General features: G+C 40.7%; 5 protein-coding genes across 10 annotated transcripts; 1 reads left to right on the forward strand and 4 right to left on the reverse strand.

Annotated features, from left to right (window-relative positions):
• Positions 1–26,525: 26,525 nt before the first annotated feature.
• Positions 26,526–37,653, reverse strand: PSMA6 (proteasome subunit alpha 6). Its single transcript, XM_027638017.1, has 7 exons — positions 37,497–37,653; positions 33,451–33,545; positions 32,608–32,689; positions 32,194–32,349; positions 29,166–29,344; positions 28,433–28,527; positions 26,526–26,732 (listed from the first exon to the last, which is right to left on the reverse strand). Exons 1-7 carry the CDS (start codon positions 37,570–37,572, stop codon positions 26,675–26,677), a joined length of 741 nt encoding a protein of 246 aa, XP_027493818.1. The 5' UTR covers positions 37,573–37,653; the 3' UTR covers positions 26,526–26,674.
• A 4,350-nt stretch (positions 37,654–42,003) lies between these two features.
• On the reverse strand, positions 42,004–89,080 carry KIAA0391 (KIAA0391 ortholog). Of its 3 annotated transcripts, none has more exons than XM_027638026.1 (8): positions 88,961–89,076; positions 87,233–88,639; positions 86,129–86,176; positions 83,619–83,751; positions 67,344–67,451; positions 44,719–44,867; positions 43,899–44,094; positions 42,004–42,403 (listed from the first exon to the last, which is right to left on the reverse strand). In XM_027638026.1, exons 2-8 carry the CDS (start codon positions 88,231–88,233, stop codon positions 42,275–42,277), a joined length of 1,764 nt encoding a protein of 587 aa, XP_027493827.1. In that variant the 5' UTR covers positions 88,234–88,639; positions 88,961–89,076; the 3' UTR covers positions 42,004–42,274. The 3 variants fall into 3 exon arrangements, with proteins under 3 accessions (XP_027493827.1, XP_027493828.1, XP_027493830.1); XM_027638027.1 differs by lacking the exon at positions 88,961–89,076 and adding an exon at positions 88,735–88,814; XM_027638029.1 differs by lacking the exons at positions 42,004–42,403; positions 43,899–44,094 and adding an exon at positions 64,016–64,166 and having other exon boundaries at positions 44,757–44,867; positions 88,961–89,080.
• A 218-nt stretch (positions 89,081–89,298) lies between these two features.
• PPP2R3C (protein phosphatase 2 regulatory subunit B''gamma) lies at positions 89,299–103,884 on the forward strand. The gene is made up of 13 exons (XM_027638032.1): positions 89,299–89,407; positions 90,071–90,198; positions 91,324–91,428; positions 92,009–92,121; positions 92,924–93,021; positions 95,366–95,436; positions 96,166–96,298; positions 97,452–97,507; positions 97,581–97,656; positions 98,282–98,418; positions 100,047–100,184; positions 102,728–102,787; positions 103,443–103,884. The coding sequence occupies exons 1-13, from the start codon at positions 89,359–89,361 to the stop codon at positions 103,629–103,631; spliced, it is 1,353 nt and encodes a 450-aa protein (XP_027493833.1). The 5' UTR covers positions 89,299–89,358; the 3' UTR covers positions 103,632–103,884.
• Positions 103,885–105,619: 1,735 nt separating this feature from the next.
• On the reverse strand, positions 105,620–121,496 carry FAM177A1 (family with sequence similarity 177 member A1). 3 transcript variants are annotated; one of them, XM_027638036.1, is made up of 5 exons: positions 121,339–121,496; positions 117,195–117,371; positions 109,479–109,545; positions 107,704–107,801; positions 105,620–106,873 (listed from the first exon to the last, which is right to left on the reverse strand). In XM_027638036.1, the coding sequence occupies exons 1-5, from the start codon at positions 121,423–121,425 to the stop codon at positions 106,661–106,663; spliced, it is 642 nt and encodes a 213-aa protein (XP_027493837.1). In that variant the 5' UTR covers positions 121,426–121,496; the 3' UTR covers positions 105,620–106,660. The 3 variants fall into 3 exon arrangements, with proteins under 3 accessions (XP_027493837.1, XP_027493839.1, XP_027493840.1); XM_027638038.1 differs by lacking the exon at positions 121,339–121,496 and adding an exon at positions 120,953–121,067; XM_027638039.1 differs by lacking the exon at positions 121,339–121,496 and adding an exon at positions 118,764–118,782.
• Positions 121,497–125,018: 3,522 nt separating this feature from the next.
• On the reverse strand, positions 125,019–140,911 carry SRP54 (signal recognition particle 54). 2 transcript variants are annotated; one of them, XM_027638030.1, is made up of 16 exons: positions 140,835–140,911; positions 137,910–138,018; positions 136,500–136,591; positions 135,832–135,916; positions 134,812–134,916; positions 132,116–132,182; positions 131,972–132,029; positions 131,130–131,280; positions 130,101–130,249; positions 128,658–128,758; positions 128,463–128,549; positions 127,974–128,047; positions 127,618–127,726; positions 126,708–126,878; positions 126,117–126,212; positions 125,019–125,482 (listed from the first exon to the last, which is right to left on the reverse strand). In XM_027638030.1, the coding sequence occupies exons 2-16, from the start codon at positions 137,985–137,987 to the stop codon at positions 125,391–125,393; spliced, it is 1,515 nt and encodes a 504-aa protein (XP_027493831.1). In that variant the 5' UTR covers positions 137,988–138,018; positions 140,835–140,911; the 3' UTR covers positions 125,019–125,390. The 2 variants fall into 2 exon arrangements, with proteins under 2 accessions (XP_027493831.1, XP_027493832.1); XM_027638031.1 differs by lacking the exon at positions 140,835–140,911 and adding an exon at positions 140,342–140,784 and having other exon boundaries at positions 125,375–125,482.
• Positions 140,912–140,968: the final 57 nt, after the last annotated feature.

Below are 140,968 nucleotides of genomic sequence, written 5' to 3' on the forward strand. Positions count from 1 at the left end.
ATCTTCTGAGAGTGTTTCTGGTGATAACCTGCCTTCGTGAGGTCTTCTCGGCATTCTGGCAGATATGTTGCATGGTCCCATTTGTTGGGCATGGAGCAAGAACTCCATATGCATTTATTCTTCCAGCATCACTTTTTCCTTATTCAGACAGCACAGCTGCTATTTGCAGAGCACATTAGCTTGTTCTTGCTTCTACTGCCAGTGCCTTCCCATACTGGTCCAGTGTTCAAAATTCTCTCACGAGCACCTTTGCCAACGGCCTTGTGTGTGTCTGCAAGCTTCAAGAGCAGCCATGCTGCTGTAGATCAACGTCCTGTGAAGTTCAGATTTAGTTTCATAACTGACATGTCTGTGTCCTCTGCTCTTACTGCCCTTGGCACTCATATCTGCCTCTGCTTGTTCTTTTCTCCTTTCCTCCCTTTTCACAGGTCCCCCCTCCCTCTTCACCTGCAACACCAGTCATTCACCTGTCATTACACAGCATGAGGTTACTTTTTTTTTTTCCCCAGCCTTTCCCTGCTGCCCACTCTTGTAAATCTCTGAAAATCCTGCAAGGATATTCCCATACTTCCTTATATTGCACACAAAGAACAGAACTCCCCATTTCCTCCCACACCCTCCTCTTCCTGCTTTCATTCCAGCTCACTGCAGACCTTTCTCAACATAATCACAAGCAAGGGGCCACCTTCAGTCTCTGCTCTCCTGCATTTCACCCTTCTTAGCATCAGTCCTGGACTTCTCAAGAACCTTATGGTGGTGACAGATAAAATACAGATCTCTAGGGAGGTGACACTGGACAGCAGAGCCCATGGCCTGATTTTTCCCCCAATAATTTGGAACCCATCTCTTCCATTCACTGCAGCTTTGTAAAGTGTAAAAAGCAATCCCAAAAGGCAACCCTGCACAGGGAAGCTGCTTCTCCTACTGGCTACAGTATCAGCATGACCTCTACAGTCATGAGCAGAAACCTTTCACCATCCTCCCCATCTGCTTGTTCTGCTGCTCTTAGGTTATGTTCCTCCTTGCACACACTTTGGTCTGTGTGACCTGTTTGACACATGGATGTAGGTGTCTCCGCTCCCTCAACAAAGAGAGGTGGGATGGGCAGCCCAAGGAGCTGCCTGCCCGTCTGATTGTTGATGGGCTTGGACATCACAAGGGGCCACAGTCCGAACTTAGAGGCCTTAACTTTTACTACCTTCCTCCTCCTCTTTCAGCCTTTTGACATTAGGAAGGGGCTCTCTATTTGAGTATTTAGCATTTTACACTGCAAGAGAAACTATAGACCCAGGCAGGGGCCAACAGACAGCGTTTACCAACCACATGTCCTGTATCCAGCTCTGGTGGACACATGTACCTGCCTGCCCCAGCAGGACTTGATGCAGAAGAAGGCAGTAAGGCCACCAGGCCACCAGAATGGCAGCCCCACTGCTGCTGGCTTTGCTTCACAGCTTCAGTTCCGATCCGGATGAGCAAGATGGTTGAGTGAGGAAAGAAAAAAGTGAAACCAGCAACAAAACCCAAGGGAAGACACCATGATCTCCAAGGATGAGGACAAGTGGCATTTGTGACTTGTTTTAATGGGAAATTTTCAATGGTGGTGGACTCTGGGCCAGGCAGAGGCCCAGTACAGATAGTTTTTCTGTAGAAAATGAGCTTTGAAAATAATTAAGCATCTGGTTGTTCCTAGAAGAAAGAATTGCAAAACAGAGTGCAGAGGTGGCAGAGAAGAATCTCTCCCTGGACGAAAGGCTGCCCTCACTTCAGGTGACAGGAGGAAGGGATTTTTCCAGAATTTCTGTGCTCCCAGTGCCAGTGCTTTGCTGGAGAATGAGAACTGCACAGTATGCCAAGGGATGAGGGAGCAGGAAGGCCCTGTCCCCTCATGCCAGTCAGAACAGCACATGCCACCAGACAGCCTCTCCCCTTCTGGAGCAACTGCCTATCACAGCTCTGGCATTGTTCACCTCCCTGTCGCTTCAGATAGCTCTCTGAAGCATTGTCAAGACCAAAAGGCTCCCTTTAAATGCTGACACATTTATCAGGCCATAATGCAAGAAGTCCAGAGAGGCTGAAACAGGAACTCACTCTGACACCCTGGAGGTTTGACTGCCTGCCCTCACCTTGCTCCAGCCCTCAAATTTTCCCAGGACTGTCTCCTTGTTCAATTTTCCAAACAGGACTTTCCAGTCCTGTCAGAAGTGAACTGGGGTTTTCCCTGCTCACTCCTTTCTGCAGTTTCACCCTATTACAGCTGCCATGAGCCATGGCACCAAGCTACATTGCCTCTCCAGCTGCAGGAATGTAGCCTCCTGCCTGTCCACTACCAGCCCCGGGGGCTTCCTTGCTCTAAGGAATAGGCCTGCACTCTTTTAATTTAAATCCTTTTTCCATTTGCAGTTTTAGCTAATTCAGGTTACTTTTCCTGTGCATCTTTCAAGGTAAAATTTTCATCCCTCCAGCTGAAAGCAAAATGTGAGCAAATGTATGCTTCAAGAAAGAGCCTTAAAACACAAATATTTTTAACATACATGCACCCCTTGAAGGGCACTCAGCTACAATCAGAGTGCAACACTTAGCATGGTTAATTATTGCCCCTGGGTTTCAGTAGCTTGAAGGAGGGAATTTCCCAAGGCCCTACAGAAGGTCTCTGTGAATGCTGCTGCTCCGTTTCAGCGACGCTCTTTGTTCTCACTGGGGAGTGCCCAGGGGTCAAGTGAGAGGCAGCTCCCGCGGAGGAGCATGGACCAGTGTTAATAGAGAGCCGGTCCGTGGGGTTTGCTCCTGCAGTGTGGGAGGACCCGTGCTGTGTTGCGTGGGAAAAGGACACACTATGTGTCAATCAAATCTCTGAAAGTACTGAGCTGAGGAGGACTAAGAGTCTGTAAGGATGCTTGTCCAGCCTGTGCAGCACACAGAATGAAACCACCCTCTTCTTTCCATTTTTTTGAAGTGGATGGGTTTCCATTCCAGCATGCGTCAAGGCTGGTGTTTCTGGATTTCATCCAAAAACTTAGATGTGACCCCTGGAAGCATCTTCTCTGAGAAGTTTTGCCCCGGCAAACAAACAAACAAGCCCTCCCCCAAGCTGCGAGGAGGCTCCTTACTCCAGGCTGTGCCAAGCATAGCTTGGGGAAAACAATCCCAAGGAGAGGGATTCAAACCACTTACTGACCCTCAATTACACTTGACCTCCATCTGCTCTCTAACAGCCTATGAAGTAGGCTGTTGGAGTAAAAAAAAAAATTAGTGAAACATCCAACATCTTCTGTTTGTCCATCCATCCTAGACCTCTCCATGCTCCCATCCTTGCACCCTTGACCTCTGGTAAGCTGAAATGTCTGGTGCTGAATGGCTGGACTACCCCACCATAGCAAGGGAAAGCTCCCAAACCACCATGTCTCCTGCCTTAACAATCACTCTTGCAGGACAGCATTCAAATATGTGTAAACTGAAATAATGAGGTGGAAACAGAGTTAACTCCACAGTGGTGTGGGAGGCTGGTAGGCTTCAGCTGCAGTTGGCAAGGTTCAAACAGAACAAGGGCATGTTCAGCAACTGAAATGGTAAGAAGGCAGCAGTGCCACCAGGATGCAAAAGCTAGGTGGGACACCAGCAGCAGCAGCAGCCAAAGGTCCAGTAGGTTCTGTAGGTCCACTGCTGAGGTTATCTCATCCCTCTCACAGCCCAGCCATAGCACTTTTCAAACAGAAATGCTTAAGCTTTCCCCACAGCATCCTCTCTCCTCTGTTGTCATACACTGAAATGCTGTTAATGCCTTAAACATTGTCAAAATCATAGAAAGATTTTTGTCAAACTGAAAAGAAGCAACTGCCTGTCTGGGACCATCGAAGCATCCCCCCCTCTTGAATATGCTTCTAGACTGGAATTTGGACTGTGACAGGAACTTGAGATAAGACTCAGGTCTGAGGAAAAGTAAACAAGGCTCAGGGAAGGAGAATATATCTGTGTTAAGAATCAGTTCTAGCTGGGCTCAGTGGGTGGTGGAGAAGGGGAGGTTTGGATGTGTGATGGTGAAATCTCTCCACACCAAACAGGAGGAGTAAACCCCCCCTCCAGAAAGACCATGTACACATGGGACATTCCCATAAGAGGCAGCTGAGAAGGGGTCATAAACCATCAAAGTCCCTCAAAACCCCCTTCAGACTCATTCCTTAGGCCTTCCACCACCAGGGGACTGCACATGATCCAACTGATGCAACAAATCCAGAGCCTGTTACAAGGGATTGCAAAGCTTCACCCCCCAGGGGAGATGCTGGGCATCTCCTGAATGTATATTAATCCACTGAACTCTATGTTTTGTGGGACCCTCACCACCAAGAAGACCAGAAGAACAGGACCCATGGGACATCTCTGGGTTCCACGGTGTGGTGATACATTTTCTATTTAATCTCTCTCTGTCACTCTTTCCTTCCCCCCTCCCACCCCTCCTTTTCCCTATTTCTTTTTCTCTCTCTTTCTGCCTCACATTTACTGTTAAAAAAATACTATTGACTTTGGCACATGGTCTTGTTTGCACCTTAATTCGAGCAGAGGCATTTCTAATAATTTTAACAACTAACCCATAACACTCAGTCTCTACACCAGAGAAAGGGAGGAAAGCAGGTCCAGGGAAGGTAAGGACTTCAGGACATGTGCCTTCTCTCCCTAGGTTATGGCACACAAAGCCAGTTTCTCTTCTCCATACAGCTGACTGCCAAGGTGATCCAACCACCCACTTCCCTCCATGAGCAACTCCTTTATCTGAGGGGCTCGTAGAGTAAGGGACTGATAACTCAGTTACATTTTCCAGAGAAGTCCAGGCAAAGGAGAAAAGGGAAACTGTGCAGGTTACTCAGCAGTTGGTTTTCTTCCATGAGCAGTTCCAGGTACTTGGTGGTATGATCAAGCAAGCCTTCCTAGGCATGGTGCTCTGAGAAGCCTCTCTCTAAAAACAGCTGTACTGAGGGGCAGAAGACAAAAGGAGAGAGCTGCATCCATGCACTGCACAAAAATAGAACATCTCTTTAGAGCACATGGCAGCTCCATGCCACAAGTAGGACCACAGATATTTCTCCCAAAGATGTGTATGTGTGTGTAAAACATGTGAGCTCAACTGCATTGCAGTATCCTGGGAATGAGTGCCAATATCTCCAAATTTTCTGCTTCAAGTTTAAGAACAAGTAGAATAATTCAGAGTAGCCAATTTTTTCCATTTTGCAAAGGACATATTTTGCTGTTCTTTATTTTAGTTAGAAACAATGCATTTTTTAAAAAATTCATATGATTAAAATCATACTGAGGATTTCCCAGCTGAAATAGATTACTTCTTTAGACTCAGAAAAAAAGAATTTATGTGGGTTTTTTCTTACCCATTGGAAACTTCGGGTATCTGTTTTCTCACTCACCCAAAAAATGTTTTCTCCTAAATGTTTGTGATTGTGACATAGCAGAATTTTCTCTTCCACTCTTCTCCTGAGTCATGTGAACTGGGCACACCTCTGTCCTGAGGTTTACCATGCCATCTCTGAAAAGCCAATCCTCTAATTTGTATCCAATTACCATCTGTATAATAGCTATTAAACTCCTCATGCTTGGGTAGGGGCAGGACTTCATTTCTCCTTAGAGCTAGCAGCTTTCCATCAGGTCTGCTTGTCTGTCTCTCACCCTCACATCATCCAGCCCCCTTCACACATGTATACCCTGTTCCCTCTACCCTCTATTCCATATTTTGGCTGCTCTAAATATACCCTGGTATCGTAAGCACATTCACCATGAAACACCACCACACATGGCTTCTCAACATTGCCATAAGAAAAATGTTATCTCTGCAGCTATTCCGCTTCACTGAATTTACAGCTGGGCCCTTGAATGTTGTCAATAGAAATTGTATGTTCCTTGTAAGCACAGGATACAGGCAGCTCCGTGTAGACATTAATCATTTTGCTTAATGGCACATGAAATATCATTTTCACCTCCAATCCCCAGAGGTTCTGAGTCCTGTCTCTGGGGACACAACTTGGGAGCAGCCTCCCCCTAGGCGGTGGCCAGGCTCCTGCCTGAGCTGAGGTGCACAGGTGAATGTGGTACCAGTGAAGATGCTGCTGCTGCGCAGGGTGCTGGCAATGGCACAAATCCTGCCTCTTGGTGTCCCCTCCTTCCCCCATGCCTGCCTATTGCTGCTGCAGGGAGATGGAGAGCATTTGCCCCAGGCTGGGTGTGACCCTGGCCCAGTCAGAGGTGAAGAAGGATGCACACTGTTGTGGCCCATCACAAAGGGGCCTTTTCAGGGTGAACTAAAAAGCAAGCATGCCCTAATGACAGGGAGGAATTTTTTATCATGTTTCATCATTACTTAGCCCAAAGAGCAGTTCTGTGAGACATGCAAAGCAGTTGCTGTTTGCTTCTGGTGGCACCTCAGTCCCCATCCAGAGCTGATCACTGGGTACAAGTGCTCCTGACATCAGAGCCTGTAGTCAGAGCAGAAAGTGCCCTCATCACTGAAACACTCCAGTACCTGGCACTCTAAGCCCTATCCCATTAGCTGTCAAGGACCAGCTTCAGTAAACCACAGTAGGAAGTAAAAGACAAGATGTGTGAGATCACTGAAATGTGCAGAGCATGGTCTCACTTAACCTCATTAGTCTGTCACCAGAGTGTGGAAATCCAGAGTTTATGGCACAAAGCACCTACAGTGGATGTAAACAGTCATGACATTCAGAAGAAAGCAAGCCTTAAAATGAGAGCAAGCACTGCAAAATGTCCCACTTTAAAGGGTTAAAGCAGAGAGGCACCTTGTGCTTTTAACCTCCACTGAATGGAGCAGCTCACCTCCTCTGAACTGAGCCTCCAGGAGCTATTCGGAAAGGAAAGTTCAAGCTGGTGTAGAGTGATGGAGCTGCTTTGCACGGGATTGCATTTTACCTTTTTTTATGAAGCAGTGGTGAGAAAAAGAGGCAGTGGTGACACATGCAAATATCTGCAAGGCATCAAAGCCTCAGCAGGGAACCCTGTGGTCCCTGAGCTGCATGGTTGTGACTTATGATTAATGTGGATCTTGCTGCAATGACTGACTGCTCTCCTGGCTGTGAAGTAAGGGCCTTTATCCCATCAATACCAGTTGGGGTTTTTTGACTCCTACTCAGGTAGGATTGAAATATGTATTGAAGATCTGCCCTTAAAAGTGAGAGCTTAACACACATGGCTGCTTTACAAGAAATGTAGAAGAAAGAGGAAATTGTTTGAAGTATATGCATGTGGCATGAGTTGCATCAAGCTGCAGATAGGATGAGTCTTCTCATATGTAGCGCAGCAGCTACATTGGTGTCTCTCTCTCTCTCTCTTACAGCTGCCAGCTAAATTATTTCCTGTAGAACTGTGATCATACACCTAATGAACTTGCTCCTGCATAAACTCAGAGCATCTCCCTTTTGCTGACTGGCAATCTGCTGGGTCCTCTGTCCATACACACACCTCATAGATCTCATGTGCAATGTCAGATACACTGCTGGCACAGTTTTGAGAGTCCCCAGAATGGACCTCCATGAGAGCTGTGTTCTTCCAGCATCTGTCAACCGGGGCTGCAGATGTTCTGAGAGAAAACTCCCTGCTAGAAGCCAGGAGAGAACAGGCAGGTCAATACTAAAGGAATGAGGGAGAGTGAAAGAAATGCTTTTGCTAGTGAACAGCCAGTAATTAAAATTAGGAATTGCAATAACAACAGTGAGTCTGACCAAATGTGGTGTTAGCCTCTCAAAGCACTCATAGTACAAATGCTGAAAGTTCTCAATGGGAAAACTGAGGTACAGATAGCCAGCAGTTTATGCTGCAGCATAGGAGGGCTCAGCCTGCTCCTTAACAGCACTGAGAACAGCAAGAAAGTAAAACATCACCTCTCCTTAAAAGCAGTTTCTAGTAACAAGTGGCACAAACTGGCAAAGGCCAGGTCTGGCTCCATCTCTGCTGTTCATCACGTGTGTGACTGGGGCAAAGCCACTGCCACTCCATGCAGCTCTTTTGCTCCTCACCCAGGCAGGCTACATGCGCACCTTAGGGCACCACAAACCAGCAGACAGAAAATGTTGCTGTAGGACATGGAGTCATAGCCTGCACCAAGCTTCTGGCCCACAGCTTCTTTGCCCCAGCTTAGGGCTGTAAACTTCCCAGGACAGGGAATGCCTTTAAATAGGTGTTTGCAGAGCTTCCTGGAGCATATGAGCTGCCAGTTCTCTCCTCTGCAGACCCACAAGGAACATGAAATGGTGAAGCCAACAGCTACAGTGTTAAAGCAGCTGCAAACATACCCGCTTTGATGTCTGCTGGGACAGGCAAGATTAGGGCTGTCATCTGTGCATTGGGCCTCTCTCGGGTGCTGTAGGTTCTACTAAATTAGCAGACTTCTGCCAGTGGTGTGAAATAAGGTAAGGTAAAAGGCTGTGGACTCCAGTAACCAGAGCTATGCAGAAATTCAGGAGGATTTCTTGCTGGGCAGAGGCCCTGCAGTGCGACAGGTTTCACCTTTGCTCAGCTCTGCTGCCAGAGGCACCCTATGCAAATGCTGTTCTCTAAGCTTTCACACATGGGACTTTCAAATGGTTCATGCTTGTCAAAAAAAAATGTATAGGATCAGATTTTCCTATGGCGCCCCAAGTAATTTTATTAATCACTGGGAACAATATCAAACATCTTTCAACATTGAGAAATTCCACTTAATCACAGTCTGCCCTGCTACGACCTTCTCAGCATCAGATGGAGAAAGAAATGATGCAGCGAGAACCTTAGTCACACTAACGCTTCTTTAAGGCTGAGCTGGGGAATGGGATGTGAATCATCTTTGATTTCTTACTTCTAAGGGAAGTTCAGAAGATGACTGCTGCTCTGAGATTAAAACACATAAACCAGTGACAGGTTTTCTTTCCACCTCAAGTCCCTGCTGTGTGCTCCTTCCCTGCACTGAGCTGTATCTACTGAAAAAGCCCATCTCTCTTTCAAGTTACTCCTTGGAGATGTGTTTACCACATCTTAGCAAGTGGAGAGCCACACAGAGCTGTTTTCCAGGGCCAGCTGGCAGAGTGAATTGCAGGGTATTTTCTGGACAATCCAGTTGCTCCTTACAGAGAACCTCTCTTTGTGTACAGATGCATAAGGGCACTGGGATGTGATGTCAAAAGATAAAAGACCAGCTCCTTGGAAAGGTGTAAGCATGGCAGGGGTAGGCACTGCATCACCTCATTTTTGTGTGCCTGCCAGCTTGCAGGAGTCCACTGAGCACATCTGGTGCCCAGAACATGGACCAAGGGGATGCCTACACAAGCAAAGGAGAATGTCAAGGCCAGAGGTACACATCCAGCCTCAGACTGGCCAGCATGGAGGGAAGGAAGTGACTCAGGATCAGAGGTCATGACGCAGCTGTTCTGTGAAAAATGTTCTCCATGGCCTCTGCTTTTGCCCCCCTTGACCTGAGGCGTGCAGAAAGGAGTGCACCCCGTGACAGCAATGGGGCTCTGCAGACTGTCCCTCTCTCAGGGATAACTGAGCAAGGCTTGCTCCAAGGCACTATAATATGGGTAGCAGAAACCCTTGCTGCATAGGACAGAGGGCAGGGGGAAACAACCAGAATATTTCGCCCCTCTCTCATCCACTGGAAAATGCATATCCACAACTCCCCATGGGTACAGCCACTCAGGAAAGGAATTAATATCTTCCTAGAAGAATCCAGCATTTTTAATCTAGATATGCTTTGAGCAAGGTTTACGTAACACTTAGATAAAGAACTGGAGCTGAAATCTAACACTCCCCCCACAGCTTCAGCCTGCTGCTGCCTGACTAAACGTTAAGATCTGGGACAGGCTGCCCAGTACGTCAGTCATGGTTCCCAGCCAAAGCATCAGGGAGCTGCAGCCCTTGCCCCTGCAGCTGGCAGCCAGGCATGCTGCTGTGCCTGCCTCTGCAGGCTGTTTGAAACGGCCGGGTCCAAGTACAAGGCTTGGGCTCTGTGGCCAGGAAAAATACGTGACTTGTTGCAAGCAAGCTGGATTGTGGTTTGCTGCAAAAAAAATGCAGTGCATTGCTAGGGAGAAATCCCAGCAAGCTGCTTGGACAGGCAGAGGTTGCCCTATTTCTATTTGGGGTTTCCTAGTCTGAAATAAAGGTTCCTGTGCTGAGAGAAGCTGCATGCATGTGGTAAGCCTGGTTGGTTACGCTCTTGGGAAATCTGGCACCTGAGGGGATAGTCTGCTCCATACAGCCAGGGCACTTCTGCTGCACTTCTGCTACAAGAGTCCAGGATTTCCAGACATTCCGGTGACTGATCACAGCTGCTGTTTTGCTGGGGTTGCTCAATGTCAGCCCAGGGTAACTGGTGTGCTCAGGGATCTCCTCCACGGAAAAGGTCAGAGGACTTCCCCTACAGATTGTTTGCTAAGGATGGACCCATGCACTGCCCCTTTGGCCCCTTCCATGTGTCCACACAGGTGTGCCAGTAGGCTGTCACTGTTCTTGGCTGGACAGAGCCCTGGTTTGGACAGAAATTTGCCACTAATTCGGCAGTGAGGTCTGCACGTGAAATAGCTTGTCGTTAATCTTGGTAGAGCTTTCTTTTTTCTTGCCACAAGTTTGCAGCCTTCCAAACTCAAATGACATGAAAAGCTGGAAATCCCCCTGTCCCCAGACCTTTCTATCACCTGAATAAAGTCACCTCCCTAAGCCATCAACCTAGTTACTGCTCTTGGAAGGACACCTGTAGGGATACATTCCAGCCACATAGTAATGCCAGTGCTTGGAGATAGGCATCCACCCAGCCTGCAGTTACCTACAGGAAGACAGAGCTTTAGCTGTTTCAATACCAGTGCTCTCTTTCTTTCTCCCAGCCCACTACCACCCTAGAGGTTGCCAGCCATGGCCAGTCCTGGCTTGTGACAGCTGCAAGTCTGATCACACAAGTTCCTGTGCAAAGTAGGTTTCTCAGTTCATTGAATTCTTGTGTTTCATTTGGTTAGATTTAACAGCTTAGAGGGGATAAATCAGTCTGTTCCTAGAAGCCTTGCCGCGCGAGCTGGCAACCTCTATTGGCCACCAGAGGTGGCTCTGCAGGAAGGGCCTGCCAAAAGTTACACAAGCAGGAAAGCCCCTGGCAGAGATTTTCCAACAACATCCTCAGCATCCAGGACGTGGTGACAGGTTCCAAGGTCGCTCACCTCTGTCAGCCCCAGCATGTTTACCTAGCAGGTGCTGCAGTAGCTGCACGTGCTCTCTGAGCACTTGCACAATGTGACAATCAAAGATGTGCTTGGGGCCATCTGACTCATGTTTGATTATACTTACACTGCAAAACAGAGGCCTCGTCCTCAGAGTTGAGCAAACCCATAATTAATGCCAAAGATGATCAACTTTGGGCACATGTGGAGGCACTGAGGGAGCTGCTCACATTGCCTGTAGTGCTGCAATTGATTTGCCAGCCAGGCTATTGCAAGCTGTGTCAGGGATACTGGGTTACATGAAAAAAACAGCTTGTTGAGCAACAGGCTGAGTTTGACACTTAATAAGGCCACCACAGTCACCAGCCCAGAGGTCTTTTCAGTCTGGTGTGTTGTCCAGCCATGACCAATGCTGGAAAGGCTGGGATATAAATAACCTCACCATCACTTGGGCTTAGGCAACTAGTAGTTCAGGCCTGTGCAAAGAGATGCTTCTGCCCATGCTGGGGACTATCTTAACTACCCAACAGCAGGAGAACTAAGAGCAGTATAATCTGATCCCAACTAGGGCTTATGCAGCAGGGCCTACAGAAATGCATTCTAAAATGCCACAGTAATACAGCAGCTCTTTCATTTTTCTTTTCACCAGCTTCAGGAAAAAATACTTTCTCTCCAGTAGCATAGTGCAAATCAGCCTTTGAGCATGGATCCCAAAAGAGATTTTAAGACCCTAAATCAGAATGCTGGTAGGCTGTAAAAGCCTCTATCCAAATTTGGCATCTGAAAAGGCTGTGCTCAGCAGCTCCATACCTCCTGCAATGTGTACAGCTCACTAGTGGCTTCTCCCTGTTTGGCTTGGAAGCCTTCGAACAGCTGGGGGTCTGCATGGGTGCATGCCTCATCCAAAGACCCCTCAGTGGGCCCACTCAAAAACTCCCACCACCTCCCTTCCTGAGAGGAAGGACTCTTAGATCTTCCCTCCTTCCCAGCCAAGCAACCTAATCCCACACTCCTGCACACTCTGCTCCTGACCCTACACCTTCACCCTGAAACTCTGGAATTAGGGAAGAAAAGGAGATAGTGTGTCCCTTCTTCTTACTTTTAACTTCTACCTAGGGGTCAGGCCTCATTTTCCATGGAGATGTGCCTGACTGCCCTTGGGCTGAAGGGCAAGAAATCCATTTCTCAGGTGGATGCCCTAGCTGGAAGTTTATTGTGTTCACCTGGGAGACTGTTACCTTTGGCATATTTCAGGAGGAAAGGAGGAAGGCTGTGAAAGGGCAGCACTGTTCACAGCAGACCTGAGGAAACAGCCAGCTCCAGTTGAGTCAAGAGTCTGGATGTTAGGAAAGGCAGATCTTCAGGTAGAACCTGTGCTCAGTGCTTCCAGCTAATGAACAGCTCCATTTAGCACAGAGCTAGTTTATTGGGTTTGGCCCCTAGTGGAGAAGTGCAACACTAGGACAGGGCTTGCTTCAGCCCTAGATTTGTGGGCGGATGACCCTGGTCTGCCTGGCTGCTAGCAGTGCAGCTGGCAGAGAGGGCTGCATGAGCTTTCCCTTAGTTCAAGCAGACAGAACCAGCCAGGGTGCCCTAGACTAGTTTAAATGAAACTGTATAAATTTGACCAAAGCAAACACAGGAAACTGCTCTCAATTACTCCACCAGCCATCTGAGGGGGAGCAACTGCCATTGGGAGGGTGAGAGCAGGGAGACTGAAAACCTCTTCCAGAGGTATCATTCCAGAGGAATAAAAGTCCTTGTGGCCCAATTCATGAAGGAAACCCCTCCTGGAAATCCACCAAATTACCAGGACAGGCAGCAGCAGCATCTCTTTCTAGCAGCAGGCAAAAAGGCTTGTGCTGAGCCCAGAGGAATGGAGAGGTGGAGTTTGTGCACTTTCCATATAAAAAGTCAGAGAGAGCCCTGACAACTTATCATGGGAATGAGTAAGAGAAGCCAGTAGGACTACTTGGGAGCACAGAGAAAGCTGGACATGGGAGAGAGCCCCCTCAGGGGAGCAATCAAGGTCAGGAGGACACCAGGGAAATAGATGTTGGACATGCTGGGAGATTGGGCTGCCATGAGAAACTGCCAGGCAAAATGGCAACTTGCATGACCAAGAGTTTGCTCTACTGAAAATAGAGAAAATTGAGAAAACTGGGAGAAGATTCTGCTGGCTCTCAGTGCTTCACCATGGCAACTGGCAGCATCAGTCTTCAGCTCCCTGCAGGCCCTAGGGCCACCCGGCATCAGGGAGGAGAGGAGACGAGTAGCACAGCTGTCCCAGTGAACAGGAGTTGTCCCTGCTCACATACAAGGGCTCACCTTGAAAAGCAGGCCTGGCATCAGGCAGACAGGCACTGAGCTCCAGCGCTGGCTGTGAGCCAGAGGAGCTGCAGCCTTCCTCAGCCTTTGAGGAGGCTGGAGAAGTGGAGGTGGGGCACTGAAAAGGATGCCAGATGCTGGATGTAAATGCAATCACTTAAACCTGCTGCTCACACCTTGGGAAATTCCGAGTTCCTTCCACAAGTGAAATGTTCCGTTTTTCAAGCTTGTTTTGGTGGGGTTACTGCCTACACTCAGGCTGTATGAACAAAACCAGTGCTGAACATAAAAGTATCCATCCTGCACTATATGCAGGCTTCCCTTCTTATGTTAACCATGGTGTGACAGCTACCCTCTATTTCCTCAGTTAACATGCTCAGTTTAAATCTTTGCGATGTGATCAGCATGTGCCATCAAATGTGTGGGTCCTCTGAGAGAAGGCTGACATTTCCCAGATCAACTGCTGACAGGTAGGTGTCCCGATGACTCAGCTCTCATGACCTGTTGCCGCTCATCAAGGAGGGTTTCACCACTTCCACTCTAATTATCTAAGCCAGCATGTGTTTGAGCTGATCTTTCTTCTCCGCTTCATGGATGCTTTATGTCATAGCTGAGCTGACAGTGCCCTTCTTTATACCATTTTCTTAGAGGGTAGAGGTGAATTTGCCTTGAAGTCACTGTAACTGGTGACATGCTGCACTGAGCATGGCCACTGCAGAAGGGCTGTGAAAGGAAAGGTCCAAATCCTGAAGTGGGAAAGGATTCAGCTCTGGAGGATCAAAAAGCAGATACCAGTGTGCAGTTGCCATGGAGCAGTCAGACAATCCCTGGTTTTGAAGGTAACTATATGACATGTTTCGCAATAGCTGTGAGAACCCAGGACAACTTCTTGGTGAGGATCAGGGTTGGGGGCAGAAATACAGAAACTTGCAGAAATTGAGCACTGGGGGAAGGCCATTGTCAGGCAACCAAAGGAGACCAGGGCGCAGGGGTTCAAATGAAGACATTTGCTATCATCAGAGCAAAATTACCCTGGGATCAAGCTGATGCAATTTCTAGCTGAATGTACTGGATTTCAGTGCAAATGGGTATGCCACGCAGATAATTTTTTTAAAAAGTTGGGTTTTTTTCCCAGAAAGCAGAGTGTTTCCTGTGGTAACTTGCGAAGAAAAACTCCTGTTCTCTAGTTTGGAAGGAAAAGACTTTTTCCCAGGGAGAGTCCCCAGTGGGACAGGCTGGGATGAAGGTTTTCTGTTGAGCTTGGGAGTAGCCAGGAGGATCATCTTTCTGTCCTCATGCTCTTTTTCTTTTTTTTGCTTTACATGTGCCTGGCTGCTGCAGAAGCTGGGAGAGAGGCTGCTGTTGCAGCTCCCATGGAAGGCTGCAGCAGCGGAGCTGTTTCAGTGCCGGCACCAAGCCACCCATCCAGCCTGGACTGTGGTTTTCTGGGGAATTACCCAGACCAAAATAAACACAGCACACACCTGATGGGTATTACTAAACCCTTTCTTACTTCCCTAATGCAGGCAGGCAGTGTCCTCTTCTGCTCTCAAGTCCAAGCCGAGACCAAGCCACCGGCCATGAGGAGGGTGCTCCCATGGCCCACCAAGGTGGCTCCAGGCAGCTGAGGGGAAAATTACTCACAGTACAATAAGGCACATAAGGTGCCTTATGCCATTTTCTGGTTAATACCAACTTCCCTGAGGTTCTTCTCATCCACTTTCATAGTGATTCAAGTGGAAAACACTGTCAGGACCTGATTTCCACTGAGTGTACAGCCTTGGAGGGCCATGCGCTGATTGGAAGGTCAGTGACAAACAGTCGTATTCCCCATCCTAGTCCCATTTAACCCCCCTGTAGCACTCTGCTGCTCTGAAGCAGCAGAAGGTTCAGACCGTAAGCTGAGCTGAGATGCCCTCCCCTAGTCCAAGTGTCACTTGGAATCTCCCCCATTCCTGCTGATCATTTGTCTAGAGGAGGAAACACCTGAGGATGTTCCCAGCAAGCCTGTAGGACTTGGGTGGAAAACACGCACATCTAAAAGTAAGATTGGTTAGTCAGGAAAAAAGGATAAAAAACAATCCCATAGGAACTGCAGGATGGATGCACTGCAGTCCTTATGTGAAAACAAGGCACATTCCTCCTATTTTTTTCAGCCAATTTTGCCTTGCAGCTGAACACAGCAAGAGACCTTGGTGACATAACATTTCCCTGGGCACACTTCCCCTCCCTTGCTTTTTTCCATATTTTTCTGTTTGGTTGTTTGCCTTTTTTGTCCTTTTTTTGTTCTGCTTGGTTGTATGTGACAACAGTGGCTTTAGGAGGAAAGCATCACTGTGGCCTTGGTATCCACTGGTTCAGCTTACTCAGCTTCTCCTCAGGGGGATTTCTAGAAGAAAATAATCGGCACTGTGACTAAAGCACCTTCCCTTCAGCAGCAAGTAAATAATCTCTGACCTCCAGAAGAGAAGCAAATTAACTTTGCCAGGAGGAACTATTTCACACAGTCCATGGTAATGCCTGGTCCTTGTTCTGCTGAGAGCAGGGGGAGGAGAACCAAGGCTTGCAGTCAGATGTGTTCATAGCCCCTAATTCTCCAGACCCTGTAGCCAATGAATCAGGCTTGAGGGATTTGAAGGGATTTTCCTCTTTGTGAAAAATACATTTCTACCAAAGTTAAAAACTCTGTTGGTGCTGGTTGTACAGCATCTCTTCGCCTCTGTTTACATGCTGAGTCTGTTTTCCCTTGTGCCTTATCTGCTTAAATTCAAGAACATTTTGGCCAAAAAAAGTTAGAAAATTTATGGGGTTTAAAAGCTGCCTGTGCCCAGAGGCACTGTCTGTTCTCCTGACAAAATGATGGAGGATAAAAGGAGAATCCATCCCTTCTCCTCATACCAGAAGGGTCTCCCAGTGACTCTGCAGAGACTGTTATGAATGGAGCACCACTGAGTGCTCTCTCTTCTTCTTGCTCAGAGGACACTCTGTGGCTGTGTAATGACAAAGGCACTGCGTTACAGAAGAAGAAAAGCGGAAGGAAACCGTGCAAGACAGGGGTTTCCCAGAGAGTGACACTGTCTTTAAACACAGTACTTTTGAATGGAGGAGAAGTCTGAGAACAGGAAAACCAGGAGGGGGTTTTGGTGCCTTTACTTCTCCTTGCTGAGCCAGTAACTCAGATCCCAGTCAAGCTTGTGGCAGTTTCCCCATGCAGGCAGGCCCTCGCAAGCCAGGCAGGACCCTGTAAGCTGCACGATGCACACAAAACACATGAAGAATCTCCTGCCTCATTTACTCATGGACCTTCTGACACTACAAAACACTTCTGGCAGGTTTAGGACTGACATATGACTCCAGGGAAGATGGGACTGACCCATGAGTTCCATCCACACCCAAGCCCTGCCAGCCTGCAGTGGCTCCCCAGTAGCAAGCATTGCACCCACCAGTCCTTCCCAGCATCTCTTATCCCACCATGCTGCTGGGATCACCCCACATCTCTGCAGGGTAGTGGGAGTATGACACGCTCCATGGCACAGAGAGGGGTGTCAGGTGGCTGGTGTACCTGCCTGGGCTCAGATAAGCGGCACCATCCCCACACAGCCTGCAACACCCCCTGCTCACACCATCTGCAGACCTTTTTACAAAACTTGTTCAAGAGACCAAACCCCAAGTTTAAGTACCCATCTTAGATACAGCAGCTAACTTAGCAGGAAATTTTGCTGCAAAGCCATTATCTGTGTTGTAGTATTTGAAACACAATTAGGTTTGAGCTACAGGTGGAAAGATGTCACTGCCCATCTGACCACAAGAGATAAAAGCATAGACCAGAGCACTCTAGTTATCACAGGAAACCCTATTATTCAGTTTGTCATCAGAAAAAAAAAAGGAAACCTACATAGTCCCAGTCAGCTGCAAAGGCAATGACAGCTCTCTGTGCTGAGCAGATACAGCTTATCTGGACTGCAGGAGAGTAACAGGCACTAGCACAGAAAATCTTCAGAGGGGGAAGGACTCCAAAAAGGCCGTGCACATTCATGAAGATTTCTACTTTATTTACAGGATCTGCAATCAAACTCGATCCCGAGCTTGTTCGATGTTTACCAGCATGCTGGGGTGCAATTACCAAGCGTGGGAATTCCCTCCAGGGTGGAGCCCAGTGTTGAGGGTGTGGTACCAACAAAAAACAAGCCCAGATTTTCCGTGCTTCTTTCAGGGTGGGCCTTGGAGCAGCTGGCATGGGGAAAATTACCTTGAAATGTTTCTCCCCAGTATGGTCGAGGAGTAATTAACTGCTGAGCATATGGAAGTTGGAGGAGACAGGATTAGGACAAGCACTGATTTAACAAATTTCTAACTATCTTTACCCTGATATCCAGAACTTCTCATCATTTTTGTCTCAAAAAAAAAAAAATAAAAATCACTGATCCCTTCTCTCAGATCCAAAAGTACGCCTGTGACTGGCCATGAGAGGTTTTTAAAGACACCTGAAAATGAAAGCAGTTCATAGAAGCTGGTTAGTCAGCAGAGACCACTCTATAAACATGCTAAAAATAATCATAATTTATAATTAAAAGAGGAAAGAAGGTAGGGTGGCAATATTTCTTCCTGTTAACAGTGGCAGAAGACTGCTTGGGAGCCACCCAAGATGGGACGCTGTAGCTGTAGGGGAGTTAGCAAACCACCAAGTCCTGTGGCCCCGCCTGCCACAGGGTGAGCAGGCAGGACTCAAGGGATGGTGGAGATGTGTCCATCCTGCTATCATTGGCGAGACTGCACCACGCACGGACATATTTAATGAAAATTTTAAAGCACAGATCCAGAAGAAACCAGCCAGGCAGGTTCTGCTGCAACTATATTTAATACTGTTCTGAATACTCTTCCACAGCCTATGGCACAAGGCTCCCGAGAGAACAGCAGTGCTTGGGTTGGCTTCCTTTCTAGCTCAGCTATCCTCACATGACCCTGCTTACTGAGGACAGTGCTGTTTTCTTCCCCGGCTCTAAAAATCAATGGATGTGCAAAACCAAGTGCTCAGGTTTTGTTCACAGTTATTGCAAATTCAAGTTGTGTTAAATGCCTATCTTTCAGCATAGATGTACTTTAAGAGTTTTGCTGTATTTTATTTTTTTTTTTTTTTAAAGACCTGAAGGTAAATCAGAGGCAGAACTTTGTGGGAGAGTAGACAACAACATACTAACGAGCACAACTAACCTGTCTCAGCAGCTCCACAATATTTGTCAAGAGCAGAGGGAGGGAGCTGGAGCTTTTCACCAGCTGGAGCGATTCCAGGCAGCAACCACAGTTCCTAAATCCAGCCCTTTCAAACACCCGTTTTGCATTTTGCAGAAGCTCAAAGAAGCACATGCATAAAGAGTTTCACGCTCTTTTGTATGGCTGTGAATGAGGAGGTACCTGCAGAGTCCACTGAAGTACCATCTGGAGGATTGTACTTTACTGCTGGAGAGTGCTTGAGACAAAGATGTTGGCAAAAAGCAATAGTTTATTCTCCAAGGAAACGACCCATTTCAAAATGTTTAAAATACCAACACAATATAACCGTGGCAACCCACAGTATGTGATACAACCAAATCGAGGGGTGTGCTTTTTGCACTCTGACACAATGATAAAACAGGAGCCTGTGCTAACTGGGTCCTACCCTCCCTGTTTCCACAAGATCTTATCCCTCTCCCTTCTACAAGCACTGGAGCTCATGCAACTGTGCAGTGAGCCAGTGAGCTGAGCCAGGCAAAAGTTAATCCTGCAGTGAAGAAGGGATGAGTACTGGCCCAGATGGGTTCCCTGAACAGTGTCAGCTTGCAATCACATGGATGCCAGTGCTGGCACAAGGGCAGTGTGGGACCAAGCAGCAACTGAAGGCAAAGTGGGAAAGTATCGCACACTTGTTATTTTCTGTATTTCAAATAAGGGCTGTAACATCATTTTGCAAATATGTACTTCATCAAAAGAAGCAGTTTTTCAATCATCCTGCTGACTGCACATGCTTTCATTTGTCAATATGTCTAGCATCAGTGAGTAGAAAAATCCATTTTATTCTCTTTTTCTCTATTAGTAACTAAATTTCCCTCTTGAAACTGACCTTTGCTACTTCATTCCTGTAATAATGACCACTTGTAATGCTATTTATCACTAATTTGCTTTGTTCTCTTCCATTTCTGGACAACCTTGTGCTCTTTTTTAGACCATTGAAATCCTTACCTGGATATCAGGACGTTCACTCCACCTGGGTTTGTTTTTTGTCTTCCCCCTCCAGACTTATTTTGCAGCCCATCTCTTAACTCTGAATTTATGGACTATTGCTGCACTTTAGGCAGATGTCCCCGGATGAACTACCTACAAGAGGCCAGGTCTGTTTTCTGCGTTGGAGTGAGAAAGATGTAGGTGTCAGAGCAAGTACTCAAAGTAGGAAAAAAAGTTTAAAAAATTACTTCGTGGGTGAGTATTGTTGTAACCCATGGGATATAACTATTTTTGCACTTACAATGCTACCTTTACACTATTTTATACCTTATTTACTTGGTTTGTTACTAGGCAAGAGACCGTTAGTAATGGAAACTTCTCCTGGAGATAAGAATGGGGAACATCATCACCTAATCTTCTAACAAGTATTCAACAAACATTTCATGTGCGCAGACACCCACAAGGCACAGCAACTAGGAGCTACAGGCTGGAAAATCCAGTGGAGACTGACGGTTCAGGCAACTTGCCACTACCTTGCGGCAAGTCAGGCAGCCTTCCTGGTCATCGCTGAAAATCCTCCGTTCTCTCCCATCCTTTCTGCTAACAGCCTCGACAACCCTCAGCCCGCTTCCTGGTACCTTCAGGGGCAGTGAGTAACTAAGCTAACCTGGTAGCCTATTTTCAAGGTTCACCACATCCTTAGATGAGAAACGTTTTCTGTCAGCCAGGCATTTCCAAGCACTGTTAACTGAAACTAGGCTAATATTCAATGCAAATAAATTTCTTCACAACACCCAAAAAATATGCAAGGCTAGAAGTGGTTTAAGGGATGCAGACAGAAAAGGAAAAGAAAGAAATGCTGCCCATCCTACCTGTGCTGCTGCTGCAGGGCAGCTGCTGTCCCCTTTGGCAGCCAGCTTCTGCAGGTTTTCTTGATATGTTGTTGGAAGTTCTACCTTCCTAAATGACCTTAAGGTACACTGCCCAGAGAGACCCCCTGCCTAGCCAGCCATGCCAGTTAAATTCCATAAAGGAGGTTTCTATGGATTCTGAGAGCTAATATCCCCTCTTTCCCAGAGGAAAATATTTACTTACAAGGGAGCATTGTGACTGTTGCTCCTACCGGGTGTGCCGCTAGTTTAACCAGACCTGGCTCATGGATCCTGTGCTGCACTGCCCCCTGTGCTAATATTACTATTGCAGGACCAAGATCAAGGTTAAACCAGTGTCCAAACTCAGCTACTTCTCTGGCTGGATTTTTTTTTTTTTTTTAAACATAAGTTTGTTTCCAATTCAGGTTCCCGGGATAGTTCTGGAAATTGCTAAGCTACACAATGGGTACAGGAGCAGAGAAACTGAGAAGGAGCTGCTGTAAGAGCACTGTCGCCAAAGAAATGTTCAGAGTAGATGGGGGTCATCTTGATGCTGCCTGAGTGAAGACTTGAATCACCTGCTGACACAGGCAAATACCACTTTGGTGAACCAGGTGTCACCATGTAGGTTTAAGTCAAACAGTAGCCAAGGAGATAATGAGTTATGGATACTCCTGTTCCTTTGGTGATCCATGCTGTGGTTTCCACAGCAGCTTAAACCAGACGCAGTGCAATCTCATTTCCCTCTTCCCTCCTCTACACCAGCATTACAGCCAATTTGATCCCCAAGTGAGCTGATTCAGGTCACTAATGGAACAGAGAACTGAACCAAACAAAACAATGTTTCCCACTAATTAAGTAAAGAGAATGGTTCATTACAAATGTAAGTGAGCAGTGCTGGCTCAAGGAAGAGAGCAGACATAGCTGGGAACAAAACAGGGAGATTAAACACAGCAACATCCCATGCCACTGAAAGGCATCCCTGTTCCTGATTGTGCAATCCCAGTCCATGCACTTTCATGCCATCCACAATTAGTAAGTTTGACTCTCTAACTTGAGAGAGGGTTGCTTTCTAGTCTAAGGAATCCCATGAAGGATTAAATACCTTATGTTCACAATTCTCTATTAAAGCAGGTGTCACAAGACTCCATTTTCTGGAAGAGAAAACATACAATCTGCTGGCAAAAAAAATTAGAGCTTGGCCTGTGTGTACTAATCTGCACTGCACACTATGCTGCTAAAGGCTTAGATAGGAAACTTCGTTCCAGATGCTTGTGGTTCAACGAACGACTAAGTCACAGTGAGCTGTAGAGGATGGACAAGTAGTGCATCTGCAGCGCCAGAAAGCTCAGCTATGGATGGCAGATTCTTAAAAGGATCAGGAGAAAAACACTATCCCCAAAAAGTGGAAGCACACTCTACTTTGCAGATGACTCAATTCTGCAAGCAGTTAGCTGGATTTTGATTTAGTGATATGCTGGCTCTATTTATTCACCATGTTTATAGTAAAGAACATTAGAGTTCCTGTATTTAACATTGCAGCACAGAATTTTCATAGATGATGGTGACACAGCTAAGACCACTACTAGAGAAAAGATTACTATGCTATGAAAAGCTTGGTGAACAGCAGCAAATACTGCTAATAACTGAGGGTTTTGACAGTCACTTAAAAATGCAAGTCTATCTGTACAAATATACTACAAAGGACAGGCTAAAGTGTTTAATGGAGTTTTTTTTTTAAATATGAGAACCATGATAAATAAACAACATCCAGACACTATTTTAAACAGTTTTGCATAAGCATGTGATGGTCCTTGTTTTAGTTTAGGCATGAGAGGTTTAAGTTCACTGTTGCAACAGATCCTCAGCTACAGGATGTCTTGCATTGTTTCCAAGTAGTTTAGGTTACAGCAAAACAAGAGAACAGAACAAACTGTTACTAGCAAGAACTGGCTGGAACAAGCTATGACAATTTAAAAATTTCCACCTGAAAAAAACCCCAAGATCGCTGATTACAAAATGAAAAGCAGTGCCCCTACCGTTACTACCCTGGTAGTGTAGGGTTTTTTCTGGAAGAAAACATGAACACTGTCACGGGATACGCTTCACAAAACTTGATCTCATGACCCAATAAGGCTGCTGTTTTACAGATCTCAGAATAGCAGCCTTTGCTGCTGTGTCAGGCTAAAAAATGGGAAAGTTAAATACTTTTTTAATTCAGATGCCAGCAAGATACAGATCTAGTTCTTTCATCTTACTTCCAACAATGTGCACTGAGCCAAAAGATTTATTTAGTAAACCTGGACATTGACTTAATGAAAAACAGGACAAAGAAGGTAGAGAAGTATGCCACATATTATTCCATGTCATTAAAACTGCTGTAATATATCTCTATGTACTCACTGCACCTAAACTCCCCATCTACCACTCTGTCCTTAGACTGTCATCAGCTTTACAGTGAAAAATATATGGCCAAATATTACGCATTACAAGTTGATTCAGTACCACGTTGCTCTTAAGAAGTATCTGAAATCCTAGAGAGGTTCACTACTGCCTGCCTTATAACATGATTGTTGCTTGTTAAGGGAGAGTCTCACAAGTGAAGTGGTGATTGGTGACCTTCTTGGCCACAGTGACTACAAAGCAATTGAGTTTAAAATCTCTTTTGACAGGAGGAAAAGTGCTAGCAAAACCTCAACTCCGGACATGAGGAGAGCAGAATTCAGGCTTCTCGGGAACTACTGATTACTTTTTTCTTTTACCCTGAGATTAGCTCAGTTGGTCACAGCATGGTGCTAATAACACCAAGGTTGTGTGTTTGATCCTCATATGGGCCATTTATTTAAGAGTTGGACCTGATGATCCTTGTGGGTCCCTTCCAACTCAGAATATTCTGTTATACTAAGCGTATAGGAGCAGGCAATTCCAAAATGTCGGAAGTCAAGCAGATGAGGCAGAAGACCAGCTTGGCTGAACAGGAATCTTCTCTTGGAGTTAAGGCAAAAAAGGAAGGTGTATGCCCAGTGGAAGCAAGGTCAAGTGACATGAGAGAAACAAAGATGCTGTTTGCCACTGTAGGGAGAATATTTGTGCACCCAAAGCTCAACTGGAGTTGAAGCTGGTCAGAAATGTAGGGGACAATAAAAAGTTTTTAAAAATACACTAACAGGAAAAGACAGCACAGAAATAACATCAGGCCATTAGAGGATAAGAATGACCACCTCACAAACAGGGACACAGAAAAAGCAGAAATGTTTAATACCTTCTTTACCTCTGTCTTCAACACCAAAGACAGGCTAAGAGGGTCCCAGTGTCCTGAGCTGGAGGACCATGGCTGTGAGAATTAGAAACTCCCAGTCTACCCTGAACTTGTGCGGGATCTGCCACTTCAGCTGGATTGCTCTAAGTCTGTGGAGCCTGATGGGATGTGACAATACTCATAAAGACATCTGATGTCTTTATGAGCCCTCTTTGGATGATTTTTGAATAGTCTAGGAATCTGGAGACATTCCAGTTGACTGAAAGCTGCCTAATGCATTTACATCCTTACACTACAACACAGATAAAGAACACTGGTAAAGAGCCAGTCCAAATTTAGTATAGGCAACACTGATCTAGGTCTAGTATGCAAATAAAACTTGATCCTATTCCTGTTTAACTACTCATGCATTCACACTGTAACTAGATCTGTAAGTTTTCAGCACTAGCACAACAAACCACAAAGATGTGGAGCTATCCCAAGACTGGTATCACTCTTGCTAAGCCCCACCCGAACTAGAAGTGTTAGGATTGTACCACGCATACTCTAGTTTCTTTGCAAGTGCCAGGTTTGGAATAGAAGGTGATAACAGGTACAGCTCAACACCAGCTATGGCTGGTAGTTTGGTTGCAGGTGCTATCTGCTCCAGGGTGTGAAAAATGTAATTATGTGTTATGCATAACACATGGGGGTTTCCCACTTGGTCAGGTATCCCCACCTGCACTACTGCCTTACCTTCAATAACAAAAAGCTTTGACTGAAAAAGAAAAATCCCCATTAGTATGAAAAGAGAACCATGAATTTTCACTACAGGGAAAACACTAGCAAAAATAACATTTCAGTTGCTGCAATTTTAACTTTGCTTATTAAAAAAAAGGCAACATTTGCAGCTAATATACTGTAGACAGCTTATTTCCTCATCTCTGAACACAAGATGGGTTGTTCTGCATTGCAAAACAGGCATGCAAAACAATGTATGAACAAACACCCACTCCTCTCAGAACCATCACCTGAGTTATACAATGCCATATAAGCTCCAAAATTTAGAATTAAAGGAGTTGCAGGGAGTTTTGATACTAAATACTATGCAAATGAGCTCTAGTCATATGGCTCCCTGATTGTCCTCTTCCTTTTAATTTTCAAGGAAGTTCAAAAAGCCATTAGTGAAGTTTTCTATAAGTTATTAAAGCTGATCAAGAACAAATTATCAGTGGATTATATTTTATGGCAGAATAAATGATGACCTAAATCTATTCAAATCCCAGGTTGTTATACAACTGGAGTATTACGAAGAAACATCCTACGGTGTTTCAGAAACTCAGCCATCGCTGACAGCTGAAACAACACACCTTTCTAAACATGCCATTAGTTGCACAAATGTGCCAACTGTTTCACAAACCCACACAGAATCCTCAGATAACCAACCCAAAACCAGAAGCAGGAGTGCTTAATTTTATCATCTGTACTACACTATCTGACATGAGGGAAGCACAGAGGAATGAATGAAAATTCAAAAAGCTTTGTGAAGTCAACAATTCACAGCATATCTGAATCTCCTCAACTGAGTTATCACATAAGGTTAGCATTGTCTTTTATTAAAATCACCAAACACAGAATTGCATCTTCTTTACTACAATGAACTTGAAAAATACACATTCAAGGGGCTTTAACTGTAAAGCACAAAGAAAAAAATTACACAATTCCAGTTTCTGATGACTTATGAGGCCTTCCCCAAAGGTCTTGAAAAAAAAATCAAAGAAAATTCTGGAATAATTAGAGCCAATGTGGGAAGAGCACAGCAGAGGAATGAAGGTAAGGAACTAAGTTGTATTAGCTTGGCACTCTTTCAAGAAGACTCAACATGTCTGTGCAACAGCTAAAACTGTCTGGTAATCTTCCCTTTCTCCTCAGTGTCTCCTTCCTCACCACTGCATTTTTGCTGCTGAGGCTGGAACTCCTTCAATTGAAGAAAAACAAAAATGCATTTTTCTTTACCTTCACTCAAGTTTTTGCTGTCTTCTCTCCTAACTCAGAACCTCCGAAGGAGCAAGAGCAATTGCTTCCCAGAGACACTCTCGTTGATGGATTTTGTCTGTTGGCCACATCCAGCCCCAGCATTGTTTCTGGCACTGCCCACTGAAGCCTCAAAACCTGGCAGGTGACTAACAGCCAAAATCTTAAAGTACACTGCATATAGAGTATGTTCCCTAAATAAATATTAGCTTCAGAGCTGTTTAATTACAGCAGATGTCTGTTCACTACCTGTACCCCAAATAAATTAGTGTAAAGGACTGGACTGGAACTCACAGCTCAAGCTTTTTCCTTCAGTTTTTGCCTTATATCCTCCTACAAATCTGAGCATATATTAAGATCTTCTTAATTTCCCCACAATTAAACCAGTAACGTTGTAGGCCTTTTAACATCAGGGCAAGGAGAGAATGAATGTGAATGTAAGAATTATCTCAGGGGACACACACCACAAAAACTGATATATAACTTTACACTAGGAGCCAAATAGCTCAGATGAAAAATACAGCTCAGAGTATAAAACTTCTCTTAAAATACAATTAAAAGGCAAGCAATCATCACAGAACACTCAAAATCATCAGGCATTTGGATAAGTTTCATAGAATCGAAAGTTGAAAAAATTGTATTAAAAGGAGATACAACACATTTCAAAAACCTCTGTTTTATTTGTACAGAGTAAAATACATCATATAGCGAACACTGTTTCCCACCCATAATCTAAAGCCATCAATAAGTGTTTTCTTTTCACCAAACATCCTGGCCAGAAGCACAGACAATGGAAATGGGAATGCTAATTAGTCTCTCTCTGCCAGAGCTACAAGGTGCACATCAATCTCTGCTTCTGTAAGGATCCTGAAAGAACAAAAAGAAATTTTAAATAGCTTAAATGATTCTTCCCCTTAAGTTCCAATATTACCACCTAATATCTCCACAATTAAGTTTTACAGCAATGCATGTTTCTACCCTTTAAAGTCTTGCTGCCAGGGCCACAGGCTGACATTTCAATTCTTTTTGAAAAATAAAGGAATAATCAAAGGCACTAGAGAAAAGGAGGTAACAAATGGTAGAAACAGACCAGGTAATTCTACACGAGTAATACATTTTCAAGTTAGGACCTGGTAAGAAGAATGGGTATGGCAATTAGTAGTATGATTACTCCATGTTTTCATAGCCTTCTCCCTCTGCTTGTTATCTGCCCTTTCTGAAAAGGACAGATGATCAATAAATAAAGTTTGGCAGAAAGCTAGCACTTGACACTTGAGCGGCAGTAGAAAAGTGGTAATACAGCTCGTGCATGCTTTCTGAAAGATGTTGAGGTATTCTGTTGTTCTAAGCACACACCACCAAATGGAAAACCACCCACCATCATTGTGTCAACTTCAAAAAACATTAGTAAGGAAACATTTAAAAGACTGCACCTGTAGGACCCAATGGTTTGAAGCCTCTCTCCAATCCCCAGTTACAAAGTAATTAGACTAAAGTAGCAGAGGACTTTATTCCCTATTTAGCTGTTCCTCTCTTTTTTTCTTCTTAAATAAATAAAAAAACCAATGACAGCTTAAGGCAGAAATAACTGAGCCACTATGCAGCAAGTCAAACTTATCAAAATTTTAGGTAAGCTGTATCTGGAGGGTCGTTTTGCATTACAAAAAATCCCCAAAGCTTTTTCTTTCACATTTCATTCATACTTCTGTATGCATTATACACATACTTCATTGTGTCTTCAGAAGGCTGTCCAGTACACTGTATCCGATGCGAAGTATTCCCGCCCTCAACAGGAAGACTTCCAGGTGTTGTCTTGACACACTGACCAAGTAATCTTGGTCCACACAGTGTGCTGCATTCACACTGAGGCAACACTCAGGGAGGGAGGAAATAACAGGTGCCTTGCTTTCATGGTGGATAGGAATTCAGTGTATTCAGGAAGTAAAAGTTCAGCCATTTCCAAATCACTACAGTGATTTTTTAAATCCAAGATCTTTTAATCTTGTCAAATTTAAATAGAATATTTCAAATCATACAAATTCATATTCTATTAACTATATACTGGAGATGTTAAAAACTGCTACATTTACAAGATGAGCAAGAATAATTTAAAGATTAAATTTAGAAAACGACTAAAAAAATAAGGAACTTGTAAATATTTCATAATGTACACCAGAACTTTACTGCATTAATTGGCACGACTATGATTTGGAAGTGGACTCCAGCTACCAGTATGAAGAAAGATTTTTATGCTTCTAACCATGAGAGCACAACTAGACCAGATGTAACTACATTTCAATCATCAGGTAAAGCAATACTCTTTTAAGAAATGAAAGAGAACACTTTACTGAATCCCTTAACCATGTCAAACGTTTTAAAAATGTATTATTTTTTTTAAACAATGTTTTCTACCCCTACATGTTTTGAAGAGTTACAAGTAAAAAAATCTCCAGAACGTCAACCTCTGGCATTTATCTCTTTTCTCGATTTATGATTACACAAGAAGGTAAAACTAATTGCAAATAACCAGAGAAACACACCAAGCTTTATCAACACTGATCACCTACCTGAATTTAGGATTTTCCACCGTGACTACACCAACTTCTATTTCTGAAGGTTTGAAATCAATGGACAGTACAGTAGATAGGCATGTTATTGCTGTCTGAAAGATGACAAAACCCCTCATCATTAAAAATAAAGCACTAAGGCTTTTCTTTTAAATAGACATAGCATTAACAACTACCCTTCCTTCTAGTTTAAAGTTATTTCCTTTCACTTCAAAACCTCAGCTTAGAAGTTCCAAATAGTTTTTCCCTGCTACAGAACACAGTGCCTCTCCACTCCTCTCCCTAAAAAGACCAATCTACAAAAAGCAAAAGACAAGTCATTTTCATAGTAAAAAAACCACACAACAAAACCAACCTTCTATCATGCAAAGATCCTGTTTGAAATGCCTTCTAATATGAAGATTGTTTTAAATGCGACTAAAAGTAAGTCATACTGGTATTCCCAAAACCAAGCACTGTAGTAACCAACCACCAGCTACAATGGGAGTGCTACAATTACAGAATCTTCTTCAGCTAACATAAAGCAGAAAAAGCAGAATAGATGACTATTTAAACATTTGCAGAATACCTTCAAAAGATTTTCTGGTTGGAATAGCTATTCTTGCTATGGCAGCAATACAGAACTGCAAGGAAAGCAGAAATGCCTACCTGCATTTCTTTATATTGCAAGCCTACATGCAGCACATTCATTAAAAATACTTTAACAAATCTTTATTTCCTTCCGCTGGCCTACCTCTACTGTCTGTTCATATGTCCAGTCAAATTTCTTCTTTACTTTCTTTTCAAGAAAACTGGTCGACTCTGTCTGTTTAACTCCTGCAGCTGTGGCCTTGAATCCACAATAGTAACCTGCTGGATCACACTTGTATACCTGAGGGCCGTGTTCTTCATCAATACCAATCAAAATCATACCTTGAAGACAAAATTTGTTAATCTTTTTATTTCCCAATTTTATCAATTCAATCCAAGAATAGAATGGATACTCCTGTGAAAAAACGTGCACGCACAGCAGTACATTTCTGGGAATCAGTCCATACCTGGAGCTGCGATTTCCTCTTTAATTTGCCATTTCTTATGAGCGTCTCATTACCAGGTGTGACTCAGTTTAGCACGAACCATATTTCTGTGATTCCCAAGGAAGGCTACTCATTAAAAACACATTTTTACCACGCTCAGTGTGTAAAGAACCACAAAGTCAGGAAACACAAAAGTTAACCTAGCCACAGCTCACATCCTGTGTTATATGACACAAAGTGTAAACAATAGTTCCATTACTATGTGCTTTTTATTAGAAAGCAACTTTACAAACACGTTGAAACTAATGGAAATATTAAAAGATCAAATTTAGATTTCTCGTTTGTAATCCTAAAAAGCACTGAAAAGCATTATATACCTTTTCCTCTTTTCTTTAAAGAAAAAAAGAATCTGAAATTAAATGGAGAAATCAGGACAAACTGAGTCTCTGAAGACCATTTGACCAAGTTTAAGCTGGATAGATTTCAAGTAACACAAACTGATCACATCACTGAAATGCATGTGTTCACTCTCACTTCTTGATTTACAACTGCATTGTCTCATTATGCATATTAAAAAATAAGTCAAAAGAAATACTTGCAATAAAAACTCAAAACAAGGTCAAGATTTTCAGTTATTTTCACTTTACACTTGTGTAACTTTTTACCAGTGGTTAGAGTTGATAAGCTTCTGAGCAGCAATACAGTAGAAAAAAAATCCCTTCATATTTTTAAAAAAATACTAAGGGAAGTGAAGAAAAATACTTTTTTTTCATGTATTTTAGAAAAGAAATTTCCAGTAGTATCAAGGCATGGGAAATGCCAAGGGAAGAAAGAAACAATCATTCCTGAAAATTACAAGCATAGGAAAATTGCCCCATCATGGAAACTGTGATGCAACCTTGAATGTTGCTTCTTTAGTGAGAAGCTGAAGTGCCTACTATGATTATGAGAAGTGATTCATCAATTCTGAAACTATTCTTCTTAAAAGAAAAAAAATCTGGCAAAACCCAACCAATCAAAAAAAAACCCAGACAGAATGGTTAATGAAAAAGTAGCCGAGGAAACCTTTAAAGTCTTTTACCTCAGTTCCTGAACACCCTATGAGCACAGTTATAATTTGCTTACAGTCAAACGTAAGAGAGAAAACAAGTCAAAACCAACCTCAGAACACACAGATGACCAGGAATATCTACAAAAATATGACTTTTCACACAACTTTTTTTTAATTTAAGCTGCATTTGCTTTTATAAAACAAGCTGTAGAAATATTTGCAAGGGAAATATTTTTAGCACTTCTTCTCTACATTATATACATGATGGCTAAGTTAAGACCAAAAATAATGCAGATCTGTCCTATACATACTACTCAGATAAAACTGCCAAAAAATCTGCACAAGCATAATTGCACTCTCCATCTGTCTGTTTTAACAGCCATGTTTACCCAGACACAATGTATTGGGCTTGCATGGCAAGGTTTTGGCAGAGAGGGGACTACAGAGGTGGCTTCTGTGAGAAGCTGCTAGAAGCTTCCCCCATGTCCAACAGAGCTAATGCCAGCCAGCTCCAAGATGGACCCACCACTGGCTAAGGCGGAGCCCATCAGCAACAGTGGCAGCATCTCTGGGATAATGTATTTAAGAAGGAAAAAAAAAAGTTATTTGTCAGAAGCAAAGAATCAAATGCAGACAGAATAGAGAGTGAGAATAGGAGAGAGGAACAGCTCTGAAGACACAGGTCAGTGAAGAAGGAAGGGGAGGAGCCACCAGAGCAGAGGTTCCCATGAAGACCATGGTGAGGCAGCTGTGCCCCTGCAGCCCACTGAGGTCCATGGTGGAGCAGAGATCCACCTGCAGCCCCTGGAGGACTCTGTGCTGGAGGAGGTAGATGCCTGAAGAAGGCTGTGGCCCCATGGGAACCCTGCACTGGGGCAGGACCTGTGGCCCTGCGGAGAGAGGAACTCATGCTGGAGCAGTCTATGAAGAACTGCAGCCTATGGGAAGGACTCGCTCTGGAGAAATTAATGGAGGACTATCTCCCTTGGAGAGGGAGCAGGGGAAGAGTGTGAGGAGTCCTCCCCCTGAGGAGGAAGCAGCAGCAGAAACAATGTGTGACAAACTGACCACTACCCACCTTCCTGTCCCCCTCTGCCTGAAGGAGAGGTAGAGAATCTGGAATAAAGTTAAACCTGGGAAGCAAAGTAGGGGGAAGGTGTTCTGAAGATTTGGTTTTACTTCTCAGTATTCTACTTTGATTTGCTCGGTAATAAATTAATTTTCCCAAGTTGAGTCTGTTTTGCCCATGATGGTAACTGGTGAGTGATCACTCCCTGCCCTTATCTTGCCTTTCATGGTATTTTTTCTCTCTCCTGTCCAGCTGAAGAGGAGAGTGATGGAGAAGCTTTGGTGAACAGCTGGCATACAGCCAAGGTCAAACCCCCACAAACAGACACCACTAAAAAGAGCATTTCACACTTACAGACCTCACTGTGCAGTGCAAACAGACTAGGCCCCAAAAACTGAGGTGAAACAGTATCACATATTTTAAAGAGGCCACATCATTTCAAATGCTGAGTCAATGGTAAAATCATGGCTCCAATTCAAGACTTCCAAAGCTGTTCTCTCATGTGGCTGTTCATGCCTCTTACACCTTCAGCTGCCCATTTGGAAAATGGGTGAGAATTTCTTATACAAGAAGTTGCAAGCTTAGACAAGAAACAGAAGAGATTAATTTCACACACTATACTTACAGCAACCAAGGGGCCTCATTTCAGCATTTTGCGTATAGACCTGAGAAATATCTGCAATCCTTTTACACAGCATATCCACGGGGATGTCATAGCCATACTTGTACTTCCAGTTAGCAGCCTCATAGCGGGCTCTCTGCACCTGGGATCTGCTGTCAGCTAGACAGAAAGAACGAATTTAATTTCACTGAGCATGTACCAAGTTTATTTCCAGCACTGCCTGAGAAAGCAAATTCCAGGTCCAACTTTACATTGTCTTTAAATATACCCATTAGAACTAGATAAGTTCTCCAAAACTAGACTGAGTGGAACAAATCTCCTAGAGCATTTATTGATATTATATGACGCAAAGCTAGCGAACTACATAAAAAACCCGACATGCTTTAAATATTTTAAAAAAGATGGTGAATTAAATACCTGTCATTCCTGTCATCACACAGCCAATATTTTCAGTGATTTTGAATAAATGAGTCACTGTGTTGGAATCCAGTAACTTGTCCTAAAGAGGAAATAAAAATAATCTAATAGAAAACACTGTCCTTGAAGTTTAAAAAAAAAGCAAAAAACAGACTCTGATGCTCTGCTATCTACAGAAGAGCCCAAAAGGACCCACTAACAGCCAAAAACTGTTTTTCAGGCCCTCCACCATTTACTGCTGTAGGTATGAAAAGGAAGAAATAGGAGAATAGGGAAGATTAAAACTGCAGTATCTGGAAAAGGATAACAGCAAGAACACGATCTACATCACAGTCCTTTTCCCTCTGAAGAAACTTTCAGAACCCACATACAAAAACTTGCTCTCTTATTACATGCTGTCCCACTTCAGACACAAAAGTTTGCCACTTTTGTCAACAATACATCATCACTGAGCCGAAAACACTCATGAAAACCTCTTCTGCACGCCATTGGTATAACATTTTCTCAGTAGCAATTAAAGAAATCAGGGAACTGATTATGGACAACTCAGCCCTTACAAGCCAGAGCCATGTATGCATGCTAAAGTACAGCAGAATCAACTTTATATTTTAGCTTTATCCCTTCAACAACTACAGAGGAAACCAATATTGCGGTATTTGGTGAGGAAATTCACAGTTGAGCACTAAATGGATCTAGAACTTGTAATAAGCAGGATAATTACATATTCAATTCAAGCAATGATATATGTCAGTGCTAATAAATATAATATCAATGTTGCGGAGTCTCACCCCCACCTTTTTTCTACTTTCCTTCCAGACCACCCCTCAAAATCAGACTACTTACAGGTACTTTCTTCTGTGTTACAATTACTGCAGAATCCTTCCCACGAACAGCTACAGATGTAAGTCCACCTTGGTTTATGGCCTTAAACGCATATTCTAGAAAAACATATAAGTGTTAATAAAAAACTTGCGTCAGAGATACTAGCACAACTAACTCTGACACATCTTCCCCCCGCCCAGGAATCTTGCCAAGTTGTGGCCTTTTTAATATTTTAATACTTGTGCAGCACTTTGTGTCCTTAAGGTCTTCAGTACAATGTGCACAAGAACTTTCTGACAGTTATTGGAAGTCATTGATTCTCTTCACGAAACCACTGTCACTGCTTCCTTCAAATATTTCTTATAATATGCTGTTTTGTTCTGTTCAAGTTTAACAGCAACAGAATATGTCTTAAAACAAAAAGGCTGTTCTGATAAATGGTTCCACCTTAACCTACAGTAACCATAAATTCTTATAGAAGAATTTTTGACATGAAGTTTAGTATTTTAAGCATTGCTACCACTGCAAGGATATAAATTTATTTTCTAGTTCTTAACTGATATAGATGAAAACTGATATGATTGACCAGGCACAGGAGATGGGTTTTAGCCTTACTATCACATTTTCTGACTTGACGTTCAAATACTGTAATGCTTTTATTCACTTTTTAGAATGATGCCAGCTAAACAGCATTATTCATATAAGTACAATGGATTAAGATTTATTTGAAATGATCCATGAAACAACTTTAAAACCTGTTTATCTGGCAACATAGGATAAACATTCAGAACTTTTTAATATCTGGCTAAGAAAGGCAAGTTTCAGGCAGCAGCTAAATGTGGGTGATTTTTCTGTTAGCTATGCAAGTGAAACCAGAATTTAGAACATGTCTACAAACAGCACAGTAAATTGCCAAAAGTATCTTCTAAAATAATGTGAGCAAGAAACTCAGCTGTTTTAAAAGCTGCATTTGGATCTATGGAAGAGACTGTAAAACAGAAGAGTAATAATCTGAAGATGAAAAAAACCAGATCTTGCAATACCGGGATCTTAATGTTCAATCTGCTGAGTCAGTGTTGAGGAAGGGTTGACTGTCAGGTTTTAATGGCACTGTATTTATTACTCTCAGACATAAGAGCATTTGTTGGTTACCCAAACATGCCAAAAAGGATGTTCTCCCTTTTCCTTTGCTAGATGCACAACTCCGCTCAACTCTTCACTCCCCTCCCCTGGGATGATCAGTGCCAGCCTGCAGTGAAGCACAGAACCCAGTGAGACGTGAGCCAGCACTGCCCACAAACTGGTCACATTTGAAGCCCCACGCCCAGGCTCTGCAACACTTGTTTATTCATGTGTAGAAACACCTGAAGGCAGGGTATAAAGCAAATGGACAGAGCAGGCTATTTTCAGCAATGCCCAGTGATGGGACTGAATCAGAGGTGGCTGGAACAAACTGAACACCTAAAAACACTTTTTGCCAGTGATGGTGACTGAGCACTGGCACAGGTTGCCTGTAGTATTCAGAACCTGTCTGGACATGGTCCTGGACCACCAGTTCTAGGTGGGCCTGCTTGAGCAAGGGCTTGAACCAGATAATCTCCAGAGGTCCCCTCCACCATCAGCTATTCTGTGGTTCTGTGACACAGGTGGCAGCAGGAATAGGTGCCCTCACAAACTAGTTTTTGCTCACAAGTACTGACAACCAGGCTTGCTGAACTGCAGTCCCTTCTGGCACTGGGACTATTACCATCTCCATTGCTCAGTTTTCAAAGAGACAAGCCAAAAGGTGAAGTGGTTCTTACAGTGTAACAAATTCAGGTTGCTAGTGGTGTTTTAAGTCTGTTTACTTCTGTGTAAGTACTTCAGTAGCACTGCATGCATTCTCTCTGAGAACAGCAGCCCCTTGCTGTTCCCTGAATATATCACAACAGTCAGAAATTTGACTATAATAATTTTCTTCACCCGCCAGGACTCTACTTAGAAGAAACATCACCTTTGAAGAGTGGAACTAATAAGTAGCAAGAGAACGCTGATGTTCTGAGGGATTTTAACTACAGTAATGAGAAACAACTGTTTGTTTTCTCATATGAGATCACTTCAACAGCTCACGAATTTTTTTAAGCTTTGGAAGCAGAAGACAGACCTAAGACAAAGTACAGGCATTTCAGTCAAATATCACTATGCTGAAAATCTCTGTTCCTGTTCTGCCAAATTCCAGAAAAACTTCAAGTCCTAAGGCAACCTTAAAGCAATATATGTCCATGTTCATCCTTGACAGCCCCTAGTTAATCTGAATCCAGCACAGGGATAAGGATAAAATAGGTAAATTTAGATATCTGATCACAAGTAAAAATGAGATTTCTGCCCATGCCGTGGCTACCAGCCTGGCTGCAGGTAAAGTGAGCTCACTCTTGCCTAAAGGTAACTGCACATCTACATATTTTTCTTCCTATAGCATACAGGTACTTAAAATATCTTTATGACATCTTCAGGCTGTGTGCAGAGGCTCTCAAACACACATGCAGATATTTGCTTCTAAGACACTGTTAAAAGGTATGGAGATACTACATATTTGTCATACATTAACCTAATGGCTGAATATACACAGGAGGCAGAAAACCAAGGCTCAATTTCCTCTCTACTACAGAATGCAGAAACCATTCCCAACAAGCAGTACTGCAACAGAGAAACAGACCAAAAAGTGATGCAGACCAACCAGCTCGTTTTAATGGTGACAGAAGGCTGGAACCCATGACTCTCCTATCACAGAACCACTGACATCCTGTGTGAGGAAGCACTGTCCCTACCATGTATAATGCTTGCCATGCAAGCTGCATACAAGCATTACACATGCTCCAGATACAAGACAGTACCCATGTGAAGGTATCTCATACAGGTAACTTTCTGCCTGTGTACAGACACCCACACACAGGTGCTTTCCTTTTTCCTCTCTGGAGACAGGATTGCTCAAGACTGGGCCGCCTGCCCATGAAGCCTAATCCACATGGGCTTCTTCCTGAGAAAAACTCAAGGGCAGTCACAAAAGAAACTAATGGCTACGACAGACAATTCATGCAGTCTGATGCCAGCAACCTCCCTTCCTGGAGAACAAATGGATGTATGGACATGCCATGCAATGGATGTGCAATGAAGCCACCACAGCTGGGGAAGAGCCACTAAGCTCCAGGGGAAGATGGCATCAGGATGACACTGCAAAACAATTCATCTGTCCCTGTTGCGTGGATCCTCCAGGAGCCCTCTCAGCCAACTGTCCTGCCAGGCTGGGAGCTGACTGCGCTGTCCCTGAGCATCCTGCACAAGGAGCACCATGATGAGCTTCCATAAAAGCCGGTGCACTGTAAAAATAGGAACAAAAGTGGTCTATGGAAGAAGCTGAAGCAAGGCCACAGCTTCATTGCAGATTGTTCAGAGGAGTCTGAAAATAAAGGATGGGTGCTGCTACCTCACAGGCCAGAGCTTACAGAACACACAGCACTCAGGTGTAACAAGGAAGCGCATGGGTTACATCCAAAAACTGACTCTGTCACTCTGGCATGCAGGGTTTGAGGCAGTTCAAGTCCCATTTCAAAGAGCTGTCGTAGTTCTCAGATTCCAAAACGCAATGCTCCGAGGCTTGGCAAGACACACAAGAAACACTTAAGGAGGAATAAACAGCCCCCGGATAACTGCAGTCTTGGTCTCCAAGCATCTGAAATCGAACACCAGGAACTCACAGAGATCCCTCCCATGGCAGGGGACACTCGAAAAAGCCCACCCTGGCTCTAAGTTTTCCTTATCACATGCGAGCATCCCTTTCCCAGGTCCCCACGCCGGCACGACCGGGACCGGGACCGCCGCTGCTCCAGGTTCCCACCGGGCTTTTCCCCGCACCGCGCGGGACCAGGCCAGGCGGGAACCGAGACTCCCGAGCCACGGGAGGCACCGCGTCCCGCTCCGCACTGGCCGTCAGGCTCGGCGGAGCTTCCCCGGGTCGGCCGCCGCCGAGCTGGGCAGGCCGGGCCCGTGACGGGGCAGTTCTGCGGCGGCCCCGTGGGGCGGACACGCACCGACTTGGTAGAGGCGGCCCTCGGGCGAGAAGATGGTGATGTGCCGGTCGAACCCGGCGCTGGAGCCGCGCGACATGGCGAGAGCGGCGCGGGAGCGGCGCGCGGCCGGGGGAACCGTGCGCGTGCAGGGCCCTGCGACACACAGCGCCCTACCGCTTCCGGGTCACGCGCCCCTCCCCTCCTCCGCGCAGGCGCCGAGGCGGGCGCCGCTCGCGCACAGTCATGCTCCACCGGCGGCGCTGCGCATGCCCGCTCGTCGCGGCCGCCGCCCGCTGCCCTGTCGCGACATGCAGAGTCACTGCAGCAGGACCGCTGTGGCGCGGAGGAGGGGCAGTGTGGAGCGGGAAAAGCCCTGGGCAGCCAGGCTGGTCGGGTGGTTTTTGATTCATGGAAACCCAGAATCCCCGTTGGACGTGCCGTAGGGAATGCGCACGGAAACAGCGGAAAACGGGATAAAAGCATCACCAGCCAGCCAGGAAAACAAAACCCCTCCTAATTTTCCAAAGTAAATCATTCCACGTGCTCTCTTTAATGAGTATAATTTTAAAGCAAATACCTCAAAAAACATGCTTAAGGTACTCATAATAAGTAATTGTTCTTGCAGCTGCGTTATAATGTGAAAATACTTTTTATCGGTGTCCAGTACAAAGGGAAATTCCCCAAATTTAAACTCATGAGTATATGCTCTTTTTGCCTTTCATCATGTTGGATTTCCCCTACTCTTCATGGGAAGGCATTTTTTTAAAAGTTGGTCATTAAAAGAGTTGGAGAAGCTGCGTTTTGGTATCCACACTTCTATTTTAAAATTATTATTAGATGAGCTTACTCTTAGTTGAAAAAGCAGAATGCAAGTGCATTTTGTGCATGCCACACAATACAAGTCTGCACTCTCAAATTTTTCAAAATACTCTTCCTACTTATTAATGCTATGGGAGAAGAAAATGTCTTACTATATATTACAAGATGCAGAGTTTGTCCCTTTCGTTAAGGAAGCACTTTGTGGGCAGACATGAAATGTTTAAAGGTGAGATGCAGGCACTGGAACACAGAGAACATGAAAATGTACAACTGTACAAATGTACATGTCTGCTGGGTCAGACATGGAGTCTGACTCGATGCTGTGTCTCCAATTGTGGCCAAAAGAAGATGCCCAAGGAAAAATACCAGGACTACAGAGAGCGCCTTTAATGATACACTCCTCTCCCAGTCTCCAACCATCTGGAGGGACTTCTCAAGGCAGGAATAGTGTCTGGTTATTTAGTAATCCTTGCTGGTTCCCTCTCATGAACTTGCTGGTCTCCCCTTGAACTCACGTGAACTTCTAGAATCCATGACATGCTGTGGCAAAGAGCTGCTCAGTGTAACAACACGTTGTGTGGTTTTGTCTGAAACCTCCCATTTTATCTGAACCTTCTATCTGCCAGTACCATTTGATGCCACTTTTGTACTGGAAGACACAGCAAGCAATCAATCCCTAGGCATCTACTCCAGAACACTCATGATTTTTATGACTTCTATGTCTCTTAAGACCTTTGTTTTTCCAACATGATGATCCCTACCCTCACAGTTCTTCCATGTACAAAGCTCTTCCGTTCTATAACAGAGTTTAATGTCTGATTTTTTTTCCTTTGAGAAAAAGGGCATGGGGAAATGCAAGTGAGTATCAAACATTCGGCCCGATTGCCAAAAAGTAAGAAATCAAAGATTCCATATTTGAATTAGACAAAAAAGAGTAACAATTGCTCAACACTATGAACATGATGGAGTAGAAGTTACGATACTTTCAGGATACAGCTTCCAGAAGTTTGCCCCATCTACATAGCAATTTTGTCAGATTCCAAAGTACAGCTTTGTTTCAGAGGAGCAATTACATGTTTTTGGTTTAATGTTCATCATCACCTCTGATCAACCATATGAGAGTCAAATTCCATGTTGCTGGATCCTGAGGAAGGCTGACTTCACTGACACCTTTTTAACGTATTCCCAATAAGTGGGTGATCTTGGAGATGAAGCCATTCACAAAGGAGCAGGAGAACAGGCTGAATCAGTTTAGTCTTCCTCAACTCTATCCTGCCAGTGTGCCTCCAGCTCCATGCCATGCAGCACACAAAGCTAAGGTCTCATTCCTTCTGATTCCTGTTCTCCCCACTCTGTGCGCTAGCATATGGTAGTCAGTATCCTTCTGGGGGTAACAATTCCTGTACTGTTCTCAAGACTTGCCTCTCTAGCATTCAGCATGAACCACCTCTCTAATAAATTACCTTGAATTTTTACTGTACCACTGTATAAACAGCAGGAGATGTCAAATAGATCTGCTGGTAGATTTTGGTATGCTTTGGTATGGCTCTCATGTTTATTGCCAATGAAGCCCTCAGAATTCCCTTTACATACTCAAGAAGAAAATCCTCATATTCATTGTTATCTTGAAATGCCCTGTTTCAGTAATCGGAAATTTGAAGACTTACAGCAACACAAAAGAAATGTTATTTCATAAATGTCTTACATAACATGCAAATAAATAATCTCAGTCAGAACAGAGCCTCTGGAGACCATGTGCATCTATGTAACAGGTAGCATACAAACAAAAAAGTCTGTAGGTTGTTTCTTCTTTGGTTCTAGAGAGGAGGTCATTAATTCCCTGCAAAGATCTACAGAAGTGTATTAGAAGCAAATACTGGAAAAACAAAAAGTCACAAATCTGCCACTAATGTTGTAACACCTTCCAGTTGTAAATTCCAGATTTGGTTCCACTGTCCCCCACAAGTACATTAGTACTGTGTATCTAGTGTTCTTATTTAGAAGGTATTACAGTATTTCCATAAGCAGAGTTTTTGAGGTGAAACCCAAGTGACTGATTGGGGACATGTCCTCAGCCAAAAGGAAGCAGAGGATGCCTGTATTCCAGCTAGATGTTGATCCTATGCATGTCTGTTAATGATCAAGGTGAGGTAAAACACAAATTGCAACAGGTGAACATGCCAGGTAATGAAATGGATAACCGGAAGGTCCAGTTTCTGGGACCCACCTTCTGCAGCCTGATGTTTCAGCCCCATGCCCACACAGGTACCAGTACTTGTGCACTGGTGCTAGTTCAGTGCAACAGTACCCATTTAGACCTAGCCGAAGCAAATTCTGTAAGGGGTTTGCATTCAGACAACCCAGCTCTGAATTGCTTCAGGCTGCACAACCATCAGAGCTAGTACCAAATGAGGACTGTAACTGCACTGATTCACACCAGCTTATGCTGCTGTGGAACTTCATACAGAGAGTAAGGTAGCCTCGTACAGAGCAGCCAGCTCCTAAGTGGTCCTGTACAGGAGCAGATACTTAGTTTAAAAGCAGTATTCGCACTTTCAAGATGTGGCAGTTCTCTGACTTACAGAATTGTAAAAACAATCTTCTGACAAATTAAAAGCATTGAGGAATGAGAGAAGCAGATCCAACCTCTCTGCTTTTCCTGGAGGACCCCATAGGAGCTGTCATGTTCTGCATGTGTGAGGAACACTACTAATAATTTAAAACCAAGGTTCTGTGTTACCTTAGGAAGCATCCAGCTCCTCTACACTTTCTGCACAGTATCTGAAGGACTTGACTATATGCAAATCACACCTGCTGGTTTAGAAGCTGATACCAGAAGTACAGCAGGTGTCAGAATTGCTTTCTGTCATGGAAAAAAAATAAATAGCAGGGAACATGCTTGAATGCTAAGAATCCTGTCATGGGCCACTGCAAGAGCTCAGAACTACAAGTACTATACAAAAAGATCTGCATGGTTCATCTGAGTTTCAGAGGATTTTTCAGCGTACAAGACAAATGTGACAAAATCATGATATTTCATCCGAGATTTATGTGGCATTTCTATGTTTTGGGGAGAAAAAGGCTTGCATTAAAGTTTTAAGTGCAATAAACAAACATGTTTACCATACACACACTTAAAAATAATAACTTAGAACATTTTTCCTGTAATTTATACTATTTTTCTTGCTTTATAGCTTGGGATGGGTTTTATAGAAATGTCTCTACAAAAATCAGTTTTGTCCTATTATTGCCTTAAAGAATTTCTAGTTATCGATTTTCATTTAAAAAATCCATGCATTCCCATAAGCAAACTATTGTAGTGATGTGAAATCCTGTCAGAAGCAGCAACTTTGAGGGTGTGAAAGAGCCACAAAATATTCCACTGGTTGTTTCCTTATTCTTCCAAACAAAATATTAATACATGTTGCTGTAACAAATCTTTCGCATTCTATGTGATCAAATGAATTCTAATTAGTGTGAGACAGTATTAGGACTAACGTGTGCCTGGAAAAAGGTAAATATACCATTTGTCCCCCTAAGCTTCATTTATTAGAAGTAGACATTTTGCAACACTGTTGTAAGGTCAGCCCCATAAACTTTGAAGGTACTTTGTAAGTCCTGCTTAATTTCTTTGAAGCACAGAGTTTATGAATTTCAGTGTAGATGAAAAGCTTGATAAAAAAAAAAAAAACATAAAAAAACCCCAAACTGAAAATCCAAGATGAAAAATCAAGTTTTAATTCAAACCACAGAAATTGCCTGTAAAGATGGAAATAATGGACTAATTCATCCCCGCTAGACCACCACTGATGTTAAAAGATTTACTGCAGGAATGATTTTGACAAAATGCAGTCACTGAATTTTCCTTAGTTATGGGCCTCACATATTGATCACATAATTGTCCTGCTGAGTTCTGCTAGTCAGCAGTGATTACAAAAAAAAAATAAAAGCAGCTTCAGCTTGTGCAATTACATTCTTCATCATTTCTGTTGAATGCAGAGCCATTTTCTTGGTACTTGATATGAATATTTTTCCTCAAAAACATCTTTATAGGGAATATGCCATGTATCACCTGTAGTCTGCACCACACAGTCGTATTGGAAAGCTGGCTGTTGGGAAACAACAGAGAAAAACGTTGCTTTTAGACTTTATACAATATATTACTAAAATACCAATTATTTGTATTTATGACTTCCAATGCTTACCTTGGAAATCCCCATAGTTTCACCTCTTTTAACAACTCTCATTTTATTTCCTTACACCAAACAAATTCTAAATTTTAGTACAGGAGGAAAAACTAAAATATCTGTTAGTATTTTGTGGTCTAGGAGCCATTATAAATGGTTAAAATTCTGTCTTCAATCAGCACCAGATAATAATGATTCAAGCATAATGCACTCAAATTTCCAGAAATAGCAAAATTATAGTTTTTCTGTTCAGTTAAACAAAATTGTATGGGAATTAACTCTCGATGTGGAGTTTATAGGCTTGAACTGACACTAATGGTTTAATGACACTAATGACATCTTGTTCTTCCAGTGCATCTCTTTACACAACTGACTTGCACTGTTTCAAGGAGACATAAGAAAAGGGTTTATCCCTAACACTTTCAGAACAAGTCAAACAAATATAATAAACAGTTTTTCTGGTCTATTATATTACAGGTATACTAATTCAACATATATAACACAAATACAAAAGAAACATTACTGGTTGGCAATTATAGTTGTCAGGATATACTATCACTCTGTATGTATAGTCTCAGAAGTCTACTTTTCTTGACAGCTTTCAGAATAACCTAGAAGACAGCTATGACTGGGAATACCAATCATCCAAATCACTTGTATGGGAATTAAGATGTGAAAATTACTAGCCTCTTTGTACAAAAAAAAAGAAACAGGGTGTTTCACAGCTCAAGCTGTGTTACTCAGGTAACCCTACATTCATTATTTGGTTCCATAAATGAAATGTATGTATGGCAACACTGAATGAAAGGCTGTCATTGTTACAAGCCTGTATGTCTGTTTGTAATTATGAATGTTATCTTACAATTTAAACCAGAGAAGGCAGAAAATGAATCTGCACTGGTACACTATTCCTTTAAGTAAGCAATAACAATGCAGACAGTCCAGATATGTTAATATTATAGTGAATACTGAAATACCTGTGTTTTCCTGCTTCTTTAAAATAAAGGTGAATAAAATTTGGTTGTACAATTAGAAGCATGATATTTTATAACACTGCTACAGAGGAGAATAAGGTATTTCAAAATCTAAAATAAATTAAAACATTGGCACTCAGGATTTACCGAGTGCCAGTAATGTTTACTGAGTTTCCAGCACTGGAAACATTTGTATGCACAAACCTGTATTTACATTTATATTTTAAACATTTAGGCAGAATTTCTTGGCTTTCTGACAGTTTTTTTGTTTGTGGCATGCTTTGTGAATACAGTGAATTTTCAGTAAACATGGGAGTTTTGAGTGCATTGGTACAAATCCATTTCTTAGACTCCAGTAAGACTACTTTTACTTCCAGAGTTTGAAATTGTGTATCTTCAATGAGTATGCTCTGTATGCTTTCTGTCTGCAGCAGAAAACTTACCAAAAAATTTATACGCTTTCCATCTCCAGAAGAGGATAACACTATCTGGTGTCCACGCTGCCACTTACGGAACAGATGACGTGTCAGACTGTCAGAAAGACAAGCCTTGTGATCCCGGAGGAAGTCTCTAGTAACAAATTTGCAATGCTTGCCTGATCGGAGAGTGGCATATAACAAGAAGGCATCATCGTCAGAGCTTAACAAAACAAATGGAAAAGACAAACGTCATTCACAAAGCAGTAAGTGGTTGCAGGAAATGATTCAAATGCTGTTCCAAGGTTTATTCATCAGCAACAGTAAAAATTCCCATCACTACTCTAATTCCCTGGTAAAATAAAAAATGGCTTACCACAGGGCATCAAAAACTAGAGTACAATACAAATTGGATTGGTACACAGAGCATTTTTCCCTCTTATCACAATCTGATAATAATATAATCATCTCCACAAAGTTTAACAATACAGAGCTATGTGGAACAGAACTGCCAAAATTCATCAGTATACCCCCAAACAACAGCAGACCACAACTGCACACTGATGCTATCAGAAGTGCAAGTTCAGGGCACTGTGTTCTTGGCAGTGGTTTTAACAGCCATAAATCCTAATAAACCTTACAGCTGTAAACATGATTCCAAGTGATGAAATTCTTCACAATGCAACTTTTAATATGTATTGGATTTTTAAGCAAGTATAGCAAGGGATACATTTCTCTTTCACATACGCAGAGATTAAGATACTAGAAATGGTACTAAAAACCACAGTAAAATCCACATAAATCAGGTGTTGGTCTCCATTATATTGAGACATTTTCTTCAACTTACATATTTTCAGCAAAGAAGAAGTCTGCCTTATTCTGCATCTCCTTCATAATCTCTCTTTTCCAATTTGAAGAGTTAATCATCATATGTTTGCGGCCCAGCACGAGCAACCGGACATTGTCTTTTGCCAGGCAGTTAATAGCATCAAGCAGCTGCCAAAAACAAAGCAAAACCAAAGATTTTCTTAGCTGTAAAAACGGACCGACTAGAAACATTTTCACATGTGAGTCTCAACAAGAGGGACTTCTGGACTACCCTTATATACGAATTAAGTAGATAACTAAATTAACTCCCTAGTGACAAAGATAAAAAGAAACAACAAACCGATTAATTATAGGAAGCTGCTCCCAACCACACAGAAAATACATTACTATTATAAACCTTTTCCAGCTCTTGCAGCTTGAACTACATGAATGAACTTGGGAAGATCTGTATGGAGATGTCAGAGATTCCGAGTCAGGTGAGGGAACTGAATAACACTGGGATTTAAGTAATATCTGCTTTAGGAACTGAAGCACTGAGCCTTTGACATGAAAAGCCTGAAGACACACCGCCTCTCCATCCCCACCTGTTGGCGGAATTGGAGAACTACACGGGTCCAGGCTGCCTTGTGGGGAACAAGCCAGCGACAGTACATAGAAATCCGTGACCTCAGGATTAAGGCTTTATGAAAGCCACATCCAGACTAGCCGCCCACTTATGAACCAACATCCTGAAGTGGTAAACTCGCTTCAGAAGGACTGTTCACCAGCCTCTTAGGGCTGTGCCTGTTTCGCAATAAATGATTCTCAGGACAACCACTTGTGCCTGGGGCTTTCCCTCCCTGCTTCACCCAGATTGAGCTCATGGAGGACAAAGGTTCTGGCTTTCAGCATCCAGGTTTATTACTGTGGACTGCTCACAAAGCAATTTCACTTCTGCCCAGAAAAACAGAAGATTTGTTTCTTGAGACTGAAGCATCCATTATATTTGAAAGCCAGTGTGCTCAACCACCAGGGAAAAGTGTTTCCCAATTTCTACATGCATTTACTAACACTATTTGTCAATATACAATCTCCTGACTTTTCTTTAATCCTTCTGCCTGCTCTTCTAGCTACTTCCCTCTTCCTTGTTACTTTTTCTCCCTGCAATAACTCCAATTTGCCTTTCCCCTCCTTTCCTCCTATTTGTCATCCTTATCATTATTTGGTATCACCAGCTTTTGATTCAGGGGATAGAAAGAGTCATTCTTCTAACTCTTGTGCACAATTTTACATTGCATTTAGTTTCATCTACCTGCAAAGAGCAGGGGAAAGGGGTGGTTCCCACTCAGTCCTCTCTCAGGCTGCACATTCTCACCACTCCTCTTGTGTTACATCTAAAAACGTCACAACTACCCACGAGCTCACTGATCCAACAAAAGACATTTTTTTGTAGGGTTGAGCTTGCAGCAACCCAACAGACAGACTTGAGTCCATGGCTCAATGACTGATAAGAACACATCGCTGGAGGTGGTACAGACAGGGAGAGTGGGAGTGCCCCTCACAGCAAAGGACTTCCAGATGCCTCAAATTAAGTATGCCATGAATCTGGATCTAAGGATCTGGGAAAGGAGGCCAGAAGACTTTCTACAATAATTTTAGCTGTTGACCTTTAAACTGCTGTTGCCAGCAATGACTCTGAGAGTCCAAAGGCTCTGTTTTCATAGAGACACAGGGGCTTGGTGCTAATGCAAAGCATAAGAGCTTAACAGTACCTATTGGAACTGACTTCCTGCTTCCAGGAGATCACACACTGGATATTGGCTGTGTGTGCCTACAATCTACTTTTCCCCAGTTAAAACAAACCAAACATAATGTGAGCAGGAAAAGGCCAAATGCAGCAATTTCTGTCCACAAAATGGCAGGTAAAAATAAAAATGGCACTCTCTACTAGTGCATGCCCTTGTTTTTGGAGAAAAGTTTCAGAATTTCTGGCAGAACATAGAACTGAAAGATAGAAACAAAAGCCACCGTTTTTATGTTACAGAATGGCTTTCATAGTAAGTATAATATGTAATAACATATCTTCTCATTTATGTCACATATTATTAAATATTCAGGTTTTCAATATTGACGTTTCTTTTGGAATGTTATAAATAGTGACACTTTTTACCTGTTAGTTATGTAGACTTTCTTGCCCTACATATTATTAGCATATGAGGTTCTCTAGTGTGAAGTGCTTCTGGGAGAAAATTGAGAGGTTGGTATAGTATAGCTGCTGGTTTGCAATGGAAAAACTCAAACCAGTCTTAAATCATAATAAAATTAAAGGGAATCAACATTTTAAAATTTTGAAACTCCTGCTTGCATAACAACCCACTGTCCCTCCTCTACTTACCACAGAGACTAACCTTCCTTACACAACTAAAACACAGAAGATAAAAATTATTTTTGTTTTCATAAGATAAAAATAATTTTGTTCTGCACTCCCCCTTATCTGACACAATTTTACTAGAGAGAATTTTATCTCATTTTAGGCTTGGGCGCTCAACAGGAGTGGTCTACAAGGAGTCACAGAACTTACACGGGGGGTTTCCTAAGTGTATTTACTCCCACGCCTGGCTGCTACTCCAGAAAGGAAGACATGAGACACACTGTAACACTTGTTTTAGTCACAAAGGAAACTAACTAATAAAAAGCAGCAATAGTGATCTCTCATTTAAAAAGATAGGGGTATTTTATTAATCTAGTATCTCCAGAAGTTATCTAAAAGTTATTATCTGCCACTACGCAATGCAAATATGCTATGCAGTAAGCTCTGTGTAGATGCACCTTTTGAATGTTCCCACATTATTTAGGCAGCAAACATCAGATGCTCAGTTCCAAAGGTAATCTGAATAAAACATTAAAAAATATAAATCACACAAATTCCCTATAATAATGATTTTCTTGAGAATGAGGATTACAAAATTAGTGAAAGAATGGCCTATTATGAATGAGTATCTTTCAAATTTGGACGGCAAGGCATATAAACCCACGTTTTCTCTGAAAACAGGAATTAGAAGATGCCATTTTGCACTGAAGGGAAAACAGGTATAGTTAACTGGCTGCTTCGATTCCTATGGCAAGACATAGCTGAGGCAGAGTACCAAGAAGCTGTGAATTGCTACTGTACTGCACAAATCACTGGCCATGCAACAAGGCACTAGAACTGGATTACATAGATAACTACCATTGCAATCAGTCTTATTTTCTTTTCTTCTGACAGGACACATCAGGATCCATGCTTCTTTCTGAACTACACAGACATTTTGATAATTTTCAAAGATCACTAGATCCCTCTCTGAGAAACTCACGCTCAAGACATTCTACTTGCAATCCCTTTCATCATTTCTTAGTCATTTAAACTATTCCTATGCTGTCCCAGTCTTTGGTTAATTATATCATTCTCAAGCTTCTCCTAAACCTTGACATTTTCCTTACATTAATTTTGTGTTCATAGCACTTATCAAATGACACTGATGGAGCCCTGTTGTAGCCATGTAGTTCTTTTGTGAATCAGTGAAACACTAGCACACTTCTATGATACTCTGGCTGAGTGTATACAATTTATCTTTCCTGGAGATACTCCCATAGATAAGAGCTTTTTCCCCACAAGTAAATGAGTTCTTTTTTGTTTCTGCAGCAATGCCATTTTATGAAATTTCCCCTCCGCCACCAAGCTCCTGCCTTCATATCACAATGCACCTTTTTTTTTTTTTCTGTTGTGCTGAAACAATCCATTTGTTGGGCCATGTTGTCAACCAGACCATGGCACAGTTGCAACTGTGCTCACACACCAGGGCAGGAACTTCTGGATCAGAGGAGCTGAAGTGAAAAGTGAGGAAGCAGAGCAGTAGGACAGAAAACAAATACTCCACAGGATCATGTTGATGTTGAACTCCTCATACCATGTAAAAAGTCTGAGCTTCGCAAATATGAAATAAAGCAACTAAAAATGCTGTAACGGGTAGTTTCACATTTTGAAAATCAATTATACCTTGGAAGAACAACTTTTTAGGTGAGAATAAATATTAAGAGTTTCCCACCAGAAGGGAAATCTTCTATACAAACTTCTGGAAATAGTTTAGAGGTGACCCACATTCACAATTTTGCACAATCTCAAGGCGATCAAACATAGGAGTTAAACTAGGAGAGCAGGGAATCCTTGTCATGCTGCAAGATTAATTACCTTTCTTTGAATTTCACAATAGCCTTATAAAGTGAATGCATAATGACATCTCCATTTCACAAGTGCATAATGGAGCACAGGGAAGACAGATTAATTACTCCACCTCATACAAGGAACTATGAGCAGAGCAGGATACAGATTTCCTAAGGCTTCACTGCCAGTCACCCATTCTGATCACGAGATCATGCTGTGCCATGTGTTCCCAGTTTCAAAGGTCAGCTTGCGGTAGGACAGCCTTTCTCCTTAGATAATAACTGGTACTTTCCCACTTGTCAGATGGGAAACCCGTAAGCACTGCTGCTGGGAGGCACACCATTCAGTGATTCAGCAAAAGGTGACTCACCTGTATACATGTAAGGCATGAAGAAGTAATCACCCCAGAAATATTTAAATTACATTTTTTATTAATAAATCATGTTTGACATTGCCTAAACATTTGGTTTCACTAACTGCCATTTAACAGCAAAACACATCTACAATCAGATTATCTCCTAGTAACAGCAACAAACTGCTATATTATTGCTATTTTCACCTGGTTTTGGTGCTGCCTCCCACCCAACACTCCAGCTGTGAAACTGCAGAGGAAATCCCAACGCAGACCATAGGTTCAGAGCTGCGGTAACTGTAGTGTCAGGTGGCGCTGAGCATGAGCATTCTATCCAATCTAAAGCAAGAAATTGGAGCCAGTTGGAAAAGGTGACTGTCCCACTTTACTCTTTACTGATGTGGCCTCATCATGAGTCCGTGTGTGCAGTTTTGGGTGCCACAATACAAGAAAGATATTAAGCTCTTAGAAAGCATTCAAAGGAGGGCAATGAAGATGGTAAAGGGCCTTGAGGGGAAGCCGTGTGAGAACTGGCTGAGGTGACTTGGTCTGTTCAGCCTGGAGGAGACCGAGGGGAGACCTCATTGCAGTCTACAACATCCTTGTGAAGCAAAGAGGATGGGCAGGCACCAATTTATTCTCTGTGGTGAATAGTGACAAGACCCTAGAGAATGGCACAGAGCTGATTCAGAGGAGGTTTAGGTTGAATATTAGGAAAAGCTTCTTTACCCAGAGGGTGGTTGGGTGCTGGAACAGGTTTTCCAGGGAAGTGGTCACAACACCAAGCCAGATAGAAGCATTTGGACAATGCTCTCAGGCAACACGGTGTGATTCTTGGGGTGTCCTGCAAAGGGCCAGAAGTCGGACTTGGATGACCTTTGTGGGTACCTTTCAAATCAGGATATTCTATGATTCTATGAATAAATTCCCACCATCACCATGTTTATTTAAGAGTTTCATCATTTTTGGTTCCCTTTTTGGTTTCCCACATTGTAGAACAAGAAAAGAAGCTCAGAAAACCCCTGTGTACTTTAGTCCCACGCACAGGAGAGACACAATGGGAAGCTGGAGGTTTTTCCCAGAGCACAGCCAGTTACTCAGGGAAGGTGAGTGTGCTGCTTGCAAAGAAAGGCTGGACTTTCTCACTGAGCCTGGTAATTTCACCAAAGCAGATTCAATACCATTACCATTACTGATGACACAGTATAAATTACTTTCAAAGTCCTCTTTACTCAAATGCAGGGAGAGCATACATGTTTCTTGACCTTCGTACAGATTATCTGCCCCTGACTAGCAAGGAAGTAGCTACTTAGAAGGGAAGGGAAAGCAGGTAGTGGATGAGTAACAGTCACTAAGATTAATCAGCATGCTTTACTTTCTGCCTTTTAGACAGGCAACAGCTAATTCTTAGGAATTATCCCTTTCTGCAATACTGCAGAAACAATATTGTTGGGAGTACTTGTATCCTGTGTTACAGTAGGACTATTTAGATTGATGTAACATATCATCATGCAAAAGTCTATCAATGACAGCACTTTGCACATCAATGACAGCAATCACACAATGTTTAACATGTTTTAACCTGCCTACATTGACTCTACACCTAAAATTGACTTATCTTCTCTTGACGCATTCACTAGAGATGTCTTAACTCCCTATCACAATTCATTAAAATTTGCAGTTCATTTTTAGATGTTAGCTTTTACTTTTGACTTCACAGTCAACTCTATTAATCAAAGGCAGATTATTGATTGAGCAGGAAAACTAACCACAAGAGCAGATACCCAAGTTGATTTAATATAGATTGAGGATGGTATAGTAGCCTCAGTTTGCTATATGATGTGATGCCTAAATATAGCACTGCTGCCTGCAGAGTAAATTTGTATTCAGAGGCTGAAGATGCTTTTGCAGCCAGGTCCAAACTGACTGGTACTAAGTGTGTATCAAGATACCTGCACAGCCCAGTGTTCCCACTGCCCAGAGGACTTGGCACAAGTGCAATACTGGGTGAATGCAGACACATTACTTTCAGGTCAAAACTGACTACAACAATACTCCATGGACTGCATATAAGCTAATGAACCCTCTTGAATCCTGGGTAGTGTGGAGAATAAAGCAGAGTAACTAAATATATTCAGATCAGATACAGAAGCACAATTTATATTTTCCTGTATCCACGGTACCCTGCTATTATGCCAGTAATGGAGATATCTTTAATTACAACTCTGCTTGATTTCAACTGAAGGACCAACCTGCTCAGGATAATCTCTGAAACAATTCTGTATGTAGAAGTAATATGTTTGTAAATAGTCTCTGACATTACATTCTGCTATATTATAAACTGCGGGTAAAGTTTCAAATTTCAATCAAGCTTGAAGAGCCACTCATGTTTTATTCTACTGACCAGCTCAAAGAAAAATACAATACAACCCAAAACTGTGTAAATTAATTTCAGGTTTGGTAAGACAGTTACAAATTTCTTCTATGCATATAGGGAGGGAAAGCTTCCTACCCTTCACAGCAGAGAGCCATGTAAAAAAAAAGGTTTTGAAATAGGTATTTTCTAATATATAGTCGAATTACAGTCATATCCTCCTCTGTCTTATTCCCAAAGGGCACATCAAGTAGTTAACTGATGGTCAGTGAAGTGGTATTTCCTAGGAGAATCAACAGAATCACGCTGGGATGCATGCAGAGACCAAAGAAATACATACACAGTTTAAACACAGAATTAAATGTGTATATGACATGAAGGATGTCAGGTAGGAGTGGGATCATCAGGTGGAGGAGACACTAGCTTTTTGGAGTCTGACTTTTCAGAACAGATTGTCACATTTAAAAGATCTCAGCTACTTTGTCAGACCTTACATCTTATAAACCTCTTAATGTGACCATTCCTGCTCGTACTTTTCGAAGTCTCTGCTTTTGAATGGTAACTTATTTTCATCATCATAGACTTCAGATGAATACAGTTTAACCACAAATAAAAGAAAGAAAAACGGGTAGTGACAATAGTTAACATAGCATGGTATTAAATTAACAATGCCAAGAACTATGGAAATGATGACTAAAGAAGATACGGACAGGTGGGGAATTGCTAAATTTTATAGTACAAATTGCAAAAGAGAAAAACAGACAATTTTTTCTGACTCTTACAACAATTCAAGATATACAAACAAATATTCTTCAGTTGCCTAACTGCATTTTTGGAAGTTGAATTTTGTACATTACTGCAGTGCCAGTCAAGTTTCTCAATCCAAAAGTTTTGTTAATCAGCTACAATACCATTTTCTTTCCCAATCACTTACAAAAAATGTAATGTTGATTTAAATGGAAGCAGAGCATTTGATGTTGACTCAGCAATTACGAAGTAGGAATAAAGATGGAAGATGAAAGGGTGAATCTGAAATCCGAAGCAACCTTCTGCTAGGGCAGCAACTGGGAAACGTCCAAGTCACAATCAGCTATAGCCCAATCCTAGCAGCTTACTCTTTCTCTGTTAATTAAAACTTAACATTTTCTATTTTAATTGTGGACTAGAAGTAAAACATTTCTTTTCATGAATTCGAATTTTCTGAATGTCCTTCTTTCTTAAGTCATGTAAAAGGGCAGAGATATTCGTCTTTTTCTGACCTTCTCTGAGATATTTTTTCTACGTAATTGATACCACTGTATACTTTTCTCCCTCCTCTTACTCATCTTCTTTCTTGTAACAAAGAATAAATCCCAAGATCTTGACAATACATATGGGGCAGCTTCCATGGATTCTATTTTATCCAGACATCTCCTGAGAACCTACTATTTTGTACCAAACCCTGGAGATTTGCAAAGTAATAAAAAGGGTTATCAGTATCAACCCTCCACACCACAGAGATGAGCTAGGTGATCCTATCTATCTGTCATTATACAAAAGTAGGAAAAAAAACATGTAAAACCTGAAAGGGCATGACCTGTTTCCTTTGCATTTCCACATATCATTACTATCCTTTGTTCTCACCCTTGAATTCTTTCTACCTGCACTGCTGTTTCTTCAACAGTTACTGATCACTACACATTGCTTCACTGCACCAATATTACACATACATCACCTTTATATTCTTGAGGAAGCAAGTTAGATAAAAATGAAAATGTATGAGGTTTTACTTATTTTTGTATAGGCTTCAGATGTGCAACTTTACCTATCAAAGCCACTGACTGTAAATGGAATAACTGTCCCAGCTGAAGTCACAGCTTCAGGGATTTGCCATCTTTCACTCCACATCCAGTCTTTGCCATTGATACTCTTACTTTTCTACTATTATTGTGGCAGCTGTATACAAAGACTTAAGAACATAAGGGAGTTTCCCTTACCATTTTTAATTTTAGAAACTATGTAAAAAGCTAGCTATTAGAAAGGGACATTTGTGAACTAAATGCAGCTGTGTCACTCTTCAGATTTTCATAGTGTGGGTCAGAAGTTACATTTAAGTACTGAAAATCCAAAATGTGAGCAGGATCTCCAGGTGGTGGTGGCGACAGTGGTGATGGGGTGTTATGAAAATGAAAGCACAAGCTTGACTGATCCTTTCTATAGATAGGAAATAACGTGGTGCAGGACTGAAAGCATCTTTGTAAGACTGAAACTGACAGTTTAAAAGATACCAATACTGAAGCTCTCACCACTGTCCTATGGAGATGTCTACACAGTGTGACTGACCTAGTCTGATGCTAAGTGTTTTCCCCATCTCCAATCTGTGGGTTCAAAAAATCCCAGACAGTACTTTTGTTCTTTGAGGAAAAGGTGCTGCAGCAGCTGAGGAGATCACTGTTACAGAAGTCACAGGTATGATGCTGTTCAAGGTACATTAAACCTTTGCTTCTGCAGCAACATACCATGTTTGAATAGTTCCACAAAATCTTTAAAATAAAGACTGTTTCTATGCTCACAGGTCAATAAGCTTATCATCCAGGTAGAATGACATGATAACCAAGGAAACACATCAGTAAATTGATGGCTTGCAGTTAAAAAAAAGAACTGGAATACAACATGCAGCAAATACTTGTAACACAATTTTCACACTGCTTTTCTTCTGTTCCTCATTAGTACTATTTTCCAGCTGCCTGCTACAGATTAATATAGAGAGATTACCTTCAAAACTTTTATATACCTTCAAAAACAATTATTCCGGTAACAGCTCTTAACACATATAAATACATTAACAAACACTACTGAAATGAGCTGTGATTTCTCTGAAGGTCAGAAAGAGGAAAAATTTGGTTACTATGAAAGGAAACATATAAAATGTTCTTCTTCAACAGTATAAAAATCAGCAGAAGCAAACTAAAGCACAAAGGTCGGAGATGGAGAAGCAGCTGTGTGGTCAGATCAGACCTACCTATCCCAAGCTGACAGTGCATCAAGGCTTTCAGCAAGGAGGTACCAAGGAGAGAATCTGGTTAATACTGCTAAGAACATAACTGGTATTTACCAGGCTGGAGAAAACCTAGGGGACTTTCATATACCACTACACCTTGCATTGCCAGTACCATGAGGAAGAGGTTCAACTGTCTCAGTTGGATCAAGGCTTACCATGCTAAGTAAGTCACTGTTCCTACAAAACCAGGAAAAATCTGATGCAGTGTATAACAATTGAAGTAAAATGTGAGACAGTACTATTTTTCTTAATGCAGTCATTAGTTTTGATTGAGCAGTATTGCAGACTTGTGCCATTTTACTACTAGTAATACTGCTGGCAGTATCTATGCCTGGAGATCCTAGGCAGTGAAGGTCAGAAAGCCCCCCACAATAGCTAAAATCCGTAAGTATCATTTACTTTGATGCTTTTAATATAAGTTTTTTGACAGCAGTCTGCAATACTCAGTAGCTGGACAGTGGGCAGACCACTGTTTCATCTGAAGTACTTTAACTCAGAAGATAAGATACAGCTATTTGTCAAAGAATATTGTCGGCTCCTACAAATTAATTACAGATTATATTTGGCATTAGTCTAAAGGCTCAATCTCCTGGGAACAACTGGTTATATAAAAAATTTTGTCTACTTAGTAATTTTTTTCCTGTCATCAAGAGAAATAAGCTTGAGAATATGAAAATACAACCAGCAGAATAGCTTGGACAACAGAAGCCAAATAACATTAATAACTCTCCCTTTTCTATAAAAGGATCTATTTTTTTAAAGCTAAAACTGGGACTCAGAATTACAGTTTCCAGGTACCTGTATATGACTACACCAGCCAGCACATTTGAGGAATTATGTTACATCTTTCCCTTCTTTGACCATTTCCATGGAAAAGATGCAGATACCTGGCTAACAATTCCTGGAGCACTCAGGAACAAACCACTGTGCTCAAGTGCAAGACAGAACTATAGTTTCAGAAGTATTTTGTTTACCAAACTTATCAGATAGCAAAGGGTTAAAACTCTGTCATATTAGTGGTTATGTTATGTTAGCTAGACTGGCAAACTGAATCGGCTTGTGGAAATGAGAGTGAGTGGGATGACAAAAAAGAAATCCCTAACCTATAGCATTTGAATTTCTGAAAGCCCATTTGGGAATGCCCATTCAATGGGAAGTTAAGAGATTTTCACAGTTCAAGGCATGATATGAAGACACATACATATCAATGTGAAGTGAAAATGTCAAAACCCTCCAATTCTTTTATTTAAGACACTTCTTATAACTACTGAAACTTAGGGCCATTACACATAAATGGATTTAAACAGTACAGTGAAATGTTTTACAGGGATATCATGAACATGACTTTGGATGAGGAAAGCAATCTAGTGACATTAACACTAGACAAACCTGGGGTAACTACTCCTAATAAGGAGCAGGGGAAATCAACATCATTAAGACTGTCTGGTTCTGCTCTATGACTATTTGCTTGCAACCTTCTTACTACTACTTTACTTTATTTACTCAAATGTGTGGCAGCTTAGGGCTGTGGTGGAAGAAAACTCCTATCTATCAATCAATCAATCAATCACGTAGCAGTATAGGTAATATTCAAGGAATAGGTATTCCACTGTACTTTTCTTAAACTTGCACTGAATGTAGAAGCTCAAATTCCAGCTCTAACAAACACCTGCATCATACTTCTACTTTTTTCTTTTTTTCATTGTATAGTGTAAGCACTACCTAGTTTACCCAAATATTACACAACTGGGAAACAAACAAGTGGAGAAGGCATCAGAAAGATTGATCTTTCCACACTGGCATACCATATAAGGCAGGAACAACTCCACAGAACCTGTGGAACTGAACTGGCTTTTAACTGCTGTTAGAGAGCTTACGGCACACCCTGTACACAGCTTGCTCATGGAGCCATGTCAACAAGTCTCCTTAAAAGCTCAGGACTCAGAAAGATTCAAAATATTAGAGACAGAAGAAATATTACTGCCAACTCACTGTTTCCTTTTTGTTGAGCACAGAAGCGACCAGGTAAACAGGTAAGTGCTGGATAATGATAAGGACAGATATAAGCATCACTAATATTTCCTGATTTCCCTAAGAGGTAAGTTGGTATCATCAATATGACAGAAGTACAGGTCCAGTTTTAACTACAGGAAACATTGTACAAGGATAGGACAATGCAGCAGCTGGAAATGGTAGAAAATATTTGGAGAAATTAGGAGTTAATACTTCATTAAATTGGTTGGAAAACAGCACATATAGTGTCAACATAATTTTGACAACCTCTTTAGCTTCTGACTCACCTGACTCACTATAATGCATATTTCCAGCTAGAACTGTGAAACTATTCAGATCATTAAAGAATTGACTGGTGAATAATAAATCGTGCAGAAACTGCATCACAAACTAGTGTCTCTGGGTGGAGAGAAAAAAATCAGTAAATACATGTAAAAATTAGTATAACATATGTAAATGGAGAATTTTTCAAGAAGAAAAAGGTTCCTTAACAATGAGACAGGGCAGTAAGTACAGTACCAGAGATTAAGCATTCAAAGTGATTAAAAATGTACTTTTGGGAGGAATCATATTTAGAAAATAATATTTACAGAATAGAAAATATGAACATTTATTTTGTGGAGATGCACAGAAAAAGGAGAACACCAACACAAATCATGCTTTATAAGACTGTTTCTTCATCTAATGTTTTTCAATTACTAGTTTTTAAGATCTTGAGGTAGGCATCTTTCTTCGAGGCTGGGAGTGAAGATTTCTATTGTATAACAGTAAGTACCATGGCTATTAATAAGTAAATACCTATATAAAATTTTAAATTTTCAGTTAATTTCTTGTCATTTAGAAAAATACAAAGCAGAAGATCTAAAAGGTTTAAAATCATATAAGCAACAAGGAATATCAGGTTAAGGAGCAAATAAGGAAAAGAGTTTAGAGGGCATCTGCAAGTACCAAGGAAAGTTCTCTTGCTTTACACACAGAGTAGGAATGACCTTATACACAAGACTGATGTTCTGCTACTGTAGCATGATGTGCATCTGAGCTGACCCAGCAGACATGAGGCTCATTTTCAGGTGATCCTACAACTCAGGACCCTCCTCTGCAGTTTATTTCAGCCTGGGTCAGGGCCAAAAAACCCCCATGTTTCCTAGAGTTCATTTGATATGAGAAAGGAAGAACCCATGTAGATGTGCATTGCCTGCCCTAGAAGTCAGTGTGTGGGCTGGGTTTTTTCCTGAAAATTTGAAGACCAGCAGCTGCAAAGTAGCCACAGCTTTCTTATTATGTTCTTGGTACTGGTGTTCTTACTATGTCACATCTGTTCCTCACATGATACCAAGCAACAAAACCGTTTACAAGTCCCAGTACGTACAATAATAGCTTAATGGCTCGGTTCTGGTAGCAGCCCACAGAGGAGTGACAGATATTTGAAAGAAATCTCCTCTTTATATTAGCACAAGTAAACACATTAGTTTAATCTAATTTGATCTAATTTAGATTCACACCACAGATAAAGGCATAAGTCTGAATTACTCTGGGGACTATTTGATTTTGATTTGGGTTTTTTTACCTTGCCCTGCCTCCTTTCCCCTTCCTTATTTTTAGGAAATGCACAAATGTACCCTCAAACAAAATAAGTAAAAGACAGAATAGAGAAAGCTTCTCCCTGTCATCTCTGCATCTGATGTACAAAATCAATACTGGAAAAAGGTGAGGTTTGCATTAAGAAGTGTTTCATACAAAAGGTCACCTGTAATGGGCAATGGATAAAATTTTGGATAAGAAGAGTTCTTACCATTTTTCACAAGTTCAGTTTGAAACAGGAATTCTTGTGAATTGTTTTTAAGCAAGAATACTGCCAGCATGATTGTGGTTCCCAGCATGGACTTTTAATTCTCATGTAATAAGTCTCCTAGATTCAAACAAGACTTCCTATTTCCATGTTCCAGACAACATGAAACAATCAGTTTATGAAGAGATTTAGATTAAAAGCCGTGGACAATTGTACTTGATTTCCTATGAGTCTAGATTAAAAAAAATAAAATTACTTTAACTTCGGTTTTAAACTTAATTGCAGGTTATAATAATTTAATAACCTCAATTTAAATATATTTAATTACTTAAATATAAATTTCTCTTCTACTGTACAAGTGGAGTGCAACTAGACAAAAAACAACAAATGCAGCTTAATGGATTGCTGTATCATTAAACATCCCATCAATATGCTGAAATCCCTACGAATAACCTATTGCTCAAAAATTTAAGCTTTCCTGACTTCATAAATAAATCCCAATGCACTTTAGGCTTTTGTTATATTGTACCTTTTCTCCTTCAAATAACACAGCTTCCAAATATGTTTTCTTTCCTATTTTTATTAAGAATAGCATATCAGATATAAAAGCCAAGCGTGAACCCCAAATTGATTGCTTTTCAAATACATAAATAAATCCAGATGTACATGAACGAAGGCAATAATTGTTCTGAGGATTATCCAAGCTGCCTTTAAGATGACACTAAAACCAGCATTTCTCACATTCAAATCGGATATTTATTCTTACAGAGAACTGGCCTATAGTAACCCAATCTTCACATTTTTTGGCCTGCTTCCCAGAGCTTTTCACTACTATGGAGACTTTTCATATAAGAATCACTTCTAAAAAAGCAGTTCAGTTCCCTAAAGACAGGGTTTCCAGTTTGGAGGCCCAGCACACCTCTTATTGCCACTCTGATAGCAGTTCCATGATTACATGAATCAGTCAAGCTGCCCAAAGAAAACTCATCTTGTGGCTTCTAAGGGAGAAATTAAAACAGCAAATCTGAAACTCGTCCAGTTCAGAAGATACCTTCATTTGACTTCATCACCGAGATTTTAGCAGGACTTCTCTACAACATACAACACACCGCATGTTGCTACAGTTAACAAGTTCACTGGGACATGAATCATCAAGGCACTTTCACTCTGCTCTGCTGAATTTCAAGCTTATATTCCTAGTGATTAGAAGAATTCTTGTTATGAAAGACATGATGCAAATTCCCTCGTAAAAAAAGGTATGCTTGGTGCTTGGATGCTCTCCTACTTACACTTACACAAATTTTGATTTGCTATTATCACCAAATACAAAGGTAGAAATCATAAACACCAGATGGAAACCAATAGAGATCATTAATTTAATCACATGGGCTTTATTTATTTTTATAGCCAGAAACAAAGGTTGCAAATAGTGAGGGGAAGTAACAGCAGAAATAATCTTCACTCTGGGAGAAAGCAACAGGGAGAAGTTGTCAAAATGCCTGATAGTCAAGATTTTCTTAACTTGATCAATTTCTGCTTCTCTATTCTTCTCACCAGGAAATGCAAAATCAGAGTGGAAACCTCTGAAACAAAAAATACTTGCTTACAGTTGACTGTTCAGGCATTTAGTCAGGGAATCCTGGCAGCTTCTCTCCACCATTTTACAATGTTGGAAATTTAAAAGTTTTGAGAAAGTTTCCCTGTATTCACAGGTAGCCAGTCTGACTTTTTACTTCCCTTCTTAAGAAGTCCTATCTATCTCCTACTCTCCCCTCCCAGTGCTGCTACAGTAAAGCACATTGGAGCCAGACTTGGTGGCTCAAGGTGTCATCAACATGTGTGTTTCCTCAGTGGAAGCACACATACCAACCACTTGTAGGAGTACTTCTAGGACCCCTGACACATTGATGTCCAATACATATTCACTTACTGTGTATTGGTATACAAAGCTGAATATATTAAATGCCCTTTTATTTCTTTTTTAGCCACAAACAGGAACTGTCAGGTTTCAAAAGAACAGCAGGGAGAGAAGCTGCAGGTCAGGCCTTTCCTCTAGGTTTCACAGGCAAATGAGTCTAGTCTCCTTCAGCTCTTCTGAGAAGCTTAACAGTCTTGCTCTTCTGCATCTGGTGACCAAAATTTCTGAGCTTGATCTAGTCTATTTTAGGATGGTCCCAATATAGGAGGGGAGGGGGAAGATTCAGCAGATCATTATCAATCTCTGAGATTCTTCGGAGAAGAACTTGACTTAGTTCTCCTGCTGAGATACCCAAGGAACCCCAGAAATTAACTGACAAGATATGAATGAAATGCTGAATGTTCAAGTCACACATCTCCAACACTGAAAATAGGTGAAGTTTCAAGGGTATCCCTTAGTGCTTAAGCTTCTTTCTCTTCTAAGATCATATTACACAGAGGCTGAAGGTGATTTTCAGTGAAAACACCAAAAATCTTCATCTTTATGATTTGTGCAATATTTACAGGAAATGAACGTACAAGGCTAAAAAATGAAACATGTTGCAAACATAAAAATCTCTCCAGTCTTGGGCAACAGGACAAATGTTTCGTTATCATGCAAATGCAAACTGGAACCACCAGTAGGAGACAGGAAAAAAAAAAAGAGATGGAAAAGGCTGAGAGCAAATGAACACACATGTCTCTCACTGCTTTGTTGAGTGGTAAGACCAGAGTTGGTGGGAGGAAGAATTGATGAACTGTCACAGTATGACAAATAAGACCTCTGTTGGATGTATTGATTCTAAACAGAGAATGACTCATGGATCTACTTAATTCTTGCTTCATTTACAGACAGTAAAGTACTTGAACAAATCACAGATGCTGCCAAAGGAGTCAAAGAAGAAAAAAATTCTTTTCCATGATTTTTTTGGGGTCAAATTTATTAATAACTGCTAGTTTTGCATGACAGCTCATACAGTAGAGCTAATATTTTGTATAAAGTATCACTATCTCAATAACTGTGCAGATGATCTTTCAGCCATGTTGCACCGTTAAGACAGATGTGAAGACTCATAAGGATTACACATGGGAACCTGAGCACATCAGTATTTGTCAGCTACATCTGTATGCAGAGGTGGTAATTTCTTTGTGTGTTTCATGCCATCAAAAATTTTTAGTAAGTGGGACTCAGGAGAGAAAGTTTTATTCACTATTTTTCTCAAACACTACAAGCTGCAATATTTTTTATCTCCTTATTTCATCATAGAGGATTTATAAGCAATTGAGCAGGGATTTTGAAGAAAAAAAATTATGCTTCAATATTGATTTGAGTTATTAATCAAGAGAATGATGGGCCATAGATGCCCTGGTTTTTTTCTTTTTTTTTAACTTTGCCTTCATTTGAAGAGTTAGGGTTTTTTTGCCTTGGTATTGTCTTTATATTTAGAAAATAAGCCTTGAAAATGTGAATAAAGTCGATGGTTCTGAGCTGAATTTACAAAGTGTAATTCATCGAGGTTCTTTATTTCTGTGGCCAAAGCTGGGCTTTTTTCAAAAATTTGACATGACCATTCACCATTTTCCTGTAGACTACTATCCTACATCCTGGTTTTCTCCCCTATCTTGATGAAATTTTTTTTTCACTCCCAGCTTTTCTTTCAAGACTACAATCTCTCTCTATCTTTTCTATACTGCTAAAGTAGGCAGGAGTCCAGGAATAACTACTCCAGAACCACTAGAATAACTACAACTATAATATTAGTTTTAAACTTCAATCTTCTTGATAAATATTATTTTAAAAATATTTAACATATGGAAAACCAAAATGCATTAATATGTTCACACACAATTTTGTGCTACTTGTGATCACAGAATTCACTCAGTCCAAGAACCCTTCTCCAATTCAGAGAGCAGTTTCACTCAACAAGTCTGCTGCTCTTCCCCTGGAAGAGACAAGAAATAGATGCAAAACATGTCATGTCCCCTGTACCTGCCACAGATCATGCCCAATAACACCAGTCACAACCTGGCTTTTCGTGGCAGCCTGTGAGAGGTGCAGGAGGGCAGGTGTGGTGCCTTTCCTGGCAGGAGCTGACTGCTGCTTCAGGCCAGAGTTGTGGTAGGGGTGGCATGCCAGCTGCTGCCACCAGACTGGGATGGGAAGGGAGTGGAACAGCAAGGATCTGGCTTCTTCAGCTGTTGTACAGGCCTACTGCAATTTACATGGGAATTACATGAACTTATGTAGTCCATTTATAGAAGGGCTGATTAAGTTTAGGAGCAACCACTTTGAACTACCCACCAAGAGCAAAAACTATTCCTTTGTGCATTGTCAGTCTTAAGGAACTCAATCTGGAACCATTTTACCAATCTTTTAGATGTCTGAGTTTAATACAGAGATTAGAGAGGGTAAAGTTAGGGCAGAGTTGACCCCAACTGCCAAATTGTTTGAAGAAAGGAACTGTGTGTTAGCTTTGATCCAACACACATTTGAAATGTATATTCAGTTACATCTAACACCAGATGCGCACAGCTAAAAAAGGAGCTGGCTGCATACTTAATTTACAATATTCCAAATTCAATATAAATTAAAAATAGCAAAGTACTCTTTAAACTGTTCTTGCTGACCATGCTCTCTCACACCTCCCACCCTGGTCCTTCACAGTCTAGGGGTAGCTGAGCAGAGCTCATTGTAGTCTCTTCACTCCCCTCCCGCAACCAAAGCGAGATATTTAGAGCCCAGACATCTTGCTTGCACTGGGATTCCCTCTCACTTCCAAAGAACACTTCTGCAGAAAATCATGATAAACAGGAAAAAATCCATTTAAGAATTATGTAACAGTTTATTTAGTAAGAGAAATGGAAAATTAGTGTGTGGAAATTCCCTCTCTTGACCTTTACAAGGTGAAAGGTGAGGGCACTATGGAGAGTTACAGCAGCAGAGGACAGGGAGTACCAAATGTCACTGTGCTGGGTAAGGATTTATGTAATTAGATACATCTGGAGGAAAGGTGCCAATGCCTAAAAACACAGCCTGAATCAACTGTGCTTAGTTAAACTGCAAGGATATCTCTATAAACTAGATGTTTGCAGTACAAACAGTGACTGACTCATTCAGGCAAATACACATCAGGTACAGTCTTAAACAGGAGCAGAAGACAAGACTGAATGATTTTGGACTTTATGGGAGGTTTGGGGTTTTTTTCTACGGTCTGGATTACGTAGCAAAAATAATTTCCAATCTATAATATCTTTTAATTAGAAGTCAACTTTAATGTCTAATTTAAAATGCTGCAGTAAGGCTGCAAAGGATTGCCTTCAAATCAGATGGTCTCACCACTCCCTAGTCCTCAAAAAATCTTTGTTCCCACCCTCAGGCTGCCTCCTTTTTTTTTTCAGTAATTGATGCACTCACATGGTGATTTCTACCAGGAAACAGACCTAGTATAAAACCAACCTGGAAAAAAGGGGGATTGTAATTACAAACCAATCAGAGAAACTGCCACAGGATGTTCCTGTAAATCTGCTAAATCAATAATATTCAGGATGATCTGCTAAGTAAGTGCTGGATGTGAGGACTGAAGTTTCCTGGGGCTACTGGAAGTCACATACCTAGTTTTCTAGAATGTCAGAACACTTTGGCAATTAAACGTGTAAAAATCATTCCTTCAATTTCTGCTTTTTTTCTGTCTCCTCTCATCCCCCAAGGTATTTGTGCCTTGTTCACACAATCCAGCCCTTTTCCGAGATGCCTAAGGAACGCCTAAATGGAATTAAAAATGTTAGGATGTTTGGAAAAGAGAGGAATATTTTATCAATGTTTTCTTATTTCAATCATATGACTAAGTTAGCTCGAGCTGGTCTTCAGCAAAACAGCTGCAGTTCTGAAAGCTAAATCACCAAGCTGAACAGTACTTTTTGTTAAATTTAAATAAAGACCAGAATGCATTTAAATTACCATGGTTTTGTCACATAAATCTTAGGCTTGCTCCTGTGTTTAATAATGCCCTTTATTTTGCCATGCTCTCTAAATCACATAAGGGATGTGTTCCAAAGAAACTAAAACCTTCCAATCACTAATGCTTACAGTGTGTTAGAAACAGAGCAACAATCTGATTTTCTCTTTACCATCTATATACAATAGATATAATCTGATTTTCTCTTTACCATTTATATATAACAAAAAAGTTGATGAAACAATATACTGACTGAGTCTAACAGCTGCAAGAATGAATCCTTGAAAAGCATACCTGGAGACTCAGAATAATTTCGTTTTTTGACAAGTAAAACACAGGCTGGGCAGCTTTAACAGAGGTCCTTGGAAACATGGCTCCTGTATTACCTCTCCAGATGAATTGAAGAGGTCACAGCATGAACCTCTTCTTCAAAATGGGCCTGTCATGCTGTCCTAGCCAGCCAGCCTGACCTCAGCAGCCTTCACTCTTGGCTTTTTCCATACTTTCTGCTCTGCCTCCCACTTCTCTTGCATTATTTCTCCTCTCCATCTTCTCAGTTCTGCACTATGTTTCCCTATGTACATTGAAGAACTTACTAAGGCAGGCTGTAAATGCCCCAAATCTGCCACTCCACATTTTCCATTCAGCTGTCGCTGGTGTGAGGGTAGGAGCCTCCACAAGAGGATGTTTTGTGGCAGAGTCAGCCCTCAAAGGACAGACTACAGCATTCAGGGAGGTCAGCATTCACAGATGGGGGACTACTTGGCAGCAACACCAGCAACCAGAAAAGCAACAGATTCCTGTGGCCTTCCCTTCCCTCATCTGAAAGAAAAGTTTGGAGACAGAAGAAAGGATTGCTCTGCTTAGTGGGTTTTTTTCTGGTTTTAGCAGTCTTGAAAAAAACCAGTAAGAAAACAAGAATACATACTTCTTGTCAGAAGTATCCAAAATAAGAACTAAGACACAGTCCTTTCCTGACATGTTACAACACAGGAGTTGAGAGTCATGAAGAAATAAAACACATCTACTAGCATCCAGCATGATTTCACATTTAAACAATGTTTCCAGTTGGAAAAAACTATAAACTCAATAGTTAATACTGGAAGTGTATAAAGATGGTGTCTCAGTTAATTTGGAGGGTCAATAAAAAGGGAAAAAGTCTTTAGTAGTCCATGTGTCTAGAAGATTATTTCTTTCAGGCAGTGAAGGAGCTATTTTGTTGCAATACACACTTCCCATGCCAAAATAGGTACTATTCAGCTAGTCAGTATCTACAGGTCTGTGGCAGAAATAATGGGCATGTCCATTCTATCTCATGTAATGACTCCACACTCTCAATAACAGGATCCAGAAAACAGGAGCAGCAAGATTGGCTGGTGGAAGCTCCAATGATTAACACTTTTTGTGCACGGCAAAATGCAATAATAATTATCAGCAACATAATTCATAGGACAAGTAGATTTTTAGCTAGGAGAACCTTCTTCTGGAGATAAGCTGTGGTGAGCCCAAGGGACTGTTCTGTTGTTTAGGAAGGAAAGGCAGGTCTTCCTAAAAATCCTCCTAATCTGTAAACAGCTGGGATACAGGAAAGATCTGACCTGTACCTATTTAGGAACAACCTAAATGGAAAGTTAATGCCTTCGTACAGTCCTTCTGGATCTCTTCGGCATCATGGATCCTGAAGTCCTTCCAATACAGGAGAAGCTAAGGAGAAACTCAAAGGCAATTTATGCTGCTCAGCACGCTAATATGTCCTAGTAAGATGTCTGATCAGAAATCAGGAGTAATTATCCGCCAAAACCAGGCTGGCTCTTTGCTCCACTGCCTCCAGCTTTACAGACCACTGAGAATCCTGTTCAGAGTTCCCACAGTGGGAAAGGCATTTCTTTTCCTCATCTTTGGCAGCATAGATCTGTCTTTCCAGATCTTAAAACATTGCGGCATTACATTCTGTCTGGAATTCTTCTCAGATAATCAACACTTCCTGATTCCACCCAAACAACTTGTAAACTTTTTTTTTTTCCATGGTAAAGAAAGTACCCCCTTTGTGAGACAGTATCTCATGAAACTTCACAGGCACTCTCAAACAAACCTCTTTCAGTAAGTTTATCTAGGCTCTCTAGCTCACTTTTATCTACAGAGAAGCATATATTACTTCCTAAGAACAGTTTTAAAGTAGTTCTTAGAAGAAAAATATATTTCTTGCAATTACTACCAGTGTATTTCTTCCTTTATTATCAAGTTCATTTACAACTTAATTTTAATTTCAAGAGCGTGAAAATTTAAATTCTGGTTTTTGAATACATGTGAGCAGCTACGTTTTTACTCCTAATGTAAAGCAAACATTTGATTAACAAATAAACCCAAATAATCTTAAGCCAATTCATAGTGAAATGCTACAGGGGAGTACCAAGAATTCTCAAAGATACTGACAAAAAAGCAGGATTTTTCTTCTACAAATCATCAAGTGGAAAGCACTGAAGCCACTTTGATGATACATCCTTGTACTAACAAGGCTGAAATTCTCAAGACAAAGGGAAGTGAAATAAAGTTTAAATGTGTACAGGATGTGGTTTGAACAAAGGGGTTATTTTAAGAACAACTCTTACCAGCATAACTATATTAGACTAAATTTTCTATATGGCAGTTTTACTCTGTTCCCACAAATCTCTATTACTATGAAAACTTACACACTGACACAGTGTATGTCCTAATAATGTTATTATCAATACCCTTGCTGCAATTATAACCATTGCATACATGAGGAAATTTGGGTACAACATTTTACAGATAATACAGTCAAATATGTGAGAAGAACTATCTTCTCACTAATCATTTTTAATGTGTGAAACTTAGATGATTCATTGTAACATGTGCTACAAAAATGTTTGATCAGTTTCTCTAGAGAATAACTAATAATGAGGCACTCATTGTTTTACAATCAGCATACACAAAATTCTTAATGCATATTTAACAGTACTTACATTTTCACAATGCATCCTTCTGGGTTTTATGTGGGAAACATTGAGTCCATCAATAACAATATCAAACGGAAGTCGATTTTCCACAAATGTTTGAAAGGCCTCAAATTCCTGAAATAAATAAATAAATACTCACAGGGGAATATTATGTTGAGTTTAACAGAAAGAAATTTCATTCACTTTTTATTAAAAAAAGAAACAAAGCCCAAGTCTCTCACTTTTACATCACTGGCTACACTTCGCATCATTACTTGCGTATTTCCTATAACAACCACACCGAAAAAACCCACAACCAAAATATCTTTAAAGCCATGTTACAGTAGATACTTCCAATAAAACTTTAAATTACATTACAACCAAAATTCAAAACTTTAGTAATCCAGATTTTCAATATTATAATCTGAAGTGTACACTTTTATAAAGATACACGCTATAGTCACTGTCATGCAATAGCTGCAAAACAAAGCAACCGTATAAACTGGTAGACAGTGACACTACTACTAGGTCTTAACATTTCCAAATGTAAGGTAAGCATCATACTCAGGTTCTCTGGAAGAATTCTGAAATCTCTGAATGCCGGTCAATATTTAAATAAACATTCATTTAGAAAGACAGGAGTCGATTTGTGAGTAACACATGGCTTTAAGACTAACAAAAGAATGAACTTTCTTATTAGGTCAGAAATGTAATACAGTGACTGAGCAAAACAGCAGCATCCATCCAACAGAATGTTTTCCCAACAGAAGGAAAAACACAACTGCTTTAGGTTTGAGAGCCCACAGTAGAAGAACAGACTACAAAGCTATAATAAATAGGAATAAAAGAATTTCTCCCTTAATTTTTGAGGAAAGATTGAGTGGTTTTTTGCAGACACTTGCATAAGATTTCTACTTCTTCCTTCTGACTGTTTTTAATAGGCACAAGAACTCTGCACCATCCTGGTACGCAGTGACTTAGTTTCATAAATTACCTTTCTAGTAACAAGTAAGACTTATTTATCACTGACAGAGCTTTCACAGACCAAGGCTATAAATTAACTTTCATAGGAACTCAAAACAATTCATATTTCATGCCTTCTACTCAGGATTCAAGAAGTACTCTTCTAATCTTGCCTTCTCCCACATAGCCATATGGCAACGTATGTCTAAATAAAAAACATCCCCTCAGCACACAAACAAAAACATATACAGCATACACACTCTTCCTCAGAGAAAGAAATGAAAGAATTTATTTGTCCAGAAAATACACTGCTGTCAGGCACTAACAAATGATCACCAACTTCAAATTTAGTTGGAACGCATATGACAAATTATACTAGGAAAAGGGTAATTTGTATTAAGAGTACAAGCCAACCAAGTGAGATAAGGATGCCTCACTCGGATGTTAAAGTTTCAGGAGTAATTTCCAGATGAAAAGAGGCATGCTAATCAAAAGCACAACAATGAGAACAGAGACAACACAGAGCTCAGTCTAGCACCATAAGAATCAATTGCCTTTTATGTGATCTTTCATTTCTCCATGGCTTAAATAAATGTCATTATTGAGAAAGTATAAAAAGCTGGGCAAGGAAATTATCATCTCAAACAAAAATAAATTGTTGGCACTTGTGAAGTGTTTTCCCTGCTCCCTGCCTCAATCTCAATGTATTTTCTATGGATGAATAAATATTCTCATTGCCATCTGACAGGGACACCAAGATACAGAAAGAAGTCACTAGCAAAGGGCTGGAGGGGAAGAAACAAGTGCAAAACCAAACAACATGGATTCCTTCTGGGCCTATGCCATCCAGGGGACTTCCCATGGTTCAATATCAGGTGAGTCATCACTACAATACTGGATGGTTGTCTGAAATGTGGAAAGATGAAAAGAAGCAAAACACATGCAGACCAAATGAAGGTAAAATAGAAGAGCTCTGAGACGAAGTGAAAGTGGAAAAGACAAAAGAAAGTGGAAGCAGATGAAAAATGTGGTATATACTCCAATAGAGCGTTATTTTCCCAATGCCAACAAATGGTAATATTATTTGAAGTAAAATAGTTACAGTCAAGTAGACATTTTTGTGAAGCATACTGTACAAGTAATCTTGTCTTTGTGGGCTCAGTTCCATACAAAATAAGCTCTTTGTGGAGAATTTTAAAGTGGTATTTTATTTAAAGTAACAAGTTATAGAGTAGTTTCTGAAAGGGTGGGTTTTCCCTGATGGGCAGAGCAGACTGCTTTGTTGAGGGAACACTACAGCAGGAGTTGGGGAAGCAGCAGAGGAGTTTGGTGGGTCTGCGCTCTCCTACGCCCACTCTTTGCTTGGCTCCCTCCCCTCTCCCAGCAGGTCAGATGGAGTAGGGCTGCCAGAAGGGTCCCACTGAGCGGCATCACGACAGGCTCAGTGCTCCTCAGAAAGCCAGTTCTTGGCTCTCTGGGATTTGCTTCTGGAGCTGGGGAGATGCTGCAGCTTTTCCACTGTCAATGGTTTGGCCACTTCTCCTCCTGTCCATGTGTCCTAGACCATTCTCAACACATGCCTGACAGACAGTATGCCCCTACCAGCCTCCCAGGTCAATTATTTTCCATCTCTACAAGTAAACTGTGCAAAACAGGGAAGAAGGCTGCTGGTACAGAAGACTTATCCACACAGGGAGATGAGGAGTTAATAGCAGAGAAAGCACAGAAGACAAATGGCCAAGTTCAATTAACGTCACCAAATACACAAGACTCCAGTGAAAAGCCTCAGACTAACTAAAAATCCCAAGGGTTGGTTCATTTTCTCCTCACAATCCATAATTCCCAGCAACACACAATAGTACTTCTTTTCTTTTCTAGAAAAAAAAATACATAAAGAATGACAGAAAAGATTCAGGTCTCCTCCCCTGAGAGACAGTTTTCGAGTTCCATATTTCTCATCCTCTCTGGACACAGGGAAGGAAAAGGGCAAAGCCTGGGAATAAGCAGCAGGCTACCTCATCTGGACATAGTACAAAGGGTTATTCTAACACCCATAGACTTACACTGTAGGAGTGTATTGAGTCTGGCTGAGATGGAGTCAATTTTCCCCATAGCAGATGTCACAGTGCTGTGCCCTGCACTGGTAGCTGGAAAGGGGTTAGTAACACACCAGTGTTTTGGCTACTAATGAGCAGTGCTTGCAGAGCATCAGGGCTGTCTCTCCAACATTCTCTCTCACTAGTAGGCTGGGAGTGGGCAAAATCTAGGGAGAGGACATAGCCAAGACAGCTGACTCAACCTGACCTAAGGGATATTCCATCCACACAACAGCTGCTCAGAATAAAAGCTTAGAGGAAAAAAAGGGGGGGGGGAGCATTTGTTATTACTACCTTTATTTTATGGAGCAACTGCTATGAATAGTGAGGCCCTATGTAACAGGAAGTGGCTGAACATCACACCTTAATGGGAAGTACAGAATAAATCTTTTGGTTTTCTTTGCTTCTGCATGTGGGCTTTGCTTTTGCTTTAATAAACTGTCTTTATCCTGATGCTTGAGGTTTTTTCCATCTCATTTTCTCCCTCTACTGCCCTGTCAAGGAGAGGAGTGATAGAACAGCTTGGTGGGCACTTGGTGTCCAACCAAGATCAACTCACCATGAAGAGAGAAAATAGACAATTCAAAGGATGTTGATCTTTCAAAGACTGGGAATTGTCTGGATTTTATGCAGATCTTACTTCAGCCACAATAATAAAGAGATGTTTCATTCAGAGTTCTCTAATGATATCTCCTTCAATAGCTAACTGTTCAAAGAAACTGAACACTTTCTTTCTAAGAAGTAAATGAAGTAAAGCACAGCCGCAGTTAGGGTACAGCTGATCAAGAGAAGCCAGACATGATGACCATCAAGGCAGTACAAAGTTGGTTTAGGCAAAAAGAAGCAAGTTATTTGCACAGGTTTCCCCTTCCAGGGTGCTTGGGCACTGGAATAGGTTCCCCAGGGAAGTGGTCACAGCTCCAAGCCTGGCAGAGGTTGAGAAGTGTTTGGGTAATACTCTTAGGTACATGATGTGACTCTTGGGGATGGCCATGTGCAGGGCCATGAGTTGGACTTGATGATCCTTGTGAGTCCCTTCCAACTGAGCATATTCTGTGATTCCAAATGGAGAATGCAAGGTGTGATCTACACACAGCCCTGCATATGCCACTGGAGAATTTACAAGGTAACATCCTGCTCAACAAGACAAAGGGTACTTCTAATGAATCCCTTCAATAAGCCAACAAGTAGCAAAACACATTTCTCTCTCTCTCTCCAGGTAAGAGCACCAAGACAAACACAACAAACCTTACACTGATTTCTAACTTGTTCTGATCGGGGTCATCTCACAAAATTTCCAAAGAAAAGTCCATTTTCCCAGCCTCGGAAACATGACTCAAACTGAAAGGACAAAACTTCAAAAACACATTTCACATTGCTTATTGACATGACCCTCTTATCTCTCAGGAGCTGCAGAAAAGTAGTGCAATACAGCAAGGTTGTTACCTCACTGCAAGACTTCCCCCAGTAGCCTGTGCATTGCAAGAACACTCCTTCCCACAGCAACAACACACACAGCACAGCACAGGCCCACAGGTGGCTCCGGGGATATCCTGTTCCACACCATGCACAAAAGAAAAGGGAATTTTAAAAAACTCACCTGATTTCATTTATCGCCTTACTGAGAAAAATAGGGGAATGCCCACTATGCAACCTTTAAAAATGATTCACTTCACCTTCTACTAAAAACACTCTTTTCTTTACAAATGGACACCACACTGATTAAATTAATTTGAAAGTAAAAGCCAGTCATAACAAACCCATGATGGAATTTATATTGACGTAAAGAATTTAGGAGTTTTAAAATAATTTTTTGTTTAATCACTAGTGGGTAGATGCATTCACATCTTGGCAAAAGCACAAAGAGTCACATTTTTTTGGCATTCCGAATCAGTTGAATGACTCATGTACTATTTCACTATTATTTTATACTGGTATGTACTGGTGCTATCACAGAAAAAGGTGTTTCTATCTTCTCCCTTCCCTCAGCCATTCATTCCTACCCTTTTTCCTTCACCTACCTATGCACACACATTGTTAGCACAAGGAGAAAGACTCAAGTGGATGAACTGAGCCCACATAACAGTTTTTAGCCTGCACCAGTCCCCCTGTTCAGGTCACAACAAGATGATTGTCCTGGCATATAAAAATGCAGCCAGTACATGGAATGACATTCTTAGCAGGTGAGACTACTGGGATTACCTTTTCCCATAGACCCTTTTCCCTGCCTATGCTAAATGACAACATTTTATGAAATTTATCTCTCAGCCTGAAATATTGCAGCAAAGCAAAATAGGTTGGTTGTAAAAAATTGACCTATAGGAATTACTGTTTGAAAAAGAAAGAAAGAAAAAAGACTAGTCTTGCTATTTTAAACCATTAATTTAAAAATTTTTTTTAAGTAAGTGTGCCTTTGGACCTCAAAAGTCTGGCTTACACAGCCAATAATATTTGAAATAGCAGTAGCAATAAATATGAAAATAGGACTCTTTTGTAAGACAATACTATTTCAACTCCTGTAAATACATTTATAAATAGAAATATATGGTTTTCTTCCAATACCAGTGCACACATAGACCCCAAGCTTCAAAAGCACAACAAAAACGAACAATTCAAGGAATTAAATATTAGCATTTACAGATACTATGTTAAACATAACATATTTATCATGTCTTTCAAAACAAAGAAAACACAGCTAAACAAGCATGTCCTTAGGTAAAAGCAATGAGACTAATCCAAATGAGTATTATGAAATAATTCTAATGTCTATAACAGATCTCAGTGTATGATACATTTCAGAACACGGAAAGGTTACATCACTTGAATATTTTTCTCAAGTCTAAATAGGAAATATGTTGGCAACTAGAAATAAAAATCCTGGCACTGGTTAAATTCTTGAACAATCCAAAATATCTACTGATCCAAATGCCAACACCTAAAGTAATCTAATATACAAAGGAGATATATAAGCAAAGCCACAGAGGACTTCTAAATACAAGAAAGGCTATTATGTTCCTGCCAGTGCATGGAGTTTAAACAGAAGAATTAAAAGAAACTTACTAAAACCTATTAAAATCAAAAGGTGTTTGTCACTTCTTCTAAATAAAGTTTTTGTTCAGTTCAGGAATGGTGGAGAGACACTAGTTAAATTAAAAAATGAGAAACTACAGTGTTCAACATACCTTTTTTCCAGAAGCATTCACAATAGTTTAAGCTTTGTACAACAGAAGAAGTAGTGCTTCCATTCTCCATATTAAATGACATGTGCAAGGAAAGAGCAAATTTTAATTAACATAATATTGTACTGCACTTAATTATAATGTAACTACCCCTACTATCAAACAGGGTGTCTTCCAACACTGTAAGAGCAGCTTTTAGAGAAGTGAAAACATTTCCTTTTTAACAGTTTCATAAAATACAAACTGATGTCGGGTTGCTTTGTTTTCAGCAATGTTTCTCGGTATCAGAAGAAAAACACAGCAATGTGCATTAAGTGTGAGAAATAAAATTCAGCTGTCAAACTGAAATCCAGCCAGTTTTTTTTACTGCCACTTGCTGGAGCACTCTTAAATCTGTTTGTTGTTATGCCTGAAGGGTTTGATTATTTCCCCTACAGTTTCCAAGCTTGGAAATCCCCTTCAAACCCTTACAAGCAGGAAGACTTTTCTCAGTATTGTGTATGGTATCATACATACATACATACTCGGGATTGCACACAATTTGTTTTCCCTCTGTTATATACTTCTCTAGAGTCTACAAATAATCCCAGAGTCACGAACTCCTGCAGCTGTAGCTTTCAGAGATATGGTCACAAACAGGAAGGTACTTGCAGGCATGCTGACAACCTCGCTGAGATGTGCACTGCGCTGCCTGTTCACAGCCCTCAGTCAACAGCAGGCAGTGTTGTAGGACTTGTTCCCAGCTGTCTACCTCAGACAGCAGAGGGTCAGTAACAGGGCCAATGCACAGCCTGGACCTCAACAATCCAGGTAGCACACTTCTGAAAAGTCCCTCCTGAGCACTCTAAACATGGAGGGTGGGACAAACAGTTTGTGCTGCTGTCCTCAGTGGAAAATGCCCCCATCTTTGCAGGGCTGTCATCATAAGTACAAGAATAAAGAAATGGACCATACCGAGCTTGCTTTGAAAACGGACCAAAAAAACTTTTCAAAGGCATAAACATTTTGAATTCACAGTGCTTTCAAAATTAAAACCACTGCTTTGGAACCTTCTCCTCTAAGGGTAAACCACCTAACAGAAGGCTAAATGATGAAAAGATTGACTTGAATGCTTAAATGCAATGTAATGAGCATTACAGAAAGACAGTGGAATGGAACCATAGAATCATAAAAGCATTTAGGTTGGAAAACACCTTTAAGATAACTTAAAATCATGAACTTCATAGAAAAGACAGAGTCCCATGTAAGTGAGGCAGACTAGTACTTAATTACAGTCTATAGCATTCACATGAGTACCAGAGAGCTGGATATACCCTGTGCTGCTTTCTCTGCTATGCTGGTCCAAATGTCTGAAGCAAATCTGATCAGGGAACTGATCTAGCTGAAGAAACAGTCACAAGAAAACAAAACATTTTTTCATCTAGGTTTGTGCTCTGGCACAGGGGACACAGCCCTTATCATAGGGCTGTGCTCCCTTGTTTCCTGGCACACTTGGAGGGGCCAAAGGGGGCAGTAATGAACAACTGGCAGTAAGGCTAGTTACACTAGTTTAAAGATCACACTGCCACCAAACGCTTATGCCAACTAATATTTGCAATCTCAAAAGAAACAGCAACTGTTCTGGGGCCCAAATGGCACCACATATTCTACTTTTATTTTAGTCTTTCTAGAAACAGTCCAGAGAATTACAAACCTATGCACCCAGCATCTGCACACGGTAATATATTTGAACCAATCACTAAAAACTGTGCAAACCCTCTTGAACAATATGATCTGGTAGAGCTAATGTGCACACCTTTTGCAAAAGAGCATCTCTAAAATTTCTTTCCTTGTGACAATGAAAAGGTAGGTAAAATAGAACCAGATGGCATTAACTAGATTTGCAAAAAACCTGACACAAGACTTCCTAATAAGCTACTAAAACACTGAACTAGTTACAGCATTAAAAAAGGCAGAAAATAAAGAGCCCCTAAAAGGTCATGCTAAAAAATCAGAAGCTTCTTTCACAGTTCTGTACCAATTCCCATATATATGTAATATTTTACAGGTATTTAGGAAAGAGGGAGGCACAGAAGAAATCGAACCAATGACGAACACAAAACCAAATTAAATTTAGCATCAGAAAGATGAGACAAGGCATAATATAGAAAGAAAGTGCACTTTTTTTTTTAAACAGATTTCTGGAAGAACTGTATCAACTTAAATGATCATCACAGTGTAATGAAAACATTGCTCAAATTGCTGATGTTCTAAAGTAAATCTATTCAAATCCTAAGAGATAAGACATTGGAAAGCTAACATAAAATTATCATAATTTGTTAAGCTATTCTAATTATCATCAATTAAAACTGAGTCCTATGTTAGGTCTCCATATAGGTCTCTGCATCATCAGGAGAATCTGTCTGCCACAGCTGGAGACCAGCTCCTCAACTTAGAAGGACCTCTGGGAATGGATCAAAGGACCAAATGGTAAAGGGCCATTCAATAATACTTAAAGTTCCACGAGATAAATTTCCAAGTGTCTTAAATCAACATATGCTCACACTAATTTTACTTTAGAAGCATTATCACAGAACTTAGCAATACTAAGAGGCAGCAAGTGAACACTTAAAAAAGGATGATAGAGGTATGCAGTCTGCATTATGTAAACATGCCTCAAGATCCAACTTAGTGGAAGGCATGAGCTGCAAGTAAAGGACTGTGTGTCCAAGAGGTTCCTCATAAAATAATCTCCTTAAAAATCAGCTACTTGGATAATTCATATTACTTTAATTCTTTGATTAAAAGTTACTGTTCTGAACTTCATGTTTATGATCCTATCTGTCTCTGTGATCAACTAATGATCAGAAAAAAATATGTTTTTATCAAGGTATGCCATTCTTAAACCTTGGTGATATTCTTCAATTTTTTCTATTTCTATTTTTTCTTTTACATTCCAGCTAATGTAAGGAAGATACTGATCTGAGAAAAATCACAGCACCAGCAAACTATGTTTGCATTTAGCTTAGCAAGATCTCCAGATGATATATAGTTAAAACAAGTTAAGATTAGCAACTATATTTTAACCAAGCAACTGCTCCTAAAGAAATAAGATTAGAACCAGACTTTTCTTACTTAATTGCACTAACTGTAATATGTATCAGGTTAGGAGAATTTCCAAATACAGAGGTGACACGAGAAGTAGCTTAAAAAGACTGTGGAGGACAACAAAATGGGTTTAAACAGTGGGTTGGAAGTAAGGAACATTCTTATGTTGCAGGGTAGCCTAACGACCTGAAAAAAATCCCAACTCATTCCTTGCTATACAAATCATGAAAAGGAGGACCACTCCAGAAATCTGACCCATCCCCAAGGAAGATTCTCTAACACGGGGGCCATTGAGTCAAAGAAGTCTGTGCTCAATTTATAATGTTTTCATCTAGATCTATTTATTGCTGATAAGGAAGCAGATAAGTCTTTTATTTTTCCACCAAAAGGCTCTTTGTGCTTCTGTTTGCTCCCATTATCAAGAACCTCTGAGGTAAGGGAAGATGTAAGAGAAACTTTATAGGAAAAATCCAAATGTTTTTGTCTCTCACCACCTATTTTCCATTCGGTCTCCCCTTTTCCCCCCATTTTCCTTCCTCCCAGAAGTTCCCTCCCCTCCAGTAGATTACATCACAAGAAGAGTGTAACATTCACCCTGAATTAAATGGAAACAGAAGGATAGAAAGTAAGCAGATAAAGGCTGCAGCTTGGGCTGCAGTGCTCTGACTGAGCACTCTATTACTGCAATACCTGCCATAAACCATTACCTGTCTCTACTCTGTCCCTATTAGACCTACAAGACTGAGTAGTGGGTCAGACTTTGAGGCTAGCATTCTCCCTATCATCCAAACTGTAGCTCTAGCCAAAATACTGAAACAAAACCACAGCTAATTCTAAGCCCTACTCACAAGTTCTCCTCTATCCTCGTGGATGTTACACCATCTAGCAGCAAATGTCTCAGTCTCTGTATGTTTCCCTAGACCTATGGCTGCACATCGTCATGATCCGGGAGTCTTCAGATTTGATATCAGTGTATTTAATTTTAATTGCAATGTGAACCCTATCCTTATCTACAAGCTAATGACCACATCCTTCCCATAACTAAAAACTAGCCACAAGGCAACAATGGACTTAGTCATTCATCTGCTATTTTGCAAAACCTGTAGAATTAAACTGTCCAGCACTAGTCATCCCATAATCAAACAACAACTATAAGAAAGCTTTTTGATCACTGCTGTTGCAGACTAGGCAACACATTTGTTCTTACTGATGTCACCTCTAATTTAATGCTCTGGCCTAGCCACAACCCTATTAAGTGAGTGCTTCAAGTATTTTAACTCGCAATGAGCAACTCTTACCCTAAGCCCAACACCAACAAGTACCAAAAGGCTACAATAAGACCTTTATCTCCACCAGCAATAGCTCTCACTCAATCCTAATAAATTGAGCTCAAGTCCTCAAGCACCTGCTGTTTAAAACACTAATCTCCAAACACCACACTTTCAGGACTTTCTAGATTCAGAAACAAGAGGTTCTTTCATCCTTGCCATCCTGAAAACACAGACTACTAAAAGTAAATCATACCCATCCAAAAATTACTCATAACTTTCTCATGTAACACAACCTCAGCATTCATCCTACTCTTGGGTCTTGGAAAGAGAGGGAAAAAAGAAAAAGAAAAAAAAAAGCAAGCTCAGAAATCTCTACTGTCTTGTTGCTTAGTCCTAATCCTAGGCATAACTACAGCTCACCATCCCTTTATCCCTCCCCAGAACTAACTTTCAAACCATGCTGGCAGCAGCAGGATTTTCATTCTGCCAGCACAGTCCTTGCAGAAGCTAGCTCTCAATCCAAGTGCTGGCATTCTATCCAAGCTCTAGCAAAGTGACCCACTCTGCCACAGAACTGATAATCATTCTCATCCGAGAAGAAACTACAGGAATTGTTCTTTTCCCTCATCCCAGGGAAAAGGGACTTTACAGCATTCAGCAACATGTCAAATTTTTGCACTCCTACTGTAGAGGACAAACACTGTGAATGGCACAAACTTGAGAGGGAAGGTGGCACATGTACCCACTGGAGAAAGTCAACCTGGCCTTCTTCCTTCCACACTTCCTCCCCTTCAAAAAATTCTTTGCTTCCTGGCAGTGACAAGGAGGAGCTAACATACACAGGAATAGAAGCAGGGGAGGTAAATGGCACACAAATCCTGGGCTGTGGAACATACTGTGCACATAGTATCAGCTGTTTGCTTGGAAGGGGTTTTCTCCTCATAGCCCCTGATCTTCTCGGGAGACACAGAAGGCCTAACTTCCCTTTCTCCCTTAGCTCAGGCAAAGAAGCCTTGACATCCACGTGCAAGATGGACAGCCATAATAACCCAGGCATCTCAGAGCAGTTCAAGAGTAGCTCAATGTCGTGCGTTGAGGTAGCCGAGTTTTTTGGTAGTGGGGGGAGTGCTACATAGGGTGGCTTTGGTTAGAAGCTGCAAGAAGTTTCCTCCCCAGTGAAGGCAACGACAGCTGGCTACAGGAGGGACTTCCTGCGGCTGGCCAAGGTAGAGCCAATAATCACGACTCTGTGATAACATATCTTTATATCTGAGCTGATGTAACATGGTATGGAATACTTTATTGGTAAAATATACATCAGGTGACCTATCCTAGTTCCGTTTTCCTCCCAGGGAGGGTTACAAACCCACTACACTCACCTTGCAAACAGCTCAAGCGCAGACAATTTAGCTGACTTTGTCCACAAGTTGACAGTCAACAAAGCACGTAAAAGAACGAGAAGACCACATGGGAAGTTGGGAGTGAAGGCACTGCCACATTAGAGCAGACTGTGTCAGACAGAGGTTTCTTAGATGTTGGAGTACAGAAAGGGTTTGGAAGTAATAAACTACTTCATTCAGAACAAGACTGACATGCACCCAAAGCCCACTTTGCGTACATCAGGGTTTTGGGGCAAATCATGGAGTTGGAAGGACAACCAAAGCATTATAGAAAGGAAAAGGTATCAGTCTAAAAAAGCAAGAGTTAGAGCTTTATCTTCAAGGCTCCTTGGAAACAGCACTGCCTCATTCATTTGAAAAAAGAACACAGAGATGAACAAGTTACTTCCTCCTCCCCATCCAGTCCCTTATGTTCTAGAGGAATATGTAAAACCCCTTCACACACTTAGTCCAGATCTAGTGAGGGGATTTACATGACCACAAACCCATCTTTTCCTGCCTTCTTGACAGCACATACGCATTTCTAATGTGCTTCCTTCCCACTGCACAACCATCCTTTCAGGCTTATCAGATGTATGAAGGAGCCTCAAAAGGAATGAAATTACAGCATTTGTGTATTTGAGAGAAATACCCAGGAGTGGCTGTGACATGAAAGTCATCACAGTAAAAGTTGATTCTGCCTCCCAGTAGACCAATTATATCCTCTCAGGCTCAATGGCATAGCTCCCAATCAAATACAGCCAGAGTCAACAGTCATCTGACTGCAAACATCATGCAGAAATTCGGTACTAAAGGTGACAATCTTATTCCAACTGTTTTCTCCCTATGGCAGCTTGCAAGGTTGCAGCTCGGTATATTAGATCATCATGTGGCATCCTAATAGACCTTTAAACAGCTGTGCATATGGATCTGAATCGATGTCTATTTTTAATGTGTAACAGGTATTTCCTCGTCACAAATAATCAGTTTTATAGTTCATGCAAGGTATCTTTTCAACATACTTGTAAACAGTGTTCACTACCATTCTGATGTACAAACCTACATTGTTTGATTTTCTTTCCTAAAATTAATTACAAAAACGATAAATTTTTTTAATCACCCACAACAGATTACTTTTGGGGGATTCTCAACAAACCAAGTCTTTGCTCCTAATTGTCTACTCTGACCACATTTATTTTTAAGTGAGAGAAATAAAATCAAATAAAGCAACGACATTGTTGCAAAAGTAAGACAAAAGACTATTCCTCACTGAAGAAAAAAGATATTCCAAATGTATTACATATTCAATTTGAAATATTGTTGGAAAAAAAAAGTTCAGAGTTCACAACAACTTGAAGTGTTTCCTTGATTAATCACTTCATTGCAAGAAGCACAGATGTACAAAGAAAACCAGTTAGGATAAAAGAAGGAATACAAAGCTAAAACGTTTTCTATTTGAATTGTGGCTACTACAAAAAAGTAACTGACTGGAGAATGGACACACACTCCCTTCAGATATACTTGCTTACATCCTATTTTCATCCTCATCACCTAACTTCCCCTCTGGAAAACCCTGACTGAACCCTGGCTGCAGAAGTCACACAGTCTGGCAGACCTAAAATGGGCAGCATATTTTCATGACCACATGTCTGCTTTCTCACCACAAAGGCAACTAGAAAGGTCAAAATATATTTCTGGAAATATCTGATACATTATGACACCATTTCACCACTACCCCCACATCCATGCTCAAAATGCACTGAGGAAGCAGACTTTAAGCAACAGTAAACACACAAAGTTCATCTCCATTCACTCCACCAGTGACTGCCTGCTGATACAGAACTAGAACAAAATCAACTTGAAGCAGCAAGTGGGTGGCCCCAGAATGGTAAATGACGGAATTTCAGCTATCACACAAACTAACAGAATCTACCAGCATCAAAACTTAATATAGTGTATTTGTTTCATTAAACCGCATTTATTTCATCAATCGGTTTCTTACAGAGGGGGAATATAATTTCTGCTACTGTTCAGCTTGAATGTGAAGGTCCTGTTACCCAGAACTCCTTCCCTAAATCTCCCTGCCTTCAACTGTCACTGCTAATCTAGTCCTGTGTACTAGACACACTTGAAATTTCCAAGCCATACAGCATGCAATAAAACACAGCCTTCTGTTTATCTTATGATATTATAGAACATCAGTATCCATTAAATACTTAAAATTACTGCTACATTTGTAAGGGTAATTTTATTCTCATGTACGATTCACAGCTAGATCAGATAAAAAGTCCTGAACTGAAGAGAAAATCCGTGTGAAAATTACATGTCTGCACAACAGGCTGCATGTACTACAAACACCCCAACATTAACTGCTTCAAGTTTCTGTAACTGCTACACATGTGCAATGTCTGTGCCCGCAGAAAGCCTGAAGAATTAAATAGTCCATATTTTCAGAGCCAGTGAAGAACCGAGGTGCCAGCTGCAACAGAGCTTCATCAATACTGATAGAGGTAAAGCAAACCCACTCTAAGACGTGGTGTGGGCTCCATCTAGCGGGGCTCACCTTCATTCAGTATTGCTACTGCCGCATCAGTTATCTCCACACAAAATGAGTCAGAAACAGAATCACAGAATCATTAAGGTTGGAAAAGACCTCCAAGACCATTGAGTCCAACCTGTGACCGATCATCACCTTGTCAACAGGACCACAGCACCAAGTGCCTCGTCCAGTCATTTCCTGAACACCTCCAGAGATGGTGACTCCCCCACCTCCCTGGGCAGTCTGTTCCAGTGTTTAATCTTAATCACCCTTTCAATGAAAAAATTCTTCCTGATCTCCAACCTAAACTTCCCCTGGCACAGCTATATTTTATGTCCTCTTGTCCTGTCACTGGGAGAACAGATTGCCTGGGAGAACAGACTGATCCCCATCTGGCTACAACTTCCCTTCAGGTAGTTGTAGAGAGTGATAAGGTCTCCCCTGAGCCTCATTTTCTCCAGGTTAAACCACCCCAGCTCCCTCAGCCACTCCTCACAGGGCCTGTGCTCCAGACCCTTCATCAGCTTCACTGCCCTTCTCTGGACACACAATGCCTTTCTTGAAGTCAGGTCCCAGAACTGGACACAGAATTTGAGATGCAGCCTCACCAGTGCGGACTACAGTGGGACAACTACTTCGCTAGTCCTGCTGCCCACACTATTTTTGATACAATGCCATTGGCCTTCTTGGCCACCTGGGCACACTGCTGGCTCACGTTCAGCCAGCTGTTGACCAGCACTCCCAGGTCCTTTTACACCAGGCAGCTTTCCAGCTGCTCTTCCCCAAGACTGTAGCACTGCCTGGGGTTGTCGTGACCCAAGGGCAGGACCCAGCACTTTGCCTTGTTGAACCTCATACAATTGGCCTCAGTCCATGGATCCAGCCTGTTTAGATCTCACTGCAGAGCCTTCCTGCCCTCCAGCAGATCCACACTCCCGCCCAGCTTGGTGTAGTCTGTGAACTTACTGAGGGTGCACTTGATCCTCTCATATCCAGATTATCAACAGAGGTATTAAACAGGACTGGCCCCAATACTGAGCTCTAGGAAACCCCACTAATGACCAGCTGCCAGCTGGATGTGGCTCCATTCACCACCACACTCTGGGCCTGGCCATTCAGCCAGGTTTTTACCCAGCGAGGAGTGTACCTGTCCAAGCCATGGGCTGCCAGCTTCTCCAGGAGAATGCCATGGGAGACAGTGTCAAAGGCTTTACTGAAGTCATAGAACTGCAATATACTATAGTGTCTGGGAATTACACCCTCTCATATGTTTACCATGACCTTTGAAAAGCTTGATACTCCTAATGTATACTGTAATTATAAATATGAAAGTTATCTTTAAAATCCACGAGTTGATTGTTTGGTGGGTTGTGAAAGGTGACTGAACAAAATGATAACCATTCTTTTACTTTTTTTGCAAGCTGAAAATACTAGATATCTTGTTTTGTTCTAGGGTATTTACTGGGTTTTATTCCATATTTAAAATTTAGCTCTTGGGGGATTAAAAGATTTCCACACCTTTTTAATTTTGTAATGTATAAAGCTCCCACATTTTAGTTATTTCAGTATCCATTAGTAGCTGGTTGTGAATGTAAGAACAAGGACAATAGGAAAGATGCCGAGATTTAGACCCATTTTATAAACCCAACTGAAATAGACCCATAGGATACTTCAGTATCTAATGGCCTATTAATGTTTTAAAGCAAAGAATTTGTGGCGTTAAGTGCTTGAACATTAACTGTATATTACCCTCCTAGCCAATGAACCTGACTGGGTTCATTGACCTACCTGTGGGCTTGTCTTTCTAAAAGTGTCAGTTCCATGTATCACGTCCCTTATTATTCTTTCGCTGAGATTATTATACTCCTCTTCGGTGAGGTTGCTATCCTCCAACTGATGGTTGCAAACTGGGCATTGTCCACTGAAATAACAATAACACAAGAATATAAAAGGAAAACGGCATTTAAATAAGAAATACCTTAAATATTACTGACTTACCAAGTGTCTATTTATGAGCACAATTCTTTACAAGAACCCCAACAGGGTAAAATCATCAGAAAATTAGTTGTACTCTTTCTGTGATGCATCCAAAACGTGTTAAAGTCACTAAAAATATTTTTATGTGATTTAGTGGCATCAGGACCAAAGATTTAGCTCTAGAGATAGGACTTTAGAACTCTGCGTGACAGCATTTATTTAGGCCTTGAAAGATCAGAGTTCAATTCTCAGCATTACCACAAATTCCCACACCCCTAACATTTGGAAGTTTCCCTAGTAGATAGGAAAGTTATTGTGGATACACACATCCCTGATCTCAATTTAGGAAGGTGATGCTGTTGCACTGGCCTCACCAGAACATATGAAGCAGCATCTTGTAAGACTGGACCCTTAATCTATGGTTGCTTTTTTGCAACCAGATGTTTAAAACCAGTTTGCAATTTCTGTAACTTCTAATTGGTCATTTTAGGATTTCATGCCAAGAAATTTCCACACAGAAGGCTTTCACCTCTGCAGGATACATAGCTGTCCTTTCAGCTAATCAACAATTTAATTACTTTTTGGAGGGACTACTTTTTTTGAGATAGATTTGTAGTACCATGGCACCTACATACCAAGCATGAAGTCAGACATGTGGCAGTGGTTTGAATGCAGGCTCAAAAAACTTGAGCTGCAGCTTTCTACAGTGACCTGTAGAAAATGCAAAGCCTTTGTAACTCTCCAAGAAAAATGGTCAGAAAATTTCAATGTTTGTTTGCAGGGGCTTCAAGCTTCTGAATATCATGGTTCAAAGAAACAACGAGCTCAGTGCTAGAAGAAGAAAATATCCTGGATATAAGCATCTTAGATATAACTGCCAGTATTTATACAAAATCAGAATAACCAATGAATAAGCCTATTAAATTGTCAAACTCAGTTTAGGAAAAAATAGCTCTGAATTTTTTAACTCAAAACTCATGTTTTAAGACATCAGTTGTGTTGACTGCAGAGATGAGTCTAGTAACAATCACCACATGAGTTTGAGAGATACCTTAAGGACCAAACAAACAAACAAACAAACAAAAAACCTACAAAAAACCAACAAAGTCTTTTTTTGGCTATTTGAAATCCTAAGGATCTTTTCTGTCAACAGTCATTTAATTTAAACACAACCACACATACTTCTTTTCTTGAAACCATTTTAATTTTATTCAAATACTTTTCCAAGTAGGCTACCTCAAACTCCTTTATTTCAAAAGAAAAAAGAGTTCTTACAGTTCTAACAAAATAACTACTGTATCACAACTTGTCACCACTTTGTTCACAGATTCTTAATTTGTGATAAAATGAGGTGATCTAAGTTAGTTTACCTATTAAAGTCTTTAACTGTTTACAGACACTAAGATAACAAGTCAGCTCTTAGCCAAGACTTTAGACTTTTAAAACTCTTAAAGGCTAAAAAATGTTGTCTAAAATACGGTGAATTATCATAACAGAGTACAGTACCAAACACATTCATACATAATAACAGTTCAGCTTATAGCAAACAACTCTTAGGAGAGTGAGTTATGCTGTTCTTTCAAGGGCTTCAAGAGCTGCAGGCTCTACGTGTGCTTTTACTTCAGAGTATGCAACATGGAGTATTTTTATAACCCGCCTAAAAACGCCACAATCCACTGGAGACATGCTTATAATTTATTTATAGCTGCCAAATTGCTACAAAAGCACAGAACAAGGTTTCAAACAGAATAACATCTAAAATATCAGTTTACAGACATTAAGAAAACTGCACTGTAATAGAAACACGTACCCAAGCTATGCCTGTGAAAACCTAAGAACCATTTTGTCTTCACTGAAAATCAGGTAGGAAGGGAAAACCCTTCCATCTGTACAAATCAACTGTAGTGTGCAAATAGTATCAGTTTTCAAGAAGATATCCCTTTACACACCAAAACTTCTCTGCTATAAATCCTGTTAAACGATGGTATTATAAAGCCAACAAAAAAGAAAGCCTTTAATTCCTAAACAGCAGACAAATAAGCCACACAGTAAAATGGCACATCTTATTTTTCCCTGTGCTTTTCCATCTTGGCTCTGCTTAGCATAATTCAATTCCAAATGTGCATGCCTGGTCTTGTATAATGTACAAGAATGAGTTGGAAAGTGGAGTTTGTGAAATCATATGTCACAACAAAGGTTTGTATTCTCAAGGATTAAAATATTTTTGTATATAAGGAAAGCTCTTTTACATTTAAAAACGAAGAGTTCAAGATAGAATAATCAAGACAACACATCACTTTTAAATAAAATGTTGCATTTACCTGTCTTTAATGTTGGTCAGGCGTCCTCTCCAGTTCCTTCCTGGTATACTAATATGTACAGAGGGAAAGATAAATAAAAACATTAGATTCTTATTTAACAATGCCTGAATTATAGATAAAGAATAATTATATTTTGGTCAACATTTAGAAATAAAAAAATCAATCAATCATCTACCCTGCAAAGAAATTATATGAAGATTCATATATAATTTAATAATGCCCGAAATTATTATATAAAGAACCAGCATTTAACAACATGCAAAGAAGTAACACCATCAATCTCCCCAGTTTATCTTGTCACCAAATTTTAAGAACTATACAAATAATTGTGGTGCACTGACAACTTTTAAGTTGCTGCCCTGCACGTTCATAAACCTTTCCAATAATGGTAGTGCATTCCTGCTGCCATATTTTTCATACAGCGGACTAACTGTAGCTCACACAAACTGAAGCCAACAGCTAAAAAAAGAAATCATAGATGGGCTCACACACATGACAAACATGTAGTAGACTCAGGTGAACCCCTCTGTGTATGTGCATTGTAACTAATTGTAGTTTGCAGTCTGACCATCCCTACTCATGAAAACAAACTGAGTGGCCTGCTAAATACAGTGCTAAAACAGAGTCTCATTTAAAGATTATTCATCTCCTAGTATTCTATACAAAGTCAATACATTTAACCTTCACTTAATTAAGTTGAATTTGCTATCTCTTTTTTTCAAAGAAAGAAACTATCTAACTTTCAAATAATTTACTACTTCTACACTCCAATAGATTACAGGAAAAACCCTCATATACCTGTCAATATTCCTTATGTACCACCCCAGAAAGAGACAAAATTGGCTATTTTGGACAGCCATGACCCATCGCAATTTCCTACTTTCTGTACCAAGAAGTAACATTTACCAGGTAAAATAAAAGGTGAAATCAGTAAGAATTTTACACTTTCACACTAATTTGGGAACAAAAATAAAATGCATCTTTTCATGACAACATGTCTTTTGTGGAGAAGCAACTACCAAAATGAGATGCTGAGGGATCTTAATCTGTGGGATAATGTGAATCCCACCCTCATGAACTGCACCTTGCTATTGAAACATTTACCTTTCAAACCATAGCTTTATACTCCGCATAAATGTTTCATGAGGGTATATTTGGTTCTCTCTCAAATATAAGAGGACGCCAAACAGCTCTTTTTGTAACTCAGCACCTTTCATACCCTTGCTGAAATCAAAAAATGACTGCAGGACATCCAAAGTTGGGACCACATCCTTAGCCAACATTTCATGGTAAAGCTCAAAAGCAAGTTTCATTTCTCGGTGACAGCTGGCTGCTTTGATACAGGATTCATAGCTTGTCCGTGAGGGAATCATAATCTTTTTTGCTTCTTCCAAAAGAGTCAAGGCCATTCTCCACTGATCTGAATTACTCAGCCCCTTGATAAAAAGGTTGTAAGCCCCAATTTCCAAAATCTTAAATCTGACTTTCATTATATCATACACATCACGGATTTCTGAGACCTGCCCCTGCTGGACACACAGTGTCAGGTATTTGACCAACACACTGTATGCAATGTCACCATTACGCTTTGCAATGTGGGTCAGCAAGGACTTGGCCACATCAATGGGGCTGTTGCACCTTATCATACTGCTCAACATCAATTCTTCAAATATTTCAGGTAATTGGAAGTTTTCCCTTAGTCTGTTCCATTCCTCAGGCTGTAAAGGTTTTTCTGGAGGTTGTAAATTTGTAAACTTATGCCTTGACACAACTGGACTCATTGACCATTTCTTTGCAGCTCCAACAGAGGAAGAAAAGTGGTGTTTTCCTTCAGGTATTTCTTTAGTCTCCTCATCCCATCCTTTTTCTTCTTTGCAATCAATTTCAGACCTTTTCTTGGTAGGTAAGACACCAGTTTCTTTGGGGTCCACTGGTAATGCAGTGCTGGAAGATGTCATAAAACTGAAATAGTTAATTTTTTCCCTAGTAGGGACACTGAAAGAGGCAGCAAACAGTTGTCGGCATCTTGAAACAGGCCAGAACATGTGACATTTCCATAACAAAGACTGAAACCCCTGGTGACTAGTTTGAGAAAAGAGTGCCATCACAAGAAGAAATTATCTCACTATTAGCTCACTGTTTCTGATGCACTTGTACAGCTTGTATGGGGATGTTTATTAATAAAAGCCCAAGGGCTGTCAAGCTGCATAAACTTCTGTTTCAAAATGCTTGCTCTGTCAGTCGTTTTTGTCTCTTATGGAAACAAAAATTGGTAAAATATTTTTTCACAAAAATCAATCTCTTAGACTGTGAGGACATCCATTCAAAATGAGGGTATCTTTCTTTCTAGAGAAGACGCTTTGCAGGTTTGCATCTTATAATAACTGTATGTTGGTTATGGCAAAGATGAGTCCTGTGTACGCTGTACACAGAAGGGAACTCCGACGCAGCTACGCAAAAAGCACAGGGTGTTTTCTTCCTGCCTTCATCCAGCTTGAGATAGAAGATTTCCTAAAAACAGAAATAACACCAGGACATCATGACCTGCTCTGTTCTTTCCTGTCGTATTTACATTTGCATGCCAGCAAACACGAAGCTTAAGGTACCTCGCCGATTTCAAGGGAGGAATCCCAATCCCGATCCCTTGGGCAGCCCCAGCACGCAATTCCCACATCGCTTCCCTCGTATTTTTCAACTTGTGGCAAACTTCCGTTTCACTGGCTTCCTCAATCCCAAATCCTTGCTAACGCCGCTGCCAAAGGGGCAGACCACCGCCACGGGCGGTAACTACCCTGCAATCCCTGGTATGTGTTGGGCTGTAAAGGTAAATACCGGAGGGTCCGGACGCTGCTGCGGCACGCTCGGTACCCCGCGGGCGCGGCCCGCCCGCGCCGCCCAACGCTACAGCTCCCGGTGCGCACAGCGGCGCGGCCCTCGGCACGGGAAGTCTTCCTTTCCCTTTCCCTCCCCCCCGGCCCCCCCCGGGTCGGGCCCACCTGACTCGGAGCGCGGCAGACTCGCGCTGGCGGCGCGCGCTGCACAGCGGGGCGGAGCGGGGCGCGCGGAGCCAATCGCATCTCACCGCGCGTCCCGCTGGGGCGGGCGGGGGGAGGAGCGGAGGGTCTGAGCCGCCATATTGGATGAGGGCACGAAGCTCCGAGCGGTAGCGGCGCTCGGGCGGGGCTGTGCGCACGCGCGCGGAGGCGGCGGCGGGGCGGTCGCGCGGGGCCATGGAGTGGGAGCGGAGGCTGCGGGGCCGCCTGGCCGCGCGCCGCGCGCGTGAGTGCCCCGGGAGCGCGGAGCGGGCCGGGGAGCGTCGGGAGAGCGCCCCGGGGCACCCGAATGGGGGTGCGGGGGCAGGGCCGGCGGGGCGAGCGTCGGCCTGTCTGGTGCTGCCGTGGTTCGCCTGTCCGGGCTCCCGCGGGGGCCGGGCGGCTCCTGGAGCCTCCCTGCGGAGAAGCAGACGGGCCTGTTTTGGGGTCAGGGACAGCAGGGCCGGGGTGACGAGCCGCGGGAGCTGCTCTGTCCAGGTCGTGCCCCCGCGGCAGCCTTGGCTGGGAACGCTCTATTCGCGAGCGAGCGCCCAGAGCTCGTGCGGGTGCGCAGGGACATCCCCGACCTGGCAGCAGGAAAGGCGATTGATGCTGCTGCTCGCAGTCAGCAGCACCTTAAACAACGCTGCCCCTGTGAAACAGGAACGCTGCTGTTCTGTCAGTCATCCCCGTGTATCTGCTACAATTGCATATCTTACTCAAAACATATACGTGTGACACATTCTTATATAATTTATGTAATAGGCCTGTGCTCCATTAATTTTCACCTAATATTTGTGTTAGTCAACAGCACAGCTGTATAAGCCTCAGTGTTAACTCTGTTTTTCAAGCGCCTTGTTACATTAGCGCTCTGAAGTACAGTGTGAAAATTCTTTTCTGTGTCAATCAGCCAAAAAGAGTGAACAAGAACTAAAAGATGAAGAAATGGAGTTGTTCACAAAGTATTACATGGAATGGAAAGGAGGAAAAAAAAGTGGCAATACATCATATACAAACATCCCACGATTTTACTACAGGGTAAGTGCAGTATCCAGATAAACTTTAACAAGAGGCTGTTTTGCATTATAAAGAAAGTTTTGCTCCTTCAAAGAGACCCTGCAGCTTCAGAAGCTAAAGTAGATCGAAATCTGAGTGATGTGAATTGCTTAGCGTAATTTTTTGTTTTGTACACTTGTCAATTTCTGCAGTTTTAAATAATTACTAAATCTCATCAAAGGCCACGAAATAGTTTGCTCATCAGGCTACTTGCTAAAGATAGGAAGTCCTCTTTCAGAGACACTTCCTGTTTTAACTAAATTTTGACATGCTGCTGTCGTAAATATGTATCTCCTGGTTCCTGTTTAGACACGATGGGATACTGCTTCATGGAAACAGTGGGTCCTTGGTCTTGCAGACTGAACATAGATCTGTTGCTTGCAACACCCAGCAGAAATGTTTGGTCCAGTAACTTAGATGTGAGATGAATCAGATTGGGATGGGAGCACAAGTTTGAAATCTGGATATTGCTGGTACTTGTCAACTTGACTGCTCAGCTGCTGTCTAACCTCTCATGGTCACATATTCCTTCGGATCTTGCATTTCTGCCAATTAGGTTCTTAAGTACCTATGTTTCAAGTGATGAATACATAAGCAGCTCTCTAAGTTCCAATAGTGCTGTACAGTTTGGCTCATGAATGCTGGCAGAGCTTTCACACTAGGTGTTCTTCCATTTTATTTGTTGGCCATAACAAGTCTAGTAGACATTCACACTTTTGAGAGTCAGGCCTACCAAAAAATAGAAAGCGTTGCTCTCTCCTGAACAAAAACACAATGGTAAATGTCATTTATGTGTGAGCCCTGGTACCTTGCAACCATGGGAAAGTGCTTATTGGGGAGATTATCAGGTATGAGATACATCTTCATCCCTTATGTTAAAGATATCCTGCTTTAAACAGATACATTAGTATTGAAATGGTTTGAGACAGTATACAAGTATTCCCTGTAGCAGAAGCAGGTACCATACAGCATACTAAACAGTGGTTGATTGGCTGTTTTCTGTCAAGTAAACAGCTTCATCAGAGTGTATGACTCAGGACTACCTAAGAGTACTTGCTTTGTAGTTTTTGAATGGTGCAGAAAATTAAAATGCCCGAATGTTTCTAGCTGCCAGCTGAAGATGAAGTCTTGCTTCAGAAATTAAGGGAAGAATCTAGGGCTGTCTTTCTGCAAAGGAAGAGTAGAGAGCTGTTGGATAATGAAGAGCTGCAGGTATGAAAATATTTTCTGTATGTCTTGTAACGGCTTGTGAAACAATTTTGATTATCTCCTGTCAGAGTTTGATTATCTCCTGTTTGTGCACAGAATCTTGTGGTAAGGTGCTTTCTATTTGGGCACAGTGAGTGGTCGTGAAGTACGAGCTAAAGCTGAAGTGCTGCTGATACTTGGGCTGGTAGTGTCAGTGTAAAGCTGCCTCGTTATGACATATATGAGGACTAAATTAATGGCTTCTGGGTTTCCAGCACAATGAATGCAAAAGTGGGCCCAGACAATGAAATAAGTTCTGTTTATGTATCACTGAGAGAGACTCCAAAGATGGTTGATTTTTACCTGAACTGCAAAGACAAAAGAGGTGTGACCCTAGAAATCCTAGTGGATGACACTGTGCATGTGTTTAACAGCAGTTTAAGGCAGTGGAAGTAGCACTTTCTTTCTTTTCTGGCTGAACCGACGATGTGTACTCATTAACTGAGAGAACCTTGCATCAAACCCACGTTTTTGCTGAGTTTCTTAAACACTTTATCTTAAGCACAATCACATCTCTAGAAAGATATCTTCTTAACCTTTTAAGAACCTATGGTTTCTACTGGACAAACATCAGACATCACCAATGATTGGGGAAGAAGCAATGATCAATTATGAGAACTTCCTGAAAGTTGGTGAAAAAGCTGGACCAAAATGCAGGTAAGGCTTTCTTCACTTGTGTATACTCACTTTGGCTAAACCTAAGTGCTGCTCTAAGTTTTGGTTGCTAAAATAGATGGAAACAGTTTAATGGTGAGATAAAATCATGTCCATGTAGTTATTGATGAACTAGTTGCTTTATGTCCTTGTAGCAGTGTATTGCTCTGCATTGCTGAGGGAACTTTATCATTGAAAGAGATACCTGGAAAAGCAGTGCTGCATCCTTTTGAAGAAGAAATTTTTATCAGCATTGGTATTTTTATGATGTTAGTGGTCAGTATACCGCACCTTTTGTATTTGAACTGGAAATTACATCTCCAGAGATATTGCCTAACCTTCCCTATCTTCTGATGCAGAATTTCCTACCAGGTGTTCTGTGTACGGCATACAGTGAATGTTACTTCTTTATGCTCCTCCTGGAGGTGGCTGTTGTGGACATAGCTTTGTGATTCAGTTTTGGGCAAAAGCAGATTAATTGTCAGTACTAGCAGTTCCATTTATGTGCATGTTGTTGTAGAAGATTGGAAGCTACCAAACATACTGTACTAAAGAGAAATTAAGTTGACTAAAGGCTCTCAAAACTCCCACATCACTGAAGAGCCATGAGCAGCAAAGGCAGCTGCTTTTTAATGAGTTTACCATTGTTACTTGGTAGGATCCCACTTGATGAGTGCAATGTTAGCACATTATGTGTTGTTAAAACATTATTTTACAGTATCTGTAAATTTCAAATACTGTAACTGGATCTGTCAGTGCACTGCAATCAGATGCATAGAAGTAGCTTTGTGTTTATGTTTTACAGGCAGTTTTTCACAGCGAAGATCTTTGCTAAATTACTCCATAATGATCCTTATGGGAGGATATCTATCATGCAGTTTTTCAATTATGTCATGCGAAAAGGTTAGTTGATACTTCTGTGTTAAAGAGAAGTTGTTTTAGGGCTATTTTCAGTTTTATTAATTACTTGATGTTCTCTTCAACAGCAGTGAGATCTAGCCCTTAACTGCAAATGCTGTTTTCTTAGAGGCTTGTGATTTTTTTTCTGGTTACTAGGAGGTGGGAATCCACCCTACCTCTGAAATCCACTTCTCCCCAGCCAGAGATATCCTCGATCTGTTTATAATATATATTGCTGTTTATTATATATATTGTTACTCTGATTTCCCTTATTCAGGCAATACTGTGAAGTGCAAAACAAAGTTCCATGGCAAGTGTGATCCTAACCACTGTGATCAGTCAGATAGCTTTGTTTTTTGTTTTTCCTTCTGCAGTGGTATTGTCTATGTTGTCTAACTGCATTTGTCAAATATGTCAGTACGTTTCTCTGCTTGTCACTGTAGCCTTACTGTATATTCAGCTATTTTTTATTGTAATTAACCACTTGGGCTGAAAAATGCGTTTTAAATCTTTATTAGATCTTGTTTAAAAACATTAGGCTGGCTAGCAGAAAGGAAGGTTGTCTCATTGTCTTTTGCCCTGGCTCCTGTGTTCTTAGATCTACTAGAGCCTTTGGGAGAGGAGAACGACACCTTTCTTGCAGCAGCTCAGCCTGCTTAACTTAAAATCTTCTAGTGCAAGGGATGAGAGATGTGTTGAGCAGGAAACATGGCGTGCAGATGTGCACAGTATGCAAGAAAGGAGGAATAGACTCATTTCCAACAACAAACCCAAAGCTGCAGGATAGGAGACTTGTGAAGAAGTCTGTGAAAATTGTGTGCATTTCAAAAAGGTCTACCTGGCTGGATGCAACAGAGGTTCTTTCAGAGCTTTGTTTCACCCAGAAGTTTTAAGTCTTGTGTATTTATGGTGTTACCTTTTTCTAAACAAATAAACAAAAAAAAAAGCCACCATCACCAAATTACTTCATGACCAGTGATGCACTTACCTTTAAACTTAGCCAACAAAGAAGCAGCCTCACTGTATAACCTCTGCCATCTCTGAGTGACACTTAGGCCACCTTGAGAAACACTTACCTGGAAGAGATGAATATTATGAAGGACAGCTTGTATTGCATAAGAGGAATTTTTGAATGGTTTCTTCATAAAATGGTAGTTAAATTTAACATTGAGTATGTGAATAATAGCTTTTATGCCTACTCTATATTTCATCACTGTTCCAGTATTTTAACAATGGCTTCAAGGCCATTGACCTGTAGACTGTACAATTACTGTGTCTTCTCATTGCAAAAGAGATGCTTGTGCTATTCTAATTCTCTTCTTGTAAACCAGAAGTGAGGGCAGGACCTTTGGCTGTAGCTGCAGTATCTTGTGCTATACAGGTTGTAGCAGTCTGTATGTGACATTGTACAGCTGTTTAATGCAGTGAAAATGCACTGCTACACATGTCTCTAAGTCAGTGGAGAGAATGAATCTATATAATTTCATGTAGCCAACAACGTGTGCTTGCAGCCCAGAAGGCCAACTGTATCCCGGGCTGCATCAAAAACAGCATGGCCAGCGGGCTAAGGGAGGCTGGCCATGACTCTCACCTCTGAGACTCATGAGACCCCACCTGGAGTCAGCACAAGAAGGACATTAATCTTTTCTATGATGATAGTCTGAGACAGAGTTAGGGTTGTTCAGCCTGGAGAAGGGAAAGCTCTGGGGAACCCTCATTGTGGCCTTTCAGTACTTAAAGGAGGGACCATGTGAAAGAGAGGGATAGCAACTTCTTATGTGTGCAGATAGTGATAGGACAAGGGGGAGCAGTTCTAAATTAAAAGAGGAGGCATTTGATTAGATGTTAGCAAGAAATTCTTTACTCAGAGGGTGGTGAGGCACTGGAACAGGTTGTCCAGAGAGGTTGTGGATACACTGTCCCTGGAAGTGTTCAAGGCCAGGTTGGATGGAGCTTTGAGGATACCTGATGTAGTGGGTGACATCTCTGCCTATGGGGGGGTAGGGGAGTGTTGGAATTGGATGAATCTTTAAGGTCCCTTCCAATCCAAGCCATTAAATGATATAAGAAAGAAAATGTGTTGTCTGCTCTGCCATTTTTCACATCTAGTTATAATGCAGTCTTGGCCACAGTGTACCGCATATTACCAGGGACTCTTACAAATTTAAAGACTGAAACAGTGTTTCTAAGCAGTACATGACATGGCTTTGCTTAAATCTCAGAGAAATGGGAAGAGGCACTTAATATCTGACTGTGCCTTGTGGCCTCTAGAACAACTTCAAATTTTGGTGAGAACTGAAAAGCTCCATGGATTTCTCACATTTTAATTCTGTTTTCGGTTTCACAGTATGGCTTCATCAGACAAGAATAGGTCTCAGTTTATATGATGTGGCAGGACAAGGCTACCTCAGAGAATCAGTGAGTAAATTCTTGATTATTTCATGTCTCTTTTTAATCAAATGACAGAGCATCAGAAAGAGTCCAATTTTGTTCTTGTCTTGTCTCGTAAAAGTATCATAATGTAGATTTGGGGCGGGCACATTTGTTTGGATAAATAACAATTTCATGTATTCTAGAGATGTGGTGGTGACAGTGCTGCTAGCCTTTTTAGCATATGGGTAATTGTCTGAAAAAGGAGACTAGTTTCATGAGACTAAGGTTTCATGTCATTAGCACTTCACTAGATTTAGCAGGATATAGTAAAAATCACAAATTATTCATTCTTCAGTGAATTACTCTCCTGTTCTAACAGGAATTAATATTAGAAAATAAATAAAAATGCCTTAGTTACCACTCTACTTTAAAAAAAAAGCATCAAAGAATATTCAGCAATGGAATAATCCAATTAGGAGTTATGCATTGATATTTGAAAAAGGTACAGTCGAATGCATTTATATTTACATGTAAATATCACCTCCTTTGTAAATTCTGCTTTATTGGTAGATTGTTTCAGTAATGGAATCACATGTGCACATATATGATCTGGGGTTTCTTTCACAGAGACAAAAGCTTTTTTACCTGCTTTCATGCTCTTTCCTGCATTGTTACAGAACTATATTTTAAACAAAGCGTACTTGAAAGTCAAGGTGGAATGTAGCAAGCATGCAACAATAGTAGTGTTTAAAACTTTTCTCTTTAATTCTGCAGGATTTAGAAAATTATATTTTGGAGCTAATCCCTACTTTGCCACAACTGGATGGCTTAGAAAAATCTTTTTACTCCTTCTATGTCTGCACAGCGGTTAGAAAGTTCTTCTTCTTTCTGGATCCTCTCAGAACAGGTAGGTCCATATTTTCAAAATTCTAAATATGCCAGAGATTTTCACTTGTAAAATGTTTCCACTGAAGCTACTTGTGTTTTCAAAGTAAAGTGTACTTGTCCTTGTAGGCTTTTGTTCGGCATATGAAGATTAATCTGCACCGAAGACCATGAGTCTTTATTGTGGGTCTGATAATCTAATTTTACAGCAAATGAATTTCTGTGAGATAACTCTATAATACCACAACCGATGGATATCTTATATAAACTGATAAATAAGATGTTTTTTCATTATAATGCACCATCAGCAGTAGCTAATTTTGTAAGTCTTTAGGGTGAATAGAAAACACAGCCAGAAGCAGACAACTGCTTGCCAGAACATCCACAGAGCTGTGGAAATGCTCTAGAATGGTCGTAGCGATATGCTTCTCCTGTGATTAAATTTGTGTGCACCATGTAGACCCACTAGAAAAGGTTTGCAGTTAAGGCTGCTACTCCTTGTAACAGATGTAGCTCCCTTGGAGAACAGTTTTTTCCTATGCTCTTGATTTAAGTCACAAACCGCAGGTGTTTTCAAGATCTAGCTGTGCCACTTGTAAACATCAGAATTGTGTGGGCAGTAGCCTCTGGCAGAAGTGATTACAAACATGTAGAGAGGGTGTGTGGGAAGTTATAGTGCCATTATTTTACTCAGCTCAGTGTCAGTGCACCAGTCAGAGCTTCACCAGCGGAAGTGCATTCTGCCACCTTAGCTTTGTGTCACATCTGTAGTTTCTGAAGATGTAAAAATATCACATCACTTAAGATACTTTATTGTTTCAACAAATGTTTATGCATGCGTTCTTTACACTTTTTATTTTACACATTGAGTTGATTGTTTTACACACATGTTTTCTTAATCTAGTTTTCTGGCTTTTAAGGCTTCAGGGTAACTCCTGCCAGTGTCAGGCTAGTTTTATTCAGTCATTGTAAAAGGTATTTTTATTTTATCTCTTAAATTAGAGCCTTATCCTTGAAGTTAGAAGTTAGTTTTGTTTAGTTTTGTTTTTTTTTAAAAAGTAATTTTTTTCTGCTCAGAATGCTTCTTTCTGAAGTAGAACCACCTAAATGAGAACAGTCAAATGGATGTGTTGGTGGAGCAACTATTAAAATGTATCTTCCTTTTCTTGCTGCAGGGAAGATAAAGATACAGGATATTTTAGCTTGCAGCTTCCTGGATGATTTACTGGAGGTAAAGGTCTCTTAGCATATCCTGTTGTATTTTAATTTACTCTTTCTGAATTCTAACTTTATGTTTCACTTAGTTAAGGGATGAAGAACTCTCTAAAGAAAGTCAGGAAACAAACTGGTTTTCTGCTCCTTCTGCATTAAGAGTTTATGGTAGGTTCCTTTATATGTGAATGCTTTTCTTCTCTCCTCTCTGCCTTGTATGACTCACATTGTAAGTGTTATTTTTTCCTCTGTTTTTGTCACATTAAATCCTCCTGCTAACTTGTCTTTTGAAATCCTGTAGCCATCCTTTCAGTGTATCTTCCTGACCTTGTTCACAGTTTCAGTTCTCCGCTATTGCTTTTTATCACAGTTTTATAATGTCACCTTGTGCTTGTTGCACAAGATACAAGATTCCTCTGTAACCTTCTCTTTTGACTGTTCTGTTCATGCTTTTGCATCATCTTTAGCTCTTTTTTCATGCTTAAAAATAATATGCTCTGTTTAAAGTAATATGCTCTTAGCCTTCTGCTCTTTTCTCTGTATACACAGCTATTACCTAGATTAGAACTACTAACACCTCATTGTGGGAATCATACTTCCTCTCCTGCCATGATCTATGCTCATTTGTGATGCTTTATGAATATTATTGTGAATCTAGCATATTCCCACTTAGCTGCATTAATTTTATATGGAAATTAAATAACTGTTGAAATGGTAACTTTTCTTTCTCTGTTGAAACAGTTCTTTGTTGATAGAGGTATATTATGGTTTGCTCTCAATATCTCCTCCCTAGGTCAGTACTTAAACCTTGATAAAGATCACAATGGCATGCTCAGCAAAGAAGAACTGTCCCGATATGGAACAGGGACTCTGACCAACATATTTTTGGATCGTGTCTTTCAGGAATGCTTAACTTATGATGGTGAAATGGTAATCACATATTTTCACTTTGTTCACAACATGAAAGCTTTGGCTTGTTGAGTTGGGAAATGTCTAACAATCAGTATCCTTGGAAATAAAGCATAGCTTGAGATAAAGGAACTTTGGTTTATCATTGTGCACACAAATGACCACGCAGCATATTAGAAAATTAATTTTCTTAACAGCAAGGTGATTGCAGTGTGACTTAAAGGTAAGTTGCTTGTTTCAAAAAGCAGAGATGATACAAAATCAAGACATCCTAGGATAAAGGCTCTTGTAGATTCAGTAACAAAAGTGCATGTTGAAAAAAAGTATAGATGTAGGAATGCTTTTTAGTTACACGATTCTTTAAAAAGAACCAAAGTGGCACACCTGAAACTAGTGCAAGTGAGCTAACTTATCCACTTCTTCATGGAAACAACAGTGTTTTTCATTGTAAGCTTTCTGTAGCTGTGAAAAATGAGAATTCTAACTTAGAGTTAAAATAACACCTTATCTATATTTTTTTAAAGCTTTACTTAATGTTCAGCCTTAAAACAACTTAATTGTTGTTTGCATTCAGATGACTGAAGTGTAAAGCAATAAATGACAAATTCTATATACAGCCCTTCTGCTACCGTAGCAGTTGCTTAATAGAAACATAATCATTGAGGTCATTAGGGATCTCTTAATTGCCCTTTTCTGGACTTGTAACAGTAGGTTCATCTCTCTCTTGTATGGGAGAGACCAGAGCAGAACCAGTGCTCATATGTAGTCTAAGCAGTGCTGAGTATAGAAGGATCACCTTCCTCGTCTTGCTAGCAAAGTTTTTTCCTAATGCAGCTGAGGATGCTGTCAGCAGCCTTTACTGCAAAGGCCTGTTGCAAAGCTGCTTTCTGACTAGTCAGCCCCCAGCACGTACAGGTACATGGGGTTATTCCTCCCCAACTGCAGGATTTTGCATGTGTGTTGCTCTGTTGAGCTTGATGAGGCTCCTCTTAGCCCCTGTTTCCAGCCTGTCAAACTCCCTCTGGCAGCACAACCCTCTGGTGTTAAGGTGAACAGTATTACACACATTATATACATAGCACTGAAAGATTTCTGTCCTTGTCACAACTATATCTTCACTGGGAAACCAAGAATCAGTACTAATGAAAAAGAAAAGTGGGATAGTTATTTGTAATGTTTACTAATGTTTTTATACCATGTGATTTGCCAAACCACCAACTCTGGTCTAAGGATTATATACTTAATTGGCCATATAGTTCACTGTTGGGTAACAGTAGGCTTACTGCCACCAGACATTTAATTTGTAATTAAAACCTTTTATATGGTTTTTCTTCACTAGTTGGGTATGTTCAACAGTCTAGAGATATATTAAACATTGTCTAAAAGTGTATATATAGCATGTTTAATTTCAATTTATGCTTGGAATCCTATTTTGCCTCTAAAATAACAGGATTTCCTATCATCATCAGTCATTAAAAACTAACTTTTCTGTTCACATTAGTGGTGGCAGCCATTTTCTATTTCATGTTGTCTTTTTCAGAAAATAGACCAGGCCCCCTACAATGAAATAGCTGCCAATTATAGAGTTCCTGCTTGCAAAGTCAATTTAGAAAGAAGACTGTAATAAACATGATTGTATCTACTTCTAGGACTATAAAACCTACCTGGACTTTGTGCTTGCATTAGAAAACAGAAAGGAGCCTGCAGCTCTGCAATATGTTTTCAAACTGCTTGATATAGAGAACAAAGGACACCTGAATGTCTTTTCCCTTAACTATTTCTTTAGGGTAAGTCTCTTTATACAAGTAGGCCATTTTCTGTGTTTGTAGTGTTATAGCCTATGTCCTTCTGCATGCAGATCTGCAGGAAATCACTTTAAATTACCAATAGCCACAGGGAGGCTAGTAATGACTTTTAAGAAGATTTAAAATTTTAAAAAAAAAAACAAACCAAAAAAAAACAAACCACCAAAAATTGGAAAGATTTCAAAAGGTATTTTTAGCAGTTTATCTGCAGTTGAAATTAACTGATTTTGGTTAGGAAAAATATTTTCTATTGATTTGGGTTTGTTTTTTAATTGAAATTGTCCTAAAATTGCCTTAATTAAAATCTCTTATGATGGTTCTAATTGGTTATTGCCATTGGTTTTAATTTCCACTGTAATCCTAAAATTCAGTAGAAGAAACAAAAATAATGAAATGCAGTGATGGGCCAGTACAGCTGGGGGATTTTTCATTCACTGTATTGCTTGCAAAAAGCTTCTTGCATTTTTCATAGTCTGCATTTTTACCTGTTGTTTTCAGAATTGATTTTAAATAGATTTTATAGGAAAGTTTTGTTTTGTTTAACAAACAAACACCACCCACCCCAGCCCCACACAAAAAACCACCCATCAAACCAAATAGATAAAAAAAGGAAAAACAAAACCCAACTTTTTTAGTGCCTTGGAACCACCTAATAAATTATGTGGAATGGACCTTTGGAGGTCACCTGCTCCAACTGTCTGCTCAGAGCAAGCCCAGCTTCATCGCTAGGTTGAGTTGCTCAGAGCCTTGTCCAGGCAAATTTTGAATTTCTCCAGAAAGGGAGACTCTGTAGCCTGTTTGGGTAGTCAGTGCATTCTGGTTTTTGACTACCCTGGCTGAGAAGACTTTTCCCCTTACCCCTTCTCCCACTTTTGTCTAATTGGACTGCCTCTTGCTGCAGTCAGTGTGCACTGCCTCTCGCCCTTTCACTGTGTATCTCCAAGACAGTATTGCTATGCTGTCTCTAACCACCTGCTAGGTAGTTGAAGGTAGTAATTAGATTTTCCTCACCTGCTCTTCAGGGGAATTAATCCCCATCTCAAACCTCTCCTCTCAGCTGTGCTGTAGCCCCCGAAGCGTGCCGATAGCCCTCTACTAGGTTCCCACCGGGTTGTCAGTGTCTCATAAAGGGGAGCCCAGAGCTGTGAGGCTGAATCTGGAGTACTGTGCCAAATGTTGACAGGAGGAACAATCATTTCCCTGAACCTGCTAGGTGTGCTTGTACTAATGCAGCCCAGTATTTATCTGCCTTCATCACTACAAGGTCACCCTGCAAATTCCTATTCAACTTCCTGTGGACCGAGACCTCCAGCACCTTTCCTTCCAAGCTGCTCCAGCCAGCTGGCCCAAGGAGCATTCTGCTGCATGGAGTCATTCTGCTGCAGGACCAGGCAGGAGTTCTGTGTGTGCCTTTTGAACTTCATGATGAACTTTGTTTAGTAGTTGTAGCTGCCTTATATGCTTCATGGGCAGCTGTCAGATGATGGCTTGGCAATACTAAGCATCCTAGGGAAACTAAGCACTGACTTGTCTTCCCTCCCTGCTTTTACAGCTCACTATTTTTCCAGTGCTTGCTCCAGCTCCGTTCATGTGGATATAGGATTCAGGGAGGCCAGGGGCCATATCAACTGTCTCTGATTTTAATAAAGGCTGTTAATTTACAGGTTTACATTTTACAAAAACATGAACTTTAGTGTTGTCATAGTACATAAGTGATTCTATTATGAAAGCAATTTAACAAGGTAATTTTGCATTAGTTATGGTGGCATAGCTGGTTTTGTGCATGTCTTCAGTTACATACTACTCTATGGCTTAGTTATTGAAAAAGCTCCTTCACTATAGCAGATACTTGATCATACTCCAAAATGTGTCCCTCCTTTCAAGTTTTGGGCATGGAATGTTGTAAGTTTGAAATCAGAACAGTTCCTTTTGGCTCTGAATAGTTGCTTTCCTGCTAGTGTTGTGTGTGAACAGGTCAGCACAGAGGCTGTGCTGATACAACTGTGCTGACAAGGCTGTGCCCCTTGTGCTAGTGAAACATTTTTGTTTATAGTTGTTCTTGAAGACACAGGTTTGGTGATGGAGGTGTTTAAATAGTACCACATTAAAAGAATTAATTTGTCTTTCTGCTGATTGGTCTTTTCCCTTCTCTCTTTTCCTACCCTATATTTCATACTGTGTCAGAAAATGTAACCTTCTGGTTAGGGTGTATTAGTACCTTAAGTTTTGAGTGTTGAGGGATAATATTCAAGTGTCTGAATATCCCATTTGCAGAGTGCTTAAACGCTGGTCATAATGAAAGTGGGATTCTTATCATATGCATTAAGAAGTGTGAACCTGAGATGTGTATCATTGATAATGCCTTAACTCACCCCTGCCTTACCTATGGAAGAAAAATGATTGCAAGCTGTACCATGAATGCTTTGTTACAGGGCAATACAGCTTAAGATGCAGAAGCATTAAACATTTTCACACAGTGTCAGTATATACTGCACTAGCCATTCATAACTTCTTTTTTTTTCTAGGCTATTCAGGAACAAATGAAAATTCATGGACAAGAACCAGTTTCTTTTCAGGATGTCAAGGTTAGCTTTACTGAATAAAGTATTACATGAAATCTTTGAATAAGCATTTTGTAATTTAATTACATCGTAGTTTTTATGTTTTGTATAACTACTTGCAGAGTAGTAGAGATGAACTGGCTTGTCCTACTGATAGGTTTGAAAATGTCTTTCTATTCAGCTGTTGCTCTGTAAGATACTTGTTAAATACATGTTGCTTTTTCTCACACCTGAAGGTACTTGGTAAGTCCATTTTACAGTTCAGGATCATCCCTTGGGAGTGGGGGGGGGCAGACTGGTGACTTAAAAAACAGCCTATAAAACTGTCTTTATTACTACTTTATATTTAGCAGTTTTAGTACTTTAAAAAAAAATTACAAGAGCTTCTACAAAAGTTAGCTTATACAAGTGAACAGAGTTTTTCTTATTGCCACTTTGAGGCCAAAGCCTCCTCAGTAAGGAAAATTCTTATTTGAGAGGTGGGAGCTGAGCACACTGCTCCTAACTGTAGCCAGTTAGTGTGCTTTGTATCGTAAGTGCTTTGGGACTTACTAGCTGCTTTTTTTAAATTGGTGTGGGTGGCACTAGTTACCCAAAGATCATACGGTATGAAATAGCCATTATTCTGCTCATTAATATGGGGGGAGGTTTTCTCCCAATTTTGACTTTTCTTTCATAGGATGAAATCTTTGATATGGTGAAGCCTAAGGACCCTTACAAAATCTCCCTTCAAGACTTGATCAATAGCAGTCAAGGAGACACTGTTACCAGCATTCTAATTGACCTGAATGGGTTCTGGACATATGAGAACAGAGAGGTCCTTGTGGCAAGTGATAATGACAACACTGCTGATGTTGATGATGCGTGACTTCGAACTGGAGCAGACTGTATCCATAGAGATATCTTAATCTAATGCACCAACTGTTGGGAGCTGGAAACATTCATTATCTGAATCAATTCCTCTTCCATTTCACTTCCCTCCCCTTCCCACCTTGCCCCCACGAATGATGTAAAATGTGGTACACGCAGGAATCACAGAAATAATTTCTGAAACTAGAAAAAGCAAGTGTTAAGAGGCAAAGATTATCTTTTTTTTTTTAAATAAATATTTTTTGACTTTTTTCATGTGTAATAAGCCCTATTCTTATTTAAATATGCTATTCTAAGTGTGAATATACCCTGAAAGTAAGGATGTGGTTCGTGGTGTCTTCAGCACTGGTGTCTTGGTGTCTTCAGCCATTCCAAGCCTCCCACTGCATTCTGTATGGCTTCCTCTAATGACAGCACTGTTGAGTACTCTGTTGTGAAAGCAGTCTTCAGTAGGAGAATAATAATTTAGGCCTTTTTCTTCTATATATATCCAGCTCTAAGTGTCTTAACAGAAAGGATAAATAAATCATTGAACTGACTGAGTAGTTACCTGACTTTTAACAGGTTTATTAACAGAAATAAAACTGCAGTAGCTTTAGGCCTAGTTAAAACTAATCTAAACACCTGCATTGAGGCTTTCACCAACTTAACCTCCTGTGCAAGTAATTGATGTAATCTAACTTAATTGTACAGCTGAGCTGCAGCAGTAGTTACAGCTGGGAAACTCTTTAAGAGAGCTGTAGAAATGTTTCAACTTTCAGGTAGGATTACAATAGCTCCAGGCCAGAAGTGTTTGCAGTCCTGCATTATTTATTAGTTTGAGGTAGTGCTGAACACACAGAGTACTACATGGGACTCTTAAGGAAGGGGTGGGGTAGAATGATATTTTGGAATTCTGGTGCCTGAATATTCAACCAGGATGTGTGACTTAATAAAGATATAAACAGTGAACAGGCACCTGTGTACAGGCATAAAGTTTTAAAGACCACACAGTTGTAAAAGAAAAGCCATAACCAACTTCCAGTTCAAAAATTATATTAAATATAAAATAACCAATTAATGCATTTACAGAAAAATTAAACCAATATGAAAGTAACAACTTTCATACAGTTTGCAAAAAACTGAAGGAAGGATTAAGTTAAGGCACAGTGAGTAATAAGAGTATTTTATACAAAGAAGTTTAAACCCAAGGCAGTGAGAGTATTTCTGATGCAACAAATAGTAGGGAGAGAAGGTAAAAAAACCAACTGACATTAATTTCTTGGAAGAAAAGCAAAGCATCCTTCAGCTATCAAGGTATTACTCAAGCAACGTGAGGCTTTCTATCTTTGACAGTATAAGAACTCTCAACAAGCTGGTTTTCTTTGTATTCCCCAGGTGTTGAACCAAGCTCTCCTTTGCACACGTTCAGGGCTAAGGAATGATTTTACACTGTGGTCAGCACCCTCTGTCTTAAAATTCAAAAAGAGGCAAAGTATCAAAACAGAAGAGATGATGATTGAATCCTCTTCTGCAGTGATGGAATGCTACAGGTAGATGAGAGGAGGAGTTTGTGCTGCCCAGGACACTAGTTCAGGCCAAGGGGTGTCTGATATACATAACTCTGGAAACTAATAGCCAAGTCACCTGGCCTGTGGTGTTGCATCAGGCTCCTTAGTTAGCTGGCAGTGAAAGCAAGGCCAGGAACATGTGATGATACCCAATGCAACACTGGACTGGTTTTAAAATTTTTTTTGGAAATCTCAAGGACAGAAGTAATGTTTTACATAGTACCTATACCTAGTGCAGGTTCTCTGCTCCTTTACCCACAACAGTTCTCCATAGAAAATGTCTAGGGCACTGACATCTGGTTGTTGCAAAGTAAACCATTCACCTTTTACCAGCTACAGGTACAACAGTCATTTCAGTAAAATCACCTTAATTGGTATTTGATTTGGAGCTACCTGCACTTCACTTGGGACAAAAATAAAAATTACTGTTGCTGCATGTGCCGTATCAGAACACACTGTGTTTATTTAAGAGAAGGAAAGAGTCACAAGTTTGTTTTGTGGTTTCTTGTTATTTAGTATTCTGTGCTAGAGGGGAGAAAAATACCTGCAATGGCACATCCCTTACTGGTAATTTAACATTAAACACATAGTTTGTTTAGGTCGCTCAAGTACGTGGACTTGGGTAATCTGTGTCCGAAAAAGTTTTTATAGTTCTAGACTGGTACCATACAGAGGGTCCAGTGCACTCAATATAATTTAGCAAGACCTTAGTTTCTTTCCCAGGACCATTGAGAGCATGCATTCAAGCACGTGGGTCTCTTCATTCTTGGATTTATAGTGGGAATGTCTTACACTTACAATAGTTCTGTACTTTGCTACAGCACTGAATGGAGCAGCTGAGCACTATCAGCCTCCAAGAGTGCTGGTACTTGTTACTAAGTTCTTAAGGGTGTTTACAGCCCCCTGGAAAGTTGTTTTTTTTTTAAATAAAAAAAGTCAATGGACCCTTAAATCTAATTAACATTAAATCTAACAGTTTCTTTTATGTTAACAACAGAAAAAAATACATGCATACAGTAGCGACAATAAATAGGGGAAATCAGACTCTTATTATTGTGAGTTACAGGATATTAATTCCTATTAATCTATTCACAGAGAGCCGAGTTGCAAACAATGTGCAAATCAGAAACAGGTGTTTAGAAGTAGGAAACAGCACTGCCTCTGCAATCCACAGGTTTTAGAGACACAGCAATTCAAAGAAAAGACATTTTTACTTGCTTTACACAGAAATTAGCTCACACATTCAATTTTAGACCAAATGTTTGTAGTGCAATTTTCATTTTAACTGAAGTGCCAATTTGGCAGAATGCCTCAGCCTTTATTAGGCAGACAGAACTGACATCGCCTAGCTCTCTCCTGATCAATAAGAATGGTAGGAGTTGTATTTCACTGAACAAGTATAATCCTATTTTCCTGTTTATAGCCAGATTGTGACACCTGACAGTTCTTATTTCCTACATTATACAGTGCTTTACACTTAAGGAGGGACGGGAACTACATCTTGTTTATTTTTCCCAATGGACAGGCAATCTCCCTCATTTTCAAAGTTTACATTCACGAATGAAGAGCACGCTGTTGCTTCAGGCTGGTCTGTCTGGACAGGAGCTTCAGCTTGTGGCTTGTTCTGCTGTTCCTGATGCTGTCTTTCTGCTTCTTCTGACATCCTGTTTTCCTGTTCCTCTTCTTCCTCCTAGAGAGATAACCAGACTCATATGCTACTATTTACATTAACTTGGAAGTCTTTCCATAAGAGCATACCAGTTCCTATTACAAGGCAAGGACATTAGTTCTCCTAGAAAACAGTCATTACCTGATCATAAGATGAGGTATATTTCAGAACTTCCATCATGGAAAAAAAATCACCACAACTGAAGGATTAAACCATGTTAAACAAACAAAAAAACAAACCATTTTAAACAAAACAAAAAAAGACATATATCTAGATAAGCAGTTTTTAGTTAATGGCAATAGGGATAGTTCTACCTTCTCTAAAGTTTTTTCAGCTCTCAATAAAAGCTATCAAAAATAAGTAATAAAGCTTTAAATATGTTTTCCACCTCTTCCAAAGGAAGATTACTAAGGGGTTGGGATTTTTTGCCTAAAGCACTGGCTACTTTTCAGTCATGTCCAGTTATGGTGGTAGCATTATGTTCAATTTACCCTTGACACCATGTTGAACAAGTTTTAGAGCTGGAAAGTATACTGCTAGCAGCCACCTCCTTACAGTGTTCAGCAAAACTGCCCATCCAACTTTCCCACAGTGCTGACTTGAAAATGCATTGTACAAGAGAAACAAACAGAGCAGTGGTCAGGACCCAGCCATCTAAGACTGATAAGCTGGAGAGAAAAGGCTGATGGCTAAGTAAGCACTAACCGTGCATCAAATGAAAACTGAAGGCAAGCTGAAATTGGGGGTCTAAAGCTTCATTTAAATGCTAGGATACAAATATTATTTTTTAAAATACCAGGGAAGGCAAGTTGGGAGAAAAGGAGTGCAAGAACCCTATCTCACACACATACCTCTCTCTTCATTCTGTAATACTCATCAATTGCATATTGGTATTTTGGTGTGCTTATCCCCAGAACAGATGCAATCTTTTCCCCAAGGAAATCACATACTAAAAAGTAAAAAGAGATTTACATATGATTAGTATCTAGAAGAAAATTCTTAAGCACCATTTTATTTTTAAAAGTCTCACTATCTTTCCTGAATGGTTTTCCATAGTCCTACTTCACTGAAAAGATAAAATCAAAATCTGCAAGGCCAATCTACTTATAGGTAATTATTAGCTGAATACACTAATAATTGTTCTTTAAGATAGAAAATGAATAAAAGGAGAAGAAAATGAAGTTCAGTGAAAATCTAGATGGTGGTAGTGTTTGTATTCTGCTAGTTTCATCTTTGAATCTAAGTTCATTTTGCTAAGAATCAGTTAAAGGATAAACCTTTAACTGAATTTTAACTGAAAATTAACATTGGACAATACATGGGGATCAGCTGTATTAGTTCAGTCTAGTGGTACTAGAAACTAGACAGTTATTTATTGATATGTGCATATGTCAAGTCAGTTTTAACAATGCTCTGTGTTGCATACTAATGGATTAATAAAATATTTAGGTTTCAGCTGTCTCAATTTTCAAGCTGTAGTCTACATGCAGCACTACTGTGCTAAAGCAGGTAGTGCACAGTCAGAAGTATGGAACAGGGAGGGCTTGTGTCAGTCAGTCTCTTTATCATGGTGATGGCTACAGCACTGGTTCTTGAGTAAAGGCAAGCAAGAAGTCAAAAGTACTGCACTTCCAATTGTAAATCTGCCCTAAGGAAGCAAATGAGTTAGTCATCTTCAGGGGAAAAAAAGTCAGAAGATAGTAATTGACTGCTTCAATGAATATTCACAATAACTAATCTTATAGATATCCTGGCATCCCCATTTTTGTGCAAAAGACGAGTTCAAATTACAAATATAAGAGCCAAAACTGAAGTGGGAAGAAGAAAGTAGTAATCTTCAAATTCATAAAACACTTCTGAAAAAAGGAAAGCAGCATCTACCTTTGCGTATGAAGAACAGATGCGTCAAGGAATAGAATTACACTGTACATTAAAGGGTTTCTCAAAATAAGGATAGGTTAATTAATAAAAACAGACTGCCAATAGCTTTTAGAAATATTCAAAACTAGGTGTACAATGACAGAAACTCCGTAATATTTGTCAAAAAAACCCAATAAAGGTACTTTACACCTTGGAAAAAGCACAGACAAGGACAAGCATTTTTAAAACTGAGCAAAATTTTATGAGGTCCACGAGTCAAATAAATTTCTTTGCAAAGTTTAAGACCTTTGACAATAGTCTTGTTTATTTTGTAACCTCAGATGTTTGTTGTATGGCACATTTGATGTGTTCTTGGGATAATCTCTAGTTGTCTTTTTCAGAAAAACTGTCAGTTTAATTATTCCAGACAGCATTCTTTCCAGATGACATCACACAAAACAGTTCCATACAAAACCTAATAGAAAGTTGCCAACACCAACATATCTTCATATGAAGAAAAAGGGGAAAAGTTTTGATCTAAAGGATATTTTCTGTTCATTCTTCCATGCAGGAGTTGGTGACTGAAAGTAAAAAATTTTTTAAAAAGTGCCTGAGGTAAAACAGTACGTCTCCACAGATTAAATAGAGTTGATTTACACTTTCGAAAAAACAGCAAGTAGAGCCCAAAGACGACTTATAGTAATGTCATGATAACTCTGTGACTTTCAATATTCCATTACTGGTTTACCAGTAAATAAAGCAATACCTGATAAAGTTGATGTTGCAACTCGCAGCATGTGAAACCACAAGTAGGGTCCCCACGTGAGTGTTGTCTGTAGGAACAAGAGTAGAATACGTACAGCTGTATGTTCATGGCACAAAATAACACATGCAAAACAGCTTGAGAGGAAAGATTTGCAGTGTTTCCTGTTTGCCAGCTGCCACAATATTTTTGCTTTAAAATAACTCTAGACCAGACAGATAAAGCAAAGTATCACCATAAGATCTGAATATAACCATGGTTTACCTCTGGGAAAATTTGTTTCCATGGTTTTTGATTCCCACTCCCAGACTTGGGAAATGACAAGCATCCAACTCAATCCCTATAACTATAAAGAGCTTTCCATAATGTTCTGAATTCCATCAGGCCAAGAAGTGAGGTGAGGTAGCCAAGTAGTTCCTCATTACAACGATGAGTGAACTGCAAAAGACTCTAAAACCAAACCAAACCTTCAAACCTGTGAGCAAGAGGCTGCTTCCAAACTTTACAACCAGATATGAATTATCCCTTGAAATTGCACCTCAAAAATAACACCAAGAGCCGTGAGGGAGGGAGAGAGTTACTGCAGCTCTGAGGGAGAGATGGACAGGCTGACAAGCAAAGCACCTGGGGTGATGTGAACAGGGAGGAACACAAAGTGAACAAAACAGGGCTCAAGTGGGGTCACCTCAAGAATTTGCATGTGCATGAGGAAGTGTCTCTGCAGTGCCTGAACACTAAGACACACAACATGGGACATAAACATAAGAAATTAGAGATCTGTATGCAGATCTTGTTGGGACCCCAGAGATGCAGTGAATGGACTGGAGGGCTGCACTGGAGGAATACAGACTCTTTAGGAAGGGCAGGCCAGGAAGACAAAAAGGAGGAATTGCCCTTTGCATGACTATGGTATATTCACAGTCACATAGAAAATACTGCAGCCTCCAGACAAACTGATATATTTACACATAGTAACTTAAAGAAAGTTTAGCAAGTAAATTTAATTAATCATAAAATAATGGGCATACTCAGGCTATGCTTTTCACTAAAGAAAGAGGCTGTATCTCTTAAAAAAAAATAAAACAACAAGCTGTGTAATAAAAAGCAAAAAGGGGAAAAGCAGATTCCAAGCTAACGGCAAAAAAACTGTAGGCTTTCACTTTTGTGAAAAGGCAAACTCAAATTTCATATTGAACTAAAACATATTTATAGTTAACAGGATATTGTATTCAGGCAAGCTCTTTGTTATGTATGTATCCCCCAGAAAAGATCTCTGTAGAAGTACTTTTCTTGTGGAAAGTAGCAATTAAAAGTGTGTCAGCTTTTATTAAATAAAACACATTAGCTCTACTCAGTTACATAAATATTTATAACGTGTTGCTAAGAACTCTTTGATAATAACTTTTTTCTGTGATATTATTTAATAGGTATCTCTACAGGACAATCAATATTATTGTAAATAATATAGCTAGAGAGACTAGTTGGTATAGCCTCAGTATGCATGTACACAAGCTACTAGACTTCCGTGCTTTCCAAGCACAGTCACTACAAATCAGTGCAGCAATAAATTGTCTTTCAAGACAGAAACTCAAGTTGGCAAGCTGAAAAAAAGCCAGATGCTATATCTTTTTGGCAGTGGTTATGGAAAATGTCCTGCCAAGGTAAAAGTGTAAGCAAAACCAGCTGCTATCCTGCTTGCACAAAAGCACCTCCAGCTTGTTGATTATGTGCTCAGTTGGCAGACAGGCTAACAAGGAGTTTGTTCAGTTGAAGAAGTCAAAAAAAGTGCTGGAAAAGCTTGTTGCCACAGGTGCAAATAATGGCATTGACAGGGCTCTGTACAATCCTTCATGACGAGGTGACAGGGTTAAAAAGCATTCACACAGTGTACAGGACAAACACAGGCCTGCTGTGCCCTGTAAGAAAGAAGCTACAAGAACCCCCTTAACATTTAAGAGTGAAAAGACAGGCTGAACTTCAATGTGACAGAAGTAATTTGAACCCAGAACATTCTAACAAGGTTGTGGAGACACAAACATAGGGAACATCTGAGGCTCAGCAGACACAGAGGTTCTGTCTATTTCTACTCTTCCCCCACCACAGTTAAAAATCAGCTTGGTACATTAGAAGCATTTTTAAGTTCAGCTTCATGGGAATCTCTGCTTTCTGACAAAGCCCAACCAGACACTTCTTCACCCCTGCCAAGCGAGGCTTTGCCAGTCTCCCCAATTTAAAAAGAAACATTCTTTCCAGGGTCTCAAAAGACAATATAAAACCACGAGAGAAGCTACTTCACACAAATTCAAAAGGAGAAAGGAGATGGCTTGGAGAGCAAACCACCAGGAACAGCCAGGAACAAGGGAATGCATTCAAGCAATCATCTTCTTTTTCCACCCATCCCCCACTTACTTCCTCAGGGTAAATCTGGGTGGCTTCCCAGAGCACCTTGGAGATGGAAACAGAAGTGGCAAATGTGAGGCAAGAACTGGTGCTGCAGAAACCAGAACCATTCGAGTGATGAACTGGGCTGTTAAGCAACAGCTCAGTACAAACTAATCCCAGTCTGTGAAGCAGCTTTAATGCACTGAGCTGAAAACTGGAAAACCATACCCAAGTCAGGTCCTACAGACCTGTAGAACCACATACTCAGATACATCAATCTCCTCTGGCCAGCCAGAGAAGCCTTCCTGTTCAGTCTTTAATCAACTCAAGGACACAGTAATACTGTATTTCTTGAATGGAAACAAGGGGCAGCAGTATGAAACACAGTACACTGGTTTATTGTAAGGGAACAGTAATTCTTCTGCCATCAGTCTCTTAAGTATATGTTTCTACAATGCTTAATTATATTATGCAGCTATCCTGACTTTATTTTGTCATTTACAATGGAAAACACAATGGTTATGACAACTGATTTTTAAATTACAAAAAATCTTAATGTACAATTTTAATTTAAATTAGAATTAACATAATGGATTCAACCACTGATAAAACCAAGGGGCCTCTGGTTCAACAACAGAACATGATTTTGTTTCCTAGTATGGGGCTGCCGAAGGGAGCACACACGCTCCCTTGAACTTCTGACTGCACCATGTTCCTAAACAATCCACATCTGTATCTATTTTTGGCAGATTTCAGTTCTTACTAACACTTACACTTTCCAAAGTACGTAGCATTTCTTTTTGTCAGAGAAAATGGCAAAATGGGGAAAATAATAATTTCCTGATTTAAGAAAAACCAAATCCTGTATATAATAGTTAATATACACCACCAAATAGATGCTTTTCCATTGTTTACTATGCCAAGATAGGTTTTAAATTAGTTTAATTATTGACTGTTCATTGCTATAATAGGTCCTTCAGTAAATGTATCATATAAAACTGTGGCATCTAAGACAAGCCAGTGAAAACAAGATCAGAAACACACACACCATCCTCCATCAAGAGCTTTTACCACATCATGAGTAGTTATTACTTATTTTTCTCCTTCATCCCAAATTCTTGAAAGAAAAAGAGAGTTCGATGGTCCTCAAGAGAGGATTTTTTGCTATTTAAAGTTATGGGCCTTTTAACTACAGGATATCAAGATAATCTTCCTGCAAGGATGTGTTTCAATCTTTCTGAGCATTGAAGGTTAAAAAAATTAAATCTCTTCTGGAGCTTTGTTGCTCTGTTTCTCAGGATGAATTCTAGGGTTATCACATCAACAGTTATATTGCTTATAGTTCCTCTGCAAAGACACTCCACCTTCTGCCTCCTCATGTAATAGGTGAATGCAACAAAGAGTTTATACCAAGTGTCCCTCCAGGCATAAACGAAAGGATTATCTTCTAGACCAGGCCAGGGAAATTTAATCAACACAGAATAAAGTTTTGGTAGACAAAAGCAAAAGGAAATTTACATATAAAATGCAAACATATAAATTTTAAGATAGAAGACTCAAAACATTTATGCTATAAAAGCATTTCAATTTCAATTTGAGATATTTCAGATAATACTGAAAGCTATTATCTAAAAAATAGATAATATTATCTAAAAAATAGATAGAGCACAATACCTCGTGCTCTGGATTAAAAAAAACCAAAAAACTACAGAATGGACACTCCACTCAACAATACTAATGAACTGAGTGCTACCTATCAGAAGCTGTTTCAAAGCAAAATTTAAAATCCAGTTCTTTTTGAGAATTTGTTTTTTTTCTGAGTGGTAGCAGTCCACCACACCAAGTGCTTGGTTATCATATTACCAGGATATATACATACTACTTTGCTTAGTAAGAAAGACATTGTCATTGCCTGCTTAGCTCTAAACACAATCAAAGCAAGGTAGATACTGAAGACATTTCTTTACAACACAGCAAAATATTTGTTTCCCTTAAACTCATTCAAAAGCTGCCAGGAAGGCAATACCAGCTGAGCTTTGAAATTTCATGATGCAAAGTTTCTATTCAAAGTATTAAATGTGCTTTTTCTAAAAATAAACTGGACCAGAAACAGCTATTACTTGCAACATACTTTTTTGTGTCCCAACTGAGATAAGTTTTAGACATGCTGGTCTCAGCAAACAGACTATTTAATTGCTTTTATAGAACTCCTACATTAAAAACATTTTTAAAGCAGCTGTTGGCTAAAACATCAAAGCTCAGCTTGGACTAACATTTCTTCAATTGTCCGGCTCAGCTGGGATACACGACGCACGCAGTAGATAAAGTAAACCTCACTTAATGGCAACTCCTGCTCTAATCATGTTCATTCTGTCAAGGTAAGAAGCAATACATAATAAGGCATACTGTGCTCCATAATAAACTGTTCTGGTTTGGGGGGTCCTTTTATTAAAAAGTGTAATAAAAATTAAGGATTTAATAAACTATAAAAGGAGAATAGAGCAATCTTAACTCCGCCATACAATATACTTTTTGGTATTCAGAAAAAAAAATCTGTATTAGGAAAGGAGGGGAACAATCACGCAGCATTCCTGGCTGTTGTGCACACTTGAGGGCTCTTTAGTTAAGTGTCCATTTGCACAGCAGCATGCACGTCTCTGCCCTCACAACATGTACACCAAGGCTCGTGAGCCTTCCATCGCTGCACCACAGCAGAACTCTTCTACTGCGAGGAAATGGCACAAAAAAATCATACACATCTGGTCCCCTGCTCATTATAACTGGGGAAAATATTTCTTAGACATCCATGGGTATCTGCCATGACCTGCATAGCGGGGAAGAGATCTGACTCAGAAGATACCTGAACATTACCATAATATGCAGTAAATTTCACAGTTCTTTAATTTCTTTGAGAAGACCCTTAAGAGGAAAAAAAACCCAGCATGCAGCAAAGCAGCTTAACATCTTACTCGTTGTTTGTGACTATAAGACATTTCTTTTCAGACTATAAACTTCATATGTTTTATACTGATGATATCCCACCTGCTCTCAGGCTAATATTACTTTTTGTTGTACACAAGAACTGCCTAGCAAGAACAAGAATGCTGCCATCAATCCATACAAGATGAACTGCAACAGCTTCACCCGTGAATCACTAGAAACCCCAATCCCAGCTAAATTTCCATAGTCTCACTGCAGCTTAGTCCTCAACCCCCCTTCTTTTTTCCTCCAAGATAAATTTATTTTACAGAGGGGAAAAGAGGTATTTATTGACAGTCCTCCCCAAAACAAACCTCTTATGGTTCACCACTTCTTCAGAAGAGCATGAGCAGAAAATCAAATGCTTCACTTCAGTCCCTTCAACAAAGCCAAGCTCTCCCAGGATGGATGCACATATAAATAAATACAGGGCCTACTACTGTAAATAGAAATCTTCAACCACAACATTTCTTAATTATGGATTACCAAATGATGGTGCAGAAGTCCTTTCAACAACAATGTCAAGTAGAAAGCAGTGCACTGGTTTCTGTGTGTGCAAGGACTCTTCTTTCAAGTGCGGGAACAAACAGCTCTACACCAGCATCTGCCTCCAGCATGCAACCAGGCAAGACTAGCTGCTGCACAAAGCCATGACTCCTGGATGTCTGACCACATTCCAACACATCAGGAAGGACCCAGTTTTAGAGTCTCCAGCTCAATACAGGCATCCAAGGCCAGAGAGGGCCAGGAAGGGAGCTCTGTCAGCAGGAAGGGAATAGGACTGCAGACCCAATTTACTGGGGTAAGAATTGTTGTAGGAGGGTAAAGAGGCAGTTGAGACACCACTTTCTGGGGCTGTCACAAAAGAAACATGAGACTGGTCACATGGAGAGATGACAAGAAGGATGGGTATCTTCTCTGGGACTGACTGCTAGAGGGTGGGGAGCTGCTGCTGCCAGTGTTAGCACATACAGCTGTGAGCTCTTCAATCACACTATCACCACAAAATAGTTTATTAAACAGGCCAACAGAATAAAACAAATTATATGTTTAATTTTACCTCTAAGTATAGAACCAGAATCATTGACAAAAAAGGAAAATGTATTTTAGCAGCTGTAGTAGTTTGGTCTAGGCCTTCCTTGGTGACCAGTTTGTAACCAAGGAAGGGCCCAGATTTACCCAGTATTCCCTACAATTTTTACGTAAGCCAGACTATAAGAAGAAAGGAGGAGAGGCCTTCGCTCTCTTTCCTTCTGGCGGCTTGGAGGTGCAGGTTCCCTGCTGTTGAGTCTGCCGTGTTGGGGAGCGAGGCCTGGTAAGGCCTTGTCGACCTTGGGAGGCGGAGGTTGCCGGCGATCGTTCCAGTGTGACTCTCGGTTGTCCCAAGGAGAGCAGTAAGATAGTTTTCTTGCTAATTCTTTTAGTTGCTAGATATTGGGCTACTGATCGGGATATATATATATTTTATTTTGGTTTTGTTCCTTTTCCCTTCCCCCTTCCCTTTCCCTTGTGAAATTTTATATATATTTCACTTGTATATAACTATAACATAAGTGTAAATATATTTATATATATTGCTTTAGCTGTCTCTCTCTTGTTTTGGTTTTCTTGGTTGCTTTTTCTCCCTCTTCTCCCTGAGGTTTGGGGGGGGGACAGGACTTCTTGTGGTAAGGTTTGGAGACTTGGCAGGGAGCCAGCTTCAAACCATATCAGCAGCTACAATACACACTATGGCAACAGCTTTAATTATTGAGACTCCACTTGAATCTGGACCAACAAAGGAAACTCCATTCACAAGTTGAGCAACATCTCAACATCTTACAAGACAGGTGAACATTACCTACATGGACTAGGCAGGTCCTTTAGAACCTGGTTTTTATACATCATGAATTATACCAGTTTTCCTTTATTTCTGCAAGTCATCTGTTTCTTTCCCTTCTATGCTCTTTTAATTATATCAAATTGCTGGTATGGTAAGTCTAAATTACAGGTTCAACTCTCCACTGTCAACAAATACAAGCAAACAAATGTCCCCCCTGCATTTTTTTTTTTTTAAAACAAATCAAGGAGATAGCAAACAAATACTATTAGAGAGGGAAATGCTGGAAAGGACAAACTGGAACAGTGAAGAAATTAAACCCACTTCTAATTAATAGGGCTATTTTAGTGGAGGAGAACTCTAGGACAAAACTTCCCAAGAATACTTCTCACAGGTGTCCAAGTTCCTAAAGCCAAACATATCAATGGAATCTTTAATATTGAATACTAAATCAGATTTGTGACATAAAAAATGAAGTATAAAATGTTGATAGTTACCCGGTAAACCAAAAGTAGCAATGTATCAATCAAAATACTTACAGGATCTACAGGCGGCAACAGGTCTTTTTTCTCTTGTTCATCTTCCTCTTCATCTGTGCTATATTCTTCCATTGTTTCTCCACTTGCAAAATGAATAACTCTCCTTGGAATTTTCTTCTTCTTTCCTATGACACCCAGCTCCACATTCTCAAAGCCACCATCTCCCTTTGCAAGTTGCTATAAAGAAAAAAAAATCATTATCTAAGTAGATGCTTCTGAAACTGGAAATTTTCCCCTTAAAAAAATGTGATATTTAAAATATTTTAGATTAATTAGCATATGCAGTGAACATTTGAAAGAGCTTGGCTGTAGGTAAAAAATAAGACTCACACAATTTTGTGTGCAGATATGTAAAAACTGCTCTCTTCTCTAAAAGTAACAAAAAGGTAAGTGCCTTTACTTCAGCATGAAAGCTGGTATTAAAAACATCTATTCCAAAAAAGCACAGCATTATATAGGAGTTTCTTGGGCAGGGGGGGTGTTTCTTGAAATAATTTGGTAAGCATATAAGTTTTAATATTGAAAAGTATTGTTGGTTTTGAAATTAATATCTAATGAAATTAATAAAATAGTTTATAGGCTGTAGCCACCTTTGTGAGCTCAGGTAGACACCTCTAGCACAAAAGAGAAGTGAATAACTAAGCAGCCAGGCTCAAGTTTTAAAAAGATGCATCAAGGAATCTACCCCTGTGGGCTTTCATCATCAACCACAATTAGTACAGGGGACCATGCTAAAAGGACAACGTTCAGTTCTGTGGCTAAGGACATATAAAATGAGAAGTACAATATCTGGTTTTGTTCTTCCAGTTGCTGAATACTACAGTGCAGTCTTTGGGTCACAAGCATTAAAAAGATATACTTCTAGTTCAAAGGCCAATCAAGAACACTTTAGGCTAGTAACTCCTACAGAATTTTAGTATTTAGAAGGTTTTGTATTGTAGCTATCAAAACAGAGCCTTTGTCTTGGTAGAGTTTTTAGATACTACTGTATCAAATGCACAAAACTGTTCTGAAAACACTTCCGTCATGTAGAGAAGGCCACAGAAGGTTAGGAAATGCCAGCCTCATGTTTTTCATGTACCATGAAGGTTTTTAAAAATGCATGAGCTCGTGTAACTTGAAACTGTATCGTAAGGAATGACGTGTGTAAGTACATACAGAATCCAGGTTACATAAAATGGGTATATTTCAAATTCTGACTTCTTCCCTATGCAAAACTTAATGATCTACACAAAGCACAAATCAAAACTACAAATAAAAAAATATATTTTATCACATAGTTGTGAAACATCCCTTAATCACTGCAAGTGCAGCATCACCACTCCCATCTCTCATGCTAGACTACTACATAAAACAGTTTTGCAATGCAAACAGGCTTAGTTAGCTGGGAAAGACAGTGGGCACGGGAGAGAGAGGCAGGAGGGGGCCGCAGGGAGACGAATGGCTTTCTTCATTCCAAGCACAGATTTTTCTCATGCCCATAGAGAAGAGGGAGGGAAAGATCACGTGCAGAGCTCTACAGTGTGGACGAGAACCGCACCAATTCATCATCTCCCCAAGCCCTCGTACCATGGCTCCTCAAAACTGCAAGTCATCTCAGCTTCCCCCACCCGGCATTTCTTTAGCAACAGTGGCACATTTCAGGCATTTTCCTGGAGGAGCAGAGCAGAATTCAGCAGCAAGTTTTCGCTGGGGTAATTCAGCTGAAACAGCGTGGTATTTTCATGCAGATTCAGATTTTCATGTAGAAAGACAAAACTATCTGGAGCTCAGTGCATACGGAGCACTCCGTAAAAGTGGGTACCACTTACGGTGACTCAGTTCTGTATTTTTTGGTGCAAAAAGCACCACAGAACCAGCTTTTTATGAACATTCCGTGCTCCTTTATTGGCATCATACAATGACGCTGTTTTTCATGTTTAGTCACAGTACTGCAGAGCACTATTTTTTGCTAACACGACATCATAAATATCACTGTGATTAAAAACAGCATGCAACATGAGTCCCTCCTTAGAGCTCTTCTAAAGGCACAGTCTCTTCATCCCATTTTGGCTTGTTTAATGCAAATGCTTCAAATATTTTAACTTAGAAAAAAATAATGGTTCATGTTTCAAGTTGAAAAAGCAGCCCTTAATTCCCTGCACACCCATCCCACACTTCACTTACACTACTCACAATAAGCAGCTCTGCGCAGCTGGTACTGCTACAACATTTCAGACAAATGCAGTAGTTCAAGACAATAAGGATACATCAAGGAACAACAAATCTGGTTCCAATTCGTAAATTATTAAATAAAATAATAAATATCAACTGTTGCTTTGGTTATTACCTAGTCAACAAACATGTGTAGGTTTTAGTTATCACTGCAGCATTTATCCTTTTCATTTTTACCTGCACAATGTCAATAAAAGCCAACTCTCCCAGCTACAAGCAGAAAGTCCAGCATCAGTGAATTTATTTATCTTTCCAAAACAGTGGCAATGCAGACCTATTCTAGAGCTGTCAGCTAGACTCACTTTATAGCTCAAATGTTACAGTATTTCCTGTTTGAGAATTTATACTTTTGATCTTCCTTCACGAATCTGATCTTCTTTTCCAGTTCAGGAAGTTTTTCCAAGGATCATTCTTTCAGTACATGGCTTTAGTCAAGTTTGTGGCCTCATTTTTTTTCCACTGGCCTGTCCTTCTCTAACACATTATATGGTCTTGAAAGACTCAGCATTTGTCTTAACCCCACATCTAAGAAGTATCTACTTCGGCATCTATTTGACATGAAGGCCTGTCACTCTTCTGCTTTCACCACGCTAGCTGACATTCTTAAGGTCCTTGATAAACATTATAAAGCAACTTCCTCTTTCTTTTAAATGTCCTCTTGGAATTTTTCTTGGCTTTATGGCACACATGAAAACCTTGCCTGTCAGGAAGTCAGCATCTGAAACTGGTGTTCCTTGTTTACCCTCTTTGCACTCACTCTCTTACCTCACCCTTTTTCCAGAAATAGAGAGAGAGCAGGGCATCTTTCGACAGTGTTGGTACAATAACAAGCACAACAGTCTACGTCTAAAATGTCAAAATAAATAAACTACCATTAAGGATAAGGTGTGCTTGGACACTTGCAGGTAAGTTAGGAGAGCTGACACAACTGATATTAGGTGATGCAATAATATAAAGTTTCACAACGGAGAGGAAGAAGAAAATCAAAAACCAATAGGGAGATCGCACTATTCCTTTTTGCATCTTTTAACCCATCGAATGAAGGAATCCTTGAGAGAAATTATGACCAAAAATGCCAAAGTGTGTGATGTCCACTTTTGCTCAAAAAGATGAGTAATTCAATTTGCACAGATCTACTGGTCTGATACTGCTAACCCCTAGAAGGCCGGTATTAGTTAATGAAAAGTATTTCTATTGGCTACCTTACCGATTTAATTTGTGTTAGTTTTTCTGGCTAGGGTTTTGGGGGGAGTTTGTTTAGGTTGGACTGAGGGTGTTTTTTTCTGCTTGCCTGGCTTTCCACCCTTGTGTTTCAAATTAAACAGCATGAGTCTTTCTCAAACAGAAGACAACAAAATTACAGAGTCAGAGGACGACTGTAAGAAAAGACACCCTCGGAATAAACAAGCCTTGGCAAAGCACCATAACCAGTGAAGCGGCAGCGCCTGTAACACCCAGGGAGAAGCCGCGGCCGGTGCAGGGGCAGGCGCGGCAGGACAGGCGAGCTCCGGGCTGGGCTGTAATTAACAGCTGCTGTCCCTCACCATCTCCCACGCCTTCGCCAACTTCACAGCGCGAAGGGAAGTGGAAACCTGTCTCGCTTTAATATTCATCAGGCTCATTTGTCAGAGGCATTGTCCCCGGAGAACAGGAGACACCGGAGACACCCGTGCCCGCCGTGCTGGCTGTAATTACAGCGCGCTGGACGGGAGCACAGACCGGCCGACACATCGACCTCTTCTCCCGCGGCCGGGCCCCCGCGCCCCGGCGACGAACAGGGGGCTTTCCTCGCCCCGCACACCCGCGGGGTCAGGCCGCAGCCGCTACCCACCCCCGGCCGGACACCCCGCGGCCTCGCCCCGCTGCGGAAGCGGCAGCGCCCGGGCCCCGCTGCTCGCCCGGAGGAGCCGGGCCCCGCCGCCCCGCTCACCTGCTCGGGCTCCATGGCGCCGACGGCGGGCGCGGGGCCGGCGGCGGGCGCGCAGTAGAGGGTGATGGCGGACAGCCCCTGCTCCATCCTCCCGCCCGCCGCGGCGCCGGGGGAGGGCGGCAGCGGGCCCGCCGCCGCCCGGGTAGGCGAGCGCGGCCGGGCGGTGCCGCCCGTCACACCGCCCGCCGGGGCGGCGCTTGGGGCCTGCCGCGCCACCGCCCGCGCCCCGCTGAGGCTGGCGGCGCACAGGAGTCGGGATCCACCTGGGAGTGACTGAGGGCACCTCTGGCCTTTCTCTTCTCGCCCCAGCCGGGCAGCCACCGGAGCCAGGGGGAATCGGGGGAGAGGCCAGAGGCAGCCGGGCTGCCAGGCACAGCCGTACCTGCACCCCGGAGGAAGCATACCTGCTCTGAGGGAAAACCCTAGGTTTTTCCCAAAATATTGTAAAAACGTGCAAAATAACAGAATAGTTTAACAAATACGTGAAGTTCCTTAACAGGATTTAGGGATCCTCCTCTCCCAAGGCCACCCTTGCTCAGCCATCCAGTGTTGGCTCAGGCAACTCAGCGCTTTGTAAAGGACCAACCCCTGGATAAGAAAGAAATGCAACCCAAGGCTGCACTGGCCCCTGAGCTTCGTTTGGGTGGGAAAATAAGACGCAGTCCCAGGAGGCAGGGAAAAGTGTTTGCCACGTAATAGGTTTGCTCAGCTGCTCCAGCAGAGCTAGGAGCACTTCTCCCCCTAACCTGTGGGAAGGCCTCTGTGCTGCAGGTGATGGCCCAGCCTGAACAGAGAACCAGGGCTGACCCTGGCAAAAGGTACATTAGCTAATGCCAACTACTAGTGAAAACAGCTGGAGGGGGAAGCATTTGAAGCATCCTTTTCATAGGACTAAGGAGGAAGTAGTTTTAATTATTTTTTTAAGTTGGAACCAATGGCTGTAAAATGCACTTACATGGCAAGAGCCATCCTTCAATCCTGCATCATTAAGAATAGCTTCAAAAAAATTAGTGTATAGCACACATGGGCTCTTAGACACTTTCTTAGTCATATTAAAGCATTGATTACATCCTGTAACAAATTAAAAGCCCAAGTAAAGCACAGATGTATCACACAATTATACTAGCATAAGGCAGAAAATGTTGCTTTGTGAAAAGGGCTGACAACACAGAATGTATTATATTGAATATATGATTACAGAAACACATGAATTAAAGACTAGAGTATTATTTTAGACACTACTGGGCTGACTATCTGCTTTAGGTATTAAAAATCTGTATTACTTAAAGTTGCAAAGAAACAAATTAATGTTAGGATACATAAATACCTCTTATCCACAGTAGAGTCTATATTCTATTTAGTAAGGACTGGTTGAAATAGGGTAACAGCTCCTAAAGAACAGCTCTAAGTCATCAACCAAACAACTTGCTTTCCTTTGCCTCTACTGTGATTGTAGCAGCCGTACAGTAGTACTAAACTTAATCTTTAACCTCCTAGAACAACTGGCATTTGCAACTGGGACAATTTTAATAAACTTAGCACATGACAATACTGAAAACCTATAGAAAAGACTGTTCACAAATAAACTTATAGCTATTTGTGTGTGCTAATAGTTAATTGTCCAGCTCCAATCACACAGCTATCTATTGACCATCATAACTGTTTCCTCTTAGTAGACTGCTCAGCAGCAGTCTGAGCTCAAACAGTTCAGACAAAAGCTTGTCTGACAGCAGCAACAGCTTTCAGCAAGATACACACAGGAAGACAGACCTCAGTCATCTAAGTATTTCCCGCAAATTTTGCTTGCCTCTAGCTCTTCAGGGTTCTTGTATGCCAGAGAAAACTTTTCTGTAGACTTTTCTGAGATCCTGTGGAGAATGAGTACAAAAACCCTAATGGAAGAAAATGGTGCTAGGGGAGTTATTACACACTTGCCTACAGTGTTTTATTTGCTTTAAGCTTTGAGAGGCCATATAGTTGTTGTTCTCCTGCAACAACTTTAGCATTTTCTTCCACACATTGTGCTCCGCAGGATCCATAAACATAAAAATTATATCCCAGTCTCTAAAGTTGTTCTCTTACAAAGCTAGGAGAGAATTTTGTAAGTGCTGCTCTACAGTTGAACTCCCCTTCTTGGTGCCTCCAACATACATGATTTTTTTTTTTCCGACTTGAGATACTCAGGTAACTTTTCTAAGTATTTTCCGAAGTATTTTCCACCTGGCTCACTAAGGTAAGAAAATATACACTTTGTTCATTCAAGCATGTGTCTTATACTTTAAAGGAAATGCCTTCTGAATTTGCCCTTGCCTCTGCCAACACTCAGCTAGTGACAACTCTCTTCCTGTCTGGTAGCAGAGTTAGTTTGGAAATGGTGAACTAAAAGCTAAAATTAAATGTATGCAACAAATTGAAAATAGAGGGTTAATTGTTGGTAACTTGACAGTCTGACTGAGCCTGTCCTGAAGCACAGTGCTTCAGTGTTCATCCTCAATATGCCTATTCATGTTCGATTTCCATCAAATGCATTTAACTATCCATTCTCCCCTCCCGACTGCATTCCAAACCAAGATTTGATACTCTTTTCTGCTTCATTTTGTATAGTTCATTGGTTTGTACTGCTCAAGAACTAAAACTACTATTAAAAAAAAAAAATCAGGTTTTAGCAAACACACACCACTTCAGTAGCTGAGGACAGGTCCCCTAAAAGCTGGTGATATGCAAGGACTCTTTTGTTATATTTAAAATATTAAGATCCAACTTAACTGATCCTTTTACGGACTAATGCTATGCATAAAATGCAGTGCATTAGGTAAATGGCATACCTGAAGATTTTTCAGCATCCATCATGCATTGAACACGAGTACCACTAATCAAGTAGAAGATAGTTTCACATTATAAACTAAGTTACAGCATACCTTATATTAGCACAAGAGCATAATTTCCTATATAAGCTATTGACTGTTAGCTGCCACCTTTTCAAAGAACTGGCTGACAAATGGACCCACTTGTTTTAATTACTACATTTAGCTTTTATCTTCTATAAGCAATAACATTGGGTGTCCATTTACAAACCAAGCACTCTGCAGCATATCGAGGTTCATAATACACCCTCCTACTTTAAGGGTAAAAGATATTTGCTAAGATTTCAAGTTTCATTTGGTCTACACCTAGTTTCTGAACTGTGCTTGTAGATTCTACCCTTTTGAGACCAACACAGTAAACTGAAATACTAAAGAAATGCTACAGGAAATTAAGACTAGATTGTAGCTGAGCAATATGCTCTGTTAGATACAGCTATCTCTGTGTTAAAATTCAGTACCAGTACAGAATTCCACCTAGGATGCATCAGAAATTATCTCCTTAACAAAAGAAGGCTTAATTAGCATCACGATATGACGATTTTCTTCAGTATATGAGACAGTTTGATATCTGCATACCCAGATATACTTCATTCCGTAGAACAAAGTCTTGTACAAATGTGAGCACAGCACATCCACCTTCAGAAATGGTCCACACCTGAGCACCAACAGCAGATTTTCAGATACTGAACTATTCTTACAGTATCTATGCCAAACATGAGCTACAATATTCCTTAGAAACAAATCAAAATAAAGAAATCATCTCATTACATACTGATAAAGGGCAGTTAGAAACAACTGAAGAAATGGGCCATTCCCTTGTTTATAACCACTTACATTTTATTTTACAGTATATTTGTGACATTTTATGTTACTATAACCAAAGATCAGGGTTGTTTACAAATATAATGGCTGCCATTTGATGTAAACAATTAAAAAGTGTCTCTGAATATTAAAATTTTACATCATGATCTTATTTCATTAAATTGAATTACTCTTTGTGCCATCAGTTATTAGTGGAGAGGAACTAATTTAAGCAAAAATAGTTTCCAGAAATTAGATGTAGAAACTGAGAAGCCTGGATAAGATTTCAAAAGACCACTCCCTCATCACTGTAAAAAGGAAGAAAGCAAATTCTTTCACTGAAGTTGCAATGATGAGTCAACCAAGTCCACTTGTATTAAGGCTTCTTTACATATTATTGAATCCCATCATGCCTTTCATATTGCCAGCAGCACCTTGTTGAAATTGTCTCATCATTGACTGCAAACCTGCCATGCCACCTGCAGAAAGTGAGAACATAATGTGTTAACTCTGAAGCCCAGCTCTCCTGCTCCAGGCCTCATTAAAGTACACACACTATTTCAGTCATATACAAATGCAGAAGCCCAAGACTGTTGAAATAGGCTTAAACAGCTATTGAAAGTAAAAAACTGAGTGACTAATTATAGAAAGGCCTGCAAAACACCAGGTTTAAAGTAGGTTTCACAATGACCTGTGCATTATGAACTAAAGAAAAAACCTTGAAGCAATGACCAGTATCAATTAGTAAGGTTCTAGTATGCGAGTCTTTATTTAAAGCTGCTCTTATCAGATTTAATTACTTGAAGCAAAGCTTAGAAGGGAAGGGAAGTTTAGGCAGATTTGCTTTACCACAGTCATTCCTCAAGTCATCACTGTTCCCAGACACCATCCCAATTGCTCATTTTGAGAGCTGAATCCAAACGAAAAGGCCTGATTAAGCACTGGTAAGTGCAAAGCATTTGGACTAAACTTTCGGATTCTTGTTAGAAAGTTTTAGAAATACTTAATACTGATATATAATGCAGATATTCCCATATGACATTCCTCACTTCTCTATTTCAAATGCTCCACCATAACTGTCCTCTCTTGAAGCTACAAAAACTCAGCACATACCCATATGATGAAGAACTCTTGGATCCATCATCTTTGCCATCTGTTGGTTCAGTTTGGCCAGCTGAGATGGGTTTACATTCTTTGACATATCACCACCTAAAAAAAAAGTGGATTAGCATATGGGGCTAGAAATAAATCTGAATGTTACCTTCTAGTTCTAAATTCAAATCCATGAGTCCATTATCAAAAGTTACTACATCAGCCACTTAAAGTTACTTTAAGGATCAACAGTCCTTGCACCCCACATAACAGACTGCAGTGTTAGTATTGTGGTAGTAATCAGGCCTACATTCAGAGAAATACAGTGGCTTTCCCTGCTAAGTTACACATTAGTGGCATGAAGAACAGTGCAGACCTTACCAGTTACATAAAGTTTTCAAACATCATGAAAATGAGTGAGTTACAACTCACTTTCTCCTCTCCCTAATCAATGTTTTCACATTTCCTCTGTGTTCACACATGAAGTAAATGTCCCCACCAAGTTCATAAATTTTAGTTTTAGTTTTGGGTTCTTTTTTTTTGGGGGGGGAGGGGGTGTTTGGTTTGTTTACTTTTGGGTTGGTTGGTTTTGTGGTGTTGGGTTTTTCTTACCTTTGAAAAGCCCTTTGATGCCTCCCATCTTTTTCACCATCTGTGCAAACTTAGTGTATTGGGTCAAAAGCTCCTGAACATCTCTGGTAGAAACACCTGAACCTCTTGCTACTCTTTGGATTCTTCCTGGCTGCTTACTGAAAACTTTGGCACCATCTGTACTGTCAAGTTCTGCAATTAGAATGTGGAAAACAAAGATATATTGAGTTACTGACATTAAAAACTGTTACAGCTGGTAGCAAACCTGTTCTCCTAGTTGAGAATTTAGTTTTTAGCCAGAGAACAAAAACCCTAGTTTTAGAAGTGACAATGCAGAATTTTACATAAATAATTGAGACATAACATTCTAGGAAGTAATACTAAAAAGCTATAATCTTCATATGTTAATCACCATAATAGAAAAAATTGTCTGAATAAATTATGTTCTCAGCGTACTTGGTCTTAAGCCATATTAATGTGTTTAACGCAAGGGTAAGAGCAGGAGTTATGGGTGGATTCCAGAGACCAGGCTACATCACCAAGTAAATCTGATGGTGGGTAGGAAAAAAGACAGTAATGCCAGTTTAAAGATTAAGACAGCTTTTTAATTTGCAAGTGTAGCATTAATAATTTAAGAACAGTTACAATATAAAAATAAAAATACATGAATTTCCAATAGAATGCTTCAAAATCCCACCTACTCTACACAAGACAGAGCAGCAACTGGTAGTCATCGAGGTATCTCTAAATATTTAGACTTATTCGGATAGTTGGAGACATGCATACTCCTTGCCATTTCTAAGAGTCTTAATTATTTCTCATCATTTTCTGTCACAGTAGATGCTGCAATGTCTTTTTGTTTCCAAAAAGATCTCTAAATAAGCTTGTTCAACAATGGAGAAAGAATAATAGCCCATGACATTTGTTTTACCTTGATCATTCATACTGTCCATTATAGTCATCAATTTCTTTAGCCTTGCCATTGATTCCTGTTCATTGCCTTTACTCATGAAGTCGGTTCCAAAACCAGGGATCATGCCCTTGTTTCAAAAGTGAAAAACAAAAGGTGTATCAGAATAGGCAAAGCTAACTTTAATTAAGCAGCCAGAAATATAGAGAGCAACTTTTAGTTCAGTAGTTATGCATTACAGTAGACAAATTTCACCTTTTGAAAAACATATAGCACAGACTATAACACCAGTTTCAGTGAAGAGTTCTAAGTTTACAGAAGTTGGTCAAATATCAGTGAAAATCTGACAAAATAAAATGATTTTGGGGATAACTAACCAAGATCTGACTGAATGGTCCCATTTTCATGATGTTTTGGAATTGTTCATACATATCTCTTAATGTAAATTGACCTAAAGTACAACAACAAAAAAAAAAGTTAGCAGAAGTCACACTAGCATTTTGGTCTTACTCTCCTTTCTCGATTATTCTTCATTTTTACAAGGTAAATACTATACTGCATAGATAAATGGATAAACAAACCTCTTCACTACTAACATGGATAAACAGTTTAAGATGGCACATGCTGAACTGTTAAGCTAGTTATTCTGCAATTACAGTCTGACAGACATCACTCAAAAAAACCACAACTCAGTTTACTTGCCTGCCACATGTACTAGAGAAAGAATAGCTACTCTTCACTGTGCACATGAGCAAGTTTTTTATGTCTACACATAACACAAATTAACTCTGATGTAATCATGACAGGTTCTCTGTGACAGAGACAACACTCTAACATCTGCTATTCAGGCCCTGGGGATAACTTACCATGTTTTAGCTTTTCTATGAGCGCTTCATTGTCATCCAATTTTAACTCATTTACTTTATCTATCAGTCCTTCAATATCACCCATACCTGGAAAAGGAAAACAGCTCTGAAATTAACATAAAAAAATTACACTTTGACTTTCCATTATCCAATTCAAAGTGTCTTTAAGTATAGTTGTACATAGTACATACATACCAAGCAGCTTGCTGATGAAAGGCTGTGTTTTAAAGGGTTCAAAGTCATCTATGTGTTCTCCAGTTCCAATAAAAATAATAGGACTCTTTGTGGCAGCAACTCTGCAGTACAACACATTTTATGAAATAGTCTCTCAAAAAAAATCCATGTTTTGTACCATCTATTAACATAATCAGCTAGGCATTCTCAACACTATGCATCCTCTCTAAAGTATCTTACTCCTTGATTATTATTAATCAAAAAAACATCCAGCATCTGGATGTATAGCTGACAGTAGTTAAAAAGATTTTTCTAATTAGTTCTTTGTAAAATACAAACTCTGCTTTGAAAAAATCATCAACAGAAGTTGTTTATTTTCATTGCTGAGTTTAAGAATCTTGAGAGGAAAGAAATAAAAATACATCATCTCCAGTTTATCCTAATATTGGGAGGTCATATGACACAGGCATTGATTACATTTTCTTCAAGGCACCTCAAACAACAGAAAATCTTGTTTTCAACACAGGAAAAAAGCTTAGGCATAAGAAAACTCAGAACCTTTTCACCAGTCAACTACTGGCACTAGCTTTTAGATGAAACTCAGCTTCCAGTCCACAGACAGTACAGAGCAAATACAGCCAACAATGCATGACAACTAAAACAAGAGCAAAATAAAGATACCAAAAGCTTTAGGTTTCTATCACTACGCTATAAATAAAACAAAATACATATGGCAGTTCAAGAGCTGTAACACTTCATATCGAAGTCAGACAGGGATGTAGTAAGTCAGTGTCAGTTAACATTGACTGTTTTGACACATCTCAGCTCAGTACAAGCTGTGTCATTGAAATGCAGCTGGAACAATCATACAAGGCTGAAGATAAAATGTAGCATAGTCTAGTCAACAATCTGCCAAGATACAGCACATGGCAAGTCCAGTGAGAATGGAATTCAGGTAAGTATGACTGCAGACAACTTTTTACCAAGTTGCTGGACATTGGCAATCCAGAAGTTTGATTTGCATCAGTTTTAAGGCCACTAGATATGACTAGGTAGAGGTTTTCCCCCTTTGGAAAAAAACTCTCAGGCATTAAATAAGAAGAAAAACTCTTCAGGTAAGCTATATCTATTAAACCCCAATGGATCTTTTTGGGAAAATGCCTGATACACAATATGGAATCAATATTGCTTGATGCTGTTTTCAGAAGACAGAAGTCTGACATGTAACAATATGCACTACTATATTCAAAATACATCATAATATCTGATTCTGATGTTAAATATCAACTGGTGATCCTATCAACCAGAAGAAGGGTAACAATCTAAGTGTTACCGACTTAAATCTTAGATTCTGTGCAATGTGACAGTGACTTTCACAGAACAGGTTTCTGTGAGACAATAAGGCATTTTCATGGCTGGCTGTGCATAGCCAGATGTTGGTCACTGTTATACCACAATACTTACGCACTAAGAGCTCCACCTCCTTTTGCGTGTCCATCGAGCTTCGTAACAATAACAGAAGCTACATCTACTTTATCTTTGAAAGCCTTAGCTTGAGCTTCACAAGCTTGGCCAATGGAAGCATCCATCACATAAACAATGTTATCTGGTTGCTAGGAGAAATGAGATACACAAAATAAGAATTTCCTGCTTTAGTGAAAAGTGTTCATGCATTATGTTCATGCATTCAGTAGCAGAACTTGCTGCAGTAACAGTATGTAAGGGCTGTGCACTTTAAAACAGGACATTTTATGAACAATATTATCTAAGGACCATTTGAAAAACTGATACTGTATTACTACATGAAAGATTTATCTACAAGACAGAATATTACAATTTAATAGGTTTGTGCTTATTAGTTGTGTTTCGAGTGATTTTAGCCAGTATCTTGAGCCAATGAGCTCATTAGTATCTACGAGCAATTAATGGCTCAAATTGTCCATTCAGTTTTATATTAAGAGATTTAAGACATGGTTCCTCTGAAAACAAGTTAGCCATTAGCAGGAATTCTGTGGGAAGTGTCATATTGTCATGCAAGACCACAGAATCAAACAAGTAGCCAGACTTTTTAAACCCATACAAGAAACACCAGTTTCATTTACATATCAAAACTGTTGAAAGTTATCCAATCATCTTCTCTGTTTTAAGACAATTATTTGTGACAATCACAGAAAGTTTTGTATTCATAGTTATAGGAAACCAGATCAGACTGGTTCTTTTATCCAGTTTTTCCACGCAAAGAAACTGAAAAGTTAAAGCAAGAATGACAGTCTAGTTATATGCAAGTGTCCTTGAATTACAAATAGAAGAATTCAAACTGAAAAAATTATCAAGTACTCGTCATTCAACCTTTGCTCATTCATACCCGTTTGTAATTTCTAATATAATCTAGTAATTAAAGTAAAATCTACACAGAACATTAGGACATAAAGATAAATCAATTGCAGTCAAATGACTATGACAGAAGTTACTATATTTCTCAAAACTACTCACTATGGCATTAGCAACTTGTAACATCTCTTCAAACAACGAGTCTTCTTGTTTGTGACGTCCACTTGTATCAACAATGATTATTTCAAAGTTTTCATTCTTAAATTTCTCAACACCTTCTGAGGCAATAATTACAGGATCCATTTCTGTGTAACTGATCAAAAAGAGAAACATCTAGTAGTTATATGTGCAATTTTTTATTCCCAAAGAAACTAATTTAAAATTTCATCACTTGACAATAAACTTGTTAACTATAAATGTATCTGGATTTCAAGAGGGAATTTCTCTTATGTCAAGCAAAAGTTGGTTAAAAATATGCCTTCTTGAGCCATTTACCCCTACTACATTGTGAAATGAAGTGCAAAGGACTGTCTGTCTCACCTGCTGGAAGCTGCACTAAGTTCTACTACCCCTTTCCTGAAATACAATTTAACTGAGCACCTAGACAGCTTAGAGGAAAGTTATTTACTGGTTTATAAAAGCTATTTTAGTTCACCTCTGCCTTTACTTGACAAAAAAAATTAAGCATCCAAAAATAATATCCTTTGTTCTGTAAGATAATTCCTGAAAATGTGAATATGTCTGGTAGAAGTCTATGAACTTCTATACACAAAGTAGCGAATTATTCCTGGATGCCTGATCTCTTCTTACACTATCCCTACCTGCTAATCCTGGCAGTATACAAAATTAGGCAGAATTTTTACATGATTAGAGAAAATAGAATATATTACTAAAACCTAATTTATTAGGCAACACTGGATGGGGCTTAGTGCAAGGCGTTCAATAAGGAACAATACATTATTGGAGTTAAATTGTCCTCCAAACTGATTCTGAAAGATGCTTACCTCCCATAAAAGGGAATTCTTGCTTTTGTGGCATTCTGCTTTAACTGGTCAAAAGCACCTGTAAGACAGGTATAGTCAAGGGACTACTTAAGAAAATCTCTAAATATTACAGATAGAGAACCACATCATTAAAGTCTGTATTACCTGCTCTGTACGTGTCTGCACATATCAAACAGGTCTTCCAGCCTTTCCTCTGATAAAAGTATGCTAACTGTGAAAAGAAATCCAAAACAAGCAGTTACACCAAAGGTCCACTGACATGACACTGTGTAACAGCTTGTGAGTCACATAGTACACACACAGAAGACACAAAGGCAAGCCAGCCTTTGTTAGGAATAACTCAAGTTCCCATTTTATGGATTCTGCTGTCCAAATTGGACTAGCATTTAGAAACTACCCAAAACAGTAAATCTTCAATATCAAGTACCATACTGGCTACAACTTGCACAGCTTGTGGTTTCTGTACTTCCAGAGGAACAAAGATATTTCCATTTGCAAGGACCTATTTTAGAGTGGTGGATAGAATCCTTAACTTTCTTGTAACACTCAGCTTCATTGGTACAATGTACGTTCACAAAACACTTGACTGACCAAAGACAAATTTCCAAAATAAAGTTCACCTACAGAAGCACTAAGAAAGTCTTCTGAAATCGGAGGAATTCGTATATTCAGTATAGCCTACATGTGAACCTCAAAAGCAGATGACAAAAAAAAAGCAAGAAAGATGCATCTTTTTTCCACAGAATAATTTTTCCTTCCAGCTTGGAATGTACTGAGCTCTGTCTTGGGGTGGATGATGAGCAAGCTGAGAGCTTATGGTTTAGGATAAAAGGGCAGACCAGTAAGGATGATGTTGTTGTGGATGTTTTCCTGATCACAAGGAACAAGTGGATGAGGCCTTCTACAGACAGCCTGAAGCAGCCTTGGAGTCACAGGCACTTGGGGGGGACTTTAACTACCCTGACATCTGCTGGAGAAGCAGCACAGTGAAACAGAGTCCAGAAGGTTCCTGGAAAGCATGGATGACAACATCCTGTCACAAGTAGTGGACGATCCCACAAGGAATGGTGTGCTGCTTGACCTTACACCAACGAACAGGGAAGGCCTTGCTGGAGATGTGAAGGTTGGGGGCAGCCTTGACTGTAGTGACAGTGAGATTGTGGAGTTCAGTATTGGGCAAGGAGGAAGCAGGGCAGCGAGTAAGACTACAACCATGGACTTCAAGAAAGGTAATTTTCACGTCTTCAGGGATCTTGGAAGAATCCCATGGGAATGGGCCCTGCAGGGAAGAGGGGTCCAAGAGATTTGGTTGATATTAAAGGATCACTTCCTCCACGCTGAAGAAGGATGCATCCCGATGAGCAAGAAATCAGGCAAAGGGGGGGCAAGAGAGCTACATGGATGAATGAAGAACTGTCATTACTCAAGCATAAGCAGGAACTACATAGGAGAAGGAAGTGGGGTCAGGCCAGTTGGAATGAATATAGAAGCTGTCAGAGTAAGTAGAAATGAGACAAGGAAGGCCAAGGTTCATCTGGAATTAAATCTGGCCAAGAATATCAAGGGTAACAAGAGGATAACAAAAGGACAACAAGCTATCTATGAGCCAGCAGTGTGCTATGTGTGCCCAGCAGTGTGCCCAAGAAGGTCAATGATATCCTGGGGTGCAGCAAGAAGAGCATTGCCAGGAGGTCGAGGGAGGTGATCATGCCCCTCTACACAGCCCCGCTGAGGCCACATCTCGAATGCTGTATCCAGTTCTGGGCTCCTCAATGTGAGAGACATGGAGCTCCTGGTTCAGCAGAGGGCCATGAAGATGATTAAGGGACTGGATTGTCTCTCTTCCAAGGAAAGCCTGAGGGAGTTGGGCCTGTTCAGCCTCAAGAAGAGACAACTGAGAGGGGACCTCATCAATGACTGTAAGTACCTGCAGGGAGGGTGTCAAGAGGATGGAGCCAGGCTCCTCCTGGTGGTGCCAAGCAATAGGACAAGAGGCAACCTGCTAGAAACTGATGTACAGAAGTTCCACATGAATATGAGGAATAACTTCTTTACTGTGTGAGTGACTGAGCACAGGAACAGATTGCCCGGAGAGGTTGTGGAGTCTCCCTCACTTGAGATATTCAAGAACTGTCTGCACACAATGCTGTGCTATGTGCTTTAAGATGATCTCCCTGAGCAGGGAGATTGAACCGGATGACCCACTGTGGTCCCTTCCACTCCTACCTATTCTATGATGTGTTGATTCATAGCATTCTTTTTTAGCCTTAAAAAAATACAAATGTAAATTTCCTCAATGAATCTGGGGCTGGAAGAAGTTTCACACCACACAGTGATACTTAACTGAGGTATCTAATACAAAAGTCAAATTCCAGTGGCTTGCCTAAATAATTAATGGAGTGAGATAGGTTCCATTCATAGTACTAGTCTTTGACCTAGAAAGTGAACTATAGTGTCATGGTTTAACTCCAGATGGCAACTAAATGAGCAAAAATAGAAAGAATCTTTTTTATCCATATACAGTATTGTCTCATCAAGGGTTTAGTTCAAAAATTTTTGAAAGAAGTCCTACAAGCCATTTGTCCCAAAAGAATATCACTTTGTCCATTCCTCTCATCTCAGGAACCCTTCTGCAAAAATATCTCTACCTTTTAGTGAGTTAGCATTTTGCTACTAATAGAAATAACATAGATCACAAGCAAACCCTACCTAAGGAGTCCAATCACCACCACCTTCCCCAAGGAAAAAACCAAACTAATCAACCAACCAAACACAAAACAAACTCAAAACAAATAAACAAAAAACCCAAAACCCATGCAAAGAGATTCACTGCACATTACCTTTGAACAAGTTGTTGTTTTACCGCTTCCTTGCAAACCAACAAACATTATAATATTCTGTTTTCCTTTGGTAGGTGTCCATGCTTTGACTCCAGGATCTACAAGCTAAAGTTTAACATATGTAGCAAAACCAAATGTCAAAAGCACAGAGTTGGTATCATGCTAGGGGCCTGGTTTCATATTCAATGGGGCAAAACAATTTTTGCATATTTAGTCTTAATTTTGCTCAGGTTCTTGCTGATTTACAGTGAACAGCAACAGCCCATGGAAGATATCTATAGTTATGCATAATAATTCTGCAAGAGTAACAGTGTTAATTTTTTTCTACCACCAAGCCCTACAGTCAGGGTGGCCTGTGTAGGTGGCACAAGTGTAACAACCAACACAGAAACAGGATCTCCACCCCACCGTCACTGCTCAGGATGAGCTTCTTCCGGTGAGAATCCCACAGCACAGAAAGCATTTTAGGATTCCTGCCTCACTTCTGAAATGAGTAGAAGGTACATACATTCCTGAGAGCTATGGTTGGGCACAGGCTAACAGAACAAAAGATTACACTGCTAACTGGAAGGAGGGTAGAAAACAGATACCCAGGTGCTGATTTGACCAAGCAGGTAAATTAATGATAAATGTTGCCATGAACTGCTAGGTTGTCACTTAACATTTTTTCAAAGGCTTATAAGTAGTCTGAACAAATCTTCATTAGGGTAGCAAAGGTGTGTTCTGGGACAACCAAAGACAGCCCAGAAGCTAGCAGAACTTTATTCTTCCTTTGTCTTTACATTTCAATTGAAGACTAAGAACAGGTGAACTTAAAGCTTAAACTGAAGTTAGCTTGAGAAATGTCCAGAAAGTAGTTTCAATTAGAATACTACTGTTTGCAATAGGAAGAAGCCTTACAACAGAAAGCATAACTGCAGGTACCACATAACCACCTAAAAGCTTGGCTTGCTACTGGACAGCTTCCATAGCCCAGGCTGTACAAGAAAAGTGACATAATGCAGAATTTTGAAGTCCTACCTTAACAAGCTCCTTAAAGACTGCATGCTGAATCATTTTCCTTTTGTTAAGGCCAGATGCCATTTCTTCAAGATCAATTGCAGACCTGAATTTAAGAAAATCATGAAACACAAGCATAACTTAAAGCATTGCTTAAACCTAGTAATAAACAATGTTTTTGTAATAAACAAAGTTTTTGCAACTGCAGCATCATCCTGATTTGAGTTGTCAGATAAGATGTACTTAAGTGACATGCATTGGAGACACTTCTGTACAGAGGATAAAAACAAGTTTCTAAAATACTTGCATCTTTCAGACTTGCATTTACTTGAATTACACATCTGAAAACAGGCAAGGTAACAGTACTAGTCACATACACAGATCTATTTATAGGCAGCACAGAACACGTGAAGATGAAGCGTCTAGGAAGTAATGAAGAACTTGTTTATCAGACAACTCAGCTGATGAGAGCAACAGTTTTTTGAAAAAAGCCTGTAACAGCAGTAAATGGCTAAACTTGATGAAAATTCTTTTAATGAAACTGGCTAAATGTTTAGTGCAAACTGCATTTTCCTGTTAAAGGTAAAGTGGGTGTGTCTAAAAAAATATAGTTATAAATTCTTCTGTTACCTCAAATTACAACTTTTACAAACATCAAGACTTATATAAATTCTGATTATTTTACTTACTTGACATTTTCTCTAAGTTGCTTCACAAGTTTGATATTAACATCAGCTTCCAGTAATGCTGTACATACTTCTTTTAACATAGCATTTAAAACCTTTGGAGTATAAAAGAAAAATTGTTTTACAATACACAGGATTGACCACCACAAAAAAAAAGTCTGTGCATTTGTTCCTACATAAATAAAATTTAAATGTGAAAAGTAATAATGGATTCTCAATTGTAACAACTTTATATAACATAGAAACAACAGAACACTTCCTCCTGCTTTAAGGCCAACAGCCACTCATACGGTAGCAAGACTTTCTAAACTTCCCTATGGGTACTCAAGAGAGTACACCAAAATATCTCATGTCACACCACCAGCTCTGTATATACAAGTATTCCTTAAATGCAAGATGGACACCCTGCTATCTGCATTTTCAGAAACTGGACTGCTGCTCTGGTTGTATTTCTTCTAGGCAAGCAGGTGCCTTGGTTAGAAACCCAGTTTATTAGTTGTAAGATTTTTCAAAGTGAAAAGTCTTGAACAGAAAGATTTTTTCAAAGTAACACCTGCATAAATGGCCTCATTTGCACATCTTGAGCTCTTGGAGGATAAAAGTTTCTACTGCTATATACTGGGCTGTATTTGATTCAGTTAAGAATTTGTTGTCTCCCAGCTGCCAATATGGTAAAACCTTTCCTCTGTGCACAGGTTCCAACCCCACAGCTCTCAATAAGCCTACTTTTTAGTTACCTAAAGCCACCTGTTTGTCCATCTGAAAACAGTTTCTGACAATTTATTTACTCAGAGGCACATTTAAACCATCACATTAGTTTGTTTGCCATCTTGCTTTTCAGTCCTATAACAGAATACACCTAGCTATGATTTCAAACTCTTAATTACAGAAAATACAGACTATACCAGCTGAAACAAACGTCCAGAATCACACACTGGCTTGAATATAAAGGCAGCAAACAACACACTCCTCACATTTCAGACAGCACAGCTTACATTGAAAGCTATTTGTTCTTCCACATTTCAGCTTCTACCAGCCTAGTTCACATCTGCATAGTCTGGCTGCACATACAGCCATAAATCAGAGCAGGTGCCTACCTTCCACCCAACCTTTGGTACGTGCCTCCTCTGGCATTATCTCCACAGAACATTAATCTCCCTGAGTACAGCCACCACACTCAAGGACCCTTTGACCACAGGACCCACTATGTCTGAGGTGATTATCCATGTATAAATCTAGTTTTAAGTTCTGGCAGTACTCTCAGGGGGTTAAAACTTCCAGTAGAAATTTTACTTGAAGGAAGAGAAGAGCCTCCAGGTAACATCAGCCTACTTCAAGCTTTCCATCAGCCTCTGAGAACTTTTTCTCAGAACTTTTAAAGTGTTAGTGCCATCACATTTGCACACTAGTTACCTCCTCATTGATAATCGTAGCATTGCTCAGGGAGCGCAATGCTGAAGTTATTTTTCTTCCAAGATCTGCGAGAACCATTTTGGCGGCTTCGAGTACAACTCAGAAGAATCTGGAAAACAGTTTAAAAAAAATCAAGTTACAATGCCACAAATTAATTATTCCAGGAACTTTCAGGTAAGGAATCCTGCTTTGCAATCCAGAAAGTGTGTAAGTTTTACTTTTTAGCTATTTTTAGGAAACACTGGCCTGAAGCTAATTTTAGGTTATCCTGATGGCCTACTTAAAAACAGAGATACCACACTTCAATTAGGAAGCACTTCACCGTGTAGAACAACTGCATTGTCTTCACCAGGAAAAAACAGTTCAGACAGACTTCCAGAAAGAACACTTCCTGCTTTTTATCTTCTTGTCAGCAATATGCTACATGACAGAATAAAATCAAGCAGGATAGCTTAGAAACTCTGCATCCTGCAAAGCCAGTATGACCAGAAGCAGGATATTTTGCTAGCAAAATTGAACATTATTTACTGGTTGCATTTTATCTAGCTTCCAATATATCAAACTGAATTTCCCATTTTAGTAACCCTACAAACATGTTTGCATTTTAATAAGCAAAATTCACATTGTAGTTTTTAATGGATTTATTGGAAAAACAGATTGTTTTTGTTCACTGCAGACACAAATCTCACATATAAGTGTACCATAACTTACAGTTAAGAAACCATAAAAAGTTAATTTCTGAAGGGTATGAATATTCAGGTCAACATGTTAAACCACTCCACCTCCTATATAACCCTCCAGATATTTTCCAAAAGAGCTAAAACAAGTCACCCATGTAAGCCAATCTCCTGATTGCTTTGTCTAGTTGAGAGTTACTATTGTTACAAAGCTAGCACGTTAAACCATCAACAAAACCCTAAAACCAAGTGCCAGCCTAACCCTCCCCACCCCCAATACTGAGGTCACACTGCAGAACAAATTCTTCAGGGGTTTCAAAAGATGTAGGATAAATAAATCCACTCTAAGTACAGGACTTGGGTATAGCAAATGATGCAAATAAATACATTTACACAGTTTAGATTTAATGAACATTGTATGTACAAGCAATTCCAAAGTGATATCCATTACCATGCCATCTCAATATTCATTAAAAAAATTAGTCTATGCTTCCTAAGGACCTCTACCCATAGAGTATTTGCAGATCAGTACATTAACAGGTATGGATGTCCACCTTCTTACATTGCTGAAAGAGGATTTCACGTTATCTGAAGTGGTAAGGAAGGAAACCTTGGAGTTTTACAAGGCATACAAGTCACATTATGGGAGTATAATTCTAAAAAACTATTATCATCAATATGATCTACCAAAGGGTCTCAGCAAAACAGATGTTCAAAACATTTTTCAAGTTCGTTTCCTGTGAAAATCACAATAATGCAAAAATAAAACCCCTTAAAAATAGCATTGCAACTCAGTAAGCTTTGAGCTGCTAAAACTGCATCCACAGACAAAACTTCACTACAATGCTTGGATATAACAGCTAAGAAATTTGATAGGATGACCAACATACAGAAGCCACGTGACTGCTCAGTATTTAAAATTAGTTTCCAGAGTTCTATGGGTCTCTAAATACAGAAAGTTAATTATGTCCTAGGACACAAATGTTTCCTCTGCAGAATTCCAAATGTTTCTTCCAACAGCCTTACAATAGGAATAACACAAGTACTTTGCTCTCGCTAGCACATTAAGAAATCATAAGCCATCAGAATTACTAAGGAGTGCCAAGTACAGAACTTAACAGAGCTTGTCACACACAGTCCATCCCAGTGGAGAGCCACACTCCAGACAACTGCTTGGGTGGGCAGGCAGCCAGGAGGGCATTAGCAGTGACTGCACTGCAGAACATGGATATGCTGAGCATCCGTAGTTCCGGAGAGCTGAGCTTTAATGCAGCACCCCACAAACACCCTGAGCAGGGTTAAACCCAGCAGGGCCCCCCAAGAGACTCGCCAGGCTGCAGCGAGCAGGTCTCTGCTGAGCTCAGCTCTGCACAGTCTGAGCCACCTGGGCACCTCCACACTGAGCTCCCAGGATATCCTTCTGCTCCACGGAGTGCCAGGACTCTGTGCTTCTGCCAGGAACAGGCATTTCAGGAACCAAGGGGCAGCAGAAATAGCGGGGGGTTTATTAGGTCTAAGAAAATCAGCAATGAAGCAACTCTGAAGGGACAGACCGCCTACCGCTGCTCAGCCCCCCAGCATAAACCTAAATAAATCTGCCTAGCTAATCTAGCAGTACTCTTTTAAGTAAAGGATTTTAAAAAGCAAAAAACTCTAAAATGCAAGAGCTCTTTAAACAGCTGTTTAAAAGATAGCAAGTAAAAGGGACGTTTACTTAAAGTTTGTATAATAAAGTTACACTAAATGTACACTTACATGGATTAGATCAATCTCAAATCAAATACTGTAACGGAGCAGCAGCTGTTTCACAGGTGCGAACGGCTGGAGCTGCTACAGCGTCACTCAACCTTAGCTTACGAGTTTCCACCTGCAAAAGTTACCCGGCAAAGGGCAGGAAGGCGCCCCGGGACGACAGCGGGGACCGGCTGTCTCGCTTATAGCCCAACGCCCTCGTTTTCAAGGGAAGGAAGGGAGAAGGGAAGGCACAGCCTTGGATACGTGTCCGACCGCTGCCTTCTCCGCGGGCACCCGGGCTGGCCACAAACAGCGACCAGGCCCCGCCCGGGCGAGCCCCGTCCCAGTGACTCGGACAACGGGGACTGGTCCGGGAGGCCCAGAACTGCTCCCACTGAGCTCTGGCGGACCGAGGGCCCTGAGCGGTCCGTGCTGCCGCCCGTCCAGTCCCGGGGGCAGGAGGGCCCGGTGCCCACCTTCCGTCCCCGCTGACGCGACAGCTGCGAGCACTCACCGTGCGCGCGGAGCGGGGCACGCGGGCAGAGCCGCGCCCAGCCCAGCCCAGCCCAGCCCGGCCCGGCCCGGTCCGGCACGGCCCGCCCGGCGCTGCCGCCGGGGCGAGGCCGCCCCGCGAGACGCTGCTGTCGC

This window comes from Corapipo altera, unplaced genomic scaffold, assembly GCF_003945725.1.
Source record: "Corapipo altera isolate COAL_440 unplaced genomic scaffold, ASM394572v1 23, whole genome shotgun sequence".
In the NCBI taxonomy this organism is placed as follows: domain Eukaryota; kingdom Metazoa; phylum Chordata; class Aves; order Passeriformes; family Pipridae; genus Corapipo; species Corapipo altera.

Bases quoted from the DNA above. Each gene is read 5' to 3' on its own strand.
- PSMA6 (XM_027638017.1), bottom strand. From the start codon at position 37,572: ATGTCGCGCGGCTCCAGCGCCGGGTTCGACCGGCACATCACCATCTTC. The intron at 33,546-37,496 runs GTGCGTGTCCGC...ATGTTTTTCTAG, and splicing joins GGGCCGCCTCTACCAAGTCG to AATATGCGTTTAAGGCCATA. The intron at 26,733-28,432 runs GTAGGTGATCAG...TTGTTCTTTCAG, and splicing joins GTGGAAAATCCTAAATTCAG to GATCCTTACAGAAGCAGAGA.
- KIAA0391 (XM_027638026.1), bottom strand. From the start codon at position 88,233: ATGGCACTCTTTTCTCAAACTAGTCACCAGGGGTTTCAGTCTTTGTTA. The intron at 83,752-86,128 runs GTAAATGCAACA...TTGTTATTTCAG, and splicing joins CTGACCAACATTAAAGACAG to TGGACAATGCCCAGTTTGCA. The intron at 44,095-44,718 runs GTAAGTTGAAGA...TGTTTTGTTAAG, and splicing joins TTCTTCTTTGCTGAAAATAT to CTCTGACGATGATGCCTTCT.
- PPP2R3C (XM_027638032.1), top strand. From the start codon at position 89,359: ATGGAGTGGGAGCGGAGGCTGCGGGGCCGCCTGGCCGCGCGCCGCGCG. The intron at 97,657-98,281 runs GTAGGTTCCTTT...TCTCCTCCCTAG, and splicing joins TTCTGCATTAAGAGTTTATG to GTCAGTACTTAAACCTTGAT. The intron at 100,185-102,727 runs GTAAGTCTCTTT...TTTTTTTTCTAG, and splicing joins CCCTTAACTATTTCTTTAGG to GCTATTCAGGAACAAATGAA.
- FAM177A1 (XM_027638036.1), bottom strand. From the start codon at position 121,425: ATGGAGCAGGGGCTGTCCGCCATCACCCTCTACTGCGCGCCCGCCGCC. The intron at 117,372-121,338 runs GTGAGCGGGGCG...TTTTCTTTATAG, and splicing joins GCGCCATGGAGCCCGAGCAG to CAACTTGCAAAGGGAGATGG. The intron at 106,874-107,703 runs GTATGTGTGTGA...TTATCTCTCTAG, and splicing joins ATTACAGAATGAAGAGAGAG to GAGGAAGAAGAGGAACAGGA.
- SRP54 (XM_027638030.1), bottom strand. From the start codon at position 137,987: ATGGTTCTCGCAGATCTTGGAAGAAAAATAACTTCAGCATTGCGCTCC. The intron at 136,592-137,909 runs GTAACTAGTGTG...TATACTCCAAAG, and splicing joins CTACGATTATCAATGAGGAG to GTTTTAAATGCTATGTTAAA. The intron at 128,759-130,100 runs GTAAGTATTGTG...GTTGTACTGCAG, and splicing joins GGAGGTGGAGCTCTTAGTGC to AGTTGCTGCCACAAAGAGTC.